Source organism: Carex rostrata, chromosome 24, assembly GCF_964058835.1.
Source record: "Carex rostrata chromosome 24, lpCarRost1.2, whole genome shotgun sequence".
In the NCBI taxonomy this organism is placed as follows: Eukaryota; Viridiplantae; Streptophyta; class Magnoliopsida; order Poales; family Cyperaceae; genus Carex; species Carex rostrata.
Window position 1 is genome coordinate 2847993 of NC_135941.1, and position 111098 is coordinate 2959090.

The following is a 111098-nucleotide window of genomic DNA, read 5'->3' on the forward strand; positions in this document are numbered from 1 at the left end:
CTCAGCAGTACTGATGGATTATATAATGAAACAAAATTAATACTGAATAAGCTAAATATAATTTCTATCGTAAAAAAAAAAACTAAATATAAGTTTGTTTCAACTTGAAGAGATTTTCCATGTAAAGATATGAGGTTATTCTGTTCGTACGTACACAAACCTAATTATTATATTGAGAAGGGTTAAAATGCACCCTTTCTTTTGTACTCCTAATGTGCACTCTTTTTTCATATTTTTATTTTTAAAGTTCAAATAGTTGATTCGAAGCTTCTAACGTGTTATTCATATTATTGAAAATCATCACTTTGTTGAATTTTTTATTATTATTTAGTTTAATAAAATATTCTGAAAAAATAGTAAATTTTTTTAAAAATAATATAAAATTTGGTCTCCAAACACATTTTACTATGAAAAACATATTAAAAGATTCAAATTGACTATTTAAATTTTAAAAATAAAAATATAAGAAAATAATACACGTTGGAGGGTGTATTTTAACTTTCCTCTGTTATATATGCCATTTCTGAAAACTGGCAAGTACCATACACAGTATGGACTTGTTTTCGCATGACATGAAATATTAACCACCTACTACTTTTGTCAGAGAAAGAAATATTTTGGAGCCTTGCTTCATTCTGACAATTTTGTCACAGCTCATTATAATGTCAGTCAAATGGGAAAGCTGGTCTGATCCTCTTTACTGTTACTAAAAAAAAAGATCCTCTTTACTGTTTCTCACCACATAATGACACATACGGCCTTCAAAATGGAGGATCGTAATTTATTTAGTCAAAGCACAAAGTAAAATGATAAATTATGAGAATGGTATCTTTTGAGGTTAAATTAGAGTGATCCAAGATGAGATCTAAACACCTGGCTGTTTCTGACTACTAATTATCCTCCTCACATGCTTCCCTCTTACCGTCTTACGGGTCTTCGCGAAACTACAAACCACCAAAATAATGGATTTGACATACATATCTCCATTTCAAATTAATGGAGATGTAATTTCTTTCCTTCATGGATATATACTTTGTAAGAAATTCAGCTTGTTTTAAGAAACTTTTATGTAATAACACATCAAACACAACGAAAAAATCAAAAGCACGTTCAAACATACTTATTATTATTTTTATTTGAAAACATACTTATTAGTTATGATTTACTTTTAGAAAAGAAAAAAGTTAAAAAAAACAGATATTAACTATTAACTCAATACTGTACATGCCGATTTTTTTGTTCCTATCTTAAAAAAAAAAGTAAAAACTATTTAGCGACTATTTTTCTTTTTGAAAATTTCCATATGTAATAGGTCTACAGATTATAGCTGCACAATCAACAAGTTAGTTGCGCAGCTATAATATGTGCAACCTAACATAAATCCATTCTTTAGTTGAGTAGATTATAGTTGCGCGGATATAATGTGCGGATCTGATAATTTTGAATTTTTTTTAAAAACAAGTGGCGTTTGGGTACTTTTTATTTTTTTTCCAAAGATGGTAAAAAGAAATTCGAAATAAATAGTAGTGCCGATTCACTTATTTTTCTCACATAGTTAAGTTATTTCCACATATTTATAAGCATTTTAAATATATTAAAAGTAAAAAAAAAGAGTAATAGCTAATTGAGAATTATCTGTGAGCTCTGACAGTCACGTTAAATTAAGAATATCCAGCACACGAGGTTTAAATCCGGATTAGTATTTTATAATTCTAATTATTGATGATCAGTAGCTGGAAGATTCAGACTTCAGAGAAGTATATAAAACAACTCGCTTTAGAGTTTTAATAGGGCAAAATTAATGGCTTTGTTTAATAGTTTAGTTAATTAATGTTCAAAATAATATCCCTGTTCCCTATGCTGTTCAACCGGCGAGTATAGTGGGATTCTCCACTTCTAATTGTTATTTTATTTGCTCCTACCATTGCCATCATTAATAAACATACAATGCATTATCTTAATATAGTTCGTATCCTCCACAATACCTCATATTTTCAGTTTGAATTTAAAATATCGACCGTTAAATCAAAATTCCGACCAATTCAGCTAATTTATAATGCACGATATTTTTTAATATTCATGCTAATATGGATCTGACGGTTCGTATTCATTATGTTGAAACTCAAAATTTAAGTTACTGGATTCATTCTAATGAACCAAGCTCTACAAAAGTTTCAGATTTTACTAAACCAATTGTTTCTAACTTCAAATTTGGCATATTCAACCTCGTCGTATAATATTAACTTGAAATTATTAAAAAGGCGGACTTATCGAAATAAGTGTTCAATCTCTTGAATTTTAATTAATCTTATACAAAAATAACTAAAAAAAATACTATAGTTAGAAATATAATTTTATTTTAAAGTTAGTGACTTGAATTACTTACTGATAATTTCATTGATAGGAAATGTATTTACAATGGAAAAATTACACTAATTCATAGATCTAATATTTTATTCTCATATATTCGTTTAAACTACTATATTTTTAATTATATTGTTATTTTTTTTAATAAATATTGGATCTTAAGTCATCAAACTATTTAATATTCAAAAAAAAAATTCTTTCATTCAGATTTCGAAATTGCGACCACCAGATTTTTTGGAAAAGGTAAACCTGAGGTGCCCGGAGAAAATATGGGGGACATTTCAAAGAAACGACCTCCCACAATTATTTTTGCCACTAGATCAAAAGTTGATTCTCGACGACTCTTTTACCTTAATCTTCATTTCTCTCTACCACCGAATTTGTTCTTGTTTGTCTACCGTCGCACTTTGACGACTGAATCTGCTCACTTCCGCTCTTCAATAAAGATAAAGGTAGAGAGTAGAGACTCTACGCTTCGAGTACCTACGATATGTATCGTACTCTTAGCTCTCTTCCCTCTCTCTGTTATTCTCCGTTCTGCTTGAGGAGGTAGAGTCGACAAAAACTGAGTATTGCTGTGTTGAGTAGGAGTAGAGGCGATTGCGCTAGGGATTTTAGAATAGCTTTCAAGTCTCTTTTCACAGACCGATTTTTTGTTGGATCACCGAAAACAATTTTCCAAAACATAAATATTTGACACGTTGAAAAGTAAAGATGAGGATGAATAGTTCAAATTTATTGAATTAGACCATCGTTCAACCATCAACTTTTCTATGAGCTTATTAAGTTCATACAAATTTAATACTTATTGATATATATCATATATGATAGTAGAGGAGGGTTCAAATGTCTTCATTTTTAAAAACTTAAATAACTCAAAATTTAAATTATAAATGTCAAAATATAACCGTTAGATGTGATCTATGTTATTTTCTCTATATACTCGTAAAATATTATCACATTTCAATAATGTTTTTATATGAATTAATAAGTTGAAAAATCAATGTCTAGAAATTATCCACATTAGTACTTTTTTTTACAATATCTTGATGACAACCAAAACAAAGTTGAAATGTCGTAATATTTTACATGTGCATTGATAATAAAATGATGTAGATCATATCCAACGGTTTTATTTTAACTTTTAAATTTTAAATTTGTAGTTATTAAAGTTCTTAAAAATCGAGGTATGATGGAGGCACCAAAAATGGAGGCATTTGAACCCTTCTCAGGATAGTAAAATTGTTATTATAAATTACAATTTCAGCTTCGCCCAGCAATTTGCTCTCATTGATGAGCAACGAGAGACAGGCTACATAAATGTTAGAAGGAATTTAAGGTGATGTGAAAGAAATCTTAAGGAGATAATAATAGCAGATATATATGATATGACTCATATGAACGCTAGTAAATAGATCGAGATGCTAGCTAGGTATGTCAGATGGGGGGCCAAGTACCAATAAATTGTAATCCAGAACTAATGAAGAGTTTAGGACCGTTTAATTGAAGGTCGGTAAATGAATAATACATGAAATTAATTATATACCAGCTCAGGTTTGGGACTGGGTATCAATAAATTTTGATCCAGAACTAATAAAGAGTTTAGGACAGTTTAATTAAAGGTCCGTAAATGAATAATACATGAAATTAATTATATACCAGCTCAGGTTTGGGACTGGATCCAAATATTACAATTAATGTTTGATTATTGCTTACTGATATTTTCATTGATAGGAAATGTATTTACAATGGAAAAATTACACTAATTCATAGATCTAATATTTTATTCTCATATATTCGTTTAAACTACTCTATTTTTTTTAATCATATTGTTATTTTTATAATAAAGATTGGAGCTTAAGTTATCAAACTATTTAATATTAAAAAAAAAATTCTTTCATTCAGATTTCGAAATTGCGACCTCCAATTTTTTTGGAAAAGGTAAACCTAAGGTGCCCGGAGAAAATATGGGGGACATTTCAAAGAAACGATCTCCGACAATTGTTTTGGCCACTAGATCAAAAGTTGATTCTCGACAACTCTATTACCTTAATCTTCATTTCTCTTCACCACCGAATTTGTTCTTGTTTGTCTACCGCCGCACTTCGACGACTGAATCTGCTCACTTCCGCTCTCCAATAAAGATAAAGGTAGAGACTCTATGCTCCGAGTACATACGATACCGTGCTCTTAGTTCTGTTCCCTCTCTCTGTTATTCTCTGTTATTATCCGTTATGTTTCCTCTTTCAAGTCTCTTTTCACATACCGATTTTTTGTTGGATCACCAAAAACAATTTTCCAAAACATAAATATTTGACACGTTGAAAATTAAAGATCAGGATGAATAGTTCAAATTTATTGAATTAGACCATCGTTCAACCATCAACTTTTCTATGAGCTTATTAAGTTCATACAAATTTAATACTTATAGATATATATCATATATGATAGTAGAGGAGGGTTCAAATGTCTTCATTTTTAAAAACTTAAATAACTCAAAATTTAATTATAAATGTCAAAATAAAACCGTTAGATGTGATCTATGTTATTTTCTCTATATACTCGTAAAATATTATCACATTTCAATTGTGTTTTTATATGAATTAATAAGTTGAAAAATCAACGTCTAGAAATTATCCACATTAGTACTTTTTTTTACAATATCTTGATGACAACCAAAACAAAGTTGAAATGTCGTAATATTTTACATGTGCATTGATAATAAAATGATGTAGATCATATCCAACGGTTTTATTTTGACTTTAAAATTTTAAATTTTTAGTTATTAAAGTTCTTAAAAATCGAGGCATGATGGAGGCACCAAAAATGGAGGCATTTGAACCCTTCTCAGGATAGTAAAATTGTTATTATAAATTACAGTTTCAGCTTCGCCCAGCAATTTGCTCTCATTGATGAGCAACGAGAGACAGGCTACATAAATGTTAGAAGGAATTTAAGGTGATGTGAAAGAAATCTCAAGGAGATAATAATAGCAGATATATATGATATGACTCATATGAACGCTAGTAAATAGATCGAGATGCTAGTTAGGTATGTCAGATGGGGGGCCAAGTACCAATAAATTGTAATCCAGAACTAATAAAGAGTTTAGAACCGTTTAATTGAAGGTCGGTAAATCAATAATACATGAAATTAATTATATACCGGCTCAGGTTTGGGACTGGGTACCAATAAATTTTGATCCAGAACTAATAAAGAGTTTAGGACCGTTTAATTAAAGGTCCGTAAATGAATAATACATGAAATTAATTATATACCAGCTCAGGTTTGGGACTGGATCCAAATATTACAATTAATGTTTGATTATTCTGGTCTCTATTAATCTGGTTGGATAGTTAAGTATCGCCAGTGATTCATAAATGACCGAGTCTGGGTCAGATCTGGATTTATGTAAATTGTTTCTTCGATATGTGTGTTATTGTTACCTTCTGATGTCATTCTTACAAAATATTTGGATGGTTTTACAATAATACTTTGTGTTTTTTATTTACTAATAAGAAATTATATTGTATTGTAAAAATTTAATTTATTTAACAATAAATTTTGTCATCATATTAATTTTTTTTATTAAAGAATAAATTTGCAAATTTCAACAGCTTAAAAATCCGGATCCGTATTCAAAAATTTGATACGAATATTCGATATCCGAATATCCGTCCAGATAGTGATACGGATATGGTTTTGAATTTTAACTATCTATATCTAAATAGTAGATATATAACATATAATTTAATATATATTATGTAACAATTGATGTATATATCTTATGTATCCGAAAAAAAAATTGAATAAAAATATGGTTTTATCACTATCCGATCCGTTTTCATCCCTATAAAAATGCGACATTTATAAATGGATCGGTTTAGACAGCTAAACAAAATCCAAACCTGACTTGTTTACACTCCTACAAACTACTAATTACTTTGTGGTATTCTACTATAAATATTAACTCGAATAATAATGTGACATACAACTGAATAATTGTACTGGATATCAGGCTAAGTCAACGTGTGAACCATAATAGTACTAGCTCCTACTCATTACAAGATCGGACTCCAAAATATTAAACTAAAAATCTACTAAACTGAGCAAGTCGTTGAAATCATATCGTATTATCCAGTTTTTACTATGAAACAAGTAGCGCCTCCTTCGGATATGGATAAGGGATAAGGACCACTTACAGAATCCAGTAATTTTTTTTTTTTTTTTTGAAAGTTGAATCGAGTAACCTAAATAACACCTTTTTTAGGCTTGATTTAGTAACCCAAAGGAGAGTTTATTAAATTCTGGGATTAATATAGCAAGAAAGGCCTGGGCCATCCATCTATCACTAAGTGGGCTTTTTGGCCCATCACAATGGGAGCTCATATCCTCTGAGGTAGCAGAATATTTCTGTTTAGAACCGGAGCAAGATGTTCCGAATCTGAACCAAGCCGGGTCGAGATAAAATGCACAATAAATGGATCTTGTGCTTTGGACTGAATTCCTCTTGAAGACTTCAAATCCTAAATTCACCGTACGATATTAATTTTCATCAAAATCACATCTGTAATTTGTTAATTGATGCTAACAGAAGTTATGTTCTCTTCCGTTAACTAAATATGAAAAATGCTATTTTCTTCGTTTCCTATGTTAGATAAAATAAAGAAACAATTTTTCTTTTCTCCTGTTAGATTGGGATCAAAATATTTGGAAGGCTTTTAGTAATACTTTGTGTTTTTATTTACTAATAAGAAATTAATTTATTTAATAATAAATTTTATCATCATATTAAAAAATTGTATTAAGAATAAAATCTGCAAATTTCAACCGCTTAAAAATGCAATATCTATAAATGGATCGGATTAGACAGGTAAACAAAATCCGACAATCTGACTTGTTTACATGCCTATAGATTATCAATTACTTATGGTGTTCTGAGTCTATAATATCTGTATTAACTCGAGTAATAATGTTACATATAGGGACAGAGGTAGTAGGAAGTAATGGAGTCAATTGATCTCTATTTTTTTAAAAAAAAAATTTGTACTTGTATAAGATTTTCTATATAGTTTAGAGTAAATTACTGTTGGCACTATATATTAATCCCGATTCGCAGTATGAAAATTTAATATGAATGACTCCATTCGTGACTGACCCTCATAGTTAGAAAGTCACCGCTCCCGGTGACATACAATTGAATAATTGTACTGGTTATCAGGCCAAGTCAAAGTGTGACCTATAATAGTACTAGACTCCTACTCATTACAATGTTGAATTCAGATATGATCTACATCGGACTCCAAAATATTAAACTAAAAATATACTAAACTGAGCAAGTCTTTGAAATCATATCGTATATCCAGTTTTCACTGTAAAACAAGTAGCGCCTCCTTCGGATGTGGATTAGGGACAAGGTCATAAGGACCACTTACAGAATCGAGTAACCTAGTAAAATTGTAAAACCAACACATCAGAAAATAACATCTTTTTTAGGCTTGATTTATCAACCCAATTACCCAAAGGAGGGTTTACTAAATTCTGGGATTAATATAGCAAGAAAGGCCTGGGCCATCCATCTATCACTAAGTGGGCTTTTTGGCCCATTACAAGTGTAGCTCATATCCTCTGAAATAGCAGAAAACTAACGGTGGGCCTCGCGTTGCTTCGTCATCGGTCGCCGAGGGTGATGAAGAAAACATATATAAATATTTTGAACATGCAAATACATAGGAAAAATAACATAGTGCAGAAGTATATTGAATAAATGTATACAAATATGTACATAAAATCATGAAAAAGTTATAGTTTAGTTATAGTGCGATCTTGTATTACATTAGTGTTTTCATCTAATTGATAATTTTTCATGCAGCAGTTCTTTCAATTGCTGCCGCTTCCTACAAAAGTACATAAGTCGATTAAAATTATCCAAAAATTGAGGAATAACTCTTTCAACATAAAAGCATATAAAGGCACCGTTTGCATAGAGAAATTATGCTCTGCATAGTGCCTTAAAAACATGGGCGGATCCACTGTAGCACAGGGGGGGTCATTTGGCCCCCGCTGGATTTTCAAAAATAGTGCTAAAAATCTGCTTTTCGGACTTCTGTCCCTCCCTGGAATTCAAATTGCCCCCCTGTAGCCCATTCTGAAATTCTAATAGACGGAACGGAGCCCATATAAACTTTGAGCGAAACAAATTAGCGGAGCCCAAATAGGCGCTGATCCCAAATAGCAAAAATTAGTTGAACCAAAATGTTTTTATTTTTTTTATTTTTTTTTGAATTCAAAGGCAAAGGCTGCCAAGTTGAACCAAAATGTTGATTTCAAATTCCCTATAAATGTTGAATTGTTGATTTTTTTTTCAAGTAATTTAGGATTTTTATTATATTGATTGGTATTTTTTTTTGTTATGTTGAATTGTACTCGATAAGCTATTTGCGTCCGCCCCTGCTTAAAAATATAGGATGAAAAACAGAACAATCGATATTGCTTATCTTTAACCAGATTGGATATTTCTTAAGGGTTGAAAATACTAATTTGAGATCTTTTAGGGGCCATAATTAAAATTGGAGAACAAAATTTTCTCCTATCTTGAAAGACAAAAGTATTTACTTAGCAGGTATTCTGTAACCAAAAGAAATACCAGAAAATATGCTCATATTAGTGCCGTTTGTCAATTCCACTTAAAAAAACATAAAGAAAGTATAAATTAGAAAAAATTTCTAGTGGACCCATCTATAATTTTGAAATAGTCAATATCTCCATAAAAATTTAATATCCTTACTTCTATCCCCATTTAATTATTTTAAAAACTGCACTGACCAAAATGCCCAAAACTTGTAACTGGAGCGTCCATTACTTCACTATATTCTTCAATTTGATATATTGGAGACACCTCAGTCATGCTGGATTGCAACCTGTGTCATGAATCAGATGCGAACAATGATCAAGAGTATGGTCTCGAGAAGTCAAGCAGAGCTTCCACGCCATTTCATACACCATATTCATCTCAGTCTCGAAGGTAGTGCTTGGCAAAGTAACGGGTGGTAGTGATACTGCGAATGGAGCTGGTATTGTGTTGTGACTTGTGAGATGCATTGTGTTTACCTTCATTTGAGACGAGGAAATTTGTTCTTTTTCCCTTTATTTAAGGATTATAGCGTTGATGACAAAGTTGCAATTTTTTTTTTTGCGTAAAGACAAAATGACAAATTAAATATAACAATATTTATCCAATTTTGATGTGAACATTTTTCTTTCTTATTTTTTTCCATACAATTGGGAATTAAAATATGAATAGATGTAGCAGGTAGAGCTATGAATTGATGATGAATCAGGCGAGCCAGAAAATGTCAGCCAATTACAAAGTCCAATTGCCCATTATATTTACCAGAAGTGGACCCTGATTTTAGACATACGAATATCTCATGGAGGCTTTCTTAAATTCGAATTCGGATACCTACCTACCTACCTACACAGATTTTCAACAGAAATGAAACATACAAGATTGATGCGAACCGTAACATCAAAGTAGAATAGTCTAAAATCACGGCTATTTCTTAATACCCATGCCATGACTCATGTGTAGGGGTGAAAACGGGTCGGATATTATCCGACCGAATTCGGATTCGTATTCAAATTTTTCGGATTCGGATAGTCGGATACGGATAATTTGCGGATACGAATACGGATACGGATATGATTTATCCGGATACGGATACGAATTCGGTTTTAATTTCGGAAGCGAATACGGATACGGATTCGGATAATTATCCGAATTCGGATACGTTGATTTTTTGGATATCCGAATTTTTCATTTTTCGGATATATTTTTCGAATAATCGGATAATTTTTCGGATATCCGGATTTTTGAATTTTTCGGATATTCGGATACAGGTGGGGTCCGCATGTAATAAAAATAGAGAGAGAAGAATTAAGAGGTGGGATCTGTGTGGCCATCCGTGAGTGAGAAGTCCTGCCATGAGACCCCATCGTCATTCAAACAACATATTGAATTTTTATTCTCTCATTAAGTTAAATCTTAGGTTTAAAAATCCATAATAAATTTTCAAAAATACTAATAATCATTTTTTTACTTATTTTCTCATTTAATTAATTGAGTTTTGATGTAATTTATTGTTTATGATGGGTCATTTTATTTTTATTAAATAACACATTAGTTAATTAGTTTTGTTCTGATTTCAAATGTGGATACTTGTTGTTTTACAATTAAAAATTTTAATTCACTCCACAGATGTTATACAATCTTGCTATAATATATATATCCGAATTAGAAATTCGATTTATATCCGTATTCGTATTTGTATTCGACTAATATTCGATTCGTATTCGTATCCGATTAATATCCGATCCGTATTCGTATCCGATTAATATCCGACTCGTATCCGTATCTGGAAAATAAAAACGGATACAAATATGATTTTATCACTATCCGATCCGTATTCGATCCGTTTTCACCCCTACTCATGTGGTAAAAAGTGAATTTGTCCCCTTTTTATTTTTTATTTTATTTAGCAGTGACACAAGTAGGAATGAGAAGTAAATACCGATGGAGGCTCTGTATTATCTCGATATAATACGTAACAAACGGAAAATTTGTTAAACCAAATACAATAACACAAACACAAATGACATGGTATTGCTGATATTCAGATGATATAACGTTGTACACATTTTAGCACTAAAATATTGTTAGTTAGAATAAAAAAAATTAAAATTAGTACAACAAAAATATGTTAAAGAATAATAATAATAATTATTATTATTATCTTTTTTTGGAAACTTAAAATTAGATATATCTTATCACTTTAGTGATACATCTCAAGACGTAAATAATAAATCAACACGAAAAAAATATTATTTGAATATTGAACAAAGTTTAATTAAGTCTACGGTCATCTAATTAAAGAGAAAGGCCTCAATTAGTCAACAAAGTGAGAATATTTACACGCGTTCAAACAAAAAAAAAAATAAGGTGAAAATAATATAATTGACTAGTCATCAAACAATATGCACGATTTAAGGTTAAGCTCAATAGAGTTATAATTAAGTTGAATGACTTAAAAATTCTGACTAATTTTATTGATTTATCATGAACCAATTAATCATGCACATTTATCAAATAATTAGGCATTACATAATTAATGGTTGATTTGATATAAGAAACTTATTAGCTTAATTTTGTGATATGCATAATCATGCTCATTACCAATTATTTGTAAATTAACAGATTTGATAAGCAAATTAAGTAATTAATATTGAAAAATAATTATTCATATCCGGGTGTAGAATGAATGAGACACTGATCGGCTAACCGCGTGAAAGGATACCAATCGCAGCACCATTTCACATTTGATGCATTGGAAAGACAACTGATTTGATTTAAACTAGGGGCAAAAAGGTCAACGCACAAGGTTTGACAACGAACTCCTGTTGCTATAACTAATTTTATAGGTCTGAAGACACTACGTATAGAGCCCGGAGAGAGAGATATTGACATATAACTATTGTAAGCTTTTGAGGAAGGTTCCTATGGAGGTAGAATACATATGGGGGAATTTCACGTATATCCCTCAAAAATTTTAAAATTACATATTCTCCCCCTCTAAATTTTGAAATTACATATTCGCCCCTCTAAACTTCAAAAACTCACATATTTATCCATTTTATTGTCTTTTATATTAAAACACATTCTAAATTTATAAAATACCTATTTTACCAATCCATTAAAAAGCATAAAAAGTCCATTTGACTCCAATTTGAATATAGAGCTTCCTCTACCGTCCGAATTGCTTTAAGATTCGTGCACACTAGATCACACACAAATCTTGGAGCAAATACGCACAAATATTGAAGCAATATGCACGGATCTTAATGTGATACGCGCATATCAAAATTGCTTTGAGACTCGTGCACGCTAGATTAGCACGAATCTTGAAGCGAACACGCAATAATCTTATTGCGATGCGCGCAGATCGAATGGTAGAGGAACCCTTCAGATTCAAATTTGAGTTTGATGGGGCATTTTATACTTTTAATGAAGAGTAAGATAGGTATTTTATAAATTTAGAATGAGTTTTAATATAAAAGACAATAAAATGGGTAAATATGTTAGTTTTTAAAGTTTAGAGGGGAAAATACGTAATTTTAAATTTTAGAGGGGGGAATACATATTTTTGAATTTTTTGAGGGGTATACATGAAATTCCCCCAATATATATATTATTTTTTATTGCAACCAAAGATTAAATGATGTAATAAATTATTCTTTTCAAGTCGACATTATCAATTATGGTTCTGTAAGTGTAAAAAATGATGTCTGGTATCATCAACAAATAGTAATATATGTAAATTTTAACTTAACATATATTAGAGCATAGAACGTTTAATGGACACCAAACTGATTTTAGGTTTGATGGCTCCAAGACCGTCTGATCTGTTTTAAGCAGGGGCAGACTGCAGACTCAAAGAGGCTCAAGGGTAGACATTTGTCTACCCATAAATTTGAAATTTTTATTAAGTCCATTGTAAATTATTTCTTGTGCCTACTCCTAGCCCTGAATTTAACATACGTTAGAGCATAGTAGGTTTGATGGTCACCGAACTGACTTTAGGTTTGATGGCTCCAAGACCATCTGATCTACTTTAACTTTAAGATATATACTCTCCGCTTTAATATTTATGCATGTCCGCTTCAATTTCATGTGTACGGATCTTAAAGAAAATCAGACAGTCTTGAAGTCCCTTGAATCCAAAGGTAGGTCCGATGCCCATCAAATCTACTCCGCTCTAAACATACATATATAGTCATATTGATTCATACTATGGATCAACATTTCTATTTTTAAAATTCAAACAATTGATTTGAACCGTTCAAAATGATATTCATATAAAAATGTACTGAAAGACTACATCTATATTTAAAAAAGAGATGGGCTACGGTGAGTTGCGAAGTAAAACGCGTTTCTACTTCACGCCGTATTTTTATTTTGAAAGTCCAAACGACCGATCCAAACCATTAGATGTTTAATCCATATTGAAATGTGCTTGGAGACCAAATTTTACATTTTTTGGAATATTTTTACTATTTATTAAGCATTTTTGAAAATTGCTGTTTTGCTGTGAACAGTGAAAAACAATAAAATTTTCTGGACCATCAGATCAGCGACTTTCAAAATTGCTTAATAAATAGTAAAAAAATTCCAAAAAAATGTAAAAGTTGGTCTCCAAGCACATTTCAATATGGAGAACAAGATGAACGGTTCAGATCGACGTTTTGAAGTTTAAAATCGCAAAATATGAGCATCAAGTAAAATAGTCGCTTTACTTCGCAACTCACCGTAACCCATCTCTTTAAAAAAAATATATAATTTTTTTTAAATAGATAGAAAATCACTACTTTTGAATGGTCAAGAATCTTTAAATGAAGTGATTTTTTACCTATATATAAAAATTGAAAAAAAAATCTAAACAATGTAAAATTTGATCTACAAGTTCATTTTTATATAAAAATAATATTGAACGGTTTAGATTGATTGTTTAGACTTTAAAAATAGAGCTATTGATTTATAGTACGAACCAATATACGCTATGCATAGTATAGCCTCAGAAGCATTTTGTGTTACATTAAATCTAGCAATTTTTGTAAGTACCAGGGTATATATATATATTTTTCTTTGTAAATTTAGTGATATCAATCGATCCATTGTCCCATCCTGCAGACATAGCCTTATCTTATTAATAAATTGAAACGCATCACTGGCCTGTATTTACACGCCTTCTCTCTTTCAGTGTCAATCCTTAATGTCAAAGCTGTGACCAAAACAAACTCAAGAAAAATTCATCTCAGCAGGTACACCAGTTCTGTCATTAAATGTGAAAGGAGTGGGCCAAATCCGTTTTAATTAATTAGCCTTTTCAACATTCCTTCGATCTGACCTGATCTTGTAGCACCCTACTCGTATATATATATATATATATATATTACTCCAAGCGCAGATGCATATTTCATTTTTCATGTGAAAACATCTTAATCACTATTAATTGTTTAATTTTAAGATCGATACCCCACACGAGATGAAATGGTCGGACTGGACAATATTAATTTAGACCGTATGATTACGTGTACGGATATAAATATATATGTGGGAATAAAGAAGAGAATTTTGTATTCATTGAAGAATATATTTAAAATATATATATATAGAAAAATTAGATGGAGCGTAGGGAAATTTTAGAAGAAGCCGAATCAATAATGCGGTTTCTTTAGCTACTAAGATTTTATGTAAAAGTGGTTCAAATGTTTGCAAGAAATTAAAGTGTTTAAGAGTTGCATTTGTTTTGTATGATCTTGTGTTTATTAGTCGTGTGACGTGGTGTGGTAACTTAAAGGAACTCAATTATTGATGAAATTATTTTGATTCGGTTCTTTAGAAAACCTAAAAAAACTGAATCAATGATTCGGTTCTTTCCACATAATCAAAATTTCCATACAATCCATCTATTTTTCTATAGAGGAGAGCTCAAATGTCCCATTGTTTCATGCTTTAATCTTACTCCAACATATTTATATTCGATTTTAAAGTCCAAACAAAAGATCTGAACCGCTCCATAAGATATTTACGTTAAAATGTACTTAGAGATCAAATTTTTATATTTTTTGGAACTTTATTACTATTTTTTAAGATAGGTACAAAATCAATATTTTTAGATGGTCCACAATTTTCTGAAAAACATTAATTTTGTACATGCCTTAAAAAATAGTAAAAAAATATAAAATTTGATCTCTAATTACATTTTCATGTGGATATCATATTGAGCGCTTCAGATCTTTTGTTTGAACTATGAAATTGAAAATAAAGATATTAGGATACAATTAGAATATGAAACAATTAATTGGGACATTTGAGCTCTCCTCTTTTCTATATTATTTTTTAAAAAAAATCTGTAAATTTAAAATTCTGAAAGGGAAGGCTTTGAAATCATATGACTGAATGGTACAGATGCTGCGCATTTTAGTTGGGTAATGCAAACAAATACCAAGTCCGAACATGTACAACTAATTTCAGTTAGCTATCTCTGTCAAGAAAAGTATATTATTTAATATTTTGACAAAAGCAATTCTGGGAAGTGAAATCCAATTTAGATGAAGTCATGCAAATACTATAAAATTTGGTTTATGAGTTAGCTATACGTAGAAATTATGTTCTTACTTGATTATTTTATAGAAAACATACACTTGACTGCAATATCCAATATGTTTCAGATGTTCTCACCTTCATATATATATAGAGAGAGAGAGTTGAACTATATATGTTGCTTCACGAAGTAAAATAAGTATTTTATTTCATATTCATATTTTGCGATTTTAAAATTTAAAATTTCGATCTGAACTGTTTAAGTTGATATCCATATTAAATTGTGCTTGGAGACCAAATTTTATATTTTTTTTTTGAAATTCTTTTACTATTTTTTTTAGAATTTTTTAAAATCGTTGTTTTTGATTGTCTAGAATTTATCTAAAAAATAGTGATTTTAAAAAATTCTGAAAAAATAGTAAATTTTTTTTCAAAAATTGTAAAATTTGGTCTCCAAGTACAATTTAATATGAAGATCAACTTGAACAGTTCAGATCGATGTTTTGAACTTTAAAATTAAAGATATAAATGTGAAGTAAAACACTCGCTTTACTTCACGAAGTACCGTAGCCCAACTCATATAGTTAACATGCAATTAATAATTCAAGAAAAACAAGAAAAGATCTCAGTCGTCTACCAAATGAATATCTCATCAAGCAAACAATGGATAACTAGTAAACCAATGTATACAACGAAGAATTAAACTACATACATACATATATACATAAAAGTGTGCATATATAAAATATAAATGATGTAAAACCGCCAATCAAATACATAATTTACACAAAAACCACAAATCAATACTACATATAAACATCACCTAAGATGTATATATATGTATCCAAAAATAAAATGAATAAATAATGGTCGACGCTCAGAAATGATCTACGTCGCACTTTGTCTCCTTGAACGAACCTGATGATCCCGGGACAGGTATTTTCAGATCACAATTTATCTTTGGTTTAATATATTTAATCTTAAAGATCCATATCTTCAACCTCAGTTTCGGGCGAACCTTCAACTCGATGTTGTAGTACCCGTCTTTTTTCTCTTTGTTATATGTACTAGTCACCGAATCACCAATCAATGCGTTCTTGGCGCTAAACTTGGGCTCGATATAGCTAGTATTTTTGTGCCCCTGGTAGAATTTCTCTAAGGAGTCATCGAAACCAAACCGGGACCCGTCATAGTAAGATGTGGCCTCTATGTAGTCGTAGTAGATACCGATCCTTTTGTTAGGGTTACGGATTGACATGTTTACATCTAGGTCATATTGCAAAGAACCATTCAAGAGAGTGAACTGTTTCAGTGAGGCTGAGGTAGCGTGCACCTTAATTTCGTTCGGACGAAGAAGAAGCCAGAGTACAAGCACAATTATGCCAATAATGATGACAATTGATAGAATGAATTTAAATAGGTTACAAAGAAGGCAACATGGACCGCAGCCAGAGGAGCGGCCGACACTACGGTAGTTGCGTTGTGGTGGGATCGGAGGCCCGTAATAGGCCCCATTTAGCTTGTCTGCCATGAAAGAGATCAAGATAGAGATAGTTAAAGAGAGATGATTTGTGTGTTTGATGATGACTGAGAAATACAGGGGTTAGATGTGTATTATATAGAGAAAAAGGGGTGGAGAAATTTCCAATAAGAAAACGAACTTACAGGGATATTTTGGAGGGGGCTTGGAAAAAATGGAAGCGTGTGTAGGGGCTTAAACGCGTATGGCTTCCTTTTTTTGAAAGCGAGCAACAGAGGATACAAAAGTCTTGGTTTTGAAATGATAAAGAGTTATAAGTCACATGTGACAGGTCATAAGTCAAGATATATTGATAAAAATATATACAAAAGTCTTGGTCTCTAGAAACTTGCTTTTTACCTTTATCATGAGATGCATTGGGTATTTCGTTGTGAGTCTTGTGACTGCTGATGCATTGTGTTTACCTTTATCTGAGATGAGGAACTTGGTTTTTCTCATTTATGAACCATAATGCTCTTATATGTTTGTAATTTTTTTTCTTTTATTTATAATTATAGCGCAGATGACAAAATTACAAACTTTTTTTAGCAAAGACAAATTTACAAATTAAATATTATTTGTCAAAAATCTTATTCCAATTCTGATATAACAATGTTCTTCCAATTTTTTATGTAAGCATTTTTCTTTCTTATTTTTTTTTTTCCATTAAATTGGGAATTAATATATGAATAGGCATAGAAGGTAGAGCTGTGAATTGATGTTGAATCAGGAGAGCTAGAAAATGTCAGCCCATTACAGTCCAGTTGTCAACACATGAGCCCAATTAAGTCACATTTATTGGGTATCAGCTGATATATTCTCTGGATTATATTTACCAGAACTGGACCCTGATTTTAAACATAGGAATGTCGCATGGCATAGAGGCCTTGTTAAATTCTAAGTTCCTATGTGTCTGTCCATTGTAAAACGCGCTTTCGATGGAGTTCTTAGATGGAGGCAGATTGAAAGAATACCAACCTGCTACGCGATGGAGTTCCTATGTCTTTGTCCATTGTTAAATCACTTTAATGATGTATCTCAAGTAGTAAATAATGAAGGAACATGACGTACGTACAACAACTATTATTTCAACATTGAAATTTTTTTAAGCCTATCGTCATCTAAAGAGAATGACCATCAGTTTTTTTTGAGCCAGCAGATGATTATCAATTATTATTAAACAAAATGAAAATATTTACAAAAATGTGTTCAAACAAAATGAAAAAAATAAGGTGAAAATAATATAATTGACTAGGCATCAAACAATGTATGAACTTTAAGGTTCAGCTTAGTAGAGTTATAATTCAGTTAAATGACTTAAATATTCAACTAATTTTATTGATTTATTATGAACCAATTCCGTTGCCTAGTAGCGATGATGGTATAGATGAAAGTAGCGCATGAACATTTATCACATAATTAGTATTACATAATCAAAGTTTTTTTTATATTAGAAATTTATTAACTTAATTATGCGATATTCTTAGTGATTATCATTTAAAAATATTTGTAAATTAACAGATCTAAAATTATTATTTTTATTCATTTAAGAACTTGCTTGTGTCTACATGTGTCAATGTCACCCTTTTATTCATTTACCTGACCTGTACCTTATTCGATAAAACGGATACGTACGGGTAATTTAATTATTTTTAGACTTATTGGGTATGAGCACGGGTACAGATTTCTTTTTGTTATCTAAATGGATAAGGGTACGAATAAAATCTATTTCGTATATATTACCCGATTAGATAATATATATACCAATGGCAACACCATTAATTTGATGCATTGGAAGGACACCTGATATCGATAAACTAGAGGCAAAAAAGTAAATGCCCGGAGAGATGGATAATTGACATAACTATTAATTAAAGTATATGAGGAAGGTTCCATGGACGTAGAATATATATATTTTTAATCAGGGAGCAGGGGCGTTCCGATGCCCATCGAACCACTTTTGAGTTCGATGGGTTTTTTCACCATCAGATCTGTTTTAGGATTCGCACCCGCAATTTTATACCTGCTTTAAAATCCGTACACACGAATCTTAAAACAGATCTGACGGTGAGGAAACCCATCGAACCCAAAAGTGGTCCGATGGGCATCAGAACGCCCCTGCTCCCTTTTAATCGAACCAAAGACTGGATGATGTAATAAGATATTATTGTGAAGTCCACATTATCGATTCTGGTACACGCATATTTTAATAATAATTTGATTAGCGTGACATATCGTTCAAATTTATTGGATATATTTCAAATAGTAAATTTTAAAGTGATATACTTTATAAATAATGTGTTTATATATAAAATTTATAATTTTTAAATTATTTTAATACTAATTCAAGTGGTAAAAATAGAAAGCTAATGCATTTAATACATTTAATTTTAAAAAAATTGTCACGTTTGATCTTATACTAAATAAATTTAAAAAATTATAAAATTTACATATAAATACACAACTTATGAAGTACATCGGTTTTAACAATTTAGATTTATCATAAAAATATTCTATAGGTTTTGAAGTTGGTAGTATTTAAGCTGAAATACTAACGATGTCACCGTAGCCAGACTCATATAATAACTTATAAACATAAGAGCAATTAACAAGAAAATAGAAGAAAGGATTTGGTGTAGCTAATATGAGGTTATTTGGGTCAATTAGTTGATATCATTTTGTGTTACAATAAATCTAACAATTTATATAACTACCACTAGCATACCAGGGTATTTTTTTTCTTTTCTTTTTTGTAAATTTGGTGATATCAATCAATGGATTGTGACAGACTATAGAAAATCCTGCATATATATATATATATATATATATAGCCTTATATAACAAATTGGAAACGCTTCGCCTGTATTTACGGAAATAACACGCCTCTCTCTTTCAGTGTTAATTATATCCTTAATGTCAAAGCTGTGACTAAAACAAACTGAGAAATATTCAAAATAATCATCTCAGCAGGTACACCAGTTCTGTCATTAAATGTAAAAACAGTGACCAAGTCCGTTTTAATTAATTAGCTTTTGAACATTCATTCCTTCACCTGAACCTGATCTTGCACCCTTCTCATCGTATATTTCTCCAAATACAGCCTACGCAGATTCACATTTCGTTTTAATTCATTTGAAAACATCTTGTATTGTTTTTTGAGATACCCCACACGAGATGATTCGGCCGGTCGAAATGGAAAATATTAATTAGGCCGTATGATTACGTGTACGGATATATCTGTAGGAAACGAGAGCAGATTTTTTTATTCATAGAAATAATTTAAAATAATATAGAAAATTGGATGAAGTGTATGGAACAGTTTCCGAACATCTACAGCTAATCGCTTTCAAAGAAGTAATGAAAAGTATATATACTATTAAATATTTTGACAAAATCATACCTGGGAAGTGAAAGCCAATTTAGATGAAATCATCCAATTAATACTATTTAAAATTTGGTTTCTGAGATAGCTACGTAGATATTATTTTTCTTGATTTTTTTAAAGAAAAATATACACCTGACTGTATTTCCAATATCTTTAGATGTGATATCATTATCACTTCCAATATCTTTAGATGTGAAGCTAATTAACGTTAACACCCAAATTATAAATCATAGAAGAACAAGAAAAATTCTCACTCTTCTACAAATGAATATATATCTCATCAAGCAAAACAATAGATAACTAATAAACCATGTATACAACGAAGAAACTACCTACCTGCGTATATACATACATAAATAAAAGTGTGCCTAAATGATGTAAAAGTACTGCCAATCAAATACATAATCTACAAGAAAACCACAAAGCAATACTATATATAAACATCAAATAAGATCGATGTATATGTATCAAAAAATTAAATGAATAAATAAACGACCGATGGATGCTCACCAATCTATGTCGCACTTTGTCTCCTTGAACGAACCTGATGATCCCGGGACGGGTATTTTTAGATCGCAATTGATCTTCGGTTTAATGTGTTTAATCTTAAAGATCCATATCTTCATCCTCAGTTTCGGGCGAACCTTCAACTCGATGTTGTAGTACCCGTCATTTTTCTCTTTGGTATATGTACTAGTCACCGAATCACCAACCACTACGTTCTTGCCGCTAAACTCGGGCTCGATATAGCTAGTATTTTTGTGCCCCTGATAGAAAGTCTTAAAGGAGTCTTCGAAACCAAACCGGGAATCATCATAGTAAGCCGTGGCCTCTATGTAGTCGTAATAGAAACCGATCCTTTTGTTAGGGTTCCGGATTGATATGTTTACATTTAGGTCATATTGTAAAGAACCATTTGACAGATCGAACTGTGTCAATGAGGCTGAAGTAGCATGCACCTTAATTGCATTAGGACGAAGCACGAGCCAGAGTACAAGAACAATTATGCCAATAATGATCACAATTGATAGGATGAATTTAAATAGGGTACAAAGAAGGCAGCACGGTCCGCAACCAGAAGAGCGGCCGACACTACGGTAGTTGCGTTGTGGTGGGATCGAAGGCCCATAATAGGCCCCATTTAGCTTGTCTGCCATGAAAGAGATGAAGAGGGAGATTATAAAGAAATGATTTGTGTGTTTGATGAATGATGATGATTGAGAAATACAGGGGTTAGATGTGTATTATATAGAGAAAAAGGAGTGGAGAAAAAAACAAACTTACAGGGATATTTTGGAGGGGACTTGGAAAAAAATGGAAGCGTGTGTAGAGCCTAAACGCGTATAGCTTCCTTTTTTGAAAGCGAGCGGAGAACAGAGGATACAAAAGTCTTGGTTTTGAAATGATAAAGAGCTATAAGCTGTAGGGCTGCAAACGAATCGAATTTATTCCAGTTTGAGTTTGGTTTGAATTAATTTCGAATCGAATTTTTTACGAACTCATTTTCGAATTTTTTACGAACTTTTTTATGACAAGGAAGAGTGATCATAGTCGCCGAAAGCGAGAAGTGAAAGTTGTCTAGGATTTTAGAACTGAGAGAGGTTTACGACTTACGAGTTATGACTTATGACTTATGACTGGGGAGTTTATGTTTTAACTTTTAAGCCATCAGCGAACATAAGTCATAAGCAGAAATCAACGGTTCACGTTACTTCGAGATTAGAACTATAATAGTTCGCGACGCGAACCTATTTCGAACGAACAGGTCCTATTGAATTTGATTTGAATTAATTTCGAACTATTTCAAATCGAATTTTTTACAAACTTTTTCTAATCTAAATCGAATCGAATCACGAACTACGAATTTTTTGTGCAACCCTAGTTATAAGTCACAAGTCATAAGTCAAGATATATTCATAAAAAATATATACAAAAGTCTTGGTCTCGAGAAACTTTGTTTTTACCTTTATCATGAGATGCATTGGGTATTGCGTTGTGAGTACTTGTGACTAGGGGTGGCAACGAACCGAACCGAACCGAATTTACCTTAGGTTTGAGTTTGGTTTGAATTAATTTCGAACCGAACCTGGTTTGATTCATTTCGAATCGAATTGCGAACTACACATTTTTCGAATCGAACCCGAATCGAATCACGAACTAAATTATTTTTTAGCAGCCCTACTTATACCGGTAGTTTATACATTAATTTTTTCTCGTGGGACAAAATTCACATAGCTTCCTTTTACCTGTATGAACTATGAAATAAGTGTTTTTAAGTTGAAAAATTATTTATGAAAAAATACATCAGAGACGGCTTTCCTGGTATGAACTATGAGAGAGGAGAGACAGTCATCTAGGCTTGAGAGAGGAGTGACAGCCGGAGAGACAGCCAATCGCCGAGAGCGTCGGCTAGATTTTAGAGCTAGAGGGAGAGTGAGTTAGGGAGAGGTAGAGAGAGAAGTAGGTTATTGAGATTTGAGAGCGAGGGAGTGTCGGCTAAGTTAAATTATGACTCTCTATCTTGGATTTTAATTTCATCAGGTAAATGGATGGCCGGTGATTTTATGAGATTCGAACCACAAAAAAATCACGAACCTATTTCAATCGAACCAGGCTAGGTTTGAGTTTGGTTGGAATTAATTCCGAACCGAACCTGGTTTAGTTCGTTTCAATTCGAATCCATTTCGAATCGAATTAAACTCGAATCAAACCCGAATCGAATCACGAGCCTCGAATTTTTTTGCCAGCCCTACTTGTGACTGCTGATGCATTGTGTTTACCTTTATCTGAGATGAGGAACTTGGTGTTTCTCACTTATGATCCATAATGCTCTTATATGTTTGTAATTTTTTTTCTTTTATTTAGAATTATAGCGCAGATGACAAAATTACAAAAAAAATTTGCAGTAAAGACAAATTTACAAATTAAATATTATCTGTCAGAAATCTTGTTTCCAATTCTGATATTACAATGTTCTTCCAATTTTCTATGTAAGCATTTATCTTTCTTACTTTTTTTTCATTAAATTGGGAATTAATATATGAATAGACATAGGAGTGCGTATCCCATGAGATATCTCAACTTTTGCGTGACCGACGTGTCCGGTGTCTATTCGGGGGTGATGTAGGGGGTCAGTATTGTGTGTGCTTTGAGATTCGTGCAAAACGCACTTAAACGGTTGAGATTTTCCATAAAATAACGCAAAGTTTGAGATATCTCAGAGGATACCAATTCATAGACATAGAAGGTAGAGCTAAGAATTGATGTTGAATCAGGAGAGCTAGAAATGGTAGTCCATTACAAAGTCCAGTCCTCACACATGAGCCCAATTAGGTCATATTTATTGGGTATCAGCTGATATATTCTCTGGATTATATTTACCAGAACTGGACCCTGATTTTAAACATAGGAATGTCGCATGGATTAGAGGCCTTGATTTTAAATTCTGTGTTGAAGTAGGAATAAGAAGTCAATACTGATCGAGGCAGTGGTCTTTTTCTTTTTTTCCTTTTTTGAGGGAAAGCCCGTGGGCCGTGGGCGATCGAGGCAGTAGTCAAATTGTACTTCTATTCATATGCCTTTTCTATAGACCAACACGTGTGCAGATAGGAACTGTTATTTGCATATCATACGAAACTAAGGCTGTCAGGCTGTGCTTCACAATCAGCTTCCGTGGAGGAAGGGAAAGGGACGGAGAGGGAGAGGGAGAGGGAGAGGGAGAGCGTTATTTTTCTCGCTATAGTAAATTTTACATTTTAATTCAGGGTTACAAATTTCGTAGTTTTTCATAGAAATTTACTCTCACTACAGTAGAGCGTTGCTTTCTTTCTCTCTCCGATTACTATCCTCTGGAACAGGATCGTGACGTGGACAGCCTGCTATCTTCTCCTCTTTTCTTTCATTCCTGTTCCTTTCCTTTAATGAAGGAATTATGAAGCACAGCTTAATGAATACTAAATAACCAAATTCAAAACACAATCGAAAGGTTTGCCTGATATTCAGATGATATAATGTTGCACACATTTTAGCACCAAATATTGTTAGCTAGAAAAATAAAATAAATTAGTACAATTAAATAAGTCCAAAAAAGTATTATATTATTGTTGCTGTTTTAGTTTATTTTATTTTTGAACTAAAAATTAGATATATTTTAAATTACGTACTTTAATGAAGCATCTCAAGTAGTAAATAATGAAGGAACATGATAAAAAACTATTATTTCAACATTGCAGAATTTTTAAGTCTATCGTCATCTAAAGAGAAAGGCCATCACTTTTTTTGAGTCATCATCTGATGATTATCAATCATTAAATAAATGAAAATATTTACAAAATGTGTTCAAACAAAATAAGGTGAAAATAATATAATTGACTAGGCATCAAACAATGTATGAACTTAAAGGTTCAGCTTAGTAGAGTTATAATATATTCAGTTAAATGACTTAATTAAATATTCAACTAATTTTATTGATTTATCATGAACCAATTCTGTTGACTAGTCGCGATGATGGTAATTAAATGATTGTAGCGCATGAACATTTATCACATAATTAGTATTACATAATGATGCGTTTGGATGCACTAGAGAATAGCGAGAATAGCTACTGTTGAGAATAGTAAATTAAGAATAGCGAGAACAGCTACTATTTAAGAATAGCGCTAACTCAAAGCTATTCGGAAGTTGTTTGGATTGAACATTTAGAATAGCTACTGTAGGGATTGAGGCTTTGAGAGAGTTCATTTGCTATTCCATGTTTTTGTAGGAATAGCGAGAACAGGGAGAACAGCGCTATTCTCGCTGGTTTTTCTTATATTAGAAACTTATTAGCTTAATTATGCGATATGCATAGAGATTATCATTTTAAAATATTTGTAAATTAACAGATCTCAAATTTGTTTTTGTTCATTTAATAACTTACTTGTGTGCTTAAACCCAGTAATTAATATTGAAAATAATAATTCATTTCCCGGTGTAGAATGAATGAGACACGGATCGGTTAACCGCGTGAAGAAATATACCAATGGCAACACCATTTGATGCATTAGAAGGACACCTGATTTCAACAAACTAGATGCAAAAAAGTAAATGCCCGGAGTGAGAGATAATTGATATAACTATTAAGTACATGAGGAAGGTTCCATGCATGGACGTAGATATATATATTTTTTAATCGAACCAAAGACTGGATGGTGTAATAAGATATTCTTGTGAAGTCGACATTATCAATTCTGGCTTCGCAAGTGTAAAAAATGATACACGCATATTTTAATATGAATTCGAATAGCGTGACATATCGTTGATATTTGTCACCAATTTTAAAATTTATTGAATATATTTCAAATAGTAAATTCAAACCGATATACTTTTAAATAATGTAGTTACATACAAAATTTATTATATTTAAATTATTTTAGTAAGCCATAAAAAAATAATAAAAAAATTAATACATTTAACTTTAAAAAAAAATCTTACGTTTGACCATTTGATCTTATACTAAATAAATTTAAGAAATTATAAAGTTTACATGTAAACAAACAATTCATATGAAGTACATCGATTTTAACAGTTTATATTTGTCGTGAGTATTATATAAGTTTTAAAATTGGTGGTATTTAATTTGAAATACTCACGATGTCACGATATGATAGCCAAACTCATATAATAACTTATAAACATAAGAACAATTAACAAGAAAATAGAAGAAAGGGTTTGAGTCAATTAGTTGATCTGAATCATTTTGTGTTACAATAAATCTAACAATTTATATAACTATCATCCTACCAGGGTTTTTTTTTTTTTTTTTGTAAATGTAGTGATATCAATGGATGCATTGTGACAGACTATAGAAGATCCTGAATATATATAGCCTTACCTAACAAATTGGAAACGCATCGCCTGTATTTACACGCTTCTCTCTCTCAGTGTTAATTATATCCTTAATGTCAAAGCTGCGACTAAAAAACAACTGAGAAATATTCAAAAAAGTTCATCTCAGCAGGTACACCAGTTCTGTCATTAAATGTAAAAACAGTGACCAAGTCCGTTTTAATTAATTAGCTTTTGAACATTCCTTCACCTGAACCTGATCTTGTACCCTTCTCATCGTATATTTCTCCAAATGCAGTCTATGCAGATTCACATTTCATTTTAATTCATGCGAAAACATCTTAATTAATTCCGTGTTGTTTTTTTTAGATACCCCACACGAGATGATTCGGCCGGTCGAAATAGACAGTATTAATTAGGCCGTATGATTACGTGTACGGATATATCTGTAGAAAAGGGGAGCAAATTTTTTTATTTATAGAAATAATTTAAAAATAACATAGAAAATTGGATGGAGTGTAGAGAAATTTAATTTGATTCTGTTGGGGAAACCAAATTAATTATTCAGTTCATTTAGACATTTCTAAAGGAACTGCTTAATTGATTCGTATTCTTTATCTACTCATTTTTTTTTGTGATAGTAATTCACAATGCTGCATGAAATTAAAGTGTTTAATTAGGAATCTAATAATTAATTATGTACCCTTTAGAATTCCCAAAATAAATCAAATCAAATGATTTGGTTTCTTCTACGAAATCGAAATTATACAATTCATCCATTTTGCATATATTATTTTTAAATAATTTCTGTAAAAATAAAATTCTTAAAGGGAAGGCTTTGCGATCATATAAAATGAACGGTCCAGATGCTGCTCATTTCAGTTAGGCACTTCAAAAAGTCCGAACATCTACAGCTAAACGCTTTAAAAAAAGTAATGAAAAGTATACTGTTAAATATTTTGACAAAATCATATCTGGGAAGTGAAAGCCAATTTAGATGAAATCATGCAATACTATTTAAAATTTGGTTTCTGAGATAGCTACGTAGATATTATTTTTCTTGATTATTTAAAAGAAAAATATATACCTGACTGTATTTCCAATATGTTTCAGATGTGATATATCACTTCCTGATTAGCTCTGTTAATAATTAATATATATATTTTGAAGCTAGTTAACGTTAACACGCAAATTATAATTCAAAGAAGAACAAGAAAAATTCTCACTCGTCTACAAATGAATAAATATATATCTCATCAAGCAAAATAATAGATAACTAATAAACCATGTATACAACGCAGAAACTACCTACCTGCGTACATACATACATACATACATAAAAGTGTGCATAAATGATGTAAAAGTACGGCCAATCAAATACATAATCTACAAGAAAACCACAAAGCAATACTGTATATAAACATCAAATAAGATCGATGTATATGTATCCAAAAAATAAATGAATAAATAACGACGGATCGATGCTCAGAATTTTACGTCACACTTTGTCTCCTTGAACGAACCTGATGATCCCGGGACGGGTATTTTTAGATCACAATTGATCTTCGTTTTAGTGTTTTTAATCTTAAATATCCATATCTTCATCCTCAGTTTCGGGCGAACCTTCAACTCGATGTTGTAGTACCCATCATTTTTCTCTTTGGTATATGTACTATTCACCGAATCACCAACCACTGCGTTCTTGCCGCTAAACTCGGGCTCGATATAGCTAGTATTTTTGTGCCCCTGATAGAAAGTCTTAAAGGAGTCTTCGAAACCAAACCGGGAATCATCATAGTAAGCCGTGGCCTCTATGTAGTCGTAATAGAGACCGATCCTTTTGTTAGGGTTCCGGATTGACATGTTTACATTTAGGTCATATTGCAAAGAACCATTTGACAGATCGAACTGTGTCAACGAGGCTGAAGTAGCATGCACCTTAATTGCATTAGGACGAAGCACGAGCCAGAGTACAAGCACAATTATGCCAATAATGATCACAATTGATACGATGAATTTAATTAGGGTACAAAGAAGGCAACACGGTCCGCAACCAGAAGAGCGGCCGACACTACGGTAGTTGCGTTGTGGTGGGACTGAAGGCCCATAATAGGCCCCATTTAGCTTGTCTGCCATGAAAGAGATCGATGAAGAGGGAGATTATAAAGAAATGATTTGTGTGTTTGATGAATGATAATGATTGAGAAATACAGGGGTTAGATGTGTATTATATAGAGAAAAAGGGGTGGAGATATTTCCAATAAGAAAACAAAACTTACAGGGATATTTTGGAGGGGACTTGGAAAAAAATGGAAGCGTGTAGAGCCTAACACGTATAGCTTCCTTTTTTGAAAACGAGGCGGGGAATTGAGGAAACAAAGTCTTGGTTTGAAATGTGATTAGACGAAAGAATTGACCATTTATCCTGTATTAACACACCAAGTGTTTTGCTTGGATATATTTTATTGCTTTAAATAGTAATGTAGTATATATCTATAACTGAAGAGGACGAGATATTTCGTGTCGCGTTGGAAATCAAATTAATTACGTCTTTTTTTTTCACGGAGAGGGTTGATATAATCAAAAGTACATCGTGTAGGCGTGTAGCGTTAGAACTTCAGAATGAAGGGGTAATTCTTGATGGGCCGACATTTTTAACCAGCCCAGGATGTAATGGGCCTATTTGAGGCCTAACATAAGTACACCAGTTCACATCGTATATATTTCTCCAATGCAGATGCGCATTTCATTTCATTTTAATTCATGCGAAAACATCTTAATTAATTCTGTATTGTTTTTTGAGATACCCCACACGCCGACATTTTTAGTTTTACCCCATTAAAAATTATTTTAATAATAATAACCAAAGTTTAGCAACAATTTTAAAATTACCCCACCCGTGGAAATTTTTCACGGACTGGAATTTTAATTCTAATTTTTTTTTTATAAAACAGAAATTTGTTTTTATTTTTTATTTTTTGTATTGAAATATTAGAAATATTGGATATATTTCTTTGAAAATAGATGGAATACAATATAATTTGATTTATTAGAAAGACTGTAACAAATAATTCGGATCAATATTTTTCAGGTCGGATTTTTAGCGGTTGTAAGAAAAATTAATATATTTCTATATATGTTATTGGAAAAAAATAAAAATGCTTAGATTCTGAGTTATTGATCCCGGTTCAAAAGTCACTTCTATGTAATCTAAAAAATATTGTGATCCTTCTAGGACATTTAATTTATAAAAAGTTGTATCTATTTTGAGAATTCTTTTTGAATAATAATTATTAAATAACTTAAAGTTTTTATTTTTTTTTCAAAAATAGATACAACTTTCCATAAATTAAATGTCCTAGAAAGATCACAATATTTTCTAGATTACATAGAAGTGACTTTTGAACCGAGATCAATAACTCAGAATCTAAGCATTTTTATTTTTTTCCAATAACACATACAAAAATATATTAATTTTTCTTACAGCCGCGAAAAATCCGACCTGAAAAATATTGATCCGGGTTATTTGTTACAGTCTTTCTAATAAATCAAATTATATTGTATTCCATCTATTTTCAAAGAAATACATCCAACATTTCTAATATTTCAATACAAAAAAAAAATAAAAAAAAAATAAAAAAATAAAAAATTAAAATTAAAATTTTAGCCCGTGGAAAATTTCCACGTGTGAGGTATTTTTAAAATTGTTGCTAAACTTTGGTTATTATTATTAAAATAATTTTTTAATGGAGTAAAAATAAAAATGTCGTCCCCACACGAGATGATTCGGCTAGTCGAAATGGAAAATATTAATTAGGCCGTATGATTACGTGTACGGATATATCTGTAGAAAGGGGAGTAGATTTTTTTATTTATAGAAATAATTTAAAATAATATAGAAAATTGGATGGAGTTCCGTGAAATTTTGATTCCGTTGGGAAACCAAATTAATTGTTCGGTTCATTTAGACATTTTTAAAGAAAATGCTTAATTGATTTGGATCCTTTAGCTGCTTTTTTTTTTTTTTTTTTTTTTGTAATAGTGGTTCACAGGGTTTATGAAATTAAAGTTTTTAAGAATCAAACTTGTTGCGTGGTCTTTTGTAAAATCCTCGTGTTGGCAACTAAAGAAATCGAATCATTGATTATGTTCTGTTTATAATTCACAAGAGAAATCAAATCAAATGATTCAGTTTCTTCTACGAAATCGAAATATCCATGCAATCCATCCATTTTTTATGTATAATTTTTAAATAATTTCTGTAAAAATAAAATTCTTAAAGGGAAGGCTTTGAGATCATATAAAATGAACGGTCCAGATGCTGCTCATTTCAGTTAGGCACTGCAAACAAATACCAAGTCCGAACATCTACAGCTAATATCGCTTTAAAAAAAGTAATGAAAAGTATACTATTAAATATTTTGACAAAATAATATCTGGGCAATTTAGATGAAATAATGCAATACTATTTAAAATTTAGTTTCTGAGATAGCTACGTAGATATTCTTTTTCTTGATTATTTAAAATTTGGTTTCTGAGATAGCTACGTAGATATTATTTTCCAATATGTTTCAGATGTGATATCACTTCCTAATTAGCTCTGTTAATATATATATATATGAGGAAGGATCCCATTACATCCTCTCTTTTTTGTGACACCGAATTACACTCTATATTTTCAAAGTACAAACAGTCGATCCAAACCGTTCAACATGATGGATATGTTAAAATGTATTTGCAGATCAAATTTTACATTTTTTTGAATTTTTTTTATTATTTATTAAGATGGGTACAAAAATTCAATGGTCTAAATATAGCGGTTTTGTTAAATACTTAATAAATAGTAAAAAAATTTCAAAAAAATATAAAATTTGATCTCCAAGAACATTTTAATATATCCATTATATTGAAAGGTTTGAATCGACTATTTGAACTTTGAAAACTTTGAAAATCGAGAGTGTAATTCGATGTCACCAAAAAAGGTGTAATTGGATCCCTCCTCTATATCAGTGTGCTAAATAGCTAGCTATAGCGCGGCTATAGCTGTTTTGGACCTAGAAAGCCAAGCTATGGGGGTAAAAGTAAAACTGCACTAATCGAGCTACGGTCGCTATAGCGCGTAGCGGCAATAGCGGTCCGCTATGCTACATGGGCTTATGATTTTGTAATTTTAATGGGCCTTAATGTCAAGATGGATTTTTTTACTTTATCAAGCTATATCAATATAATGAAACATGTGCGGGCTATACCGCTATATTAATTAAATTTTGTATCATGCATTAATATATGGTAGTGGTATATTTTGAATATAAAATATATCGATAGTTTTTGAATTAGGGATATTTTGAATGACAATTTGAACTTTGTATTGGTTCAATATGAATATTAGAACTTAATCAGTTTGGTATTTTTTTTTCTTGATGAGACACGTTTACTATTAGTAGAAATATAAAATATAATTTCTAAAATAAAAAAAATGCTATTTATGATAGCTTTCGCTATAGCTGCGGTATTCACTAAAGTTTTTTTTTTTAGTCTCCCCGTTATGCCGCTATAAACGCTATTTAGAGCCTTGATATATAGAGAGAGAGAGATTGACTTAGGTGAGACGTGGAGTATACGCATTTGGTGCTCCATGGTACATTTTAGTCATTTTGAAAATCCAAACAACCGATCCGAACTGCTCAACACAATCTCCATATTGAAATGTGCTTGGAGACCAAATTTCACATTTTTTGAAATTTTTTTACTATTTATTAAGCCACTTTGAAAATCGCTGATCCAGTGGTCCAGAAATGTTTACTGTTTTTTACTGTTCACCCGGATTTTCAAATTTTCAAAGTGGCTTAATAAATAGTAAACAAATTCCAAAAAATGTAAAATTTGGTCTCCAAGCACATTTCAATATGGAGATCACATCTAACGGTTCGGATCGGTTGTTTGGACTTTCAAAATGAAAATATGGCGTGAAGTACAAACGCGTGGTGCTCTGCGTCTCACCCAAGTCCATCTCTCTCTCTCTCTCTCTCTATATATATATATATATATATATATATATATATGAGTACGGCTAACGCGCTTCCTCTAGCATATGGGCTGAAATGCTTCCGGTGGAAATTTGAAATTTCAAAATCCAAAAAGTCGATCTGAACCGTTCATCTCCTTCTCTATATTAATATCTGCTTGGAGACAAAATTTTAGATTTTTCTGAAATTTTTTACTATTTCTTAAGCCACTTTGAAAATCGCTGATCCAATGGTTTTACTGTTTTGTTAAGCCACCGTTGGATCAGCGATTTTCAAAGTGGCTTAATAAATAGTAAAAAAATTCAGAAAAATCTAAAATTTGGTCTCCAAGCAGATATTAATATGGAGAAGGAGATGAACGGTTCAGATTGACTTTTTGGATTTTAAAATTTCAAATTTCCACCGGAAGCATTTCGGCCCATATGCTAGAGGAAGCGCGTTAGCCGTACTCTATATATATATATATATATATATATATATAGGAATATGCTAGCATGCTATGCATAGCATAGAACCCCTCCATGCAACGGCTCAGATTTCGAGTTTTTAAAATTCTAACGGTCGATCAGAACCATTCATCTTGTTCTCCATATTAATATGTGTTTGGAGACCAAATTTTACATTTTTTGGAATTTTTTTACTATTTCTTTAGATTTATTGAAAATCGCTATTTTTTTATGGTCCAGATTTGCTGAAAACAGCGATTTTCAATAAATCTAAAGAAATAGTAAAAAATTTCCAAAAAATGTAAAATTTGGTCTCCAAACACATATTAATATGGAGAACAAGATGAACAGTTCGGATCGACCATTAGGATTTTGAAAACTCAAAATCCAAGCCGTTGCATAGAGGGGTTTTATGCTATATATATATATATATAGTAAGGCTACGCTACTTCACGAATTAAACGGGTTGTTTTAATTCGTGCTCATATCTCTAGTTTTGAAGTTCAAATAGCCGATCCAAACCGTTAGATGTTTAATCTATATTAAAATGTGCTTGGAGACCAAATTTTACTTTTTTTGAATTTTTTTTACTATTTATTAAGATGGTTTGAAAATCGTTGTTTTTATTAAAATTCTACATCTTAATAAATAGTAAAAAAACAGCGATTTTTAAACCATATTCATTATAGTAAAAAAAATATAAAATTTGGTCTCTAAGTACATTTTAATATAGATTAAACATCTAATGGTTTGGATCGGCTATTTGGACTTCAAAACTAGAGATATGAGTGTGAATTAAAACAGCTCGTTTAATTCGCGAAGTATCGTAGCCGTACTATATATATACACACACGGTAAGGCTAAGGTGCTATGGGTTGCATAGAGGGCTACGGTGCTATAGCTCAATATTTGAGTTTTCAAAATCCAAACGGTCGATCTGAACCATTCATCTTGTTCTCCATATTAATATGTGTTTGGAGACCAAATTTTACATTTTTTGAAAAAAATTTACTATTTTTTTAGATAGGTAGAAAATCAAATATCTGAATGGTGCAGAATTTTTTATATCAACTGATTTTCTACCTATCTAAAAAAATAGTTAAATTTTTCCAAAAAATGTAAAATTTGGTCTCCAAACACATTAATATGAAGAAAAATATGAACGGTTCGGATCGACCGTTTGGATTTTGAAAACTCGAATATTGAGTCGTAGCACTGTAGCCCTCTATGCAACCCATAGCACCTTAGCCTTATATGTGTGTGTGTGTGTGTGTGTGTGTGTGTGTGTGTGTGTGTGTCTATATATATATATAGGTTGTGGCTAATTTGCTGCCCGCGGTGCTGCCGCCTTTTTTTATTTTGTGATGTCCAAACAACAAATCCAAACCGTTAGATGTTTAATCTATACTATAATCTACTTGGAGACAAAATTTTACATTTTTTGAATTTTTTTTACTATTTATTAAGCTGGTTTGAAAACTGCTGATTTCAATGCTGTAGAAATTTACTGAAATCAGCAGTTTTCAAACTAGCTTAATAAATAGTAAAAAAATTCCAAAAAATGTAAAATTTGGTCTCCAAGTAGATTATAATATAGATTAAACATCTAACGGTTTAGATTTGTTGTTTGGACATCACAAAAATAAAAAAGGCCGGCAGCACCTCCGGCTAAAATGCTGCCGGCAACAAATTAGCCGGACCATATATATATATATATATATATATAGTGTGACTAATATGCATTCGGTAGCACTTCGCTCGAAGTGCTGTCAGTCCAAATTTCAAATTTCAAAATCCAAAAAGTCAATCTGAACGATAAAAAGTCAATATGAACCGTTAGATGTGATCTCTATATTGAAATGTGCTTGCAGCCACCGTTGGATCAACGATTTTCAAAGTGGCTTAATAAATAGTAAAAAAATTCAGAAAAATGTAAAATTTGGTCTCCAAGCACATTTCAATATAGAAATCACATCTAACGGTTCAGATCGACTTTTTGGATTTTGAAATTTAAAATTTGGACTGGTAGCACTTCGGCCGAAGTGCTACCGAATGCATATTAGTCACAATATATATATATATATAGAGAGAGAGAGATAGGGGTTGACTACTCTACTTACATAAGTATATGAGGGTATATACTTATAAGTCATTTTTTCGTTTTCAAAATCCAAAAAGTCGATCTGAACCGTTAGATGTGATCTCTATATTGAAATGTGCTTCGAGATCAAATTTTACATTTTTCTGAATTTTTTTACTATTTATTAAGTCACTTTGAAAATCGTTGATCCAACGGTGGCTTAACAAAACAGTAAAATAAGAAACCACCGTTGGATCAACGATTTTCAAAGTGGCTTAATAAACAATAAAAAATTCAGAAAAATGTAAAATTTGGTCTCCAAGTATATTTCAATTTAGATATCACATCTAACGGTTCAGATCGACTTTTTGGATTTTGAAAACGAAAAAATGACTTATAAGTATATACTCTCATATACTTATGTAAGTAGAGTAGTCAACCTCCTCTCTCTCTCTCTATATATATATATATATAGAGAGAGAGAGAGAGAGAGTGAATAATATGCTTCCGGTAGCACTTCGACCAAAGTGCCACAGGTCCAAATTTCAAATTTCAAAATCCAAAAAGTCGATCTGAACCGTTAGATGTGATCTTTATATTGAAATGTGCTTGGAGACCAAATTTTACATTTTTCTGAATTTTTTTTACTATTTATTAAGCCACTTTGAAAATTCCTGATCCAACGGTGGCTTCTAATTTTACTGTTTGTTAAGCCACCGTTGGATCAACGATTTTCAAAGTGGCTTAATAAATAGTAAAAAAATTCAGAAAAATGTAAAATTTGGTCTCCAAGCACATTTGAATATAGAGATCACATCTAATGGTTCAAAGACTTTTTGAATTTTGAAATTTGAAATTTGGACCGATAGCACTTCGGCCGAAGTGCTACCGAAAGCATATTAGTCACACTCTATCTCTCTCTCTCTCTCTCTATATATATATATATATATATGAGGAGGGATCCACTTATAACAACTTGAAAGTTACAACATCTTACAACATCGTTTTTTTTCATTTTCAAAGTCCAAATCGTCGATCCAAACCGTTAGATATTCAATCTATATTAAAACGTGGTTGCAGACCAAATTTTACATTTTTTGGAATTTTTTTGCTATTTATTAAGATGGGTACAAAATCGCTGTTTTTTAATGGTGCAGAATTTTAATAAATACAGCGATTTTGTACCCATCTTAATAAATAGCAAAAAAATTCCAAAAAATGTAAAATTTGGTCTGCAACCACGTTTTAATATAGATTGAATATCTAACGGTTTGGATCGACGATTTGGACTTTGAAAATGAAAAAAAAACGATGTTGTAAGATGTTGTAACTTTCAAGTTGTTGTAAGTGGATCCCTCCTCTATATATATATATATATGAGTAGGGTTAAAATGAACTATTTGTTTTGTGCCCAACCATACCCCATGTCAACATGATATAAATATTAAAATGTGTTTAGAGACCAAATTTTATATATTTTTTTAATTTTTTTACTATTTTTTTAGATAGGTACAAAATTATTGTTTTTGGATGGTCCAGATGCAAAATTTTTTAGATATATATATATATATTGAAGCTAGTTAACATTAACACGCAAATTATAATTCAAAGAAGAGCAAGAAAAAATCTCACTCGTCTACAAATTAATATCTCATAAAGCAAAACGATAGATAACTAATAAACCAATGTATACAACGAAGAATTAAACTACATACATACATAAAAGTGTGCATATATAAAATATAAATGATGTAAAACCGCCAATCAAATACATAATTTACACAAAAACCACAAATCAATACTACATATATATAAACATCACCTAAGATGTATATATATGTATCCAAAAATAAAATGAATAAATAATGGTCGACGCTCAGAAATGATCTACATCCACTTTGTCTCCTTGAACGAACCTGATGATCCTGGGACAGGTATTTTCAGATCACAATTGATCTTTGGTTTAATATATTTAATCTTAAAGATCCATATTCGGGCGAACCTTCAACTCGATGTTGTAGTACCCGTCTTTTTTCTCTTTGGTATATGTATCCAAAAAATAAATGAATAAATAACGACGGATCGATGCTCACAATTGATACGATGAATTTAAATAGGGTACACGGTCCACAACCAGAAGAGCGGCCGACACTACGGTAGTTGCATTGTGGTGGGATCGAAGGCTCGTAATAGGCCCCATTTAGCTTGTCTGCCATGAAAGAGATCAAGAGGGAGATTATAAAGAAATGATTTGTGTGTTTGATGGATGATGATGATTGAAAAAAAAAAAGGGGTTCAATGTGTATCATTTAGGGCGTGTTCAGATTTTACTGTTCACGTGGGGAAAAAAATTCACTCAGACTGAATTTTTTTTTCCACATGAACAGTAAAATTTAATTCAAAAATTTTGCAATCTCATTCCTATTTCTATTCCCGTCCGTCTGCCGAACACGCCATTAGAGAAAACGGGGTGGAGAAATTTCCAATAAGAAAACAAACTTACTGGGATATTTTGGAGGGGGAAAACAATGGAAGCGTGTAGAGCCTACACGCGTATAGCTTCCTTTTTTGAAACCGAGGCGGGGAATTGAGGAAACAAAAGTCTTGGTTTGAAATGTTGGACGAAAGAATTGACCATTTATCCTGTATTAACGCACCAAGTGTTTTGCTTGGATATAATTTATTGCTTTAAATGGTATATATCTATAACTGACGAGGACGAGGTTTTTCGTGTCGCGTTGGAAATCAAAATTAATTACGTCTTTTTTTTCACGGAGAGGGTTGATATAATCAAAAGTACATCGTCCAATAAAATTGAAGAAAAGAAACTAGTACTATTTTTATTGGGCCGAAAGGCCTTACTAGGCTATATTAATAGTGTAACCACTCCAGGATGTTATTGGGCTTATTTCAGGCCTGTTTCAATTAAGAAAAACCAACATCATAAATATAATAGAAGAAAAGAAAGTAATACTATTATTTTTGGGCTTAAAAGGCCTTACTAAGCTACATTATATTGAGCTTAGTACGAATTGGAACCAGAGGCTTGGAATACCTGATTTGATTCATAGACGATTGTGGGTTTCTTAATTAATCTCAATGCAGTAAAATTAAAAAGAGCAGACGAAGAAGAAGAAAATTATTACCTAGATTAATAGGAGGGTAAGTTTCAACAAAGGTTAGTCAATGGAGTAATTGCCAAGCAATTAAGATAGGGGCAAGTTGGTAAATTTCATTTTCAGTGTGTCTGTGTGTCATTTTCTACCTCTCTGATTCATGGTGTCATTTCAACTTTTCTTTTTTGGTCGTCACATATTCTACAATTTTATCATAATTTTATATTTATCTTTTTTTTTGTTGGTACAGCAATGCAAACTTCTACTATCATTACTTCCAAAGAGCAAATTTGATTTTAGAGGTCTAATTTTTCTTTGAAAAAAAAAGTATGTACGAATGTTACATTGAAGTGCACGAACGTTAAACCATTTATAATTAATACGAACTTTACAGCTCTTTGTTGGCTAACTTGGTTGCGTTTACTGGGTTTTTCAAATGTGACGGTGGTCTACTGATGATTTGATTTCAGGAAAAGGCAATACACTTTTTAGGGCTAAAGGATTGTTTAAGAGCAATCAATGAGAAATATATCGTTTTCATAGTAATACACTTGAACACGGCTGTACTCCCAAAATTACATTTATGTCCCTCATGACAGCAGAAGAAAGAAATATACTTTATGATTTTCCCCTTATTTAATACCCTAGTTTCAGTGTATCAAATATCAACAGTACACCCGGCGATTTCCCGGAAATGGAAACCGCCACCATTACTGTCACTAGATAAATACGCGGGACAAGATACATCGAGGTGGTAACCGCCAGAGACCCATGTACCGACTTTCCACCTAAGCCTTCCCGTTACCTCCACGTGTAAGAGCAAGATGCCTGCTGCCTGATCCTGAGCCAATGAGTTGCCGAGCGAAGGTGCAAGAAATACGCCGCCAGTAGGTGTCGAAATGTAAGGAGCCCATATGACCGAGTCACCTGAGGGCAAGTATGGTGCAGGAAGGGTTGTTGAAGCAGTAATTTGTTGATTGCTGCACAGTAAAAACCAACTTGTAATTAAAATTCTTTAACTAATTTATTTGTAGCATTTCCCTGTAAGCCTACTTTTTAGATTATTATGACAATAATTCAATGGTCCCATATTGTGAACTATGAAATCTATGAGAGCTATTGTTCAAAATTATATAAGATGTATCTATTATTGGCATATATATAATAAAGAAATAATTATATCATCTAAGTCAATGACATTTTTACTGACTCTGTTTCTAATCAAAAAAGTTTTGCTAGAATGAAAAAATAAATAGCAAGTTCTAGATCTTTCAAGCTATTTTGTTTCTAACTAGATTGGATAAAATAGGACAGAAATAGTTTAGAGTACCTATAGGAAGCAAACGTGTGGAGACGATCATAGTAAACTCCGACGTGCGAATTAGGGTTACGGGCATAGAGAGTGAGTTGAAGTGTAGCAGTCACAACTGTATAATTATAACTCTGATCAGAGTTAGACACTGTTAGATTGAGGACAGAGAAGGATTGTAGACTGAAAGTCGGTTTTGTCGGGCGAAGAATAAGCCATACGAGAAGAACTGCAAGCCCCACAATGATTATTAGGAAAAGTATACAACCGCAGAGGCGGCGCCAGAACTTGCGCTCCCCCCAGTATCCTCCGTGGTTACCGCAATCTTTAGCCGACATGGTTTTTGGTACTGTTTGTGTGCTAGTTTGAATGAGAGATGGAAATGAGAGATATGAAGAAAGCTTTCTTTACATGTATGACCTCTTTCTCTTTGGGTGCATAATTTTGTGAGGAGACCTTGACAAAGTCGCCAATATATTTTATGCACCCTTCAGATCAATCAGTGGTACATAAGTTGTGGTTGTGTCCTATATATATATATATATATATATATATATATCAAAATTATAAGCTGAGAGGTCACAAAATTTGGAATAAATTTGTGTGTTTCTAGGGATGCAATGTAAATTATGCAAAAGATGGTGACAGTTGAGTCCATGACTATATATGTTGAACTTAAGCAAGATCTTAATTAATTATTGTTATTAAGTTCTGGATTCGGTAACTGGAATTATCAGATAAAACTAGATAATACTAGATCGGACCATATTGTTAACTAACTATCCATGAGCAAGCAAGAAATAACCCCTATTGTTTTAAAATAATCAACAACATATACAAGAAATAACATATTGTTTGAATTGTGAAACAAATTAATTAAACAAGTATAATTATCTTGCATGATCGGACGCGTGTTATGTTTAATTAGTAATCATGAAAAAATATCAGAGTGAAAGGCAAGGGATTTAATGGAGGTCTACGTCAAACATGGTGCTCTCCTATGGTCTTCAATCAGTGGGACCCACACCAGAAAGTTATATGTGACTTCTGTGAATCACATTGCACCTTAAAGCTAGAGATCAAAACATTCTAGTCCCAGGTTACTTTGACATTTTGACAAATAAAGTTTTAATTTTTTTTTCTTTTTGTTTTCTTTTTAAGTAGAATCTAACAAAAGAAAGAAAGAATTAAGAAAAACAATATGGTCATTATTTTCTTTTTAATTTTGCGGGGCTGAGAAAAAGATCATATACTCGAATATGCAAACTGATCATGAGACATGTAATGTGTAAAAATTACGTAATATCAGGAAAAAAAAAGAGAGTTATATTTACAACTAGGGCTGGCAAAAAAATTCGAGGTTCGTGATTCGATTCGGGTTTGATTCGAGTTTAATTCGATTCGAAATGGGTTCGAATTGAAACGAACCAAACCAGGTTCGGTTCGGAATTAATTCAAACCAAACCCAAACCTAGCATGGTTCGATCGAAATGGGTTCGATCATTTTTATGGTTCGAATCTCATAATAACATCGGCCGTCCATTTACCTGATGAAATTAAAATCCAAGATAGAGAGTCATAATTTAACTTAGCCGACACTCCATCGCTCTCAAATCTTAATAACCTAGTTCTCTCTCCACCTCTTCCTAACTCACTCTCCCTCTAGCTCTAAAATCTAGCCGACGCTCTCGACAACTAGCTGTCTCTCCGGCTGTCACTCCTCTCTCTGGCCTAGATGACTGTCTCTCCTCTCTCTTCGGTCGTCTCTCATAGTTCATACCAGGAAAGCCGTCTCTGATGTATTTTTTCATGAATAATTTTTCAACTTAAAAACACTCATTTCATAGTTCATACCGGTAAAAGGAAGCCATGTGAATTGTCCCGCGAGAAAAAATTAATGTATAAACTACCAGTATAACTAGGACCGCTAAAAAACAATTTAGTTCGTGATTCGATTCGGGTTCGATTCGAAAAATGTGTAGTTCGCAATTAATTCGATTCGAAATGGGTTCGATTCGAAACGAATCAAACCAGGTTCGGTTCGAAATTAATTCAAACCAAACTCAAACCTAAGATAAGTTCGGTTTGATTCGGTTCGTTGCCACCCCTGTTTACAACTATGAGGAATTGATCCAAATAGTATAAAAAAAAATAAAAAATATTATAGTATCTTCTATATATTTTAGATAAGTTATGAACAAAATTTGGTATAATTTGAAAATTATTTGATCGTTCATTATTGATTGATTCGAAAATTTTAACAGTTTAGTTTTCATGGCCATTTGATTGCCAACTAACAGTTCCACTAAATTCCACAAAATTTGATATGCAATCTATTTAGGTAAATATCTATAATTTTATTATCTTGATTTTGTTGACTTGACTAATTATCTTAGTTATCAGATAAATATTATTGTTAATATGTCCCCTCTCGATTGGAAAGTGATCGGTATTCACCAAATAAAAATAGTGCCCTATTAAAGATATCGGCTGTCAAAATATGCATCATTTTTCCGTTTCATTTTCTCATATTAAATTAAGAAAATAGCTAACAACTTCGTGGTGACCAAAGAACAATTAATGATCTACTCATCTCCATTGATGTAAACAAGTGGGACCCATGATCCACAAAGCTCTGGAAAAACGTTCCCTTATTTCAATATTTAAATAAACAAATTTGACTTGTCATATCTGATAAACTCCATCTCTATACCATACATGATGACCCTAATACTTATTATTTGAAAAGTGACGTGCACTGAACCTAACCGCTTCAGAAATAAGACTAAATTTCTGATATATTTTGTTCGTGATAATTAGAAACTTGAACAATGTTACACAAAGTAGAAATCTTATTTTTAGAAAATAAGAGGTGTCAGAAATTTTGGGGTCATTTTCTGAGAATTTTATCTGTACTAATCAGTGTTGTTTTTACTGGCCAATCCAGAAAAAAAAAAAAGGCAAGGTTAGAAAGGGATTTGAAGGTGACAACTTAAAGTGAAGCTTGTAAACAACTCAATTCAAGTATATTCTTCCTTATCTTTTAACTCTTTTTTTCTCCTTTTTAGTTTTTGCGATAACAATCCAAGAATATTCACAAATCTGAGGGACCCGGAAGGTAAATAGAAAGATAGAAAAGAAGTTGGATATCCCCTGACCCTGATAAAAACTGCTATTGGTAAAGAGAGCGAGAGCATATTTTTGAAGTTCAGGAAACTAAATACCGCTATTATTCGCAATATAAAGTTGGGTAAAGCAAAATCATTATCTATAATAGAAGGGGAAAATGACATATCACTTTATTTTGTGAAGAGGAAACTCAACTGTTTGGAGAGGAGCATGAAGGACCATATGATAGTAAAGGGAGAAAAGAAATAGATGTTATAAATCAAAATAAAGAAGAGAGAGGGCCTAAGCAACTCGTATTGTGATGTTAGCTGCATGTCATGTCCTCTTGCAGCTTTGCTTGCCAGTAGATCCAAATACTAGTAGTCCACTTGCACTAGAATAGTAATGCTTACCTAAATTATTACATTAAATAAAAGCATTAAACCTAACCAATGTTTCCTAAATATAGTCAATTAGGTACAAATTGCAGTCATATTTATTATGTTTGTTTTTTTTCAAGGGAATTCAGATTCAATTTACAGCGGAAAGAATATGAAATCACCAAAAAAAAAGGGTCAATAATGAAGATCATAAATTATGATCCATAATCCAAACTTCAGAGACCCAAACCATATAAAAAAAAGAAAACCTCTGTAATTTTTTATGCAGCACTTCGACTGGCCTCTTCACTCATCATGCCTTTAAAACTCTTTGCTAACCAAATAGCTGTCTCTCTCGGCGACACCTTATCTTTGCCAAACGGTTTTAACACAACTGCTAATTCTTCCAATCTATTATGTTGTAGCAACTCGGCTGATAGCTCCAACAAGCCTTCTAGTGCGTCAGCTCTTTGTCTAGAGGAATTGACATCTAAGGTTTCTTTATGAGATGGGCTGGTTGACACTTCCTTAGGCCCCACACTGACCTCTGACAAGTCAGGCCTCAATTCTACTTGATCTGGTTTTACATCCTTAGCTGCTTGGTTGGATTCTGATGCAGTAGGTTTCATGGTAGCAGTTTCGACATACCCATTTCTTAGACCTGGCGAGACACTTCTCACGTCAAACTCCACATTCTCAGTAGATACAACTGATGTTTGCTGTTCGCTCCCAACACGGAAGCTACTGTGCCTTATAACATGAATGACATCATCAAAAGGCGGGGCCAGATGCTGCTGGCCTGTATTTTTCTCAATTGTCTGACTGGACACCTGCCCCTTTGTAGATACAAATTGAGGGATGTCAGTAATGGTTGAAAGAAGCTCTCGGACTTTGAACTGGTCCTCTCCAGTCCGTGAATGCGGAGTAGATACATCATCCTTGCAAATAAATTCTTGTTCTGAGTTTGTAAAAGAAGGCTCTAGAAGGGAACTGGTGGTGCTCTTTTGCAGATCCTCATTTTGGAGCTCACAACTAGGTAGAATTTCAGTTGCAAAATCTTGTTCTTGTAACATAGGAGAATCAGGTCTAGAATAAACAGATGGTGAATCCAAGCAAACAGGTGAACTTGGTTCACTTGGTTCCTCCTTAGAAATAGGTGGTGGGGACAGCTGGGATAATACCCTCTTCATAACCGGTTTACGAGTGTTGTTTTGTATTACATGAGGCTGGGTTGGAGGGGTGTTATCGGGTTTTGGAGTGCAACCTGTCGGGTTTGTCGGGCTTCGGATCGGGCGATATGGGCTCTTCTCACGCTCTATAGACACCCCTAGAGCAGCTCTCTTTGAGGCTGTAGCAGCAGGTTTAGGAGTGTCAGGTGGGACTAATTTTAGGTTTGAGGTAATGGGTTTTTTAGGTATAATGGATGTTACAGGTTTTGTCCTTGTCGTGGCAGTATTATCTATGATTTGCTTAACAGGTTCAGATAGCAACCCGGGATCAGGGGTAGGTTTGATTTTGGAGGAGGATTCTATTATAGGTGCCTGAAATAACAAAAAAAATATCTCCTTATATAAAATATGGTTTTCATTTGAGTCCTCGTGGTTCTCTTCTTTACAGTTTTTATTATAAAGAGTACTAATATAATAACCGACATTTATAAAGGATGACATGGACCGAACATGTAATTTATTAGAATTTAAAATTAAAAAAACACTACTTTTACCATATGCTTTAAGCTAGGTGATGCTTGCAACCGTCTCATAGTAGTAGACTCAGAACTCCCCTTAACTGATCCATGTACCGGCACAGGTGCAACCTCATTAGATTTTGAACTGGACGAGCTCGAACTGGAGGGCTTAGACATCTCAGGAGACAGTTCCATGGTAGGTTTCTTACCACCAGGAGTAGTAACTCCAATACGAGCCCGAACTGGAGAGGCGCTCTCTCTCACCTTACCCCCCTCTTTAAGTGCTGCAAGTATCCCTTTAATGGTTTTGGGCTGTTTTGACTCTAGTTCAGTCAAAGAGGGGTCAGTCTCTGTTGACTTGAGACTACTGTCCTTGTCACTACTGGAGAGGCTACTACTACCTTGACTCTCTGACATGCTTCTATCTCGGCTTTTGGAAACTTGTCTGGGTCTGTCAGATGGGGAATGAGTAAAATGTGACAGATCAGGCACATGTCGGTATTGATTTACGTAAGGTAGGAGGTATGGATTCTTCAAAATTTCCGATGCCTGTGTTAGCAGTGGATAAAAAGGAACATGTTATGTATGCATGGAAATAATAGCATCAAGTTTGACACAGTAGATAGAGGGACGCTATAGTACTATGCATAGTGCAGATTTGTACATACAACGGATCAATATTTACATTTTCAAAGTCCAAATAGTCGATCCGAACCTTTCAACATGATTTCCACATGAAAATGCAATTGCAGACTATTTTTTTATATTTTTTAGAATTTTTTTACTAATTTTTTAGATGGATAGAAAATCACTATTTTTTAATGGTCTGGAATCTTTAAATCAAGAGATAAAAAATAGTAAAAAAATCCTAAAAAATGTAAAAATTGATCCACAGGTACATTTTCATATGAAGATCACGTTGAACGGTTCAGATTGATTGTTTGGACTTAGAAAGTACTGATATTGATCCATAGTACGGACCAATATGCGCTATGCATAGTACCGTAGCCTCACTCACAGTAGATATACAGAAGGAATAGATAGCTTTTTTCTCAGAAATAATAGCTTACACTTGGGCGGTGCTCTGGACTCTTTCTCAGCATGCTTCTGATAAATGTTTTTCTGGATAAAAAGAATAAAAAAGGAGAGTTGAATTTACATTCTTTTCATGTCTGTGAGAAAGTATCTAATAGATCACAATTTTAGAGTGCAGAAAGATAAGACATCCAGCAACTGACATGGTCTCCTAATTTCCATAATAGATGCTGTATATCAAGATATACGTGTGCTTACAAGTTAGACGAGTAGCAAGGAGGCAGTGGACCAATGGAGGACCGATTTATTTTGCTTATTAATCCGGCCATATCCTGAATTCCACAAAGACCAAATAAATTTTACATAACCTCTAGCAATTATTCTCATGTTCATAAGTTCATAGGCATTTTTAATCCACTGGTGATATTATTTCTACATTCATAATTTGATTGAATGTACGTCAACCTCAACTTGCAATAACATAAACCTTAAGGGACCTGACTGAAATATGTTGAAATATGCTGAAACCAAACTAGACCTGATCTATGTCTAACAAAACTAATATCAACATGGCTAAAACCCAATGCAACCCAAAAGCAAGTGATCTGAAACAACTTGAAATTAACTTATGCCTAACGTACCAAATCTAACCCAAAGAAAAATTTACCTAAAACATCAAAATTGGTATATTTTTTAACACCCAAATCCAACCCCACCTGAAACCCATAACAATTATTGCTCTATCCAACCATCATTTAAACCTCAATAAAGACTGAAGAAACATGAGATCTGGTTGAATAGTAACATAAGGCAAACCGTTTAGAAACACACATGATCCAACATTGAACCGAGCTCAATAAAATACAACCTAACCCACCTGTGACCTGTGTACCAACTATACTACGTGACTACATATAGAAGGACTTACAAAGGCCTTAAATGCAGGTCGATGTGCTGCCATCTCGTACATGCAACATCCTGAAAGTGTTATTACACAGAAGTATTTGAAAATTACTTCTCAAATTGAATATGAAGATAAAATTTTCAAATTAATTAAATATAATAATTATGAATCTTACCAAGAGACCAGATGTCAGATTTAAATCCATAAGGAATGTCAGCAAGCAATTCTGGGCACATATAATTGGGAGTACCAACAACCTAACCAAGCATAAGAAGAGAATTAAACAGTGACTTCCATCCTTGTACTGTCATTACATGTTACCCTGCCAACCAGTTAATGTCATTATTTTGTTTCGTCTTTGGGCAACCACTTTACCAGTAAAACTTTCTCAGGAATTGAAACAGGATCTGACTGGTATGGTATTCATATTTTATGATATTAGGAATCTGGGTATCCAAGTATTACAGTATTAGCTCAGAGAGATATACATATTATCCTGAAAACATAGTTTTGGAACAATACAACATCAAAACAAATGGTATTCTGGTGAAGTCACGTCTCAGATAAAACAAAGTCATATAGTCCATGCACTTGTATCGAGCATTTTTTTAGTATGAAGGATAAAAAAAAAAAAAGGAAAATACTTACTGAAGAAGCCAGATCATCAGCCTGCAAAGTCTTGGCAAGACCAAAATCACCTAAAAAAATAAAAATATAGCTTCAAAATTGATATAATTCATGGGCTCAATAGAGTCATTACCAAACTACATCTCAAGTTATATTTTTGCAAACAAACTAACCGAGCCGGACATTTTGATCCTTGGTAAGAAATATATTTGAACACTGCAAAAAAGAATTGACAGCAAATTACTTAATTAAGTATATCAGCATGCTCTGATACAATATGAGACGACATAAAATTTATTGCTGTATGCACCTTAAGATCACGATGAAGAACGTAATTTGAATGCAAGTACTCAACCGCCAACACCAATTGTGCAAACCATTTCAACAATTTCTAAAATCAATTACCAAATTGTCAGTAACAATAGTCACTGAAATGTGTTGATAATTGTTATATAATTGACAATTTAGTTACTTACCTCCTCCGGGAAGTATGTTCCATTTTGTTTTTTCATCAATTCAGCCCTATTTAGAAAAAAAAAACTACAATTTCAGTATAAAAGTGGCAACAAATTGGATTAAAAATCAAATCACATTAAAAAATACAACTACAAAAGTTTGGAAGAAGAACTCACATATCTCCACCTTCACAGTATCCTGTGACAATGCAAACATTGCATCCCTAAAAAGAATATAGAAAAGAATTTGAAAATAGCCATATAAAAAATTAATAAGAAACATATAAAAAGGGTTACAAATGAAAACCTTCTCAACCCAAGCCTCCTTGAACTCGACAATGTAAGGATGTTGCAATCGAGCAATTAAAGCCATCTATAAGCATGTTTTATCAAATAAAGAAAACTTAGAAATATAATTGAGAAAAAAAAAAAATCTGAAGTAAACAGTCTGCTTACTTCTTGATGGGCTGATTTACGACAACGCTCAGTCTGTCTCGCTAACCTGATTTTCTTTAACACATATCTGAAATATTTACATAAGTAATCCAAGTGAGATGGACAGTACAATATCATATATTGAAAATAGTAATGTCTTTTGTGAAGACCCACGTCACACCTAAAGTTTCCATATAGCTATTTTCTTACTCTGGTTGACCAAATAATCAATAAGACCCAAGTAATTATAACATTTAATTAAAAAGAGGTACACTCCAAAATAGTTTGCTTTGATTATAAAACCACCATGAAAAAGAAAGCATGCATTTACTAGATGATTTTTTTCTGAAATGGTTAGTAAATATTAGTGTGCACAATTTTTAAATCGAGTAAATTTGAAAATTACAAGGTATTCAATGAAACTATAATTAATAAATTACTGACAAATATTAAGTTTTTATAATCAAAGCACCTTAAGTTTCCATATAGCTATTTTCTTACACTGGTTGACAGAAATATTCAATAAGACCTTACTAATTTTGAACATTTAATTAAGAAGAGGTATGCTCCAAAATAGTTTGCTTTGATTATAGAACCACCATAAAAAATAAAGCGTGCATTTACTAGATTAAATTTTACAAAATGGTTAGTAAAGACGTATTAGCGCACACAAATTTTAAATTGAGTAAATTAAAAATTATAAGGTACACAAAGAAACTTCAATTTATAAATTATCTGACAAATATTACTAAAAAGGGTAAGGAAGGTTTGAAGATAACAGGTTACTAGAAATACATACTTCTTCTTCTCCAGCTTATGATTTACTAGTATAGCGGCTCCAAATGCACCTCTGCCGATTTGCTCCATGATCTCGTAATGGTCCATTCGTGATTCCATTATACCAAATCACAGTTGTTACCAGGCAACAGCTTCGGATACCAATGAACTTCTTCTGATCCCTTCAACAAAATTAACCTAATTCAATCTACATTTGAGTTGACTGCAGAGATTCCCCCCTCTGTAACAAATTAAAATAACTTCAATTAATTGACTGAAAAATTACTCTATTAAAGAAGCTAGATCGAATAGAAGAAAAATCAAAACAATTGAGTAATTTAATTGAAATAAAACTTACTACAACCACCTAATCACACTTACAGCTTTTCAACAGATCAAAATCACCTTTCAGAGCGGTTCCTTTATTTGTCTTTTACGACCAAAAAAAGCATAAAAATCGGATAGAATTATTAGAACCTTTCCCAAATCAAGCAATTTTGTATAAAGCAAACTCCACTAACCAATTCAATCAAGAGACCAGCATTGCATCTAATCCTGTCGCACAGCAACTAACTCCCAGCTCAGATCAACGAAAATGAACCCTTTTAGATCTCTCAGCTGAAAAGTGAGATGGAAGGAACCAAATGCAGTAGTGTGGTTTTCGCTTTCTTAGCGCTCTTTTAATGGTGCCACCGTTATTTTATTGAGTTTCCACTTTGGTTTGATGAGACTCTCTCTCTCTCTCTCTCTATGTTTTAAATAGGAGGTTGAGTAGGATCGTTTGTACGGAGGGGATTAGTGCTTAGCGATGGATGGTTGCTTAATTAATAAATTATTATTTAATTCACGAGATACAATACAAACAGCAGGTTGCAATAAATTAAGGAGCTGTTTCAGTAATAAAAAACGAGTTAAAGCTACAGAGGGAGGGAGCCCTGATCCACTGAGCTGAGGTAACAGAATATTTGAATTTAGATACAGACCGTCCAATTCTTTTAAATTCGTGTGAAACTGGATCGGATGCTTCAGATCTAAAAATAAATTTTCTGTTACCGCAGGTGATTTGAATTCGAGAGGGAGGTCCAGTCAGTCGTAATTCGTATCTTCTGCATTAAATGGAATCTTTTGAGTTAATGAATCTTGACCATCCGATCTGTTTTAAGATTCGTGCACACTAGATCCGCACTAATATTAAAGGGTCACCTATATCATAAGCAGGGGCTAGATTGGCTCTGTTTAAAATCCGACGGTTGAGATTCATTAACTCAAAAGATTCCTTTTTGAGTTAATGCAGAGGATATCCTTTCAGTGAGTCGTGACTGGGAAGTGATGACTGATGAGAGGAGAAACGTTAGAATTGTTATTTGGCAGTGGTGAGTGGCTGAGTGCTGACTTCCCAGTGATGGTTTAATGGTGAATTACGGTATTTTAATCCGCTAGACCAGATTAAGTATTCACTGTTGCCGAAGTGTCTAATTGTATTTTGGCAAAATTGAAAACATGTTTATTAAAGTATTTTTATTTGAATATTCTTTCTACTAGATTTAAAATTTGAATAATTTATTTTATCTTACTTAAATTAAATTTTAATTGTCATTAAAAATTATAATTGACAAAATGTTATTGTACATTTTTATGTTTATGATGCAAACTCGGTTCTAACTTTCAACTCCGTTAGTGATAGGTTTTGAAGTAGTTTAGTGAAATTAGAAACAAATTATCGTGCTAAGTAGCAAATAGAAAATTAGAAAAAAATTGGAAACATAATATATTTGATTCAACTACCCTTCATATCACATCATTTTCTCTTTATTTAACGTATTACATGTAGCATTGAAGATATTATAACATTAATTGCAACATAGAAAATATACAAACATAAATATCGTAAAAAATATGTAAACTTAGAAAATATGCATACATAAATTACTCAGGAATGAAAAAGTTATTAATACTATTTTGGAAATGCAAAAACTATTAATATTATCTAGAAAACGCATCTCATTATAATATTTTTGAAAACATCTTTAAGTGGGAGACTTCTTTATTAGCAACCGCATGTTTTTCAAAGTAAATCCGAACCCGAATATAAGTCCAACTCAAGTTGATTCGGATCAGTTTAATGCTATTGTAGATTTATTATATCAACTGATATTTATCTTTTTCTGTTATGCTTATTGTTCGCTTATTTCTGTTGTAGTTTTTTTCTGTGTGACTAATATTTATTCTTTGTTGCAAAATTGATCATTCAATTTTTAGTTCATGTTTAACGATTACATATAAGAATAAGGGGGGAATTTCATGTATACCTCTCAAAAATATCGAAATTACATATTTTTTTTTGCTCTAAAATTCATAATATCATATTTACTCTTTTAAATTTCAAAAACTCACAAATTTATCAATTATTGACTTTTATGTTTAAAGTTTTAAACTCATTTTAACTTTATAAAGTACTCATTTTTTTCTTATTAAAAATAATAAAAAATAGCTTGTTTAAGAGAAATATCCGATCTTGTACTTAGAGGGTTGTAAGAGTAGATTCATTTTCTTATTTGTGATGCGCACGCAAACCATGTCTAAATATTATGTGTATTTATTACAAATAGAGAAAAAATAAATTATATATCTTCAAAAATTGATCAGTCATAAGATAAATAGAACATTTTTCCTAAACATACTACATATTTTTATTTTTTTAATAAAAATAAAATAATACTGTATAAATTTAAAATGAGTTTTAACAGAAAAAACTAATATATTAGGTAAATTCATAGCTTATATATTTTGAATTTTAGGAAAAAAAAAAAGTATACGTAATTTGAGATATTAAAAAGCACACGTGAAATTCCTTCGAAGAACCATAACTAAATACTATACCAATAGCACGAGTAGATAACGACGCCCCCACAGACTCACAGTAAATCGTTGAGAATTATTAATTCCTGAACGCCAGAATTTCGAGATCCCTCCCGGATAATCTAAATTTAGAATTTCTCGGTTTCTTCTACTGTGCCGTTTCATGTACCGGGTCGTTTTTACTACCTAGTTTCGAGTTTCGACCAGTTACATATATGTTTGCTCGGAGAGGGCAATGGGAATTGGAGGTTCTGTGACCTGGCTTGCTAACACGCCGACACGCCCAGCTCAATGCTGTAGTGCGGGCCTGCAAGGGAGAAGGGTTTGGTTTGTTCTGCTAAACCGCGAGATAACATACTTTTATTGCTCTTATTGTAAGTACGAGGGGAAATAGGAGTCAAGGATCCGTCCGTATTTGCATTCAAGTCTCAAATATTCCACTTCATTTTTAAACTAAATAAATAATTCATTGTATTTCATAGGTAGTTTTATTTACTTTCATTCATTTATTTTAGTAAAATACGTGAAATATTCAAACATAGTCCCTTCTTTTATTTAAAAAAAATCACACACATTCATGTTAATTTTTTTTTTCCAAAACAAAACCAACGAATTGATTGAAATGACAAAAGTGGTATCGGACATGTGAAGCTGACCTTTAATTGTTATCGTCTTTCACGTGTGAAATCTCATTTTTTTAAGGACTAATGCAGAATTAAATAGTTTGACAGGATCATTATGATTTGATGGCCATATATATTCTATATGTATAAGCTAAATAGTATTGATTTATGCTTGATAAATGTTGAAATACTAATGGCAAGGACTACTTAATATATATAAAAAAAAAAAAAAAAGTATGTATAAATGTTAAATACAAGAAGTGTTTGAGATTCTAATACAAATATATAACTATATAAGGGGGTCCTTGTATTTTTTTTAAAAATAAAACTAAATATATTGCAACTATTTTCGAGAAAAACAAAAGAAAATTCGTTGTAACAAGTATTAACTTCTTCAAATAAACATCTAAGGAATCGATATTGTTCACATGTAGGTCTGTAGACTGTACAACACTCCACAGAAGAACAACATTTATATACGCATGGTAGATTTATATAATGGTATATATAAAGTATAAACCCTGCATGCTTATATGCTATACATTGTAATATTTTATCCAGTTAAAAAAAAATAGAGCACTTATTTCGGGAGGTCATTAATTGGGGCAGTAACGGAGGGGATCAGTAATATTTAAAACGAGAGACAAACAACGTGAGCTTCATTTATTACCTGGCTCAGTTTTACTCGCATACATATTCTCGTGTTAGATATACTCAAATTTAATGTACATTTTAATTAATTTTAATTTCTCATCTCTCTGGAAACATTTCATGGCGACAATTCATGCGACGAATCATTAACTTGCACGACACAAGCTTACATGTACCACACGTTTAAATCATTATCCAGTAACGACAAATCATTATCCATAGTAGCTCTCCTAAATTAAATATCGGAGTTCACGTAGAATAATGTAAATTAAACATAATTCAAATTTCAAAAGGCTTGTTGCCAGGGAGAAATTTTGGAAATTTAATAATGAAGGATATAGAGTGAATGCGCGAAGGAAAAGGCGGGGTAACAATAAGAAAAATATACATATTTAATTAGTTATCGGACCTTAAAAAAAGATAGAAAAAAAAAACGATATCCTATCGTTAATATTGTGCATATAATTTTTGGTCAAATTTGAAATCTATATTTGGGAGTCGATCTAGACTTTCAAATTATGAAAATCAACATATAAAGATCAATTATATAAAAAATTATTACAGAGAATAAAAATTAATAACATTTTACCCTGAATTATATAATAATTAAATCATACATAAATACAAATTAAAAATTAGAAGAAAAAAAATGAGGGTAAATTAACCCTATATCTTCTTCTTATAACAGCCTCTATCTATATTGACCAAAACTAAGGTGTGATGTGCTCACCAAGTGGGGTTGGTGAGCACACTTTCAGAAAGCTATCGGATTGACTTTTTACGAATTCAAACAGTTGAAATTCATGTATTTCATGAGTGATGGATGTACATGCAAAAATTTTGAAGTTTCGAATTCATTTAGTACATGATAAAGCGATCAAAACAATGAAAATTTTATACGTTATTTTTTAAATTGTTTTATGTATTCATTTTTCATCATTTTTTTTACTGCTTGACTATGTACTATATGAATTTGAAACATTAAAAATTTTACGTGTACATGCATCAATCACAAAGTACATGAATTTCAAATGTTTAGATTCGTAGTTCGAAATCAATCCGATAGCTTTTTGGAGATGTGCTCACCAATTCCTCTTGGTGAGCACATCACACCCTAGTTTTTCTCATCTATATTTATCAAGGAATATCGTCAAATCTTAATAAGTAGATTATCAGAATTTCAAATAAATTTACATAACTTAACTATTTGATAGAGAAATCTCAGCATAAATAAATACTGAAAAATTAATAAATCACAATTTTTTCTAATGCTTATTTGTCGAAGTGACTTGAACAACAGAAGTTGTTTTAAATCCTTTTTTACATTATCACGAGTTCATTAATTATTGAAAAAGGCGAGGTCATATTCGTCACTACAGATTTTTCACGTTGAGGATTAGATAATCTGAAAAGAAAGTGGAGTAACCACCGAGAAACAGTGGAGAAGGGAATCTATCCATTTAGTGAAGGGTTCAACTTTAGGGCTGTAAACGAGCTGGCTCGGGCCGAGCTGGGCCTTAGCTCAGCTCGTTTATTTTGGCCCGAGCCTGGACCGAGCGAGCTGGACCTACGTCACCCGAGCCAAAACCTCTGGCTCAGCTTGTGACAAGCCAGTCCGAGCTAGCTCGCGAGCTGACGAGCTGGCTCGTTGGGCTTTATTGGGCTGTTATTATACAAATTCAAAAATAAAAAAAATAAGAAATCTCATTCAAAAAATTTAAGAAATTGTCTAGCATGCACATCTTCAAGCAACTAAAGCCATATCCTTTCTTCCCAAACCGAAAATACATCAATTTTGCATAATTGCGCCTTTAAAAATGGGACTGGACTTGAAATTATACGAGACTAAACCCTAAATTCACTGTAGCTTAACGAGCCGAGCTGGCCCGGTCCGAGCTGACCCCTGGCTCAGCTTGTTTATTTTGGCCCGAGCCTGAGCCGAGCTGGCTCGTTAACAGCTCGGTCCACTACCGAGCGAGCTGTTAGCGAGCGAGCTAGAGACGAGCCACGAGCCGCGAGCTTTTTTGACAGCCCTATTCAACTTAACCAAGCCTTAAAATAGACTAATCAGTAATCATAGTATACAAGACTAGACTGCCTATACTATATAGCCTTTAGAAATATAGCAAGCACATGCACTTAGCTAAGCTTTGAATAAGGCAATTAATGATGAATACATACATGTACATTTCATGGCAAATCCTAGTTGGATACTCTTGATTCTCTGTGGCAGATTTAAGCATACCACACCATAGTGACAAATGAATTATTCGGATTTAGTTCAGTGAGATCAAAAATTCATGATTCGGAAATAATTATGGTATAATTCGCGAATGATTCGGAATTATCTAGATTAGAGATCTTAGTTCGCGAGAGAAAAAGAAAAACCCAAAAAAAAATTCTGAGAAAAATCCGCGAATAATTCGTAAAATTCGGGAAAAATTTATAAAATTCGCGAATTATTCGGGTTTAATTCAGTCAAAGTTCGATCAACCAAATAATTCAGCGTTCGGTTAGGCATAATAAAAAAACGAATTATTCGGATTTAATTCGCGAATCATGTTACTATGTACCACACCGTGTGAGCTGTTTGATAGATGAATAATAATGTCAAGTTCATGATTCCAAAATATTTTTACAAGGTCTGAAATTCATAATTTCTGATAATAACTTGTTGTTCTATAAAACAAAAAGTATATTAAAATATTGATGTGAAATATGATATGAAAGAAGCAACAATTAAGATAAATTGTGCCGATTCTGGAAGAGTTACCTTATTAAAAAAAGCGTTGTTCGTAGTGATGTAACATTTTTGCCACAAAATGAATAATGATTCCCCAAAAAGAAGATGTGTTTTATTTTTTTATTAATTAAAGAAAAACTCCAGTGTACATAAATGACCTTATTGTTTGAGAGGTAACCATAAAAATAATGAAAGCTACTATTTTTTTTTGAATGAATACAAAATTATTTATTTAAGAATGAGAAGAAAATCAAGAATTGTGGTTTCTCTAAGATAAAAAAAAATAAACAATTGTCCAATACATCGACAAATTTGAGAATAATTCAAAAAACACACTAAATAAAATAATACAAATATTATTAAAGAAATCTTCTTATAATTTTTAAAATAAATTAAAAAAAAAACTGTAATGAAACCTATGAAGGTCATTTGCATGACAACTGATAAGATATCCTACCAGAAAGCATGAAAATAAATATCCTACAAAGAAAAAGAAAAAAAAACAGTAACTGGTCATGTCATGAGATATCCTACCAGAAAGCATGAAAATAAATATCCTACAAAAAAAACAGTAACTGGTCATGTCATGAGTCATGACTCATGAGTCGTCAACGCCACACAATTTCTTACAAGTCTTTTCAATACACAGAGGATCCTAACTAGGTTGAACCGTTGAAGTGCATGTGATGTGAGATTGAGGTTCGTTCAAATGCCTCTTCGTTTGATCCAGTCTTCGCAATTTTGCTGTCGATGCTGCCAGACAAGAGTCTGTATCCGCCGGTACCTGAGATGCAATATAAATTAACAGACGGCTCAGATTAATCTTAGTCGAATCAAACTCAATCCAGTAATGTGGAAACTGGAAACTATAGAGAGTCTACTTTGAGATTCGTACCAAGTTAAAAGAATGGTCTGGATTTACTTATTATACCTCAGGTACCTGGGTGATCCCGAATTCGCCAGACAATATCATGGCATCATCCGTGCATATTTATTGTATATGAACAATTTTTGTAAGAGCATCAGAGCATGCCATGCTTCTCTGTTTCTTAAAATTATTCTAACCGAATTCGAATTTCAAACTTCCGTCTTTCATGCATCGTATGACTCGTATATATCAGAATCAAGTAATCAAGTGTGTCAGTGTGTTGTTTTTATGCTTTTTATATATTAATTGTTTGCAGATCATGAAAATTATTTATTAAGATTTTGTCGGTTTCTAAATAGCTTTTCATTATTATTTAATTAAATTGTGTATATTTTATACCAGGAGGGGAGTTGTTGTGAAAAACAAAATGGGAGCTTAAACATGGAGTGTGTGTGTGTCTATATTTTTATTTTCTCATGCTTCAATTCTGATTCTCTGAAACCTTGGAGTAAGGATAAAGGTATAACCAAATCAAATTCATCAAATTTTAAATAAAATTCCATTATATGATTTTTACCATTTAAATAAACCATACATTAGATCCAATATAATTTCAAAATTATTTGGATAGCAACCAAGATCTAATAAAATTGATAATTAAAATTTTAAATTACTCGATTAACAATTAACTAAATAATGAAGATTATATTTCCAACTTCGATTATCATACTAATAAAAAAGATTATCATTCATAAAATATATTTCGAGAAAATAAATGGAGTTGTTCTCATTTACTTATTTTGGAAAGTGATTAAAGAAAGAAAGAAACAGTTGAACTTATTATATGGTTCAAGAGATAAAATCAAAGGGTCCAGTATAGGTGCACTAGCTGAACCAATATGTTTTGAATTTGATGAGGTGGATGCACCTAACTAGAAAAATACAATTAATCTCGCATGCATGACCTAAGCTAATTTATTACTTCATCTGTTTTAGTTTAATACATGGCCTTTTTCCTTTGTCCCTCTCATTTGTATCTTTCCATTGTGTGGCCATTTAATTAACTTGGAAGTACACCGACCTTTCAATTAATTGTAATCTCCTTTTAGAGCGTGAATACTCCAATTATTATGTTGTTATATAAATCAGACTTGACTTGACTCGTCACAAATCAAGACATTTTAATCTGTCTCAATCTGATTGTATAATCAATTGATTCGACAGACTGTGCTATATATAGTACTCTGTACTCCCTATATATAAAGTTATAAGAACAGGTGATTCAACTAGTTTACTGTGTTGGAGCTTGTGGAAAAAACGGATGGCTGGTGTTGCATTTTCATTTTCAGCTATCATTTTTTTTTTTTTATATCAGAACGAATTATTTGTCATTATAGTCATATTCAGAGGCAGAGGTAAATGGGATTAATTGACTTTTATTTTTTTTTCATAATTTTTGTGTTTATTAGTAATTTCTATATAATTTAGCAAAAAAAATGTTATGAAACTGTCAAATTGACCCCTATTTGCAACACAAAAATTTGATATGTTTGATCTTCATTCATGGTTAACCTCATAGTCTGAAGGTCTGACTCCGCCTTGATCATATCTAAATGTGAAGCAATAAATGAGTTAATTTAAAATAAGTTACTATACTTCTTAATACGGATTAACTTACCTCACACTTACTCTGTTTGTAGGACCCAGAGCTTTACACAGAAATTTATTTTTGAACACCTTACTCCTCTAGACGAATTAATTTAAGTCATAACTATTAAGATGTAATAAGCAAGATAATCTTCATTAAATTTATAAGTAGCAACCAAACTAAAACATGTTAAGTCAGCTCAAGAAATGACAATGGCAATTGTGAATTTTCACCTCTCATTTTTTTTCCCTTTCGTTATTTTTACATGTCAATATAAGTCATCCATCTCAATAAATTGGTTGAATTATAAATTGAAACACGTCAAGTCGGCTTTAAACTTCAAACTGTTCAGCTACATTTTCAATGCAAAGGAACCTATAAACTGTACATTGAGAAGGACAGCATGATTCATTGTTGTCCTTGTTTTACATCAGCCATTCGGTACTGATCAAAATATTATAGGATCAGATTAATTTCTTTTAGTACGAAATCCGATAAAAAAAAAAAATAACACCAGAAGTTGCTCCATGTTAATCTTGGGCCCAAGGATGGGAACCTCTTTGGTTGTACACTGGTACATCAACGAGTTTTTCTCTAATTCTCTGAATTCTCTGGTACCAGTAAAGTACTGGTATTAGTATAAAAATAAGTACTAAAAGAACTTAAATTTATAATTTTAAGCATAAAATTGGAGGAAGGAAAGATAGAGTTCTCTTTCATGTCATACTTGGCCCACATCGCCTTAATTTATCCTTAAAGAATGCATTAATATTCTTTTTCACATTTTTGTTGTGCGGGTCCAGGATCATCATAAAAAAGATAACTAGGACAGATTTTAAACTGCATAATGATTGCTTTTTTATTACTGGATCTTGGTGCAATTTAGTTAATGACCCCTTCTTTATTTTTTTATTTTTCCTCTCAATATATCACCTACTTAAAACTAATAAGTCAATAGTTGTTTCCTGGGAGCATTTGAGAATTCCAATTCCAAATTAAGTTATTTTATACATTCATTTTTCATTATTTTTCTTACTGCTCAATTTTGTACTAAATGAATTAAAAATAAAATAAATTTTGGATGTACATGCATTACTCATGAAGTAAATTAGTTTCAACAGTTTGAACTCGTCGTTTGAAGCCAATCCGAATTTTTTTAGAAAATATGCTCACCAAACTCTCTTGGTGATCGCAACATGTGCTAACTTTGCTCTTACACAATAAATATTTGTCTAAAACTAACAATGAAATTCTAGCTCCATTATTAATTAATTTTATTACTCTATAAAATCGTCATGGATAAAATTTAGAATTTTTTTTTTTTGGGATTCACAGTAGTCGAAATTGTACAAGGTTCACAACTATGTAGCATAAAAAAAAAAAAAATGGTTGACTAATCTGCTTGAAAATTTGTTAGGAGTAAAAATATCATTTCCCCTTCTAAAAACCCAATGGATTTCATTGTTATTTGGTGCATGTTAAGGTGTCTAAAAATCAACGTTCCTATGCCAATTGATCATACAAAGAAAAGTAAGTGGATGAATAATGATATTGATTTTTTGGTCTCTCAAGTTTTACAATATCTCATATAGCTCTATGGAGATAGATTATAAGATCCTATGATCCATGGTTTCAAAACTTCATATATAGCAAAGAAGCTTTTTGGACAACTTGCAAAGACCCAAACAATTGTATTAAAATTAAGGAAAAAAACAAGAAAAAAAAACAGGAAGAAAACAAACATAAAGTATAAAAAAGATACTGTGATATGATCACTGAACCTAGTAAAGCTGGCAAGTTGCTATGCAATTTCATTTTTAACCAAAATGAGAGAGTAGATATCCATGGTGTCATATACGCCAAGTATCCCATCCATAAAAATTCATACAAGTAGGCCCTTGGCACCTTACCAACTACAAGAGGTTTGTTAGTTTGTCATGCTTTGATAAAATGAAAGAAATTTTAAATCTTGTCCTTTTAACTTTCCAAAGATATATGTCGGCCGTTGATGTGACTTCATAACTACACAAGGTAACGATTTTATACCTTACTGCGCTCAATTCATCAGTGCAAAATTTTTAGAAGAACAATTTTTAAAATTATTTTAAAAGAAGATTAAGGACATTTTTAGGGAATCGAATCTTTAAAAATATATTTTTATTTTATTTTTGAATTTCCTGGCCAAGTATTACGAGAGAGAGAGATGTAACTTTTTTTTTTCTGCTCAATACTCATTGATCAATTTCATGTTTTTTGGCTCTTTTATATCTTATTTTTAATTTATCAATAAAATATAAGATTAGAAGTTTGACCCTTATTTAAAAAAAAAATAAGAAAATTGTTCTTGCCATACCCATTTATGCATAACTAGAATTTTTTCCCGAATGTTTGTTTTAAAAGGAAAAAGAGAAAAGAAAACAAATTTAGAAAATAAAAAGGAGCAAGAAGACAAAAAATAAAAAAATTTGTTCAAGTATGATTAATGGACCCTTCTCTATTATTTCTTTTTAGCAAGCCCAATTTGTAATTAGTAACTAACAGGCCTTGAATAATGGGCCTAGGCCTGTTTATCTGTTCCGCATATCCTGGCGCAGTAAAATTTACAAATTACGAGGATATATCAGAAAAATGGTAAGCTTCCGCCTTCCAATGAGCATCTATCTCATAATCTCATGGTTGTAGAATGGTCTCAGTGCGTCTCTATAATCCCTTCCATTCCATCCTTCGGTTCCGATCGAATTCCCCTTTTTGCCCCCGAGTCCCCTCCAGATTTACATCCTTGCCACTCCGCCGATCTCTTCACAGCTCGAAAGTGGTAGCTTCCATGGAGGCTCCTCCGCCGGGATACCGTCCCAATGTGGGAATTTGCCTCGTTAACCCTTCTAATAAGGTTATTTAACAGTTTGGGGTTTCTTGATATTTTTTTTTGCAATATTACCCCGAGATGTTTCTTAATTGTGAATCTTTGGCAGATTTTCTCGGCTTCAAGGCTTGATATCCCAGGAGCATGGCAGATGCCTCAGGTTTATCTCTATTCTATGTTCTACTCCTTTTTTTAGGATTTTTGTTATAAATTGTAGAGTGAGGCTATGATACTGTGCATAGTTCGGATCGGTTTGAACTTTAAACCATTCAACACGGTCATGTTGAACTGTTCATATCGACTATTTGGACTTTACACGAAGATATTGATCCATAGTACGGACCAATCAGCGGTATGCATAGTACCCTAGCCTCTCTCTAAATTGCATTGTAGTTTGATTCTTTGCTTAGGATGGAGTCCAAAGTCCAGTAGAAACTCGTCTTTGTATTACATGGTTTGGGTTCAAGAATTATGAATTAAGTTGATTTATACATGGAATTAGTTATTTACTTTGCAGTAGCTCTGTTACATTTATTGCTTTATTTTTTGTTATAATTAATAGGGAGGAGTGGATGAAGGAGAAGATGTGAGAGTAGCTGCAATGAGAGAGTTGAGAGAAGAAACCGGAGTAACATCAGCGGAGATTATCGCTGAGGTTTTTAATTTTTGTATAATTTAAATTATCGAGATGGAATAAATGATTGGCAATAACAAATTAATTGATTTGAAATGCAGGTACGTTATTGGTTAACCTATGATTTTCCTCCAGAAATGAGGGAGAAATTGAATAAACAATGGGGCTCTGATTGGGTCGGCCAGGCTCAAAAGTGGTAATGAAATAAATAAAATAGCATAAGAGATTATTTGATCATTTGAAGTGTATTTAATGATTGTTTCTTTCTTTTTCAGGTTTCTAATTAGGTTGACAGGAAAAGAGGAGGAGATTAATCTATTAGGTGATGGATCTGAAAAACCTGAATTCGGTGCATATTCTTGGATGTCACCTGAGGAAGTGATTGAACGTGTATGTACTTTATTTTATTTTAATTAATCAAATGTTTTATTTTAGAATTCAAGTTTTAATAATTCTTGGTTTTATGAACAGGCTGTGGATTTCAAGAAGCCAGTTTATGAAGAGGTTTTGAAACATTTTGGCCCTCATTTGAAGTCAGATTCTACAACAGATGTGTGATATATTCATTGTTTTACCATTCATTATTGATGCCTTCTCTTTTATATGTTTGAAAGGTTAAACTGTTTAGTTATGTTATTTGTAATAATGTGACATGCAACGGCATCTCAATTTTGCAATCATATTGGGATCTTAGTAAGATCCAATTGGAAATCTAATCCCTTGACATACCTAATTATTATTTTTTTTTTCTAATTTCTGTGTTGCTTTGATCGAGTTTACTAGATGTGGTCTGATGTATATTTCCAATTTTGGAGACTGATCTTTATGCCTTTGAAGCCTAAATTTTAATTAAACTTTTCATGAAGAAGAAATTCAAATAAGTTGTGTTTGGTGTTTTAATGTTGATATTTTGCATCTTATTTTTTGAAATATGAAAACTGAGTTGCTTAATCTCATATTTTTAGATTATTTTACTATCATCTTAGATATAGAGAAGGCCATCATTATTGGAGGTTTAAAATTTTGTAGATTAATATATATTTTATCCTCAGCCCAAAAGATAGTACAAGAAATTTGAAATAAATGTAAAATTTGATTTTCAATAAGATTTAATATGTAGATCATATTAAGCGACCTTTTTAGCCAATTAGATTTCGAAATGAAAACTTCAAGGTAAAGTATTGGCGGATTTTATATTGTAAAGCGTCATAGCACAACTTCAAAATAAAAATATACTAGAGTCAAGAGTATGGTTTAGATGTAACTCAAGGATTAGCTTTTTCTATATATACATGCTCTCCTGTGTAAAACGATACAATAATGAATAATGAAAATTAAGTTTCTTTGAAAGCTCTTTGGTTACTCTGATAAAATAAAATGTTTGATTTCATCAAATAACACTTTATATATTAAAACTATTTTTTAGAACAATTTTCAAAGTTTCAAGTTCTTCAATTTGAAAACTTTATATTTAAAAAGAACTTCATTTTTTTAGACAAGACTATTATGAATGTCATGTCACCATTATAAATTCTTTCGTTTGGATGTCACGGTTCAGTATTATGAAGAACAAATTTGTATAATTCTTTTACAATATTATGAAAATCAGAGTCCCGTGCATTGTATGATTTCTAACTATTACATTTATGAATAATATTTTACAATTTGAAAAAATCACCGTTGTAGCAACATTTTTTTATAAATGGAGATCCAAATCTAGAAGGGTCCAAAACAGATAACTTATGTCCCAACGGCGATGACACGAAATTTAATGCATATGCAAATTAAATACACAAATCCAGGTATAATGCATATGCTCTTTGGATTTTCAATCTTGACTTGGTATCAATAGCTTACAATTAGTGCTACATGCATGAAAGAAAGGGTTACAGTTAAAGAAAAGACATTTTTACGATTCTACTATTGATTAGTTCATTCGTAAAATATTCTCATTTAACGAGTTGTATACTCTTCAAAAAAGAAATTAACAATTAATTCTATTTATTTGAAGCGGCAAAGGGTGGAGATTCGGAAAGCGATGAATATATTGTAGACAAATTTCAATTCTTATCTTCTATTGAAAACATAATTAAAATATTCTTCAATAAATATATCCATGTTTAAAAGTGGAACAATTTATCTCACAATCATGAAGAAACATTTATCCAATAAATATTTTCATTGAATAATGTAAGGTTTTTCAGTTTGAAACCGGAACATTTTCCCCATAATCGATGAAGAAAGATAAATTTTTTGTTGTATATACACCTAGCTTTACTAGGACAACGAGTTGAACGATATAACCGAAGAGCATATTATACAAAATTTGTCGTAGAAAATTTATATGAGAAGAATGACAATGAAATGAGATATTATTATAGAGTTATTGTAGAGATATAATAAATTTATTTTCGAGCTCTTACAATAATTTTTTATAACGGTAAATTACCGAATTTTTTATTAATATCCAAATTTTATATTAAATTTAAAAAAATATCCAAATCGGTTGGTTTTTTCGAAATCTACCCGTTCCGGAAAAAAAATTTCCGGAATTAAACTCTAAATCCGGAAAAAAAATTTCCGGAAACTCGGTTCTAACTCCGGAAATTTTTTTTCCGGATTTAGGATTTTTTTTTTTTTTAGGAAATTATTTTTTTCAGTTTTTAATTATAATTTATTTATTTTTTTGTATTGAAGTATTACAAATATTTAATATATTTTTAAAAAAATAGATGAAATACTATATAATTTGATTTATTCGAAAGACTGCTACAAATAATCCGGATCAATATTTTTCATGCCAGATTTTTTACGGCCGTAAAAAAAATAATATAATATATGTATATGTATATGTATATATAATATAATATATGTATATATATGTATATATAATATAATATAGAGGTGGGCTACGGTGAGTTGCGAAGTAAAGTGACTATTTTACTTCACGCTCATATTTTGCGATTTCAAAGTTCAAAATGTCGATCCGAACCGTTTATCTTGTTCTCCATATTAAAATGTGCTTGGAGACCAAATTTTATATTTTTTGAATTTTTTTTACTATTTATTAAGCAATTTTGAAAGTCGCTGATTTGATGGTCCAGAAAATTTTACTGTTTTTACTGTTCACAGCAAAACAGCAATTTTGAACTGTTTTCCTAAAAATAGATGATAAGCCAAAATTATATATGTAAAAACCTAGGGTTGAATATGAAAAATAAACCAAGTTTTGATTTAATTAGGGTTAACTAGGTTAGAAATGTCCAAAAGTTCAAGTTACTGCCCTAGTTTTGTTTGTTCTACAGGTAATCAAGTTTATGGAGCTTAACGACTCAAACCGGGCGAATTAGCATAAAGAATGGAGCATCTGACTTATCCATTACGGCCCGTGATGAGATCCACTGCGGCCCGTAATCAACCAGCCAGAACACACCAGACAAATTTCAGCCTCTCCATTACGGCCCGTAATGAAGTGATTACGGCCCGTAATGGCCTTTCAGAATTGCGCAGATTGATTTATTTTAACTGCCCATTACGGCCCGTAATGGGTCCATTGCGGCCCGCAGTTAAGTCGGTGCAGAGTCCGAATTAGTTATTTCTGATTGGTTATTTCTGGATTTTTGAGTTGTATATATATAGAGACCTGTAGAACAGATAAAGGGGAACGTTTTTTAGACAGAATTGAGAGAGAAAAACAAGGAAAAGCAAAAGGAAAACAAGAAGAGAGAAGAAGAAGGGAGGAGAGATCATTGATCAACCGGTTTTATTATTTGCTTTTCTCTTCTTTGGAACTCTTTTATTTCTTTTGAATTGATTGTATCTTGGCCATGGCTGGCTAAGAGCTTTTCTAGGGTTATGTAGGGTTGTACTTGAAACTTTTGTTATGGTTTAGTTGGTTTTACTTGATATATGCTTGTTCTTGTGTCATGATCTATTCTTTATTTGAATTGCTTGTGAGGACTTAATCGAAATTGCATGAAACCCTAGGATTTAGTATTTACAATTGAGAAATTGGATATTAGGTCCAGACCATAAGGAATAGAGTATTTGATAGGCTAAGTACTGAGAGGTGACGCTTGTCTTATACGGGCTTTACCTAATAGGTCAGAAAATTGTACCAAGTACCGAGAGGTGAAAGATAGTTTTCTAATTCAATTGGGACAGTAAGGACTTAGTGACTTTAGATTAGAATAGCCAAGTACTGAGAAGTGACGCTTATTCTAATTTAAAGATGGTATTAATATAGAAATATCACTTTATACCTACAACACCAAACTGTGCCTTCATAAACCTAAGAACAGAAATTTATAAACCAATTAGTCGTAACATTAGTGGATAGGAACCCTAAGCAAACCCTAATTTCTCATACTTGTTATAAACCGAATTTACTTTAGAAGCTTTAGTTTAGTCACAATCAAACCGAACCATCCCAAAAACAAACAAATTCCTTTTATTTCCTTTACTAAATTAAATTGAGTAGGTTAGGTTTAATATTCCGAATTGTCCCTGTGGAGACGATCCCTAAGTACTACTTGACAAGGTTGTACACTTGCAACCGAATTGAGGGTAAATTAGGATTTATTACTTGTGTAGTAGTAAAATTCACATCAAGTTTTTGGCGCCGTTGCCGGGGACAACGGTGAATATTATTTCGGACCTAAGTAATTTAGTTAGTAATTGTTTTTAATTTTCTTTTATTTTATTTTCTTTCTCTTTTGATTTAGGTTGAAATCTGGCAGAGGAACCTTCAACCCCGAACGTCACAGATTTGGTTGAGTGGTTTTCTAGGCGAGGATCAACCCATCTCTTCTACCAGAGACGGAACAAACACCCAACAAGGGGACCTTTCTTTCCCTTGAATCCACGCCGGTTAGACATGTCGTCCGGCAATGATGATGCTAGGTTTCAAAACCTCCAAAGAGAAAGGGATCGGATGGCCAATGAACTTCAACGGTTGAGGGCAGCTAACCAAGAGAGAGAGAATCTTGAAGCAGCCGATGCCAACCGCCCTTTGAGAGACTTTACTGCGCCTAGGGCTGAGGAAATCCATCTTGGGTACACTGCACCTACTATCAATGCTGAGGAATACCAAATTCCTCCTGCATGGGTTAGCATGGTGCAGCGAAATCTTTTCCATGGTCTGCCTCATGAAGATGCCACGCAACACTTAGCCAACTTTGAAGAAATCTGCAGTACAATCAAGGTACAAACTGTTTCTCCTGATGATCTTAAAGTGATGGCTTTCACTTTTTCTCTTGCAGATAAGGCTAAGGGGTGGATAAGGGGACAACGGCCCGAGAACATGAACACTTGGCCTAAGGTGGCGAATGCTTTCCTCAACAAGTTCTTTCCACCATCCAAAACAAACTCCTTGCGCCATCAAATCCACAATTTTCGACAAAGAGGGGATGAAACCATGAGCGAAGCATGGGAGAGGTTTCAAGAGCTGCAGAGGTGCTGCCCTCACCATGGCATTGAAGGATGGAACCTGTTGCAAATCTTCTACAACAGTCTTCTGCCACAAGACAAGGGTATGCTAGATGCAGCCGCTGGAGGAAGTCTCATGAACAAAGGGGCTGTTGATGGATACAAGTTGGTTGATGACATGGCTCTCAACCAAAGCCAATGGCACAACCCTAGGGAGACCCCGGTCATCCTGCAACGGGGAATGAAGGAGGTGAACTCGAATTCAAGCATGGCCGCAGAAATTGCCGCTTTAAATCGCAAGATTGATCAAATGAGCGTAAAATCGGTAAATTATCCTTCTTCTCTTCCTTGTTCAATTTGTGGTGGGACCGATCATTTAGCACTCAATTGTGGTATAGGTAATGAGGTTAGTCATGAGGAAGTTAATGCCATAAACCAAGGCAATTTCAAACCAAATAACAACCCTTACTCTAATACTTACAACCCCGGTTGGAGAAATCATCCAAACTTTTCGTGGAGACAAAATGACCAAAATACCCAAGGTAACTCAAACTTTAATAGACCAAATCAAGGTTATGGTAACCAAGGGTATGGTTCTAATGCACCACCAAAGTCCAATCTTGAATTGATGATGGAGACTTTCATGGCAAGTCAAAATCAAAAATTCGATGAATTGACCAAAAAGGTAGACATGTTGGCAACCCAAAACAAAATGCTTGAAAACCAAGTTGCACAACAAGCTACACAATCCTCTCGCCAACCGGGTTCCCTTCCACCAAAACCTGAGAACAATCCCAGGGATGTCAAGGCAGTCAGGCACATGCTTCGCAGCGGTACGCAGTATGAGGATCCACCCATGCCAAAGGACGCCTATGTACAGCCGCAAGGAGAAGAGACACGAAGCAATGATGAGCACATCTCCACACACGAGGATTCCGCCTCAAAGGAAGCTACACCAATTGCACCAAGCGACCCTGCCATTCAAGCAAATCCATCTCAAGATGAGCCACCAAAGGTAAGTGCACAGGTACCTCTCTACATTCCTCCTCATAAATTTGCACCTTTTCCTGGTAGGCTTAAGAATGAGAGAACTGATAGGCAATTTGCTAAATTCCTTGAATTGTTGAAACAATTGCATGTAAACCTACCATTGACTGAGGTAATGACCCAAATGCCGGTTTACACCAAATTTTTCAAGGACATTCTATCAAATAGGCGCAAGCTTGAGGAAGTACAAATGGTGTCCTTAGACTCAAATGGTAGTGCCATGGTAATGAATGAGTTGCCCAAAAAATTGGATGATCCGGGTAAATTTTCAATACCATGTTCCATAGGAAATGTCCAATTTAAACGTGCACTATGTGATCTAGGGGCAAGTGTAAGTCTCATGCCAAAGTCGGTCTATGATAGGTTAGGTGTAGGGGAACTTAAGCCAACCAGAATTTCTCTTCAATTGGCAGACCAATCGGTTAAGTTACCCCTAGGAGTGGTAGAAGATTTACCGATCCAAATTGGCAAGTTCTTTGTACCAATTGACTTTGTTGTGGTTGACATGGATGAGGATACTCATACACCACTTTTGTTGGGTAGACCATTTCTCAATACAGCAAAAGCTGTGATCTATGTCCATGATGGAATCATAACAATGAATATTGGTGAAGAAAAATTGACATTTGACATCAAAAGATCGATGAGATATCCATCTAACGATCAAAGCGTGTTTAGTGTTGAGATTCTTGATCGGTTTTTAGATGAGGAACTCAGGTACAACTTGGAGAAGGGTTCCTTTGAGTATTGGATGGAACAGGAGAGCGAAAAGGCCAGCAAAACGCATTCTGCAGACCCTACTGCGGCCCGCAGTGACTCTCATTACGGTCCGCAACCCCTGCAGACTGAACCACACGATCACCAGCAGAATCCAGAACTCATTACGGCCCGTAATGGAGTGATTACGGCCCGTAATGAGCCCTTCCCAGCTGATTTAAACCCCGTTCTGAGCCCTATTTTTCAGGTTTCAACAGCTGAGATCCTTCCAAACTTTGCCGAAACCGCAAAGGATGCACCCAAAGTAGAACTAAAGTTATTACCATCGACCCTACGCTACGAATACCTTGGCCCGGACCAAACCTATCCTGTCATTGTTAATGCATCCCTGAACCAAGACCAAACCAATCAACTCTTGACAATTTTGAGGAAGCACAAGAAGGCCATTGGTTACACCATCGATGACCTCAAAGGAATCAACCCTTCCATCTGCATGCACCGCATTTTCATGGAGGAAGGACACAAGCCAACCATTGAAGGACAACGAAGATTGAATCCAAATCTTAGTGAGGTGGTACGAAAGGAGATCCAAAAGCTTCTTGACGCCGGTATCATCTATTCAATCTCCGATAGCAAATGGGTGAGCCCAATCCATGTGGTGCCAAAGAAGGGAGGAACAACAGTGATAGAAGGAGAGAATGGCGAGCCAATTGCAACACGACTCGTGACGGGATGGCGCATGTGCATAGACTATCGAAAGCTCAATACTGGCACGCGCAAGGATCACTTTCCTCTCCCGTTCATTGATCAGATGCTTGAACGACTAGCTAAGCACTCTTTCTTTTGTTATCTTGATGGTTACAGTGGTTTCTTTCAAATACCAATACACCCTGATGACCAAGAAAAGACAACTTTTACTTGTCCATATGGTACCTTTGCATATCGTAGGATGCCCTTCGGGTTATGTAATGCCCCTGCCACTTTTCAAAGGGCAATGATGGGAATCTTTTCAGACCTCATTGAAAAATCCATGGAAGTCTTCATGGATGACTTTTCAGTCTATGGTACAACCTTTAATGATTGTTTGACCAACCTGACCAAAGTCCTACAAAGATGTGAAGAGGTTAGTCTTGTTTTAAATTGGGAAAAGTGTCATTTTATGGTTCAAGAGGGTGTTGTATTGGGCCATGTTGTTTCTGAAAAAGGTTTAGAGGTGGACCGTGCCAAGGTAGAGGTGATTGAGAAGCTACCTCCGCCTATTAATGTGAAGGGCGTTAGGAGTATTTTAGGGCATGCAGGTTTTTATCGAAGGTTCATTAAAGATTTTTCTAAAATTGCCAAACCTTTGACTAACCTATTGCTCAAAGATGCCCCTTTTGATTTTAATGAGGATTGTTTAGATGCCTTTAATAGCTTGAAGGAAGCTTTGATTTCTGCACCTATCTTGCAACCCCCGAATTGGAGTGAGCCATTTGAGATTATGTGTGACGCGAGCGATTATGCTGTTGGAGCAGTTTTGGGGCAGCGAGTTGACAAGAAGCCGTATGCAATCTACTACTCAAGCAAGGTGCTAGATGAGGCCCAAGTCAACTACACCACAACTGAAAAGGAGTTGCTTGCGGTGGTCTTCGCCATCAACAAGTTCCGCCCTTACTTGGTGGGTTCTAAGGTCATTGTCTACACTGATCATGCGGCAGTCCGTTACCTCCTTACCAAAAAAGATGCAAAACCGCGCCTCATCCGATGGATACTCTTACTCCAAGAGTTTGACCTTGAGATAAGGGACAAGAAGGGCACCGAAAACCTAGTAGCTGATCATCTCTCACGCATTGTGGCCGAACCTTCAAGCAAAGAAGCACCAATTGATGATTCTTTTGCCGATGAACAGCTCTACCAAGTCAATCAAGTCGAATTCCCTTGGTTTGCTGACATCGCCAATTTCCTTGCATGTGGTCTCATCCCTCAGAATCTGACCTATCAACAACGCAAGAAGTTCTTCGCGGATGCTAAGCATTACTTTTGGGATGATCCTTATCTTTTCAAGCTTGGTGTTGATGGGATCCATAGACGCTGCATTCCACAAGATGAGGTTCAATCAATCCTTCACCATTGCCATTCCTCACCCTACGGAGGACATGCTTCAACCAACAAAACCTCGGCCAAAGTCCTACAAGCCGGTTTCTATTGGCCGACCCTTTTCAAGGATACGAGGAATTTTGTTGTCTCATGTGACAAATGCCAAAGGATGGGAAACATCACCAAGAGACATGAGATGCCTCAACAAAGTATCCTTGAGGTCGAATTATTTGATGTATGGGGCATTGACTTCATGGGGCCATTTCCAAGTTCATGCAACAACAAGTACATCCTTGTAGCGGTGGACTATGTCTCCAAGTGGGTGGAAGCGATACCAAGCCCAGGAGCCGACTCAAAGACTGTCAAGCGCCTTTTCCAAAAGATAATTTTTCCAAGATTCGGTGTTCCAAGGGTAGTGATCAGTGATGGAGGTTCTCACTTCATCAACCGCTCCTTTCAAACCCTAATGGAGAAGTATGGTGTAAGGCACAAAGTCGCGACTCCATATCATCCGCAAACAAGTGGCCAAGTTGAAGTCTCTAACCGCGAAATCAAGCACATCCTCCAAACTGCTGTAGGCTTGACCCGAAAAGACTGGAGTTTGAGGTTAGATGATGCACTTTGGGCATACCGCACGGCCTACAAGACACCAATTGGCATGACTCCTTTCAAGCTTGTCTATGGCAAGCCATGCCATCTGCCGGTTGAATTGGAGCACAAAGCATTTTGGGCTATCAAATCTCTCAACTTTGACATGCTACAAGCCGGAAGGAAACGCGTTCTCGACTTGCATGAACTTGAGGAGATCCGTCTCAACGCGTACGAAAATGCCAAAATCTACAAGGAGAAGACAAAACAATGGCATGACAAGCACATCATACGAAGGGAGTTTAATATTGGTGATTATGTTTTATTGTTCAATTCACGTTTTAAACTCTTTGCAGGAAAACTCAAATCCAAGTGGAGCGGCCCGTTTCAGGTGAAACGTGTGTTTGAACATGGGGCGGTGGAGATTTGGAGTGAGCGAACTGGAGCATTCAAAGTGAATGGGCAGCGACTCAAGGTGTACAACTATGGAGAACCGGTTGAAGGGAGGATTAACATTTCCCTTACCGATGCACAACCGAATTAGATGAGGAGAATAGTCAAGCTTGAGACTATAAACAAGCGCTTCTTGGGAGGCAACCCAAGCAATTTACTTTTCTGCACATTTAGATTTCCAATTTACTTTTCAGCATATTTAAATTTCGTACTTTAATTTTATAATGCATTTAGATAAAGTAGTTTAGGTAGTTTAGAAAAAAATTCGGCTGGATTGCGGGCCGAGACCACTCTCATTACGGGCCGCAGTCAGCTACTTGATATAAAAAAAAAAAAAAAAAAAAAAAAAAAAAAAAAAAATCCATTGCGGCCCGCAACCATTTTCATTACGGGCCGCAATGAAGCCCAACAGTCGCGAATTTTCTTTAAAATGGGGTTTTTTTTTTTTTTTTTTTTCTTGCAGAACACTCACTCTCTCTCTCTCTCTCTCTCAATATCTTTTTAATTTCTTCTTCTCTCCCAATCTATCTCTCTAATTCTCTTTTTCTTTTCTTTTTCTTCTCTCTTTTTCCCTTTTCTTTTTCGTTTTTCGTTTGATTTTATTTTCTTTCTTTCACAGATCTGTGGCAACCGGGAACTCTTCCTCCGCGGCATTACGGCCCGCAACACAAGCCATTACGGCCCGTAGTGAAGCATCAGAGGCGCCTTTTCACATACCCATTACGGCCCGTAGCCCTCTCCATTTCGGTCCGTAATGCAGCACGCAGGAAGCCATTCTGCACTGATTTAGTTGAAATTAAAAGTTTCAACTTGAAATAGGACTTCTCGGCTGCTTCTCCACTTCAAATTGGTTTGATTAAACTAATCCGGTTGTATTTCTAACTCTTTTAAATTTCAATTAAAGGATCAAATCGAAGAGTTATGGCTTGTGATTGAAATGAACTGCATTGGTGTGAGTTGAGTTTGTATTTGACCAAACTGGTAACTGTCATTGAATTGAACAAATTGGGGATAGAATTGAACTTGACTTAGACCAAATTACTGAACCAATTTCACCATGCCACCAAAGACTAGGGGCAAGGGTAAGGCAGTGGCAGAGAATGATTTCGTTCCCCCAAAACGTTCCAAACAATATAGGGGAGGAGCCAGTACCAACAGTGGTCCTGTAGACGCTGAGATGTCTGATATACCTGATTGGACCACTCTACCAGAATCAGAGTGGCCTGAGAACAAAGACACTGACTTTGGTCTCAGGTTTAAGACAAGAAAGGCACGAGAGATTTTCCAGTCTCTCAAGTCCAGGAAGGTTGTCCAACCAAAGTATATCCATATACCTACCCTCCAGTCATTAGGTATTTTGGATGATGTCCAATCTCTCATGTCTACCCTTGGTATTTGGCTTTATTGCACCACACCAATAATAGCTTACCGTTCCTTAACCTTTGAATTTTTGTCCACTTTAGAGATGGAGGATGAGCATCTGGCAACATACTGCTTGGACGGTGAGCAGTACTCCATCAGCATGCAAGAAACAAACCGCATCATGGGATTCCCTAACCGAACTGATGCAGTGGAGGCTCCTGCTTGGGACGAGAACACGAATTTCTATGACTTCTCTTGCCAGTTGATCGGAGGCCCCAGGAGGACTTACAAGGCCAGTCAGATCAGCCACCCCGTCTTCCGCTACATCCAGCGCGCCTTGTCATTCACCATCTTTGCACGCGGGGAGACTGTGGGTAATATGGGGGAAAATGAGTTTTTCTTCATGTATGCCATGCTCAATGCCCAATCCAGACCTGACATACTACCCAATGTCGCTGCCTTCATGTTTGAACACATATTGGGCGTGCGTGACAATGGCAGTCAGGGTGGCATGATCTCTGTTGGTGGATTTGTGACCCGGCTTGCCATTTATCACCGTGTACTTCCTGTAGAGGGTCCAATCTATCGAGTTCTTGCCAAGCGCCTCCAGAAGCAGACTGAATTCATTGACATGACATACCTGCAGACGGCCGGCATATTTACTCGAGTGGGAGACTCATATTTCTTCATCTCACGTGGTGGCCAGCATATTCCTCTACCCCTCCAACTCCCGATCGATGTGGCAGATCCTACCACTTGGATTCTGCCTCTCAATATGGGTCCACCACTGCAGCCCCAGTATCAGCACCAGCCAGGGGCCGAGCCTGCTGCACAGCCACCTATAGATCCATTCGGGGCACCTACGCCAGATCAGCACCATGCTCCACCTCCACCTTTCTGGGCTCCTGGTCCCGATCAACCGACCCCGCAGCAGATGTTTGAGCTGATGCAAACGATGAACACCAACATCACCAATCTGGCGAATCAGACTGCTACAAAGTATACGGAGCTGCATGATTATGTCAATGAGCGGTTCACTGCTTTCGACCGACAAATCATAGACCTCCGTAAATATATTGAGGAACAAAGCAGTCAGAGCCAGACCTACATGGCAGACCAGTTCGGCACATGTCATGCTGACATTACTCAGCTCACCACGCAGATGGGGGGCATGCAGGTCCAGTACTCTGATCTTGCAGGTGACATTGATGAGATGGCAGATCAGCAGCATGGCACTTACCACAGGACGGACCGCATCTATACTCACATGGCGAGCTCTGGATTCGTCTCAGCTGATCCGATACCGAGGCGCAGGAGACAGAGGCGCGCACCACCTCAGCAGAGTGATGCACCACCACAGCAAAAAGGAACACCGCCTCAGCAAGGCGGCGCACCTCCTCAATAGCTTACTCTGTGAGTTCTCTTATTCCTAATTTTTCTTTCCTTTCGTTTGTTTGTGGCACTGGGACGGTGCCAATGGATAGGCTTGGGGGGGGGAATTGTTAGGAATTGTATCCAATTTACATCTTTGTTTACTTTGCTTTTGTTTTTAGTGAGTTTTGTGCAATTTAGGGGAAAACAATATAAATTGAGGGCATATTTTAAAAATTTTTTGTTTGGTGATTTCAATGATATAACCACATGGCATAGGAAAAGGTAATAATTGGTGGGTTAATATCTTGTGGTACCTTGGTACCGGTGGCTTTTTATTTAGAACCCATTCTATATGTTGGAAATCAAGTCTCAGATGCGCAAGGCCAAGAGTTTCTGAAAGGCTTGGTGCCCGTAGGAGACTTTGCGCGAGACTCAGAAATCCTTTTCTAAACCGAACTTAATTGAACAAAGGTGTAGGCTGAAAAAGTGAGAAATGTAGGATTGAAGTCCTTAGGACAAATACATCCGCATTTTATAAAATAAAGAAAAAAAAAAGAGAGTGAAGAAAAGAAAAAGAAACAAAATAAATACAAAAGATTTGGGTATATAAAGGAAAATGAGCGAGCCAAAAACAGACAGATGCAAAAGTAAAAAAAAAAAAGTCAAAGCATCAGGCACAGTCTACACCCCTAAATTAAAATTTTCTTTTTCAAAGGATTTTCTGGAATTGGTTGTCACTTGTAGAATTGGGGGAAAAGTTCAAAGTTCACTAACTCTGAGGCATTATTTGGGTATAAATCTGCTTAATTAAAACCAAAACTTATGTTTGTGAGGTGAAGAAGATCATTGAAAGAAATCCGAATAGTTGTTTTTACCTATCCTTGAAATTGAGTTGTTTACACCATAATTTGCCTTAACTGACGAATTTTTAGTTTTAGTCCTTGTTAGGATAGTTTAGATAACTTGGTTTGAAAGACATGACCAGCCCTGGGGATATCTTTGGATGCTAGACTTGCTTGGGGCAAGCAAGAACTAGGCTTGGGGGAATTTGATAAGCCAAAATTATATATGTAAAAACCTAGGGTTGAATATGAAAAATAAACCAAGTTTTGATTTAATTAGGGTTAACTAGGTTAGAAATGTCCAAAAGTTCAAGTTACTGCCCTAGTTTTGTTTGTTCTACAGGTAATCAAGTTTATGGAGCTTAACGACTCAAACCGGGCGAATTAGCATAAAGAATGGAGCATCTGACTTATCCATTACGGCCCGTGATGAGATCCACTGCGGCCCGTAATCAACCAGCCAGAACACACCAGACAAATTTCAGCCTCTCCATTACGGCCCGTAATGAAGTGATTACGGCCCGTAATGGCCTTTCAGAATTGCGCAGATTGATTTATTTTAACTGCCCATTACGGCCCGTAATGGGTCCATTGCGGCCCGCAGTTAAGTCGGTGCAGAGTCCGAATTAGTTATTTCTGATTGGTTATTTCTGGATTTTTGAGTTGTATATATATAGAGACCTGTAGAACAGATAAAGGGGAACGTTTTTTAGACAGAATTGAGAGAGAAAAACAAGGAAAAGCAAAAGGAAAACAAGAAGAGAGAAGAAGAAGGGAGGAGAGATCATTGATCAACCGGTTTTATTATTTGCTTTTCTCTTCTTTGGAACTCTTTTATTTCTTTTGAATTGATTGTATCTTGGCCATGGCTGGCTAAGAGCTTTTCTAGGGTTATGTAGGGTTGTACTTGAAACTTTTGTTATGGTTTAGTTGGTTTTACTTGATATATGCTTGTTCTTGTGTCATGATCTATTCTTTATTTGAATTGCTTGTGAGGACTTAATCGAAATTGCATGAAACCCTAGGATTTAGTATTTACAATTGAGAAATTGGATATTAGGTCCAGACCATAAGGAATAGAGTATTTGATAGGCTAAGTACTGAGAGGTGACGCTTGTCTTATACGGGCTTTACCTAATAGGTCAGAAAATTGTACCAAGTACCGAGAGGTGAAAGATAGTTTTCTAATTCAATTGGGACAGTAAGGACTTAGTGACTTTAGATTAGAATAGCCAAGTACTGAGAAGTGACGCTTATTCTAATTTAAAGATGGTATTAATATAGAAATATCACTTTATACCTACAACACCAAACTGTGCCTTCATAAACCTAAGAACAGAAATTTATAAACCAATTAGTCGTAACATTAGTGGATAGGAACCCTAAGCAAACCCTAATTTCTCATACTTGTTATAAACCGAATTTACTTTAGAAGCTTTAGTTTAGTCACAATCAAACCGAACCATCCCAAAAACAAACAAATTCCTTTTATTTCCTTTACTAAATTAAATTGAGTAGGTTAGGTTTAATATTCCGAATTGTCCCTGTGGAGACGATCCCTAAGTACTACTTGACAAGGTTGTACACTTGCAACCGAATTGAGGGTAAATTAGGATTTATTACTTGTGTAGTAGTAAAATTCACATCAATAGAATTTCCTAAAAAAAAAAAAGAAATTCTAAATCCGGAAAAAAAATTTCCGGAATGGGTAGATTTCAAAAAAACCAACCGATTCGGATATTTTTTTAAATTTAATATAAAATTTGGATATTAATAAAAAATTCGGGGTAAATTATGTTTACAAATCAAATAAAATTCTACTTAATAAATATTGTTAATTTGCATTTTAATGTAGGTGTTTCGTAAATTTAATTTACCACATTTTTGTATGTGCATATTAATTACTGTAAGAAAATAATATTCGTTAGTGTATTTTAATGTAGGTTCTTATTGAAATTAATTTTAAGAGAAATTTTTTTATATGCCGAGTGAAAAAAGAGTTTGATAAGTTTTGCATGTGTAGAAAGAGAAAGGCAGATAGAGAAGAGTTTTGCATATGAGATAGAGAAAGAGAGAGATTGAGTATAGAGTATAGAGAAGAGTTTTGCATGATTGTACATTTTTATTTTTTGGTATCACATAAATTACATGTATGGTACTAACTACTAAGTATCGTTTGCTATATATGGCATAATGAGATAAATTACTTGACATTATTTTTTTTTGACAATCATAACAATCTTATACAAAGTTTAAATTTAAAATCCATCATAATAAACATGATTTTATTATACACTATAACTAATTAGTAAATAAAATCTAACTTCTGTTGTAGCCAAAAAATTAATAAAAAAAAAATTAATTATATTATACACAAGTTTGGATTTTTTAGATAAGATATCAGAGAAAATCAATTTGATATTCATATCAAAATCTTATTTGTTATACTTCTCTCAGCAATTATATTTTTCTTAGTCAAATTAAGAATTGCGTTGTTTGAAAAAAGTACCAATCAAAACTCCTGCAGTGGCTGCACCAATTATGGGAATGAAATTTGAAGACCTGACAAAATCTGAATCTCTTTGGGAAATCAGCTCATCCTTCTCTACTATCAGTTCTTCTTTTTGTGCAATGACTGAGTTTTTGTCATTGATGGCCAAATCTTTCTGTGCAATAAGGAAATATTTTTTTATCAATTGTCGAATCCTTCTCTGCAATGATCACATCTTTCTCTGCAATAATCAAATCCTTCTCAGTGATCATAGAAACTTTCTCCACCAGAGTAGCATTTTTTTTATGTAGCATGATCTCCTTCTCAATGATAACCCTCTCTTTCATTTAGCTTGAATACTTTATTATATTAAAATTATATATGTTGAGAGAAAAAAATACCAACAAAAAAAACCTACAACAGCTGCATTCATAGTCGGTATGAGACTTACAATTATAGAAGTAGCAATTAGGTCATTATTCTCAACTATTAGGTTATTCTTCTCAACAATAATAGAATCTTTCTTATTAATGGTGAAATCTTCCTCCATAATAATAGAATTTTTCTCAGAAATTATATCATTCTCATTGAGACTTGCATCTCTAGCATGTTTTCCTTTTAAAATATAATTATCTCTTTCTTATAAATGATGACATCCTTCTCATCCAAGATACGTTTTTTTTTTAGACTTTATTTATCATTGATTTTGTATGGATATATTTCATAAGTTAAATATGAAAAGTTTTAAATTTATTTATAAGTGTTATAGAACTTGAATATACTGATAGGCTTACAAGTGTTATAGAAATTAGAATACTCTCTTTTTTTGTTATAGAAAATATGTCTTTTATATTTTTTTTATTTATCATATTTTTGTGGGTCTTTTGATAAAATTACCTACATAATCAGGTTTCAGTTCATCTCTTTGGATATCATTTATAATGTTTTGTGGGTCTTTTTTATAAAATTGTAACTCTTTTGCAATATAAACATGCACATTCAGTTATCAGTGTACCAATATATTATCTTTTGTACCGATGTTGTTATTCTTAAATGATACTCTTTTGTTTTGTTAATTTCTTCATACTGTATTTTTACCAGTGTACCAATGTCCTTCACTGTTTAAAAGGCATCAAAGATTTTATAAAGGAAAACAAACAAAAATTAAAGAAGAGCAAACTAATTTTTTAAACACAAAATAGAGCACTGCTAACCGGGGTGGACCCAAGATTTTTGTTAGGGGGCAAAAAAATATCGAATTGAATTTAAATAGCTAATTGAGTTTAAACCCATTAACTAATTAGATACTCGATAAATAACAATGCTTTAACTTATACTTTCCAATACTCTGACTTGAAATTTCTGATTCTTAAACCTATAATTCTAATTACCAATCATAATTCAATAAACTTATTTTAATTTTAACCCTAAATTTAATTCAAATTACAAATCAAACATCCAAAAGGGAAAAAAAAATTCAGAGGAGAGCAAAGTCGATTAGAACGTCGACCCAAGATTTTTTGTTAGGGGGCAAAAAAATATCAAATTAGATTTATATAGTTAATCGGGTTTAAACCCATTAATAACAATGCTTTAACTTATACTTTTCAATACTCTTGACTTGTATTCTGATTCTTTAACCTATAATTCTAATTATCAATCATAATTCAAGAAATTTATTTTAATTTTAACTCTAACTTTAACTCGAATTACGAATCAAACATCCAGAGAGGAACAAAAAAATTTTCAGAGGAGGGTAAAGTCGATCGGAACATCCTGATTTCCAAAATCTGCCCCCCCCTCCCTCGGACCATGTGGGTCCGCCCCTGTTTCATTAATATATATATATATATATATATAGAGGTAGGCTAATATACAATCGATTGTTTCTGAAGTCTCGTACAACCAAGTCATTTTCCGATTTGTAAAGTCCAAATGATCGATCCAAACCGTTCATCTTGTTCTCCATATTAATATGTGCTTGGAGACCAAATTTTACATTTTTCTGAATTTTTTTACTATTTATTAAGCCACTTTGAAAATCGCTGATCCGATGGTGGCTTAACAAAACAGTAAAACCAGAAGCTACCGTTGGATCAGCGATTTTCAAAGTGGCTTAATAAATAGTAAAAAAATTCAGAAAAATGTAAAATTTGGTCTCCAAGCACATATTAATATGGAGAACAAGATAAACGGTTTGGATCGATCATTTGGACTTTACAAATCGGAAAATGACTTGGTTGTACGGGACCTCGGGAACAATCGATTGTTTATTAGACTACCTCTATATATATATATATATATATAGAGGTAGGCTAATAAACAATCGATTGTTCCTAGCCTCCCTTGCAACCAAGTCATTTTCCGATTTTTAAAGTCTAAATGATCGATCCAAACCGTTAGATGTGATCTCCATATTAAAATGTGCTAGGAGACCAAATTTTACATTTTTTGAAATTTGTTTACTATTTATTAAGCCACTTTGAAAATCGCTGATCCAACGGTAGCTTCTGGTTTTACTGTTTTGTTAAGCCACCATTGGATCAGCGATTTTCAAAGTGGCTTGATAAATAGTAAAAAAAATTCAGAAAAATGTAAAATTTGGTCTCCAAGCACATATTAATATGGAGATCACATATAACGGTTTGGATCGATCATTTAGACTTTAAAATTGGAAAATGACTTAGTTGCACGAGAGGCTAGGAACAATCGATTGTTTATTAGCCTATCTCTCTCTCTCTCTCTATATATATATATATATATATATATAAACGTATTTACAATCTATTTACAACACACATGCCAATATAACTAGAGTTGTAAGATGTAACTGTTAATAGAGCATAACAAACGCCAATATTTACAACAGTTTCAACTTCTACTTTTTTGCTTTTACATGGCCCGTAGGCCTCTTACAACTGCTGTTCTATTGCTGAAACTGGTAACGTAAGCCCCTCCCTGTCTCAAGAATTATGTCTACCCTTGTTGGCCAATTGTTGATCCATCTTGATACCCACTTCTTCTCTATTGCAGTAACAGGTCCTGAGGCTCCCATTCATTCCCACCTGAAAGCGCCACGCCTCCCAGATTATTCATATGATCTTCAATCTTGAATGTTTGGGTAGCGGCAGGAAAGAGCATCCACAGTTTCCTTTGAGTCTGATAAAACCAACCCTTCGCTACCAGAAAAAATTGTTGCAAGAGCATGTACTCCTCTAAAACTGCCCTTGCCTCTTTCTGATTTGAACTTTGCGCATCAACTGCCCTTGAAACCCATCGTACCAGTACCCCTTCTTTTAGTAAAAGAAATACATCAACTTCTTTCAACTCTCTTTGGAGACATTTTCAAACAAAAAACATCAAACAATAATAAGGACAAACAAAACAAATAAATTAAAATCTCCAATCAAACACATAAAAATGAACATATTAGAAAGACAACATAAAGCTGTACATGTTTTAGTTAAAAAGAAATGATCATCTCGGCTAGCCTTCACAACCCTCTCCCTCTTCTCATTCTACAACAATAATCAAAGAAATGATCATGTTCTATGAGGCATTTCTACAAACAGCTAATGGACGATTACTAATCCAACGGAGAGTTAGAGAGATCAAATGAAATCACATGAACAGACAACAAGCCCGTTGAGGCTTTGTAGCATTGATCCTCTTGCATTGATTTTGGAGTGAGTCTATGGTACTATGCATATTACGATTTGTTACCGTGCTACGGCTCTATATTCGAGTTTTCAAATCCTAACGGTCGATCCGAACCGTTCATCTTGTTCTCCATATTAATATGTGTTTGGAGACCGAATTTTACATTTTTTGAAATTTTTTTAATATTTTTTTAGATTTATTGAAAATCACTGTTTTTGGATGGTCCAGAATTTTCAGATCAAGTGATTTTCTAAATATCTAAAAAATAGTAAACAATTTTCAAAAAATGTAAAATTTGGTTTCCAAACACATATTAATATGGAGAACAAGATGAACGGTTTGGATCGACTGTTAGGATTTGAAAACTCGAATATAGAGCCGTAGTACGGTAACAACCCGTGATATGCATAGTACCATAGACTCACTCTTGATTTTGTTCCATATGCCATGATCTTGCAATAAAATTTCATAATTATAACATAATGTATATTGCTTGCTTCGACAAATCGGTTTAAAACTGGTTAAACCGAACCAACCACAATTTATAAATTCATCTTTAAAAAATTAACAAAAAATGTCTATTTTGTGGTTAACTATTTTAGTTCAAACGAACAAACCAAAATTTACTTCGATTTGTTCGGTTCGGTTCTTATTCTATTTTGGTTTGATTTGATTTTTTAAAACTGAATAAAACTTTGGTTTACCTATTGTAATTCGGTTTGGACCGAACCGACCGATGAACACCCCTGGTCCACAAGATGTACTGAGAAAAGAAAAGGATGAATATATGTTGCTTATTTGCTTGTGGTAACAACAACAATAAATTAGGATGAATTTGCAAAGATACAAGCAAGAGAAGTCATTCAAGTTTCAAACAAACCTGCTAATATTTTCTACAATAATTTGTTCATGACCCAAGTCAAAGTTTCAAACAAATCTGCCAATATTCATGCCAAGAAATAAAGAATATAAACCCTTCAGACGAAACAAAATCACCAGATAAGTACATCCAGCCCTACTATTAAACTATTAAATGATAAATTAGTTATAAAAAGAGAAATTTTTACTTGCCCTCGATATTCTAATTGTTGTCTTTCTTAAATTATTTGTTGATATATAAACCGCATGAAAAATATCATATCTATTATCAAAAGCACGAGTCCGCACTGACAGCTGAAAGATTAGAAGTAGCCGCTAAACTGAAGTGTTAACGGATCAGGTATGAAGAGAACAGGAAGGAAACAAAATAGAAGAAAGGTGTCAGAATTCTAAATAGGCCTGCATTTCGTGGGCCGTGTGAGGTTAATGAGAAGAAGCACAAAAAAAGGAAAACCGGGTTTAAGGGACCCACCGGCTAGAGCAGCCTATGAGAAGGAGAAATTAGTTTCATTACTGGGGCCCATGGACGGTACTGGAGTCTCTGGTCCCTTCCGAGCAAAATGGAGAGAGAGGGATTCACAGTCAGTGGCTAGGATAAGTAATTTTCTTTTACTTTATTTTTTTTTATGAAATTCCAGGTTGGATTAGAGAGGGTATAAGAACTCTAGAGAGTAATAGAAACAAAAAAAGCTTTATCAAGCTTATTATGTATTTAACCCAAAATTTTCTCTTTTTTTGTCTTTTCTTCAAATTCTTCTATTAAACTCAAAATTTAGCTTTCATATTTCTCAATTAACTTCATAACAATTTTTATCATAGCTCCGATATAATCTTGGGTTTGGATTGAGCGATAGTTGCGACTTGCGAGAATACCTTGCGATTTCCTCTTTTTCAAGTTTTAGTAGGGACTGATCAGTGATCACAATATATACCTAGATCTTAATCTGGTTATGTGAATAGAATTGTAGATGAATTATGATCTCGGAGCTAGAGTATAAGGTGGTGATCTAATTTTTTTTTTCTTTGCATAACGTTTGTTGTTTACAATTGTCAACAGTCCTTTTTTACTTCTACAATATTTTTTTATATTTGTGGAAACTGTATTATTTTTATCATCCACTTGTATTAAAAGTTTAAAACTCTTACTATGTTTTTTTTTCTTTTACAATGTTTTCTTTCAACTAGTGAGTTAATTTAATAGGTTTTAGTGATTAAAGTAGTGGAGGAAAGGATATTCAAATTGATGAACCATATATTAACGCATTATTTAACACATAGTTGATCCAAAATTTACCTTAATCATCATGTTTTGTTGCATTTTATCTATCATTTGGTTTAATTTTAGTCAATGTTAGTCAAGACAAAAGATACTGCGCAAGTTGTTAATTATTGCAGAATTGGAGCATGTGCACAAAAGATCGAAGCCGAATGGAAAAACAAATGGAGGAAATAATCTTTTCTATCGAAATTAAATCCTTTTATTTGGCTGATTTCACCTAGCGCAGATTTGGTTTCCAAATATTAATTGAGGTGCATGGCTGGCTGATTGAGCCGAGTTAATTTGTTACCAAAATTTGATGGAAGAAAAAAACAAAAAAGGCACTTGGGTACATTAGGCGCTGGTAGAAATCAAAGGGCAGGGGGTCACTTTAGCATTTTTTTAATTTCGTTGCTCGTAATTTTTGGGGAGATCGGCCAGAGACAAGAAATCGAAGAAAAGGGAGTTGGGCTAGAGGCAAACCGAAGCAGAAGAACTATACTGGATTTAAGAGAGTTTTTATTTTCTTTTTCTTTTATTTTTCTGATTTTAATGGAATTAAATACAATTTGTGTTTGTGTTGAAATTATGTTTGGCTAAACATTTTATCTAGGGATATGGTAGTAACTTGATATTTTTGTTATGTTAATTTAGTTGTTTGAATTTTATTTGTGGTTGTGATGTTAATTTGTTTATGAATGATTAGCTTGGTTTGTTTAGTTATTTCTTATTTTATTAAGGGATCCGCTAATAATAAATTGAGACCGAAAGGAGAAATTTATATTAGAAGTACTTCTTAAAATAGTAATAATTATGCAAATAATATTAGGTGGATTTAGTGATGGACCGAAAGGAGAAATTGAATTGCTAGAACAACATAAACAAACTTAAGTACTCGGAGCTACGAAAGTAGTCCAAAAGGCTTTTGGGGAAAAACACGGGTTATCAAATAGCTTAATGGGTTTAGATTAAAACTGGTAAGCCACGAACGTAGGAGACCTATTTAATCTAGATACGGTGCGAAGCCACGAAAGTGGATAAACATCTACCTTAGGATAACACCCCCTCAATAATTGCAATCCAAATATTATAAAAATAATTAGAAATACATAATTAAAGGTATCATAGTGAAACCATAACCCTAGATATCCATTCTCTCTGATATTTCTCATCATTTTTTGTTTCTGGAATTTATTCTGCATTTTGTTAATTCAAGTTGCATTCAGATAATTCAATCTGCATTCTGTCTGGAATTCAGGCTGAGGTTCTGGAATTTAGTCTGCATTAGTTTATAATTCATTCTGCATTTAGTTAATTCATCCAGCATTTTTATAATTTAGTTTAAAAGAAAACTATTCAATATTTGCTTGTCTAGATTACTGAAAATCGGTAAGCCAGTACTTAAAATACCTCCTTGTGGTTCGATACCCAAATTACTAAGCGATAAGGTCATACGCTTGTGACCGAATTGTATTGGGATTAGGGATTAAATTGTTAAGTTACCAAAATCACATCACAAATCAAATAAATATTATATTTTATTAATTTAAATACACAAATTCAGTTATAATACATATGCTCTTTGGATTTTCAACCTTGACTTGGTATCAATATATTTCAATTAGCGTTACATGTATGAATGAATGAGTTACAGTGAAATAAAAAAAAAAACATTTTTACGATGCTTGATAAGTTCATTGGTAAAACATTTTTATTTTATGAATAGTATACTCTTCAAAAATCTAATAATTAATTATATTTTTCCGAAGCAGCAAAGGGTGGAGATCCGGAAAGTGATTTAGGCATCATTTTGTTTTATTGGGGATTGTGCTGCGAATAATTAATATTGATTATAATATCACTGGATGGTTAATAAACAAATTTGTTTATTTTCTACGCTTTTTTATTATAAACTTCAAAAGAATGTACTATATCATTAATATATTGCTGACAAATTTCTACTCTTATCTTTTATTGAAAACTTAAGAAAGTATTCTTCAATAATTAATTGATAATTCATTGGTCATGTCTTTATTTCTTTCTATTTTTCTTATATCTTTTAAAGAATGTTATTTATCATTCAATATGTCATTTTGTATGAGATATTTGTATGAAAATATGTCGAAAAGATTAAAAAAGAAATATGTATATCATTTAAGGAATGTTATTTACGTGTATATGTTATTTAATATGACATTTAAAAATATTATTTGTCATTTTGTATAAATTTTTTTTTATAAAAATATCATTTTGTATGATTTTGTTTTGTTCTCTTATAATATATTTATATTGCAACACACGGACACAATTTTAGTATATTAATATTAAGTTAATAAGATTCTCTTGAAATTCTTTATTATTTTTTCTATTATTTTATCCTTCTTTTTTTTGTCTTTCATTTCAATACCTAATATTATAAATGCAAATATATTATTTATTATTTTTGAACGTTAGATCGAAAAAAATATCCAAGTCTTTTTCCTCTTAGACTTAAATATTTTACTTATATTAAAATTATATGTGCTGAGTGAAAAAAGAGATTGATAAGTTTTGCATGTGTAGAAAGAGAAAAGGAGATCGAGAAAGTTTTGCATGTGAGAGAGAGAGAAAGCATTGAAAAGAGTTTTGCATGATTGCACATTTTTATTTTTTATTATCACATCAATTACATGCATGATCTAAGTATCGTTTGCTATATATGAAACAAAGAGATAAATTACTCGACAATTTTTTATTTTAACAATCATAACAATCTTATACAAAATTTTAATTTAAAATCCAATATAATGAACACGAATTTTATTATAAACTACAACTAGTAAAAAAAAAAGTATTTCTCTTATAACAAAAATTTAAGAAAAATCTTTATTTATTATATAATACATAAGTTTGAACTTTGAGATAAGATATGAGAGAATATCAAATTGGTAATCATTTTTAAGAGCTGTTTCACTTTAGCTTAAATATATTATTATATTAAAATTATATATGTTGAGAGAGAAAAATACTAACAAAAAAAAATGCAACAACTGCATCCATAATCGGTATGAGATCTAACGAACTTGCAATGATATAATCTTTTTAAAAAATTAAGTAATTCTTCTCAGCAATAACTGAGTCTTTTTCATTAATGGTAAAACCTTTCTCTGTAATAATAATATTTTTCTCATAAATTATATAATTTTTCTCAGCGAGACTTACATCTCTCTCATTTAGCATGTCTTTCTTTTGAACTATAATTATCTCCTTCTCAGAAATGATGGCATTCTTCTCATCACGATACGTTATTTTTTCATACTTTATTTAGCATTGATTTGGATATATTGTATAAGTTAAATACAAAAAGGTTTAAATTTATTTATAAGTTTTTGGCAATATAAACACACAGATTCAGTTATTAATTATTATCAGTGTATCAATATATTTCTCTTTTGTACTGATTTTGTTATTCTTAAATGATATTCTTTTGTTTTGTTAATTTCTTCGTACTCTATTTTTTTTTATCAGTATACCAATGTCTTTCACTGTTTAAAAGGCATCAAATATTATGTAGAAAACGCAAAAATAAAAGAAGAGCAAATCATTTTTTTTAAACAAAAAATAGAGCACTGCTAATTTCATTAATATATAAAAAAAGAAAAAGAGAACACACATGCCAATATCACTAGAGTTGTAAGTTGTAACTGCTAACAACAGAGCATAACAAACGCCAATATTTACAACAGTTTCAATTTTTTTTCTTTTTTTTTTTGGCCCGTAGGCCTCTTACAACTGCTGTTCTATTGCTGAAACTGGTAAAGTAAGCCCCTCCCTGTTCCAAGAATTATGTCTACCCTTGTTGGCCAATTGTTGATCCATCTTGATAGCCACTTCTTCTCTATTGCAGTAACACGTCCTGAGGCTCCCGTTCATTCCCGCCTGAAAGCGCCACGCCTCTCAGATTATGAATATGATCTTCAGTCTTAAATGTTTGGGTAGCTGCAGGAAAGAGCGTCCACAGTTTCCTTCGAGTCTGATAAAACCAGCCCTTCGCCACTAGAAAACTATTGCAAGATCATGTACTCCTCTAAACTGCCCTTGCCTCTTCCTGATTTGAACTTTGTGAATCAACTGCCCTTGAAACCCATCGTACCAGTACCCCTTCTTTTAGTAAAAGAAATACATCAACTTCTTTCAACTCTCTTTGGAGACATTTTCAAACAAAAATAAGGACAAACAAAACAAATAAATTAAAATCTCCAATCAAACACATAAAAATGCATATATTAAAAGGACAACACAAAGCTGTACATGTTTTAGTTAAAAAGAAATGATCATCTCGGCTAGCCTTCACAACCCTCTCCCCTCTTCTCATTCTACACCATTAATCAAAGAAATTATCATGTTCTATGAGGCATTTCTACAAACAGTTAATGGATGATTACTGATCCAACGGAGAGTTAGAGAGATCAAATGAAATCACATGAACAGACATACAAACCTGTTGAGGCATTGCAACATTGATCCTCTTGCATTGATTCTGTTCCATATGCCATGATCTTGCAATAAAATTCCATAAACTTATAAATTAGTACTAATTCATAATTACCACAAGTGTTCAACGGGCACGCTTTAATAGGTTTTTAACCAAACCGAGAGAGTTCGGTCTAAGCGGTTTGGTTTTTCTGGATAAATGGATCGAAAATCGATTTAATAGTTCGGTTCAATTTAGAATTTTTGAAACCGGTTAGACCGAACCGACCAAAATTTTTAAACTCATCCCCGTTCGATCCAAACATTTAAACAAGTTCAAAAATTATGACTTGATGTATATTGCTTGGTTCGGTTTAATCGGTTTAAAACTGGTTAAACCGAACCAACCAAAATTTATAAATTCATCTTTAAAAAAATTCAAAAAATTAACAAAAAATGTTTATTTTTTATAATTAATATCCTATTTCAGTTCAACGGAACAAATCAAAATTTACTCCGGTTTTTTCAGTTTGATTTGATTTTTTAAAACTGAATAAAACTTTGGTTTACCTATTTTAATTCGGTTTGGACCGAACCGACCGATGAACAGCCCTTCCACAAGGTGTACTCAGAAAAGAAAAGGATGAATATATGTTGCTTATTTGCTTGTAGTAACAACAACAATAAATTAGGATGAATTTGCAAAGAAACAAGCAAGAGAAGTCTTTCTTAAAGTTTCAACAAACCTGCTAATAATTTCTACAGGAATTTGTTCATGACCCAAGTCAAAGTTTCAAACAAACCTGCCAATATTCATGCCAAGAAATTAATAATATAAACCCTTCAGACGAAACAAAATCACCAGGTAAGTACATCCACCCCTACTATTAAACTATTAATACAAAAAGAATATAGCCATCGATAAATTGTGGAGATTACGGAATTTGGTCTTCATTCGTTATAGAGATATGAAGAAAGATAAATTGGCTCACCTCCCAAACAAAAGAAAATAAATCAAATCCTGCTGATTAGAGGGCAGTTATTTTCTACTAAAAAAATATTGCAAAAATAATAATATATCACCAGGACAAAAGTTTTTAAAATCAAACAACAGGAAGAAAAAGCCAATGCAAGAATCAGGGACTGTTTACAAATTGAATGCATCCTAATAAACATGGCTTGAGTACTGTCAGAACTAAACGTTCCGTAAGCTGCAATCTCAGACTCAATCCCAGTAACAAAAACCAGTAACTGCAATCTCAGTCTCAGGCCCAAAAACCAGTAACAAATAATTACAATCTATCAGCAAAACAATTTGCATATGGCTGCAACGATCATATCCAAAAACCAGTATATGTGTGTTCTAACTGACCAAAACCAGTAACAAATAATTGCATCTAGCATAACTGCATCAGATCCAAAAAAAAAAACAGTAACAGATAATTGCATCTAACAAAGCCAGTATCAGATCCAAAGAAACTTTTAAGTGATTGATATTATTGTTGATAATTACTAGTAACTGTAAGTGTGCAACAATAGGCCATGAAAGAATTTTACTCTTTTACAGAATGTAGCACTATTTGGAATTGTTGTCTATTCATTATCATAATTTATCATCAACAATGAAAACACCTTTGTCACCTGTGGTGCAAATATCTACATTTACATGACCATGTATGATACCACGAGTTGTGGATTGTTTTAGATATATAAGTTGCTAAAAAGGAATGCCTAAAATACTCCAAACTCTCCGTCTTCTCCATTTCCCATGAAGTTCAGACAACTCCCTTCTTTTTTCTTTCGCACAACAAACATTGACCCTAAAAAGCAACTACCATCAGCCTCCGGTGGGGCTGCAGATCGTATGAGGGCCCAATTCAGCCCCTCAAAAAATGGGTGGCTCTTTATCTCTGCAGCCCCTTTGGTGTACCCCAATCGATGCTCAGGTTCTTTCACTAACAGCCGTCGGATCAAATCCCGGGCATGACAACTCACATTTGGATTCTCAGGAAACCGCAAATTCTGGCAAACCACATTTGCAAGAGTTTCTTCGTTATCAGCCCCCTTAAATGGCGTTTTTCCAAACAATAATTCATATAGGAACACTCCAAATGTCCACCAGTCAACTGCACTCCCATGCCCATCACCTTTTATAATCTCTGGCGCCAGGTACTCGTGTGTCCCAACAAAGGAATTAGATCGGGCTTCGGTAGGTTCGGCCACGAGTTGGAGACTCGTATTAATTCTCAACTTTTGCGCTTTATTGGGAAGGTCTTTACAAGGGGAACACGATGGACGAGGTGCAAAACAAGAGGTAGGAGGCAGGCAAAATGGGTCAATGCATGGTTTCTCAGGGCATGGTCCAGTAGCACGCTTGGAGGTGTTACCATGCTTGCTGCGGCTTGAGGAAGATTGGAGGGTGGGATTTACAGAACAACGTAGAGAGAGGTCGAAATCAGACAACATTATGTGGCCGTCTTCTCGTACCAGTATATTTTCAGGCTTTAGGTCCCGATATATTACACCTAGCATGTGAAGGTATTCTAGTGCCAGTAAAACTTCTGCCACGTAAAATCTGGAATGAGGAAAAGGCAAAGGCATGAGAAAATGTTAACAACATGTATCAGGCATGATTTGTGTTTTTGAATACCTAACCATGTGGATAGATATAGGGCCAGCTAACCCCACTGAAGTTACAAATTGCCTATATTATAAAAATAAAATGGTTTTTTATATCTTAATAAGCACCCATACAAGTAGCTCAATTGAGTTCACTGTGCAAAATATCTGCCCACTCCAGCCGTGATAAGACCTTTAATTTGGTCATTCAACTGGTACGTACTAGCTTTCACTACAAGCATGGTTTATCATCTTGTTGAAACAGTTTAAAGTGCAACTAACTGACATGATACTAGGTGCTTTACTATACCAACAACTCATGTATAATATACCTCCTATCAGATACATTGTGATAGTAACACCAGCGCTCACTAAACATTATGGCCCTCAATTTAGATTTCACCACCAGTACCATCATGCTTAGAATTCCACAAGATGCAATTATTCTCATATCAATCCCGGATGACATATGAGAGAGCCAGATTCTCGTTCCAAATTTTGGTTACTTTTACCTTGAAATATTGTCACATACCTCGCGGCTGGTTCAGAGAAGCACCTGCCCGGTTGTTTTTGCCTTAGAACGTGCAGATCTCCCCCAGGACAGAACTCAATGACCAAGCATGACAAATTATCACTGATAAAACTTGCATATAGTGTTGGTAGAAAAGGGTGGTCAAGCATCTCTAATATCTCCCTCTCTGTCTGGGCCCGCATCATTTTTTTCCTATTCGCCAAATACTCTACATCCATCACCTTCAATGCAAACAAACAATCTGATTCATTGAGCTCTGCTAAATACACAGTACCTGCCATGAATACAAAAAAGAAAATAATTAGTGATTAAATTGAAGTTAGCAGCAGCTAAAACCGGTTCACAAGACATGGTGCATGATGTTCTTCTGAGTTCAAATCCTATCAGGTCTTTATATTGGTTAGTTATCTCCCATCAATATTTTTGCACCTTATAATTACGGGCTTGTGTAAGTTACTTTTTGCTTGGAAATTATATTTGTGAAGTTTTGTACAAGTATAAGCATGCTTGTTATCTTATAAAAATCCCAAAGATATGGGACCTATCTATGCTTCTTGAGGAGATGCAAAGAAAAGATCAAGCCGATACAATTACAAATTAGGATTGTAATTAAGATACCTTTTCTTTGACTAGCCTATCCAATCAAACAATTAATTCAACCTTATCTACAACCACCAATGTAAGGTTGAAAATACTGGTAATTATCAGTACCTATGTCGCCACACCCAAGCCTCTTTATCAGCTTAAAATTGTCTAGTGTCAACGTGCCACCTTGTTTTGCTACCACATGGCGGACCGACAGCCACCTGACATCTTTGGACATGTGGGGCCTACCAGCACCAGCAAACGAACTAGTGCCTGCACCACATGAACTCCCACATGGGCTCTCTCCACTAATACTGGTACTGGTGGTGTAATAATCACACATGCTACTAATCGAGCTGTGAGAACATTCTCCCTTTTCCTTCTCTGCCGGTTCCATTGATGAACTACATGGTTCAGGTTCAATTTGAGGTTCAGGTTGGGTCATGTCCGGGCTGGAATTCTCAGGCTGAACTTGGTTATTACAGCTGGCATCAGATGACGGTTCGGGTTCAATTTTACTTGTTATACAACCAATACAACTTTTTGAGAGCATTTTCCCTTTCTTTTCAGCATGTACTGTATTTCCATTATCTTTCTCTGGTACGAGATTCATCTTCTCTTCAGGTTCATCGGATTGAACCACCAGAGAGGCGTATAGCCGACGAATGGTACCAGCTACAGATTCTGAGACGCCTCCTGCTGGCCCGTCCAACTTTTTTGTGACCTGTTTCATGGCTGCCATCTCTGACGCCTGGGAAATGCAATGGCGCCTCAAAGCCTGCTTAATGTTTACAGATTCTGACGAACTGGCTTTGGGTGACTGAGATGGCATTCGTGATCTGGCCACCTTGTCAAGCGGATCTAGAGTCGTAAGTCCCCTAGAGATCCGCATATCTATTGCCTTCAGCAGATGGTCCAGTTCATCCAGTTCGTCAGGCTTGATGTTAATTCGACGTGTGCGATGTGGCCCATCTGACAGGGGTGATCTTCCTCCAAACTCATTTGATTCAACAATTTCAGAAGTGCTACATGAAGCTTCCGTATCCATGATGAAATGTAATGTTCATATCATATCATGCCATACACCCACTCAGCATATATGACAGGTGCTTTTTACCTGAGACAATTCGCAAACCTGTTATTAGGTTTAGGGATAACATTAGAAATCTGAAATGTAATTGAAGTTCCTATAAATAACTACAAATTCTGCTTTGAGTTATTGTTAGGAATTTGCATATTAGACCCTAGCTTATCCATAAATTGCAAACAAAATTCCACTCTTCTCACTTTTGGAAGAAATCCTGCTTAGAAAACAAATTCCAAAGATTGCCTCTACTGTTCTTTGCAATTTTCTTGGTAATACAAAATTCCAGATTCTCCCTTTTTCAAATGGTTGGCGACGGTAAACAACATTGTATATTTAGAAGCAAAATCTGTTATATCCAGTAAAATTAGACACCAGCATTGAATCAGCTAACCTCCCTCGAGAAAAAAGAGAAAAATCTAGAAAAAGAAAGGGAAGAAACCGATTTTGTAAAATGATTTTTTTTTTTTGAGAAATTCCATCTCTCCCGGGAGTTTAGTTAGAATCTGACAACTTCCGTATCTTCATCAACAGCTGTCGTAATTTTATGAATTATAGTCTCTCCCTCTGGAAATTGCATTTTGTAATTATGCTATCGATCCATCAATTGAAACGAAAAAACAAAGAAATTGAAGCTTGCTACTAAGAAAAATCAGCAAATCACAACTGAAGCAAGGAAAATTACCGAAAAGTAAAGCAAACGTAAAGAAGAACAGTTGGAAATTGTACAGATTTAAGTGCATTACCTGGAATTGTCTCGCTTTCGAGAGACAAACAGTAAGATCCACCAACAGAGGAAGATGAAGCGGGATCAGTCTTTATCGATTTGAACAAGTCACAAGATAAATCAAATATATTAAATTGAGATGTGGTTGATAGGTGGAGATGCGAGACGCGAAAAACAAATGCACCTCACGAGAAGAAACAGAGTGTGAGTTAGACGGAAAATTATTATTTTTTCCGAAATTAAATACAATTCAATCTTCGGGGTGGGCAATAAAAGTACAGAGAGGAAGATATTAATGGGGAAAAATAAGGTATTAGAGGGAGTTGGGAAATTGGGATGAAAACATTCATTGATTCATTGATTGTGATATCAAGTAAGATCAGGATTACTCATCCTACAACGGTTGATTAATTGTTAAATTAACGAATCCAAGGTGAATCACACGGACCGTTCTTCTCCGTGGTCCATGAAACTGGAGACTTCCATTGGCTCCTGAAGTGTTAACTGTGCAAGTAGACGGAAGACTATTTTGGATGCCTTACGGTTACGGGATTGGTAATCACTAAGTTTCATTGTATGTATATGTTATTGCAGAAAAAGCTTTTAATTTTTTAGATACACTAGCAAATCTAAAATTTCTTTTAAGTGTTTTTGCAAAGAAAATTATAATTTTTTTGGATATGCTAATATCGCATTAATATGTGACCTCTTATAGAGATATAAATTAGTTGTTTTAGATACACTAGCTAATCTAAAATTTCTTGTTAGTGCTTTTGCAAGGAAAGTTATTAGTTTTTTGGATATGCTAATATCGCATTAATATGTGATCTCTTATAGGGATGTAAATTAGTTGTTTTAGATACACTAGCAAATCTAAAATTTCTTATTAGTGTTTTTGCAAAGGAAGTAATAATTTTTTTGGATATGCTTATTTCGCATTAATATGTAACCTCTTATAGAGATGTAAATTAGTTGTTTTATATACACTAGCAAATTTAAAATTTCTTGTTAGTGTTTTTGCAAAGAAAGTTGTAAGTTTTTTGGATATGCTAATTAATATCACATTAATATTAATATGTGACCTCTTATAGGGATGTAAATTAGTTGTGTCGTGTGGTGACTAATTATTTTATGACTTGACTCACATGTGTTGTATTATGATAATGTTAAATTTTCATGAGTTGTGGTTAAAATCATAGAGAATGGTCATGATCCACAAATAATCATGACATTAGTTATGTCGTGATCAAATATGATTATTTTTAAAATTTTAAGTTTGTTAAGAAAGAAAAAATAAAGTAAAATAAAAAACAATGTTGTAATAATCATGATTACGTGTGATTCATGTGATCTCAAATTGTGTTATACCGCATTATGATCAAACACGTTGGCATGTCGTGTTTTATTATTATTTTTTTAAAAGATAATCACAATACATAAATAGAAACAACAAAATACAAGCAAGTCATAAGTACATGATCGACACACATAATATTATGAAAAAATTGTACTGTAAAAATATCCGGTCATGACGTAAATTTTTTACGTCATTAAATCCTCACACAATCCGACCAACTATTATGTAACTAGTTTTGATTTATTTAGATCCGTTCTATTTCCTTCACTTGATGCAATTATAATATTTTATAATAGTTTTTAGATTAAAAATATATATTAATTGGCTATCATGAGATAATCTTTTAAAAGGTATCATTGTGTGCAAAAAGAGTAAATGTTAATAATAAAGGTGCAAATGCTTGTCTATTAATATACGTGAACTCGGACAAAATTAATATTCTAATTATGTCCAAAATATCTGAAGAATAAAATAGAGCAAATAAAATATTATGTGTCAAAATTAGTAGTAAAAATGAAAAATAGAGCAAATAAAATATAATGTGTTAAAAATTAGGTGTACAAATTTTAGTTTTACACCACACACAAATTTCATTGATTTCAATGAACAATCAAATGCGGATGATTTTTGTACAAGATAACTAAAATTGGGAATTGCTATGTACAGTATATTAATTTAGACAAAATGGATAAGGATTCAAATATCTTTATTATTTCTTCTTGATTATATTTTACGAATTTAAATTAAAAAATCTAATCTCTAAATGATTATCTATTCATTTTTGTGCATTATTATATTTTCAAAATTTTAATAAAAAATTCTAACTTTTTTTTTTTTTGATAAAAGGCTTATAGCCCGTTTCATTCAAGAAACCCAGTTTGTAACGACAAAAGCAGATCGTGTCCAATCACAAATATCCAAAAAGCAAAACTAAAACATACAAAACATAGAAACTGTTCCACACCCGAATGGTGAGACGTAAACAGAAGGGAAAAGCAAAACAACAAACTAATATTTTTGGAGTTTAATATAAATGCAAGCTAAATAAGATAAGTCTTGTTAAGCAGTGGAACTGGAGTTGCTTGCTGCACCGACCCCTTCCTCAATTGGCTGATAGAGTACCATTTGTGTATCTTCAGGGTCCTAGATCCTTAGAGGAATGTCATCAATATTAGTCGGCATCCACCGCAGCACAATCCCCCTAGCCTGTCGCTTGAGCATCCCTGCCCAATAATTAACCAAAGCCACAATCATTAGTACAATAGATCGAAAAGTTTTATTATTAATATGTTGAAAGCAAGCATCATTTCGTATTTTTCAAATCGTCTAACAGAAAGCACTGAAGACTACAAGGAAAGCAATTTGAGAATGTTTATCTAAGGTAAAAGAGAAATCAATGATATCTATGACAGAGGACCAATTCTGAAAATAATATTTGCTAAGTCTCATCCAAAACCAAAGTTGGTGTGTCAATTTGCAATGTAAAAACAGATGATTAACAGTCTCATCAGCTGGACAGAATTGGCAGGTGGTACCTCCTTTCCAACCCTTAGATTTGAGTCTATCTTTGATCAAAATTTTATTATTACTAAGTAACCACATAAAAAAATTTATTTTATGAGGGAGGGGTAGAGGCCACCATAGCAAAAGTCTAGGCGTTTGAATGCCATCAAAATTGAGAAACATGTATAGAGATTTAACTGAGAAGCAACCTGAAACTTTCCATTTTCAAGAGATTCAATCATTTTGATGGGTGAAGAAAATGTTACTAATGAGAGATAAAAAATTCTAACTTCTAACTGTATTCTCCGTCGATTTTTTTCTTTCGTTCATATAAAATTATATTATTTCATTTTATTTTCAAGGTCATTCAATAATAGATCTGTAAAATTTATCAAGGCAGACAATTTAAATGCTTGCAGTTAAATGCGTTTGATATCCATCAATATGACCTACAAATATCATTATCTTCTAAGTACATAGCAAATAATATAGATTAATTGTATTTAGACGTTTCTGTTCTATCACCCTTCAATCAGTGAACTTCTTAAAGTATGGGAAATGAAAATGATGGATGGAAAAAGAAAAACATTTGGATCCATCATGCCAATATATATGCAGGCATGATATTATTAAGGGAATGGACCAGACATCATTATTCAATCAACTTACATGTTATTTTACATGGAATAATTTTACTCTTTCTTGAAAAAAAAAATTTGAAATATCAAGGAAATTTCAATATTATTTTTTTCATTTAGAGAAATATTTTTGTACTATAGATTTTTTTTTTCTGTAGCAAAAGTTTTTTGCAACTTTGGCTATTAAGCGGAAACGGAGAAATAAAAGAATGAAACGGAGATATCCAGTTTCTAGAAAAAGGTGACGATTCTAAACTCTACTCGACAGGGCCACTCTTCTCCGCAGAAAAATCGCCGTCTCCATTATGATGTGGTCCCACGGCAGTGGGGTCCATGTCACCCGGCCACACCGCTGGAGATGCCTTGCTGTTCAAAAACGGTACTGAATTCTAGTAAAATTACGTACTGTACCACGAATTTTGCTGTAAGTACACAAACTTCATTTCTTCACACAAGAATTCTTAAATAGTAAAGCAGCGACATCTGTTGAGACTTGAGAAAGAAAAAAAATCTAAAATACTTGTAGTTGGTGGTCTTGGATTCTGTATGTTGTATGTCACTATATTCCATAATTAAATAGTGCTCAAATGTTTCAAGAGGTTGGTATTTATTTATTATCAAGCTATTTCATAGTATACTTTTACAAGTATAATTTACTAATTAACGAACTTTTATTTTTTCATACCAATTTATTTGGTTAAGCCAAGAAGGAAACAAACAAACAAAAAAACATGGGCAAACTTCACAATATAAAGAGATTTTTTTTATCGGCAGAAAATATCAAAAAAGAGAGAGGGAAAAACATAAAGAATATAATTGTATTTTTATAAAAAAGAAAGATTGGTATAGATTTTATCAATTTAAACCGCATATTTCTTTTTTATTTTAGAAAATAGAATTATGTCTGGATTCTATATGGCCTCATCATGTGAGAATTATAGTACAAATCAAGAAATTTAAATAGTATGTAAGCATGTATATATATATAAAAAAAAAATAGTTTGGATTGTAGAATTTATACCGATTCAAAATTTAAATAGTTTAAATTGATAAAAATTTTATACTGACCTTTATACTCACAGAAATTCAGTTATTCTTTTTTATGTTTCTCTCTCTTCTTTGTTGATATTTTCTAGAGATAAAAATTCTTCAAATTAAAAGCAGAAGAAATTACAATTTACAAGGTACATTAAGAATTGGCATGAGATAAACAATAGATACAAAATTCCAATGTTGTTCTAATATGCCAATGACAAGCCACCACTTTCTAACTATAGCTCTAATAAAATATTATCAGCCTAATGATGATACATGGTGGATTGAGGTCTAAACATAAGAATAAGGCTGTTTTAGAGCTCTTTCGCCCAGTGAGGAAAAAAGGGAGATCAACTTAGCCGCCTTCTTTCTTTATCTTTTCATCTTATTTTTCTCATTTTCTTTTAGACCTTAATCCAACACACTAGTATACTCTTCTTTACCGTCTCTATCTCCTTGAGTGGAGAAGAGAATGAGAGAGGGGGGAGAAAGCCGACCGGTGCCGAGAACGCGGTATCGTTGGAGCTTAAAATGTGAGTTGATCCGGTCATCGAAGCACCACAGTGAGTAGATCCGACCGTTGGAGTGTGGCAATGAGTTGATCCGGCCGTCGGAGCGCAACGGTGAGTTGATCCGGCCGTCGGAGAACCACAGTGAGTAGATCCGGCCGTCGGAGTGCAGTGGTGAGTAGATCGGACCGTCAGAGTGTGGTGGTGAGTGTCAAAGCACGGTGGTGAGTAGTTCGGACCGTCAGAGTGTGGTGGCTATCCAACAAAAATAAATCCAATCATGAAAAGGATTAGAGAATGATGTATTAGGGTGATTAAGAGTGTAAATAAATAGGATTAGATGGTGATAATAGTTTAGATAAATCAATAAAAATAAAGAAATTTAGATCTAAGAATTAGAGTCATTTAATTCATTGTAAATACGTTTTTTATCAATGAAATTGTTAGTCGACATTTAAAACCACTAACTTAAAACTTAAAAAAAAAAAAAAATTGATGATACATGGACCTATTGCGTGCATCTATTACTTTTTTTTTCTTTTTCTTTTTGAGTTAATGTAAGAGTTCATGCTTCGTTTTTAATATCCAATCAGAACCACATACTAAGTTTCAATTATATCCTACTTAGTTGGAATTTGTGAGAATTTAGTTGGAACGGGATCTATATCGAGAAAAGTTTCAATTATATCCCTATTTTTTAATTATTCGTCTGTATTTTTTCAGAGAAATTAAATTTGTCACAAATACAAAACCCACTTGTCGAACTTGATTTTTTTTTCCTTATGTCATCACTTGCTCATTCTTTATATGTATCTTATTATTTTTTATTTTAAAAAAAAAGTGCAATTTGTCTGATTGATTTATTTTGTTTTATTTTAAATTATTTTTCACGTCATTTGAAAGTTGTACATTTTTATAATTTTATTTTTTATTTTCTCTAATATAATTTAATTATTATACTTTATATTATTATAATTGATTAGAAACTTATTAATATTTAACAAAAAATTACTATTTAATACTATAGCAAGTCTTTACAAATTTATATTTAGTTTTTCGTGAATATCTTTCTTAAATTAGGACTTCATTTAACTATTTCTCCGGTACTGAACATGAATTTTAACACATTCTCACAATTATTTCTGAAAATAATCTAAGGATATGAATTTTCATAACTTAATTTGTAATTTTTTATACACAAATTAAAAATTTCCATCGCGTTCAATCCCATAACAGCTGAACATTATCCACAAATAGCATTGTTTTAACCGACCAAATTAGGCATAATCCTCTATTAGATGCATAAAATGTGTTGAATGGAAAGATCGAATCAGGTTCGGAAGTACTTCAAATTGGACTTTGTCATTCGAATAAACTGATTTAATTTTTTATTTGGCTCCTAAATTATAATAAGAACCTAAAATATATAAAGAGATATATATAGAGGTTAGCTAAGATCAAAGTGGTAGTTCCTGAGCTTTGGTGCTACCAATTTTTTTTTTCAATTTTCAAAGTTCAAAATGTCGATCCGAACCGTTCAAATTGAATTTCAAAGGAAAGCAAAGAGAAGAGCATGGGAGAGAGAACGTAAGTTTCATGTAAAATTAAGTAGAACTTTAGTAATTTTGTAACTTTCAATTTACTATTTATATCAAGATTAAAGTGCAAAGAAGGTGAATTCGTTGTCTTCTTTTATATTTTTCTCATAATTTTTTTTTTTTAATGAGAGAGTTGTGAAATAAAGTTCAAAGTTTGTTCAAACTTACACGGCTAAGAATAAAAAAAGATATTGCTCATGTATGCATCATGGCTTGGTAGTAAATATTACACACGGAAACGATTGTTTGCGGAGAAGCAAATAGGTTGAGCTTTGCCACCAAACAATAATTTAAAAAGCATAATACACTGTGGTATTAGTTGGAGATTTAAGAAAACATAACAAACCGCCAAAAGGTTAGCAAAACACCCCAAGACCGCATATGTGATGTCTCCTGCTTACGTCATCCATTGAAAGCGATAGTTTTTATGAGTAGAAGCGTAGAACTAGGGTGTTCTTAAGTTCACCGAGTTCTTTGATGAATTCAAGTCTAAATCTTGTTAAATTTGTTTTTAATGACGAATTCGAACTGTTGAAATCCGCCTATCTTACGAGTGATACGTCTACATGTAAAAAATTTAAATATTCGAATTAATTTAGTATTAAGTCAAGCAGTCAAAAAACGTTCAAAAAATGAATGCATTAAAATTAATTTATCAACCTTCTAATTTTGACCGACTGACTTTATACTAAATTAATTCAAATGTTTAAAAATTTCATATGTAGACGCAGTAGGCAGGTTTCAACGGTTCGAATTTGTCATTTGAAGCCGATTTGATGGGTTTTAGACTTAAGCTCACCAAGAAACTTAGTGAACTTAAGAACACCCTAGTTCTACTCAGTTTTTATATTATTATGGAATATTGTCATATATAAAAAAAATTATAATTTTATTAGTTTCTTGGTATGAAAAATTGACCTTGATTATTTGAATATATATATATATAGCTATGATTGATTTTTTACTTGAACGAAAGGCTTTTGAAATTGGCATCTTCATCTTCCCTTTATCCCCCACACCTACAAAAAGTATCTTATCTCAATGTCTCATGCTCTGGATAACTTTTAAAATGGTTTGCATTTTGTACTTTTGTTGCAGTGAGGATCAAATAAAAGCTGTATGCTGTAGCAGATAAGCTAGCTATCATCGCAGATGCTGCATTGCGATTTTTAAAAAAAAAATATTATTTTAAATATTGCATAGATAATATTATAAAGTCTTAAAATCAGATGCAAATCAAATTCAAAAGTTATTAACATTTATTTGAGGATCCTCTTACATACATGATAGTAGCAATAAATCAGCTTTGAGAATCAATCTTGATCTAGTAATTAAAACAATATTCTTTGTATGCACGGTTGTAAGTTTAAAATTCGAATGAATTTAATGGGATATTTCTCCAATTTGGAGCTATTGTGCTCGAAATTGATCATTTTACACTCAACCGGATTGACTATCGGTTTGCCAGAATTAGGATTGGTATCGGCAATCCCTCGGTACTACCTAAAGAACACAGCCTTACTCACCGGGATGCCACTGGTTTTGTCTCTTCTTATGATTTGGTCTTTGAGATTGAGAATGAGAATACAGAGAGTTTGACCGCATGGCTTAGCCGACCCAATGGTAGGCCTTTCCCTAACGGTACGCCATTCGGAGTCATTCCCCAAGCTCCCACTCAGATACCCCCCCCTCCTCCATTATCAGTAGCGCCACCAATTGCCCCTAACCTCCACCCTTCACCAATGGATGAAGACAATAACATGCCACCCGGCCAGCCTCTTAATAGGCCAAGTAATACTGTCAGCTCCTCCCGCAATGCTCCTCACAGTGCCCCTCCAAGATTCACTACCACTCGCCCCCATACACAATTTGGATTACATGGCCCCTCACCCCAGCCACCTAGACAGCGAGGTGTAGTGATCACTGAACCATCCCCTCTTGCTCCACCTGTTTTGGGGCCTTCTCCCACTAAGGATAAAGGCAAAAAAGTTCTTCCCTCATGTCACCAGGAAGGCATCCAACAACCTGACCATGACCACTCTGACTCTGACTCAGATGAAAACTCATTCCAAAATGCTCTGAATGCAATCTATAACATGGAAAAAGGGGCTGCCTCTACTTCCCACAAGACGCCTGTAATCCCCGCTGACCAGCAGGCACCTAACACCGTTACAGAGGAAGCTGAGAGTGCAGTGGACTCTGCTCACTTTGCAAATGAAGCAATTCTTACTCCAGCTATGCCAGATCATCAACCTCCCCATCCATCTGATTCTGAAGAAAGCATTCTGATTGCTGAGATTATGAACCCCATGCTCGATGACGAACCAATTTCTGCTCGAGCTAAGCGACTACAAGTCAAAAAACTCAAAAATGCAGCTCACACTCAGTCTGGTCCGAAGAAGAAAGTGAGATTCTCCACCCCTGCCAAATCCAAAACACCACCAAAGGAAAAACGTCACAGCACCAGCCCTTCCAAACATACAAAACCTGCACCACATCAACCCAGACAAACTACTAAAAAAAAAACAGCCAACTCCATTCCCCATCCAGAGGTGATAGAAATTTCCAACACCTATACTGACTACCCTGACACACCTGAAGTCGCCCAAGAAGAGTATTCTCGGCATGTTGTCCGACCCACCCCTCGTCGAAGTTTCCGACTTCAGATGCACTCTACTCACACACCCATTCTGGAGAAAGCAAAGAAAAGAAAGGCTGCTGGATCATCCAAGCTGCCAGGTAATCCATTACTTGGTTCTTATCCCTTTCTTAGATTTACCAATGATCAAGTACATGACTTGTTTAGGATATACCAAATCGAATTAGGTAACTCTCCCAATGATAGTGCTGTTATTATACCAGCCATTAAGAATATGGGGAGGGCCCACTTTGAGCAACTATTGCATTCTTTAGATTCTCATCCTAAAAGTAAAGATGGCATATCTACCATTCAGTTACATGATTTACCCTCCAATCTGATTTTTAACTCAGTTGAGGATACTGTAATATCTTTATGAAAATTCTCAATTGGAATATCCGAGGAATGAAGTCTAGTAGGAAAAAACAAGCTCTGCATGATATTATTAGTCATCAACATATTGATCTCATAGCCATCCAAGAAACTAAAACAGAGGATTTTTCTTCTAGAGTTCTCAATTCCATTTCTCATAGGTTTGATGTATGGCATTTTCTCCCCTCCCATGGCAAATCAGGGGGTATCCTGGTAGGGGGTGATAGTAATACCGTTACTATTATCTCTTCGCATACTCACACATTCTGTATTGATATCATGTTAGAACATAAGAAAGATAGTTCCCTTTGGCAATTCACCGTAGTATATGCACCTGTCAAAAGACATTTGAAAGCCGCATTTTGGGCTGAATTAGATTCCATTAGGTCAGGTCATATTGAACCTTGGGTTTTATGTGGTGATTTCAATGCAATTCGAAATAATCAAGACAAATCCGGGCCTTCTGTAGATCTGAAACTTAGCAGACTATTCAATCACTTTATTAACAGACATCATTTGATTGAATGTAGGTTGAATAATAGAAAATTCACCTGGTCCAATGGACATCATTTCGCACTCCTAGATAGATTTTTCATTTCCATTGCATGGGAACAATTATATCCCCATCACAGTGTGTTGGATTTAAGCAAACACGGTTCAGATCATTGTCCATTAATATTGCAAATACATGATCATAACCCTTGTCGTTCAGATCAATTCAGGTTTGACCCATTATGGGTTGAGCAAGAGGATTTTGTCCAATTACTACCTAAATGGTGGGCAGAAAAACCCCTTGCATTACCTGATATAGCACATACTTGGCAACAGAAATTAGGTCATGTTAGAAGGAAATTAAAAGGTTGGGCTAAAAATCACTATGGCCAGAAAAAAAAAGAAAAAATCCATATCCTTGCTAAATTACATGACTTAGAACTCATACAGGAGCACAGACCATATACTGATGTTGAATACCAATTATGGTGTGAACTGAAAAGTAGGTTAGAAGATATATATCTGGAGGAGGAGATTCATTTCAAAAACAGAGCCAAGCAAAAATGGCTCGATGAGGGAGATCAAAATTCTAAATTTTTCCACATTATCGCTAACCATAGGAACAAAAAGAATCATATTAGTAGCTTGGAGGTTGATCAACAACAAACTCACTCTATTCCTGTGATTACTGAACATATTAGGGAGTATTATTTGAATCTGTTAGGAACCCCTGGTATCAAATATGCTAGCCTCTCGGAGGAATTTTGGGATCCTCAAGATATGATCACCTCTCAAGAAAATCTGTTATTACAACAACCATTTTCTTTAGAGGAAATTAACATTGCCTTATTTGATTGTGAACCCAATGGGGCTCCGGGCCCTGACGGGTTTACCTTTAAATTTTACCAATTTTTTTGGGATGTCGTGAAAAATGATCTCTTGTTATTGTGTCAGCAGTTTTATCAAAACAGTCTTAATCTAGACAAGCTCAATAAATCGATCATATGTCTTATACCTAAAGACAAAAATGCTTCTACAATAGGAAAATATAGACCAATTAGTTTGGTTAATTGTAGTTTCAAGTTGATTTCCAAAATACTTACTCATCGATTAAATTCTGTTATGACTCGCATAGTAGACGATAGCCAATCTGCATTCTTACCAAATCGGTACATTTTAGATAATGTCTTGTTAGGACAGGAAATCATCCATTACAGCACCCATCATAATAAAAAAGGGGTCGTGATTAAAATCGATTTTGAGAAGGCATACGACAAAATTCATTGGGGATATCTTTTAGAAATTTTACAAACTAGAGGTTTTGGGCAAAGGTGGAACATATGGATAGAAAAATGGTTATCTAGTTCTCAATCGTGCATTAACATCAATGGGGAATTCACTTCATACTTTTTCTGCAAACGCGGAGTGAGACAAGGCGACCCCTTGTCCCCTTTTCTTTTCATATTGGCAGCTGACACTTTAAGTAGGATTTTCCACAAAGGGCGAGTAGCTCAGGTCATACGTGGACTAGGTCCTCCTTGTTTTGATAATCACCAACTCACTAACTGTCATTACGCGGATGATACGATTCTTTTTTTAGAAGCTCATGCTGAAATAGTAGAAGCTGCTTTTTGGGCTATGAAAGCCTTCGAGGCAGTGTCCGGCATCACAGTCAACTTAGATAAAACAGAATTGTTTAGCATTAATGCTGATAACTTTGAAGATTTAGCAAATATCTTTAGTTGTAAAACCGCCAATTTTCCAATTAAATATTTAGGCCTTCCCCTCCATGATAAGAAACTTAGCACTGCAGATTGGAGATTTTTAGTTTCTAAAATAGAGAAAAAGCTTCCAAATTGGAAAGGGCAATTGTTGTCCTTGGGGGGCAGAGTGACTTTGATTAACTCTGTCCTCTCTTCGGTGCCCCTTTATGCTTTCTCTCTCTTTAAGGTTCCAATCACTATTATTAAAGAAATAGATAAAATTAGGTGCAGGTTCTTATGGCAGGGGACATCTTCCACCAAGAAAAAATACTCCCTCATTAATTGGCCTTCTCTTTGCATGACTAAAGAAGCTGGAGGTTTAGGAATACTTAATTTGAGACATATGAATATTTCGTTACTTACCAAATGGTGGTGGAAGCTCAAAGACCCCACCTTTGATAGTAAATGGAAAACATTACTTAATTACATTTACATTACCGAGCACACAACCAACCCCTCTCCATTCTGGGCAAATTTACAAAAGTTGGATCCGATAGGTTTCTTTAGTGTTTCTTTTTCACCTGGTTCTCAGTCCACAGTAAGGTTCTGGGACGATATATGGCACAATAACTGCTCTTTAGCTTCTCTATATCCACATTTGTATGAAATTTGCTGGAACAAACATGTTCTCCTAACTGATGTTGTTAATACACAGGGGGATTGTATCTCTTTTAGACGGACTCTTGTGGGGATTGACCAACAGGAATGGTCAAATATACTTCAGCTTCTTAGTGCTATTTCATTCACCCACTCCTGTGATAAAATTTCATGGAGATGGGAACAGTCGGGGGTTTTTTCTACCAGCTCTTTGTACAAAATTTTGAATTTTAGGGGGGTCAAGGCATTACATTCTATGCTGTGGTGGTCTGTACCTATTCCTCATAAAATACAGATTTTTATGTGGCTCACATGCAAACATAAAATCCTTACTAAAGACCAGTTGCATTCAAAAGGGTGGTTAGGGTCCACTCAATGCCAATTTTGTTCACATGAGGAAACAGCTAATCATCTTTTTATTACATGCCCTTTAGTCAAACAAATATGGTTTTGGATGGGTAAAAGCCAACATGTGTTTTTTCAATGGTCTACCATAGAAGATGTAATTCAATTTGCAGTGTCTTTACCTAACCATGAAAAAAATGCATTTTTGATGGTATTTAGTGCCATATGTTGGACAATTTGGAAACATCGAAATGACCTATGTTTTAATAAGGTCCCAATTAAAACTGGCCGCAATTTAATTTTTCTTATCATTTCTCTTCTTCATTATTGGCTAGGGGCAAAGAAGACTTCACAACAAACTCAAGTGGAAGCATGTAGTTGGATGCCAACCGAGGAGATGCTGGAAGCCGTTCCCTTAAGAATTTGGGTTCCTGGAGATGACCAGTTGGTGCCCTATGAGTTTGGAGCTGATGGAGGCTCTCCCCCAGAGGGTGCAGACTCTAGTTAATCAAATCGGAGTCTCTGACAAGCTTTGATGCACGCAAGTTGGATGTTTTTTGTGATACATACAGTTTAGGGGTAGTTGCCTTGCCATGGCAAGAAGATCCACTTGTGTTGCTATTCTGTTTTAGTCTTGGACTCTATATCAGTTTAGATGAGCTTTTTTGCATTATTGCATAGTGTCAGTTTTGCCTCGAGTGTTTGCTGGATTGAGGTGATCATACTGTTTTTGGTGGGTTACGGTTGTAATTTAACTCTAGTTCGTTAAATGGAACTGGGCTTCTGCCTTTTCAATCAAAAAAATTCGAATGAATTTTTTTTTATAAATATTTAAAGTTAGATAACCTCCTCTTGTAATATGAAGTACAATAAATTGACCTCACCAATTACAGAAGTGCATTATAATGCATCATGAACAATGCCTTTCGGATTGCAAAAAATATATTTTAAATTAATTCAACCTACGAACAATTTGAAAGGAATATACTGCTCCTTTATATATAAGGGCTTTTTGGGTAATTTGTGCCTAGCTACTAACTAGGCGTCGGCGGTCAAGGCTTGGTGCAGCAAAAAGAAAGTACTCAGTATTGTATTACTAAGCTTCAACAGTTGCACTACAAGTCTACAACGATATGGGTACAATCATTTGAGCTTGATAATGAACTAACTAGAAAGGTTAGCAATAAGCAATAAGCAACCGAAAACATGATTTAGGGTAATGATACAGAATCACAATATACGGCCCCCCACAGTACACCAGCATGGTTTCCCAACTTTTGTCAAGTTTTCTTCCTAAGAAAGGAAGGTTTCTCTTTTGCCTTCTTTTTTTCTTTTCAAAAAGTCAATTTTAGGCAATACATTTCCAGGGGATATTTTGAGGATATGAATGATTGATTGAATGTCAAAATTGATTGGTCGGTTACCAAATCAAATTTGTTTCATAAGTTTCATTTAGTATCATTTTTTTTTTCTCATTTGGGGCATTTTTAGAACTTATGACTGTTTAAAATCAACCAATTGTTTTACCGCCTAACTGTGTTTGCAAAAGTTGATTGTGTAGAATAGTTATTTTGTAATTTTTTTATTATCTCGATCTCGTTGGATGATGGAATTTGAAACTTTAAAATTTTATGAATATCCAGATAATAATTTTTCAAAGTTATTCTAAAAGGCTATTTCTTTTAAAATATATTTATATAATATTTTCTATATATATTTTATATTGATTTATTTGTAACCAATGCAAATGCTTTAGAGAAGTAGAATGTGAAGAGTAGCTATTTTATTATTTTTGTTTCTCTAATTTGACGATGAATTTTAAAAGTTTAAAATTTTATGAATATCTAGATTTACAATCTCTTTGAGGCGTGTAAGTTGTTTCTTAATTATATATCAACATAATATTCTATAGTCTTTTAAATTATTATTTTTATGCATTGTATTTGTAAATGCTTGACAAAAGAAGACTATACAGGTCATTTTATTTTATTTGACACACTCTCTCTCTCTAAATATATGATGGATTTTGAATTTTAAAATACATAGTTTATTAGACAATTGTGTATTCAATTTTATACAATTTGATACTTGATCGATTATCAATTTAAAAGTTTACAAATTAATGATTTAGTTTTATTATGATCAATTAATTTCCATATTGCACTAAATTTAGCATGCAATCTATATATATACTGAAGAGAGCATATATAAATTTTACTTTTTAAGTTTGATTACGGTTTTATCTGTTGTCACGATTGTTCAATAAATATGTTGTCAATATATCAATCTTCTCTATTTTTTTTTTTTTTTTAAAAACTAGATAGCAGCTAGCTGGTAGAATCTTCTCTATTTATATATTAAGTTTGGTGTTGCTGTTGTACATAAATTCTTCAAACTGAAAAAATACAAAATCACGACAATATTTTGACAATTATATGTATATAAATTAATGCAAAAAAAAAAAAAAAATTACCTTCTTTTTTTTAATGACAAAACATGTTGTAACCCCGGAGCTGGAACGAGAGTCATGAAGCTGGAGTTATTTAAAAGAGCCCTCCAGGTAATTGGAGGAAAAGCTGGCTGCAATTTCGCAACAATGAGTCCACAACAGCATGCATTAAAGCAAAAGCAAGGCCGAAAGGGCCCAATAAACTGTCAATTATTTACCCCAAATCTTTTGGCGGCTCCACTTTTGATATACTTTTGATTATCTTTTGACTTCATTGATTAAACCCAGCTTCAAGTTTTGTGCAAGAAGCTTCTTCTCATATCGCTAATTTTGAGGATTCGTTTGATATTTCTACGCAAAGTAAAAAAAAAAAATTCCGACACCCATGTTTTTTATGTTTCGTCAGAATTATGAATTATTATTTTTTAAATTTTTTTCTTAAATTTTTTAAATAAACAATATGAACTGTTAGTCTTATTCTATTACTAAAATAATATACTTAATTATAAAAGAGATAAAGAGTATATTTTGTACAAGATCAAGAACTCAAAAGGTCAACAATTTTATTGTAACTATTTAGTAACCAGTACCAGATTATTTTTCACATTTCGATTTATACAAAACAAATTTAGAAAAAATGTTTTTACGTAAATGCGTTACTTTAGAAATAGAACACAAAATCAATGATTCATATTTAATGTTTGAGATTAAATTTTTAATTAATGTTTAAAAAAGTACATACATGTATTAAAAAAACATATAAACAAATATGGGTTCCCTCTAATCAAGAATAGAATGAATTTTTTTAAATTATAACTTACAATTATTTAAATATAAGAGCTTGCCGAAATGATATTTTATTTTGATTTCATTTTTAATCTAAAGAAAGCTACCCTAATAAGCGAACAAAAATTATTGCTCTTCTTGCAGCATGTGCGCTTGGAACTTAGGTGTACTTGTTCTGAACTGCACATGCTTTGACGTGTTTATGCTATATAGTCATGACGACCACTAATTCAATTAATTGAAAAAAAAAACAAAGAGAGCTTTTATTCTGTTGTTAGTTGTTACTTTCACATCAATTTTACACATAAATATTTTTTAAAACTTTAACTACTAAATTAAAGGTTGATTCTCTTCTTCTTTTTCTTTTCTTTTTTTTAAATCGAGCATAGGCTGCCTGATGATTAAAGGTTGATTCTCAAAAAAATGAAATTAGTTGTTTATAATTTGAAATCATAAACGTGTTTTTATCATTTAGATAAGCTGTCTCTAATTTAGCAAAATTTATACATTTTTAATTTAGTTTAAAATCTCAGCAAATTTTGATGTAAGTTGTCAATTTTATGCAAAATAAACTAGGTTTAGAATTTTCAGATATCAGTTGTGTACATTTTCCAGATGCCATCATGCCATGACCTTTTCAGTCTTCCTCTTGTTTGGGCTACATTTTGTAGAAACGGCTTAATTTTTATGTATGACAAGTGGCAATTTTGTTTGGTTTTTTTTTTTTTTTTTATGTTTATCCCACATAAACAAGGCTATACATGATACTATTTGATTAACAGATATCTTAAGGTATCTTAATTGATGCATATATGTTGCTTGATTGAATGTGCCACAGTGCCAGTCGAAGTTTTATTATTCATTGGGACCTAACACCGGTTTGGATAGTTCAGTTGGGCTCAGAAAAAGGCAAATTAGACAATTGAAAGGGCAAAACAAATGTGCAATTTATACATGGAGCAGGAAGCTAGCATAGTTCCATATATCTCAAATTTTGGTACTTGTATATATATTATCACTGGCTGTAGGTTGAAAAAAATCGGTTTGCCTATGTCAGTACGTTTTGAATTAAACGAACTAAATAAACAATCCAGGTTAGTTTTTATATATAATTAATTAATTACAAGAATGAGACAGTATCCACAAGGATATAAAGTGACTTTTTACAAGGGTATACCGACAGAAAAATGACTTTTCTATTAGCAACGGGAGTATCTGCAAGCGTATACCGACAGTATCTCTCGCAGATATTGTCTCATTCTTGGGCGAGATATTGTGGAAGTACAATCATATCATAGGACAACAAGAGGTTG

The 111098-nt window shown here is 33.4% G+C and overlaps 4 protein-coding genes and 1 long non-coding RNA gene across 10 annotated transcripts; 1 reads left to right on the forward strand and 4 right to left on the reverse strand.

The window, feature by feature from the left end:
* Positions 1-20677: 20677 nt before the first annotated feature.
* LOC144575761 (uncharacterized) lies at positions 20678-37322 on the reverse strand. The gene is made up of 3 exons (XR_013518520.1): positions 37308-37322; positions 27581-28530; positions 20678-20762 (listed from the first exon to the last, which is right to left on the reverse strand). It is a non-coding gene; the product is annotated as an uncharacterized LOC144575761 (long non-coding RNA).
* A 1107-nt stretch (positions 37323-38429) lies between these two features.
* Positions 38430-39770, reverse strand: LOC144575760 (NDR1/HIN1-like protein 12). Its single transcript, XM_078325996.1, has 2 exons — positions 39255-39770; positions 38430-38904 (listed from the first exon to the last, which is right to left on the reverse strand). The coding sequence occupies exons 1-2, from the start codon at positions 39569-39571 to the stop codon at positions 38583-38585; spliced, it is 639 nt and encodes a 212-aa protein (XP_078182122.1). The 5' UTR covers positions 39572-39770; the 3' UTR covers positions 38430-38582.
* A 3044-nt stretch (positions 39771-42814) lies between these two features.
* Positions 42815-49372, reverse strand: NEK6 (serine/threonine-protein kinase NEK5). 4 transcript variants are annotated; one of them, XM_078325995.1, is made up of 16 exons: positions 49163-49372; positions 49000-49071; positions 48664-48880; positions 47886-47952; positions 47737-47802; positions 47607-47653; positions 47451-47496; positions 47285-47365; positions 47148-47190; positions 46996-47045; positions 46523-46604; positions 46372-46421; positions 45702-45775; positions 45479-45530; positions 44445-44957; positions 42815-44262 (listed from the first exon to the last, which is right to left on the reverse strand). In XM_078325995.1, the coding sequence occupies exons 3-16, from the start codon at positions 48759-48761 to the stop codon at positions 43003-43005; spliced, it is 2529 nt and encodes an 842-aa protein (XP_078182121.1). In that variant the 5' UTR covers positions 48762-48880; positions 49000-49071; positions 49163-49372; the 3' UTR covers positions 42815-43002. The 4 variants fall into 4 exon arrangements, with proteins under 4 accessions (XP_078182121.1, XP_078182118.1, XP_078182119.1 ...); XM_078325992.1 differs by having other exon boundaries at positions 49023-49372; XM_078325993.1 differs by having other exon boundaries at positions 49000-49372.
* An 11318-nt stretch (positions 49373-60690) lies between these two features.
* LOC144575730 (nudix hydrolase 26, chloroplastic-like) lies at positions 60691-62263 on the forward strand. Its single transcript, XM_078325968.1, has 6 exons — positions 60691-60923; positions 61006-61056; positions 61459-61551; positions 61632-61726; positions 61806-61920; positions 62002-62263. The coding sequence occupies exons 1-6, from the start codon at positions 60717-60719 to the stop codon at positions 62086-62088; spliced, it is 648 nt and encodes a 215-aa protein (XP_078182094.1). The 5' UTR covers positions 60691-60716; the 3' UTR covers positions 62089-62263.
* Positions 62264-89707: 27444 nt separating this feature from the next.
* On the reverse strand, positions 89708-94062 carry LOC144575425 (serine/threonine-protein kinase D6PK-like). Of its 3 annotated transcripts, none has more exons than XM_078325566.1 (4): positions 93723-94062; positions 92019-93027; positions 91308-91581; positions 89708-90731 (listed from the first exon to the last, which is right to left on the reverse strand). In XM_078325566.1, the coding sequence occupies exons 2-4, from the start codon at positions 92938-92940 to the stop codon at positions 89888-89890; spliced, it is 2040 nt and encodes a 679-aa protein (XP_078181692.1). In that variant the 5' UTR covers positions 92941-93027; positions 93723-94062; the 3' UTR covers positions 89708-89887. The 3 variants fall into 3 exon arrangements, with proteins under 3 accessions (XP_078181692.1, XP_078181691.1, XP_078181693.1); XM_078325565.1 differs by having other exon boundaries at positions 92019-93009; positions 93723-93993; XM_078325567.1 differs by having other exon boundaries at positions 92019-93009; positions 93706-93725.
* Positions 94063-111098: the final 17036 nt, after the last annotated feature.

Bases quoted from the DNA above. Each gene is read 5' to 3' on its own strand.
- LOC144575760 (XM_078325996.1), bottom strand. From the start codon at position 39,571: ATGTCGGCTAAAGATTGCGGTAACCACGGAGGATACTGGGGGGAGCGC. The intron at 38,905-39,254 runs GTACTCTAAACT...TTTACTGTGCAG, and splicing joins CACACGTTTGCTTCCTATAG to CAATCAACAAATTACTGCTT.
- NEK6 (XM_078325995.1), bottom strand. From the start codon at position 48,761: ATGGAATCACGAATGGACCATTACGAGATCATGGAGCAAATCGGCAGA. The intron at 46,422-46,522 runs GTAAGATTCATA...TAACACTTTCAG, and splicing joins ATCTGACATCTGGTCTCTTG to GATGTTGCATGTACGAGATG. The intron at 44,263-44,444 runs GTAAAAGTAGTG...TTGTTATTTCAG, and splicing joins CACCTAGCTTAAAGCATATG to GCACCTATAATAGAATCCTC.
- LOC144575730 (XM_078325968.1), top strand. From the start codon at position 60,717: ATGGTCTCAGTGCGTCTCTATAATCCCTTCCATTCCATCCTTCGGTTC. The intron at 61,727-61,805 runs GTAATGAAATAA...TTTCTTTTTCAG, and splicing joins GTCGGCCAGGCTCAAAAGTG to GTTTCTAATTAGGTTGACAG. The intron at 61,921-62,001 runs GTATGTACTTTA...TTTTATGAACAG, and splicing joins CTGAGGAAGTGATTGAACGT to GCTGTGGATTTCAAGAAGCC.
- LOC144575425 (XM_078325566.1), bottom strand. From the start codon at position 92,940: ATGGATACGGAAGCTTCATGTAGCACTTCTGAAATTGTTGAATCAAAT. The intron at 91,582-92,018 runs GTACTGATAATT...TATTCATGGCAG, and splicing joins GCTTGGGTGTGGCGACATAG to GTACTGTGTATTTAGCAGAG. The intron at 90,732-91,307 runs GTATGTGACAAT...TCCTCATTCCAG, and splicing joins TTCTCTGAACCAGCCGCGAG to ATTTTACGTGGCAGAAGTTT.